The sequence below is a fragment of the Capricornis sumatraensis genome, chromosome 9, assembly GCF_032405125.1.
Source record: "Capricornis sumatraensis isolate serow.1 chromosome 9, serow.2, whole genome shotgun sequence".
NCBI classification, from domain to species: domain Eukaryota; kingdom Metazoa; phylum Chordata; class Mammalia; order Artiodactyla; family Bovidae; genus Capricornis; species Capricornis sumatraensis.
Window position 1 is genome coordinate 21779257 of NC_091077.1, and position 128531 is coordinate 21907787.

The 128531-nt window shown below is 39.1% G+C and overlaps 1 protein-coding gene across 1 annotated transcript; it reads right to left on the reverse strand.

Annotated features, from left to right (window-relative positions):
• Positions 1 to 405: 405 nt before the first annotated feature.
• On the reverse strand, positions 406 to 113531 carry RAD50 (RAD50 double strand break repair protein). Its single transcript, XM_068980088.1, has 25 exons — positions 113283 to 113531; positions 110935 to 111018; positions 71076 to 71227; positions 66980 to 67165; positions 66441 to 66645; positions 59136 to 59264; positions 58754 to 58919; positions 56512 to 56705; positions 55892 to 56098; positions 54628 to 54810; positions 53667 to 53824; positions 47334 to 47509; positions 46600 to 46837; positions 40624 to 40813; positions 38136 to 38262; positions 37299 to 37492; positions 34988 to 35098; positions 34441 to 34533; positions 34240 to 34353; positions 27567 to 27694; positions 25448 to 25672; positions 4973 to 5058; positions 4286 to 4428; positions 2066 to 2199; positions 406 to 669 (listed from the first exon to the last, which is right to left on the reverse strand). The coding sequence occupies exons 1-25, from the start codon at positions 113409 to 113411 to the stop codon at positions 483 to 485; spliced, it is 3939 nt and encodes a 1312-aa protein (XP_068836189.1). The 5' UTR covers positions 113412 to 113531; the 3' UTR covers positions 406 to 482.
• Positions 113532 to 128531: the final 15000 nt, after the last annotated feature.

Below are 128531 nucleotides of genomic sequence, written 5' to 3' on the forward strand. Positions count from 1 at the left end.
AGAGCCAGATATTAATAATCATTTCTTTCATCTTCAGATATTAGTATTGATAACTCAGTTTTTAAAACCACAAACAATGAACTAAATTTAGAGGTAAATCTTAACACTGATTTTTTTTTTTTCAATGCCCAAACTGTAGTTTCCAGGCAGAGAAACTACTTCTCACTAATGCTTTGAGAAGTGAACGTTTAGTAAGAAGCTTCAGGTCCTATAGACTTCTTCATTAGTGCAGGGAGGGAAGCAGGGAGGCTGAGCATATCTTCGCTGCTGAGGCTTGTCAGATGCTGCCTGGAGAGGAATGGAGTTCAGAGAATCAGCCCAAATTTCATGTGAAATACTTTTAATGATTTTTGAACCTCTCAGACATTAAAAACGCTAGACACAAGGCTCATTTGAAAGAACATTTTCATATTGACTCAATACCAGAAATACGCAGTTGCCAGAGGACCAGTGTTTCTGAAGTATGTAAGTCTTGAATGTTTTTAATGAACATAAGATCCTAGGGAACTGACACTGCATGTCACAATCTCTGAGCACTGCTCAATGTTCTTCTTAATCCTGTAGAATTTCTCCACATACTCAGAACGCCCTAGGAGCTCCACAAAATCCTCATCATGAGTGATTACCAGAAGCTGGAAGTTCCGCTGTTGTGAGCGACTTTTTATTATCCTGAAACAATATAACATTTTATTACTAAAGAACATACATAACTCTTTCCTTTATTTGCAAAAGCCATTGAGAACCCTGTCAGACACAAAGTGTGTGCTGCGTGTGATGACCAGGCTTTTCCTGTGTCGTGTGAGTATCAGGGCCTCTGACAGCCCTGCAGGAAGTGGGAGGGGGGAGGGGTGGGGTGGATCCAGGCCTTCGGGCCAGCCGGGTAGCAGTCTCTCTCCTCTCCAGACAGTGGGGATGTGTGACCTGACTCTTCACTGAGGTCTAGTTTAAAGACTGGTGAGAATACATGATAACGAGTTTTATTCTTAAAGCAAGTAGAAATGTTTTATTGCACTTTCCTTAATAATCTGTGCCACTCAACTTTAGGAGTCTGACTTATTCCTGGGGTTTTCTTGACCTGATATTAGTTTTCTCTGGAAGAAAACTATTAAAAAAGACTACAGGCAAGGGGAATAACACTGTGAGCCCCACTGCCTTCTTAGGAGCTGGGTCTACTTAGAATTCTGCCACCACCAGTCACTAGACGCATCACTGGTATGACACACAGGGGGCCCGAGTGGGTGTACTGAGAACATTTTTGCTTGTTATCTATATGCTGAGGTAACTAGTTATGAGTCTGAGACTTAAGACTTTTTCTTTTAACTAACCGCTTATTTACCCCTTGCCTGGAGCTGGATGCACTTAGCTTTCACAAGCACCAACCCTTGCTTGTGGGTCACACGGGACTGCTGAGAGAGATGGCCGGAGACAGCTGGCTCTGGGGCCACTCAAGTCTCCCATCACAGGAAACGTTCTCTCTGCTAGGAAGTCTGTCTGGAGTGAAGAGCCCCCAGAAGAGCTTCTCCATCTCATGGAGACTGCCCAGCCTCTGCTGGCACCGTGCAGAAGCAAGGGCTCTATGCCCCTAGAGCTGGCACCACCCCACCCGTGAACTGTGATAAGCGTGTCTGCAGTCTGGATTCTACTTCACCACTAATACACTCTTTGAGTAAGAGCTGTCATTTCTCATAGACGCTGACACATGTGAGAAGCTGGGGAGAGAGTTTAAAACCCACTATTACCACCTAGAAATGCTTTAGTGGAGCATGCTAACTCCTGTCTAAGACACATGGGCCCCTCTGGTGGGTTTACAGGAAAACCAAACCAAGCCAGGAAACCCTCAATGTGAACACTCTTGGGGAGATGTAGGATGTGTCTGGGGCATCTGTTCACCAGGTAGTTCTTTTTTTAAGCATCTGAAAAATTACTAGCAAGGTAAAGCCTAAGATCTGGTAGAACCAGTTCCCCAAGGAGGACACATCTACAGAGGATTCAGTTTTCACCAGAGAATTCTCTTCCTCTTCCTTTAAAAACAGTCATAACTTGGCTTCAAATTTGAGGTACTTACTCAACCAGAGCATGAGCAAGAGATTCAATGTTTTCTCGGTCAAGATTTGTCGTTGGCTCGTCCAAAGCAAGGACGCCACAGTTTAAGCAGAATGTTTCAGCCAGGGCTAGGCGAATGATGAGTGAGGCTAATACCTGGAAAAAGGGGGCCAGAGCTCAGCACTGCACACATTTCTCATTCACCCGAGGAAAACAGGCAGACTCGAACCCGGTCTTTCGAAGGGACAGGCGGGGCAGTGTCACAGGCTCACTGACCTCAGGTGCACCTCATTAAAATGCCAGGCCACACCTCACGTCAGCTGTAACAAAGCTTCCAATTAGAGACCGGCATCAGAAATGCAGTTAACACCTATCTAATGCTACTGACAATTTTAATAGTGGTATAAGATGAACAACCTTAAAAATTCATAATCTGGCTATTTTCCTGATGATGTTAGAAAACTTGGATATAACACATTTTCTAGAGCCTCACAGACACCTTTTCTCTTGGAGACACCTTTAAATCTCTCTGTTCTGTGGAACCAAAGTGGCACCATTGCTCTAACGCAAACTTAAATGTTTGTGTGTATGATTCTGAGAGGGGGGAAGAGGGAAACTATGAGTACAGAAGCATGGTCTTATTTAAGCTTGCCTGTAGGAAATCCACGCAACCAAAACTATGAGGAGCTTTTGTGGATAACAGAAACCTAACACTGAGACTGCCACTGAAGCCACCTGAGGGTACAGGGTCACAGAAGTAAGAGGGAAGGACTAGTTTAGGAAGCATACACTTCTTGGTGTGTGAGCTGTAATGTCCCCTCCACCTCCAGGTTTGTGGGCAAAGGTGCATCAGTGAGTGAGTGAGTGATCTCAGGGCAGTTCAGAGCTTTTCTCTGACGCGCAGGGCAGGCTGGCAGATTGAAGACGCCAGGGCCATGGGCCAGCCCTCCTCTCCTGCTGCCACTAGCACCCGTTCAGAGTGGAGCAGGGATGGAGCTCCTGGCCCACCTCTACAAAGCATCTGTCTGTCCTGTCACTCAACACCAAGGAAACACTAGCACTCATTTTTATAATTTATAGTAGCTACAGGAAATCCGCTTTTGTTCAGAAAGTATTTTTAATCCAAACAGACATGTTTCAAACTCAAGGGATATTGATTATAGATCACAAATTTGTCATTTTTGCAATCTGATTAAGATTATAATCTGCAGATGCCTTATAAATTGGTATCAGCTGTCTGGGTTGATGACAAAAATGTATGCATAGAGTGTCTTTAAAAAATTGCAAACTTTTATGTGAATAACTCAGATGATGTGAGCATCCATTTACAGAATTATAAAATTTTGTTAAGAATCAGGGGTCCAGAGGTAATATTGATAATACTCTTCTAATCTGCAAAGGAGGAAGATAAAAAATCGGTAACATTTTGGGGACAAACCAGTGCACAGTGAAAGAACCCACCATTGTTCCCCAAGGATGCAAGTCCTATCTTCCCAACTTTTTGAAATATCAGCTCTGCACATCCAGCCTCGCCTTCTTCCCAGAGCTCCCTGCAGAGCTGGGTGGCCTGGCCCAGCACTGAGTCCCTGTGGCGGTGGGGCAGAGGCACCTGTGGCTTTCATAGCCTTTGCCTCTGGTAGACCCTGCTTTCAGATGGTCCCCAGGCCCCAAGGCTAGGCTGGGGAGTGGTGGTGGGGACTCAGTCCTATGGCGAGGCGGCCTTCTCTATCAGACTCTTAGTTACTGTAATGCCTCAGCTGGCTCAATCTAGGGTCTGGTTTGCTAATACTGTATGTCACTGATTCTAAAACATACCGTTCCTTATCCCTTTGACTTCTCTGAAATCAAGATGCAGCTTAGAATTACTATTGAGTTTTTTCTTTCTTGGTAGCACATAAATTAGTGTGGGTCTATAACTGATGATCAAATAACCTTATTCTCATAAGGAATGCCATGAAACAATGAATGGCCTTCAGCTTTTTGCTCTACATTTACACTATCCTGTGAGACTGCTTCAGGCCCTTCTTCTAAAAGCCTACTTTACATAATGTTGCAGGAAATGCTGGTTAGAATTGAGAGTGTAATGAGAGTGAGTGAGCCTGGCTCACTTCATGTGGCAGCAATGACGCTATAAGGAGCTTCCCACCATTCACGGGCACCTCGGCTGCTTCCTCTGTGCTGACGATCATTTCTCTGTCAATTTTCTGTGTACAGGTGGCCTTACGTTCATGAAGATACCTGCCTTTTGTCCGGCGCTGCAACGCCCTCTCATATCCAAGGCTGTGTCTCCCTTTAGCATCACCACTCGGTAGTTGTAATTCCTCCTTTTATCAGAAGCTGATACATTTTCATCGGCATCTGATCGAATTTCTATGTACTCAATATCTGATACAGAAAGAAGAAGATTTTAGGAACCTATACTCTGCAGCATTTTGTCATTTGCAAACCTTATCAAAGAACGTTATAAGCACCATGTGAGGCTGACATTCCCAGGGGAAACACTGGGTGGTTTGGAAACTTTTCCCTGGTTATGAGGATTCCTGGTCAGAATCCTTGCTCTCAGCTGTGCCCTTGCTCTCAGCTGTGCCCTTTTCTTAGTTCCCCTATTAAGAATTTCCTCCTAATGGTTTTCTTCTTCTTCTTATCTCATTTCAGCTTATCCCTATCTGCACTTCGGCAGAACCTATTATGTCATCAGCTAAATATAATCTGTACCATAGCCAAATTTGTAAGTCCTGTCAGGCTTTGGAATAGAAAACTTTGCATTTTTTCTTTCTACAAGATATTGTCAAGATAAGAATTCTTAGAAAATCTGAAAGATGTTCAGAAAGGGATCTAGAGGTAATACTGACATGATGAGAGGTCATATGAAGCAAAAGCTTGACACAGGGCTTTAGAAAGAGCATTCAAGTTACACCATGTTAATTACCTTGTCCACGATAGGTACTTCGCCAAAGGTCACGAATAATTTTGTTGATTTCTTCCATTTTCATACTGTGAAATTTCATTATTGCTCTGGAAAAAGAATCCACTGGTAAAGATAACATAATATTTAACTGGAATGGGTTGCCCATTTCCTCCTCCAGGGGATCTTCCCAACCCAGGGATCGAACCTGGGTCTTCTGCATTGAGGGCAGATTCTTTACCATCTGAGCCACCAGGGAAGGCCAATATATTTAACAGTATATATTAAAAAATATACAAAATGTTTAATAATATACATAGTAAGTAACATCATAACAGTGAGATAACTTCCCCCATATTAATAATAAAAGTAGAATATAGTAAGAGCTAGAAAAAATAAATAGAACCAAAACCTTACTATTGGCTAGTATTGCAAACTGTCAGGCATATATAATTCCAGCACTCCAGGGTCCTTACCCTTCTCCACTTTCACTCTCTAGATCAAACCCTGGTCTCCTGCATTACAGGCAAATTCTTAACCATCTGAGTCACCAGGGAAGCTCCATGGTAAGACAAACATTCCCTTAAATGCTTAAGTACTGTGAAAACTTCTGAAAAGAGTTTTTTATGAGACTTTTCCTTAGGTTTAACAGAAGTGCTGTTTCTACTGATACCAACTGGTTATATAGGAAGCTCTGCTAAACGGATGACAGTGAGTTAAAGAGGGGATAGAAGGTGTACAGGGTCCCTTAATCCATGGGAAAATAGGCGAATCTCTGGAACTGCTGCCTTTTTTTTCTCTTCTATTTTATTACAGTTTACCGAAGTCAACCTCTGAAGCTGCTTTTGTCTCTGAGATCTGTGAGCTTTTTACCAACCAGAAGTGCTGGTTCAGAGAGGAGGATATAGAGGCTTAAGCTGACCTGAACTTCAAAATGTTATTTTCCCTTCCTAGTTAAAGATTCAGAAATCCTAACTCCAAATATGTGCACTAACTTTTGTGCACCCCTCTACCCCCCACAACACTCTTGAAATACTAGTAGTTTTGAAATACGAAAAAGAAAAGAAATGTCTGTAAAAACAAAAGTAGCCTGTCAAAATCTAACATCGTTTTTACTATAGTCACCTTTCGCCAAAAAGCCCTTAGGTTCTTTGGAAGTGGGTTTATGAATTAATAAATGTTGCAACAGTCACAAAAAGGCAAACATCACTGCCATCACCATACAAAGGATGTGAGGCGGACACACTCCCATTTGCAAGTCTCTTATCTGATATATACAAAAAAAGAAACTGAACGTAATGCTCCTGCCTCTGCAGAATCATTTCATGATCTTCTGGTTTACCAGCAAAAGAGAAAGAAATGACTCAACATAAATACATTTTACATATCAGATGAAGGATTTTAAGTATAAACCCTGGAAAAAAACCATATTCTGCCTGTTGATGAGAATGCAACAAGTCTCTATTTTCTACTTTTATATATTTACCTCAGATTTTATACTTCTTTCAAAAGGACAGAGAGACAACTTCTAAGTATTTGTTTAAAACCAAAAAACCTCAGAGAATGTTCTTGAGATGAATCATGTAATCCTTAGCTTTATACATTATGATCTTGATTCTTCAAATGACTTTTAAAAAATGTCATCTTTCCATTCAAGTTAAAAATCGTCCATAATTAACATAAATAAGCACTCTCAACGTGGAGAACGAGCTCCAGGTGGGGCACACATGTCCAAGATGCATACGTATAGTCTATACCATGGCTCCCTGGGACATCAGAGGTGGTGCATCCTCACCCATGTGTGGGTCTGCTGAGAGAAAAAACTAGTCCTTACACTCACCCAGGAGTGTGGCAGGCAGCACTGATGTCAACAATTGCCAGACCATTCACTGTGTATCTTGCATGCATGCTCAGTCGCTCACTCATGTCTGACTCTGGCTCCATGGACTGTATGTAGCTTGCTAGGCTCCTTTGTCCGTGGGATTCACGAGGTGTGGATACTGGAGTGGGTTGCCATTTCCTACTCCAGGGGCTCTTCCCAACTCAGGGATCGAACCAGCATCTCCTGCATTGACAGGTGGATTCTTTTACCACTGAGCCACATGGGAATCCCACTTTGTATCTTCTCTCTCTGCTAATATGGAGTTTATAGCCCCACTATGCAGTGATTACAGTAACTACATGGGTTCGATCCCTGGTCAGGGAATTAAGATCCCACAAGCCAGGCGACACAGCCAAAATGAAAAAAAGAATGGAAAGGTATCCCTATGTTCATGATTGGAAGAATTAATTATGTTAAGATGTTAATACTTCTCAAAGCCATGTATGTAATACAATGCAATTGTTATCAAAATTCCGATGGTATTTTTAATAGAAATAGAGAACACTCTTGAAACTTACATGGAACTACAAAAGACCCCAAATAGCCAAACAAACCTGAGAAAAGAACAAAGCAATGGTATTGTATTTCCTGATTCTAAGTTATACTAAAGCTACAGTAATTAAAACAGTATTGTACTACCATAGACAATTAATCTATGACAAAGGAGGCAAGAATATACAATGGAGAAAAGAGTCTCTTCAACAAGTGGTGCTGGGAAAGATGGACACCTACATGTAAAAGAATGAAATCAGAACATTTTCTAACACCACACACAAAAGTAAACTCGAAACGGGTTAAAGACCTAAAGACAAGATTACACTGTATAATTCCTAGAGGAAAAACACAGGCAAAACACACTTTAAAATAAATTGCACAGTATCCTTTTGGACCCATATCCTAGAGTAATGAAAATTAAAAACAAACAAAAGGGACCTAATTAAAAACCTTTTGCAGAGCAAAGGAAATGATAAAATGGAAAGACAACCCACAGAATGGGAGAAAATCTTTGCAAAAGAAGCAACCAACAAGGAATTAATCTCCAAAATATACCAACAGCTTACACAGCTCAAAAAACCCCCCAAAAGACAACCCATCAATAAATGGGCAGAAGATCTAAATAGACATTTCTGAAAAGATATACAGATGATCAAAACACACATGAAAAGATCCTCAACATCTCAAAGAAATGCAAACCAAAACTACAATAAGGTATCACCTCAAACCAGTCAGAATGGCCATCATCAAAAAGTCTACAAACAATAAATGCAGGAGAGAGTGCAGAGAAAAGCAAACTCTCCTATATTGTTGGTGGGAATGTAAAGTGGTATGACCATTATGGAGAAGAGTATGAAATTTCCTTTAAGAACTAAAAATAGAACTATCATATGATCCAGCAATCCCACTCCTGGGCATGTATCCAGCGAAAAACAAAACTTGAAAAGATATATGCACCCTGATGTTCACTGCACACTGTATAATAGCCAAGACACAGAAACAACCTAAACGTCCATCAAGAGATAAAGAAGATGTGGTGCATGAATATAATGGAATGTTACTCAGTCATTAAAAGGACGGAATGATGCCATCTGCAGCAACGTGGATGACCTAGAGATTTTCATGCTAAGGTGAAACAAGCCAGACAAAGACAAAGATCATATGATATTGTTTATATGTGAAATCTGAATTAAAGAAAAGATTAAAATAAACTTATTTAAAAGATAGAAATAGACCCACAGACACAGAAAACCCTTATAGTTACCAAAGGGAAGAAGGGAGGAGAGGGATAAATTAGGAGGTTGGGATGAACATATACACACTACTATAAATAAAACAGATAACCAATAAGGACCGACTGTATTGGCACAGGGAATTATACTCAATATTTTGTAATAACCTATAAGGAAAAAGAATCTGTAAAATAATATATAGATATATGTGTAACTGAATCACTGTGCTGTTCATCTGAAACAAACATGACATTGTAAATCAACTATATGGATACTTCAATATAAAAAGAGACTTAAAAAAAAACTAGTATGGCACTGGCATAAAAAGACAAATAGATCAACAGAACATAATTGACAGCCCAGAAATTAACCCAGACACATACAGTAAACTAATATTTGACAAGGGAACCAGAAACTCTCATGGAGAAAAGACAGTCTCTTCAGTATGGTGTTGGGAAAATGGGATACTCACATGTAAAAGAATGAAACTGGATCCCTATTTTAATCACTCATAAAATGAACTCTAAATGAATCAAAGACTTAAATGTAAAACCTGAAAGCATGAAACTCCCAGAAGAAAGTTCTTGACATGGGTCTTGGTAATGATTTTTGGAAATCATAGCTAAAGCACAAACAATAACACCAAAGTGGGGGTCTACATTAAACTAAAAAGTTTCTGCACAAGAAGCAAACAACAAAGTGAAAAGACAACCTATGGGGTGGGAAAAATATTTGAAAGCCATGTATTTGATAAGAAGTTAATATCCAAAATATATAAAGAACTCATACAACCTGGAAAAAAAAACAAAACTCAATTTAAAAATGGACAAAGGACCTTAACAGACATTTTTCCAAAGAACATATACGAATGGCTAAAAGGTCCATGAAAAAGATGCTAACAGTCATTAGGGAAATGCAGATTAAAAGCACAATGAAAGAACCCCTCAGACCTCTTAGAACATCCATCACCAACAAAACGTGACAAATGATGGCATGGATGTGGAGAAAAGAAAACCCTCGTGCACTGCTGGTAGGATACACTGTAAACTCTATAGCCACCGCGGGAAACAGTATAGAGCCCTAAAAAATTAAAACCAGAAGCAACATATAATTTAGTAATTCCATTTTGGGGAATATATCCAAAGGAAAGGAAATCACTAACTTGAAAAGCTATCTGCACCCCCTCCCCCATTCACAGCAGCACAGTTCACAGCAGCTAAGAGACAGAGACAACCTATGTCCATCACGGAATGAACAGATAGAGAAGGTGTGAGATATATATCTCTACACACACATATATATCTCAGTATATCAAATCTATACACACACACACATTTATACATATAATGGAACATTATTCAGCCATAAAAAACAAAGAAGTCCTACCATTTGGAATGACGTTGGATGGACCTTGAAGGCATGTTAAAAGAAGTCAGTCAGACAGAGAAAGACAAATACTGTAAGATCTCACTTACATGTGGAATTTAATTTCCACTTATAAATAGGTACTGCTGCTGCTGCTAAGTCGCTTCAGTTGTGTCCGACTCTGTGTGACCCCGTGGACTGCAGCCTACCAGGCTCCTCCGTCCATGGGATTTTCCAGGCAAGAGTACTAGGTATGTAATATACAATATGTTAACTATACTTAACACTGCTGTATGACATAAGACAGCTAGGAGAGTAGATCCTAAGAGTTCTCATCACAACATTTTTTTTTTTCCTTTTTATCTACATGAGATGATGGATGTTAACTAAACCTACTTTAGTAATCTTCATAATATGTGTATATCAAACCATTATGCCATACACCTTAAACATATACAGTGATGTATGTTAACTATTTCTCAATAAAATAAAACAGAAGCTGGGGAGAAAACAGATTTAATCAAATTAGTAATGTGCTCAAGATCAGAGAAAAATGGGATATTAACAGCCCTTGAATATAATCAAAATTATTTGAACAGGCAGTCAAAATGGCATCTTTCAAGCCATCAGGCTCAGATAGTTTTACACGTGGATGTTTTCATATCTTCAAGGTACACCTAGTTCTGAAGCATGTAAATACTACATAGCAAGGAGAAACATAAGTAAGAAAAAAAAGGATAGGCTTATTTTGCTTACAAATACACATACAAACATTCTAAATAATACCAAATTTAGGGCTGAGCATATTAAAAACAGTGTATTACAACCAGTGTTTATCTCAAGAACCCAAGAATGGTACAACAGAAAATTAAGATAATTCACTTCATTAAAAGATTGCAAGAAAATATTATTTAAACAGATGTCAAAAAGTATAATACTGAGTTTTGATAAAAACTAAATAGAGAAATAGAAAAATTTCTTAATTAGACAAGATGACTATCGGATAGCCACAGCAAGCATCAAACTTACTGTTAAAATATACAGAAGTGTTCCTCTTAAAGCTAAGAGCAAGAGAAAGAGAACTTTTATTACTGCTACTCTAAAATAATGTCCTGGGGACCCCTAACAACTGAACAAGACAATAAAGAGAAATGAAGACTAAATGAGAGGGACAAAAAAGAACTTGCTATTGTTTCTGCAGATGATATAACTATATACTCAGAAAACCTAAGAAGTCAACTGACAACTATTAAGACTGACAAGGTGGTCAGAAATAAACATACATTACTGTAGCAAAATTCAGAACAAAATAGAACAAAACCATCCTGAATAAATACATTACAGGACTCCAGTGGGAGATTCAATATTGCAAACATTTTCCCTCAAGTAACCCGTAAATTAAATGCAATCCAAACAAAACTTCCAACAAGATTAAATAATTTTTTAAATAAAACCCACAAGATGACTCTAAAGTTCATATATGAGAGATAATGCCAATGAATAAAATCATAGTAGAGGACAAGAATAAAAATTAAACCAACTACATACAGAACTTTATAACTGACATTTCAAGTCAATGGGAAAGGTTTTAATAGTGCTTGGAAGAGGAAAAAATTAAAATTATATCACTATCTTTTATCAAATTTCTAATAAAGTCCAAATAAAAGATTAAAAATAAATAAGACTATTAAAAATTTTTTTTGTAATCTTAGGACTGGGAAGGCCCTTGTAATTGAGAAGTCAAGCATTAAAAGACCAAAGATTCACTGACCTAAACACTGAGCCACAGATAACACCATCAAGAAAGCTGATGGCAAATGACAAACTAGGAAAAACTCCTTGTGGTGTGTGTGCAAAGGATTAATATCCAGAATCTATTTTAAAATAATAATGTAGATCACTTAGAAAAAGACAACCTAATAGAAAACTTGGCAAAGAGCTATGACTGGACAATTCCTGGAGAAGAAATACAAACAGCCAACATATGAAAAGACTTCTAACCTCACTATTACACACGGAAATGTAAAGTGAGAACATTTTATGCGTAAGACTCAAAAATTTTAAAAGTTGATAATATGTAAAGCAGACATAAAGAAATGTCATATATTTAAGTAGGTACTTTCATACACTCCTGGCAGAAACAAACTTTGTGCTTTTGGAAGGCAATGTGGCACAAACAAGTTAAAAATGTACACACGCTCTGACCCAGCAGCTCTATTTCTAAGTAGCCATCTTTCTGATATAGCTGCACAAGTGTAAGAAGACATACATTGTAGCATTATCTGCAGTAGCAAACACTTAAAGGCTTCCTAATATGTCTGTCAGTGGTCAAATAAAGTAGGTAACATCCACCTTATAGAATATTATGCAGCCATTAAAAATAATGAGGTATTTATCTATACAAATGTGAATTTCATCACATGGTAAAGTGAAAAAAAACAAAACGTATGTACAATGTGATACTGTTCACACAAAGCAAATGTGTACATACATGCAAAAGCACTGTGAAGAAAATGAAAATGTCTCATCAGTGTAATTCTACTGAAGTGTTGAATAAATGTCAGAGCCTGTCAAGGAAATTTCAAGTCCCAATCTGAACCATGTTCTGTAATTTGCAGAATAATGGTATCAGTTTAGTTCAGTCGCTCAGTCATGGCCGACTCTTTGTGACCCCATGAACTGCAGCATACCAGGCCTCCCTGTCCATCACCAACTCCCGGAGGAAATAAAAATATCTGTAATACAAGGCTGAATGGGTTAAGTGGTACAAAATATTATGACATACAAAGGAAGAAAAAATTACAGCACTTGTATGTTACAGGTAATTAACACTTAAGAATGACCTTGAAGGTCCATGACATCTAGTAAACTATGATTCTGCTTGGGCAAAGATATAAATTTCATGGGCTGGAAACTATTGTAGGTAGATGGTCATCGGGCTAGCTACATCAGCCCCACCTGTGTCTGGAGTGTACATGTCACTCAGTTAAATGCATATAATACTGACACATGTTATGTGTATGTTTTGTGAAAAAGGATCTCCCAAAATAAAATGAAAAGTTCTAAGATCTAAGAAAACAGTGATTTATAAATCAGTCTTATATTGAAATATTCTTGGTAATCTGAAAGATTGTCTTGAAAATCTCAGTAACAATCTATTGCATTTTATGAGGACAAAGGATGGTTTTAGTGGTATTTAAATTCTAGTCATCCATGAAAGTCTTAGAATGTGATCCTCAGAGATGAGCAAGGCCTAAGATATTTACTGTTTGAAAGGGGGCACAATGAGGCCAAAAGACGAAAAGACTCACACAGGTGAAACTATTCCGTATGATGCTGTATGAGTAGTTGTTCTTCAGTCGGGTCCGGCTCTTTGCGATCCCATGGACTGCAGCGCGCCAGGCTACATGGCTAGTTACATGTCATTAAACATTTGTCTAATTGCACAGAGTGTAGAAAACCATGAGTGAACCCAAACGGGAACTTCAGATTTTGGCGAGTATGATGTTCATCTAATGTGCCACTCTGGTAAGGGATGACTGTGGGATAGGCTATGGTCAGGGAAGGGCGGAGGTATATGGGAAATCTCAGTATTTTCTGCTCGATTTTACTATGAACCTAAAACTGCTCAAAAAACAGTCTACTGAGAGAGACAGAGAGAGAACGGAGTATGAACTAATATAGTGTGTAGAGCTTTTTCATACATGTCCCTCTTCTTCACGCACACAACCCTTCGAATGCCAAGCTGACTGTCCTGTCTGTCAGCACCTCTTTGCACTGTGGCTTCTGCCCCGGCAATTTCTACATGATTTTCCTTTTTGTTCTAAGCTGTCAAACTGTCTCCACTCTTGGGCCTTTAATAAAAAGCTTCTTCAAGCCTTGGCATTATCTACTTTCTAAGCACACATGGGTTCTCGCTTGACGTCACAAGTGAAGCATGTTAGGCATCCCCAGGACAGTAGTCCAGAGTTTGCTGCTGCTCTCTGGCCACTTCTAAAATCATCACAGGACCTGGTCATTAGCAGAGAACTGAATGCATGAAATGGAGTGGTCAGACAATAAGTAGACTAAAACCTCACCTGCCAGACAAACACCTTTTCAAATGTTACACCTTTCATATTTAAGCCATCTCCAGGGCTCCAACTACTGAGGAACGTTAGTTACCATTTTGCTATTCAAAGTCAGAAATGCATGTACAATGGCAAATTTTGAACTGGATTTCCCCATAACTCAAGCTATTTCAGTAAATATTAAAGGGGCCAAAGACGAGCCTTCCTAATGAAAGCAGTAGAAAAGATTATACTTACCAAGACTTTTTCCAACAGTACTATTCTCATCCTTGCACATAAAATTGTACCAAATGGAGGAGGAAATGGCAACCCACTCCAGTATTTTTAATTAAGAAGTTGAAATATTTCATTATTAAATTGTTTCTTATTCTCCTGCAAAGCTGTTGCTTCATTGTATAAAAACAGTGTATTGCAAAATTAAGATAGTAATATTCTTTACTGGACGCTATACAACAAACAAACTTTTCTCTCCTGCCAGCTATTTTCTAGGGGGAAGATAATTTTGACCCAAATGCAGGGATGGCTGTAAGCAAGTTACAAAATTATATAAGGCTTAAGATAACCGTGTTATCTTTGAATTACATAATTATTATAACTAGTTTTACCACATATAATTTCAGAAATTTTGAATATTGTAACTGGAGCCTGGCCTAAAAATCATAGGGTGCTGTCAAAAAGATGCACAGTGTTTATCTGAAGTCATTAGGAAGTTAAGGGGTGTTTTCTTCAGGAAACATTGTTACAAGTGGTTTCTTTTCTTAAAAGTTGCTTTTTAAATACATATCCACCCCTAATTTTAAGACAACTATGCTAAATTGTTTCAAAACTAGTTTAGTTAGGGGTTCCATTTTCACTCCTCAATAGATTTTATGTATTTCTCATATGCTTCTTCACTCCTTAGTTCCCCACTCCCATATTTCTGCCTGGAGAATTCCATGGACAGAAGAGCCTGGTGGGTTACGGTTCACAGAGTTGCAAAGAGTTGGACACAACTGAGCAACTTTCACTTTGCTTTGCTTCACTTCCTGAGATATACAGGTTGCCAGAAAACTGGCTAAGATCAATTTTATTGTTCATTATTATATTGAATACTCTTCCCTATGGTAGTTACCACCATAAGAACTTCCTGTCTTCCTACATATAGGTCAGCGGAAGCCCTCTAGTATAAGGGAAATGATATGATGAGTATCACATTCTACTGAGTATTGTGTTCCAAACTAGTAGTGATTTTTATTACTTACCACAATTCAAAATCCCTAACTTGCCAATCTTAAGCTGCACATTTATAAGAAAAATGTCCTCTTTTTCTAGATAAACCCTTTAAGACTATTAAACTAATTTCCTAAAACCTTTGAAATTACTGAACTGCTGTAATTTCCTTTGACCAGACTCCCAAATATCAGCTTTTAAAATTCAGGTAATGGGTCAACCACTATTGCTATAGCGGTTGATAAATATTTGGTTAAAAAACCTTCAAGTCATTGTGAAATGGCACTAGCTGTCATCGGGGTTTGTAGTCTACTTGTTTGCTGCTGTGGGGGCTGATGTGAAACTGCACTGTATCTAAGATAAGAATGAGAATGACGGCCACGAGGTGAGCCCAGCATCAAGCCCTCACGGAGTGTAAGAAGCCGGGTTCTGGAGAGACTCAGAGAAACCTGGCTGCCCTGGACATAAAACTTACGTTTCCACTGAGTCTCAGAAGAAGTATGACTTAATGTTCAACATCCCACATTTGGGGGGAAATAGTGTAACATTTTGGGAATACGGCAGAACTGTGTACTTTGAATGATATATTCCAAAATCAATTTTAATTGATGGCTTCTATTAAGGGAGTGGATAAGGGATAGTAAATTCTAAATAATGGATGTTTTCCCCTTGTCGAGTGTCTCTGACCATTGGTAATGCTGACAATCAGTGACGGTTTTAGATGGTTACTAATAACAGATGGTAATCAGCTTTTCTTGAAAATGCACTGTTAATTTCCTGTGTTATCTTAAATAGATAGATGAATGCAACTATTACGACGACTGCATGCTTCTAAGAGGTGAAACAATGAGGGAAATTTTGGACCTTACTTTTTTCTAGGTGAGAAGGCAAATTTAAGGCTCCTAGTATAAACCTTAAGAAGAGTTGCAAGCATAAGTTCACAAACACTCAATTTTGGGGAAATCTGTACCACTTCTTTTCTTCTCATTTAGAAGAATCCATCTAATTGCCAGACAACAGAACTCAGTAAACAGCCTGCCTTTGTTTCCTAGGCAAGCCTAAACTGCTGGGAAGCACCGCTCTACCCCACAACCCACAAGCTCCCACATATGCCCGCCTTCTGCTTAGCGTGATGCTTCTATGATTGAAGCTCTTTTCTCTACTGAAATGCCCTTCCTTCATTACTCATGGCCCAGGTCAATACAGACCGTGGACCACCTACCATGGTCTCTCCTGTTGTGCAGTTACAACTTTACAGGAACAACAAGGTATATTTCTATCTCCCCAGAGAGAACAGAACAGGGATTTTTTTCAATGAACAGGTGCCCCACTGAGGGAATTTTTGTTCCTGCTGTCAGTGCTCTCAGGGTCTTGCAGGGTTAGCTGGAGGGCTTCTGGGTACAGTTTTCCATTCAGTTAACACCTATGAAACCCCAGGTCTGCAAGTCAGTGTACTAAGAGGAAGAGCTACTTTATAGCAGAATCACGTACACTTAAGATTTAGGATTTAAAAAAATAGAAGATTCAGGATAAAACCAGTCTACATACCTACTTTGGTGTTCAAGCCCCTTCTAGTCAGCCCCCATTTTCCTGCTACTCTTCACAACGGAATTTTTTTTTTTAATAAAGAGTTTACTGTACTCACTGTCTTCATTTCTTACCACCTACTGTCTCCTCATTCAATGCTAAGGCTTCAGTTCCAACCATGCCACTAAGTTTGTTCCTCAAAGTCATGAACAGTCTCCATTTTATCAAATCAAGGGTCACTTCTTAGTCCTTATCTCATTTGACCTCTCAATAACATTAGATTCCTGAAATAGTTTCTTTCCTTGGTTTTCAAGCTACTATGCCTCTAAATTTTTTTTTCCTTCTTCCTCAGCTACTTCTTCACTCCATTAGTAAACATGAGTTTTGGGACCCTTCCCATCTCTTCCACAATTATTCCATACGTAATCTCATTCCATGGCTTTAAATACTACATCAGTTCAGTTCAGTTCAGTCGTTCAGTCGTGTCCAACTCTTTGCGACCCCATGAATTGCAGCACGCCAGGCCTCCCTGTCCATCACAAACTCCCGGAGTCCACCCAAACTCATGTCCATCGAGTTGGTGATGCCATCCAGCCATCTCATCCTCTGTCGTCCCCTTCTCCTCCTGCCCCCAATCCCTCCCAGCATCAGGGTCTTTTCCGATGAGTCAACTCTTCGCATGAGGTGGCCAAAGTACTGGGGTTTGAGCTTCAGCATCAGTCCTGATAATTCCTAAATGTATAGCTTTCCCTTGAACTGTAGACTCTAAATTATAGATCCAACTGCCTGCCTTACATCACTACTTAAAGTGCACCTCAAACTTCAAGTGTCCAAAACACTTTCTCCTTCCCAATCCTGCCCATTTCAGGGAGTGGGAATTTGCTCCCCCAACATCCTATTGCTCATGAAAAAATATGTAGGATCAGTCTTCCTTCCCCACCCCTTTCCTCCCCTACATTCAGTTCAGAAGCAAGGCCTGTAAATTCTATTTCCAAAACAAAACTTGAGCCCATCTACTGCTCTCCATTTCCACGGCTACCATCCTGGCCCAGTCCACCACTCTCCTGGGTGCCTCCACAATCCATTCTCTACACAGCAATAAGTGTAATTTCTTCCAACTACGAATTGGGCTATACTACCTCCCTACTTCTCATCACACTTAGAATAAAATTGAACTATTAACCAAAGCTGCAAGGCATGGCATGCTCTGGGGACCACTCCCCTCTGACCTGATTCCCCTGCTCACTGTACCCAGGCACGCCTGCCTTCTTCCTATTCCTTGAACACCTCATGTTTGCATTGGTCTTAGGGCCTCTGCATCAGTTCTCTTTCCATCTGGAATGCCTGAATCTCCGCTTTCTGCATATCTTGCATGGATCACATTCCAGCTTAAATGTCACATTCTCAGAAAAGATCCTGCCTTAGAAAAGGCCTAAAGTAGACCCTCAGTTATTCCCATCATCATGGTTAATTTTCACCATTTACGGATTTATTTCTGAACTTTGTTTCTTCATCTCTACATACTTAGTATACAATATCTAAACAGTACCAAATGTACAAGCACTCAAATCTTAATTGAACAAAATCCTAATGCACATGACAAGATATATTTTGCACATACATATATACACAGTTTGCTGAGGAGGTATAAAATATATACATTGACTATTGTGGCTCTTAACCAAGAAGTATGAGTTAAGTAAAAGGAAAAATTTTAATATAAATATTTGTTTTCTAAAGGTTAAAAAAGAGGGGTGACGGATGGTGGTAGCAGCACAGCATAGTGGGAGTAGAAAGGCCTTAGTTCTGAGATCTAATTTTATCTCTGCCATTTAGCTGGGTAATTCTGGACAGTCTACTTGATCTCTCTGATGAATACTTGCTCTTTACAGGTCTACACTAGTAGTTCAGTCACTCAGTTGTGGCTGACATTTGCAACCCCATGGACTGCAGCACACCAGGCTTCCCTGTCCATCACCAACTCCAAGAAGTGGGTGATGCCATCCAACCATCGTATCCTCTGTCATCCCCTTCTCCTCCTGCCTTCAATCTTTCCCAACATCAGGGTCTTTTCCATCGAGTCAGTTCTGCATTAGGTGGCCAAAGTACTGGAGCTTCATTCAGCTTCAGCATCAGTCCTTCCAATGAATAGTCAGGACTGATTTCCTTTAGGATTGATTGACTGGTTTGATCTCCTTGCAGTTCAAGGGACTCTCAAGAGTCTCCTCTAACACCACTGTTCAAAAGCATCAATTCTTTGGCACTCAGCTTTCTTTATGGTCCAACTCTCCCATCCAAAACTGACTACTGAAAAAACTGTAGCTTTGACTATATGGACCTTTGTTGGCAAAGTATTGTCTCTGCTTTATAATATGCTGGCTAGGTTGGTCATAGCTTTTCTTCCAAGGAGCAAACGTCTTTTAAGTTTATGGCTGCAGTCACCATCTGCAGTGATTTTAGAGCCCAAGAAAATAAAGGCTGTCATGGTTTCCACTGTTTCCCCATCTACCTGCCATGAAGTAATGGCTTTCTGCCATAAGGGTGGTATCATCTGCATATCTGAGGTTATTGATATTTCTCCCGATAATCTTGATTCCTGCTTCATCCAGCTGGAATTTCTCATGATGTAATCTGCATATAAGTTAAATAAGCAGGGTGATAATATACAGCCTTGACATACTCCTTGCCCAATTTGGAACCAGTCCATTGTTCCATGCCCGGTTCTAACTGTTGCTTCTTGACCTGCATACAGATTTCTCAGGAGGTAAGGTGTTCTGGTACTCCCATCTCTTTAACAATCTTCGACAGTTTGTTGAGATGGAATTCAATTAAATTATGGCTAACACAGATGACACCACCCATATGGTAGAAAGTGAAGAGGAACTAAAGAGCCTCTTGATGAAGGTGAAAGAGGAGAGTAAAAAAGCTGGCTTAAAACTCAACATTCCGAAAACAAAGATCATGGCATCTGGTCCCATCACTTCATGGCAAATAGATGGGCAAACAATGGAAACAGTGACAGACTATTTTCTTGGGCTCCAAAATCACTGCAGATGGTGACTGCAGCCATGAAATTAAAAGATGCTTGCTCCTTGGAAGAAAAGCTGTAACAGACATATTAAAAAGCAGAGACGTTACTTTGCCGACAAAGATCTGTAGAGTCAAAGCTATGATTTTTCCAGTAGTCAGGTATTGATGTGAAAGTTGGACTATAAAGACAGCTCAGTGCTGAAGAATTGATGCTTTTGAACTGTGGTGTTGGAGAAGACTCTTGAGAGTCCTTTGGACTGCAAGGAGATCCAACCAGTCCATCCTAAAGGAAATCAGTCCTGAATATTCATTGGAAGGACTGATGTTGAAGCTGAAACTCCAATACTTTGGCCACCTGATGTGAAGACCTGACTAACTGGAAAAGACCCTGATCCTGGGAAAGATTGAAGACAGGAGGAGAAGGGGATGACAGAGGATGAGATGGTTGGATGGCATCACCAACTCCATGGACATGAGTTTGAGTAGGCTCCGGGAGCTGGTGATGGACAGGGAAGCCTGACGTGCTGCAGTCGCAAAGAGTCGGACATGACTGAGCAACTGAACAACACATATTAAGTATTTAATTACTATTAGTATCTCCTCTGCACAGCCCCTGCCCCAGAAATTTCGTCTTAAAGCATGTTTAGATAGAAACAACAGACACCTAACGCTTTCTTGGTCAAGTTCCTTAGTGCCCTTAAGAAAGAGAGAATTTAACAATATACGTTAAAGACTGTAACATGACAAGGAGAGCCGGATGAAACAGGCTGTGAGTTTCCCTTTAAATTCTGACTCTACGATGACTGCTATAATGGACTTAAAAAAAAAAATTTCCGTTTTATAGATAAGAAAACTGAAGCTCAGGGTATTTAAATAACTTGCTAAATGTCAAGTCAGATTCAGATAGTCTCTAGAGACTAGAGACAATACTTTTAACAGTTATGGATTTTTTTTCAGGCCTCAAAAAGGTACAATTTATCAACTTTTATACAAACAGTTCTTGCTATTTAAGACTCAGCTTAATTTTTCTCATCAAAACCAAGTTAAGTTATCCTATTCTGTACAGATTTTTACTGATAAAAATCTGTTTTGGTTTTTGTCTCTTTAAATAAACTTGCCAGTAAGGACTGGGTTTCCTATTCCTTAGCACTCAAAAAATGTTCAGAACGTTTACCATATGCACAGCATCAGCTGTTAAAGAATTCAAAAAGTAATAAGCCTTCTAAAGGCATATATGCCTATAGCTGGATATACTAAAAAGAATTATGGAAGTTTTTTTTAAAAAGACAAATGTTGTGTATGTAATAGTCTACCAGGCAAGGACTCTAATAATGTCCTGCATTTGCTCTTATTTCAGAACATGAAATCTCAACAACTGCTGGATCTAAAAATCTAGGGGAGATTTCAATATTTGAGGACATTAAGGAACAAGGGGAATAAAAGTTCCTACTTGGTACAGACATACATATCCACGAGCCTTTCTGAACCCAAGGAGCATTGTAATGTTAGCTTATTTGCTCACTGACAACGAGGACAAAAGATGTGTTCCTTCATTACAGAAGCCGAACTTAATCCAACAAAAACCTTACTAGTATTTATTTTTAAAAATGACTAACATAATTGGCTCACTTCCAGTCTTCACTTACCTTGAAAGACTATGTACTCTCTAAAACCTGTACATGCCAGCGTTATAGCTGAGTGATTCTGGGGCCACTCTTGCTATCATCATGAGCTAAAAGAGTCCTCATACTGCAAAGTGGGGTCTTCCTGTCCTCCTGAGCTTGTGGTCTGATTCCCAATGCTGAGGCGGGTCTGTTTACTAGGCTCTTTCCAGAGGAAGCCTTAAAACACAGATTCTCTCAAGGAGGATATATTCCTTTTTAGGAAACAGTAACAAACAAAATCTAAGGTAACTGATCCTTCTCTTGATAAAATGCTTAGAGAGGCTAGACAGATTTAGAACAAAAATTATTTTAGAGTATAGCTGAGTTTAGAAGAAAGGCAACTCTCTATGTGGTGGAAACAGAGAACTAAAACCCAGAATGGTCAGTGTGTGATATGATAACTGCAGCTGAATTTAGTTATTATTTTCATAACCCAGGGTTTAGGTATTCTCACCTAGGACAGAAGATGAGGTATAGGGCCCAAGTGAGGCAAAGAGAAGTGACTCCCAACATAAAAGCTGAGACTCTTGAACAGTAACTTCAGTGAAAAAGTGGAAAATTAATAAGCTGAGAGTTCAAAGTCCTGGGCAAATCCCTTCCAAGAGTTTAAGGTCCTTTATTATACCACCAGTGTAGTTCAGGAACTCCCAAATTGAAAAATTAACATAAAAACTAGATTCAGACCAGTGTTAGCCCTAGAGTGTCTAACAGATAACAAAACAACTAAGCGGAAGGACATCCACATAAAAAAGTCACAGGGGCGCTTCATAGAGCAAAAAAAAAAACTCACTAAAGATGAGTTTACAGTTAAATACTACATGAAACCCAAGAAATAATTCCCTAGAGCTAGAGTCAGCACACAATACAGCAGAAATAGACTCCTGAAAGTGTGAAATTAAAAAATGACTGTGAAAAAGAATATAATTTATATTTAAAATGAGTAAAGACATACAAGAAGGAATCAAAACACTAAGGAAAAAAATACATTAAGAAAAATAAAAATTTCTGAAAATGAGTAAAATAAAACACAGAATTGAAAAATATCTTGAAATATTGAAATGAAAAATAGATTAAAAATGGACACCTTAACAGGCAGTATAAGCAGCAGCTAAAGAATCTGTGCACTGGAAGGTCTTCATCAGGGTGTTACCCAGGGTATTACCAGTATATGCAAGGGGCATTATGCAATGTGGAGGAAAGAATAAGGTTTATTTATGTCTAATGACAAATGAAGGCGGGAAGAATAGTAAGAAATGGGGCAAGGATAATATCTGAAGAGAGAATACGTGAGAACTTTCCAAAATTAATGAAAGGTATCAATCCTCAGATCAATAAGCATAATTCTTAAATAGAACTAAAACTAAACCTACATCTAGACACACTCCCCAAAAATGCAGAATACAAGAGATAAGGGAAAACTCTTAAAAGAACCAGAGGAAAAAGGCAGATTACTTCCAAAGGAATAATTAGAATGATTTCTCAACAGCAATCATGGAGATCAAGAAGAAATGGAATATTTTCAAAGTACCGAAAGAAAAAAAACATCCTTTCAATCTAGAACTCTGTGCTCACCTAAAGTATCAAGATTGAGAGCAAAGATTTTCAGACTGAAAAAGAATTTACTACTCACAATTCTTCACTGAAAAAAAAAATTAAAGGATATACTTCAAAAAAAGAAAGAAACTGAACCTAAAGAAGGAAGATTTGTAAGAAATTGGTAAATGTGGGTTTATCAATAAGTGCTGACTATGAACCACATTAATTATTTTCTAATCTGACATATAAAAATAAGGTTAAATGAAAATATCAGGCAATAGAAACACAGCAGATAGGAGAAATGAACATTTTGGAAGAACGTAAAGCAAGTCATATCAGAGTCATGGTTCTTAAACTTTGATGTGCACTGTAATCACCTGGAAGGCTTGTTAAAGCGCAGCCCACTAAGCCTTGTCCCTAACATTTCTAATGTACCAGATCTGGAGTGGAGACTGAGAATTTTCATTAAGTTCCAAGGTGATGCTGGTAATGTTTCTCTAGGACCCCTTTGCGAATCAAAACACTTGATTTTTAGGTCGAATATGAATATTAAAAAAAAGTAAAAGGAAACATCCAAATAACTACAGCATATTATTTACAACCCAAAGAAGGGGGAAAAGATGAATAAAGAAAAATAAATCAATCCTACAGAAGTCAGGGAAGTAGGAAAAAAAAAAACAGAAATAAATACAACTAAGTAATCAATCACAATCAAATGAATGGACTAAATTTACTAGTTAAAAGACAAAGATGAGTTGATTCACTTTGTTGTACCGCAAACACAACACTGTAAAGCAACTATATTCCAAAAAAAAAAGACAAAGATGGACAGACTGAATAAAAAACAAAATTTTCCCATGCACTAAAATATACTGTAAAGTTATGGTAATTAAGACAGTCTTGGTAACGGCACAAATTGAAAAATGAAACCCAGAAATGACCCATGCACACACGGTATACTAGCCAGGACAACTGGTATCCATAGGAAAAAAATGAAATTGGATTCCTACCTTATACTGTACATAGAATTCAATTTAGAATTAGATACTTAAATGTATTTAAGTGTGAAAGGAAAACTTTAGAACTTTTAGAAGAAAATGTAGGAATAGGGAAGGATTTTTTAAACAAGACACAAAAAGAGCTAACCTAAAAAGATGAGTAAATATAACTACCTAAGAATCAAATCTGTTTATTAAAAGACACTATAAGAAAGTAAAAAGATCACATGCAAACCTGTAAGACCACCAACAGTACATTAAAAATGGGTACAAAATACAAATATTTCAAAGAAGAAACATGATCAAACACAGAGATGTTCAGCATCATTAGAAATCAAGGGACTGCAAGGCTTTCCTCGTGGTTCAGGGGTAAAGAATCCGCCTGCCAGTGCAGGAGACATAGGTTCAATCCCTGGTCCAGGAAGATCCCAGAGCAGCAGAGCAACTAAAGCCCATCTGCCACAACTACAGAGCCTGTGTGCCACAATCACAGCCTGTGCTCTGGAGCACAGGGATGGCAACTCCTGAGGCCCACACACCCTAAAGCCTGTGCTCTACAAGAGAAGACCCCGCAACGAGAGAAGCCCGCACACCGCAACTGGAGAGTAGCCCTCCACTCCCCACAGCTAGGAAAAGACGCCCCACAGTAATGACCCAGCAAAACTGAAATCATTTTTTCTTTTAAATCAAGGGACTACAAATGAAGACCATAATGATTTATCATTTAAAACCCATTAAACTGCAAAAACTAAAATCAGCGAAGTCAATGTCACAACATACATCAAAGGTAACTATTATATTCTGTTAGTGGTATAAATCATTAAAACTACTTTGGAAAATAATTTAACATTATTTTGTGAAACAGCATACCCTGCAACCCAGCAATTTTACTCCCACGTGTACTCCAGAGAATCTCTTACATTTTTACTCCACATGACACAAATGTTCCTAGCAATAAGGGTTAGATTAGTAAAGGCCTGGAAACAACCCAAACGTCCATCTACCAGAAAATGGATACATTATGGTAATTTCCACAACAGAATTCTGTACATCACTGAAAATGTATCAACCACAGCTATAAGCAACTTAATAAAAGCAAAACAAAACAAGCAAAAAAAAAAATTCTAGAAGAGTACAAAGAATATCACTTTTTTTTAAAGCAGAGAGAGCAAAAATCTATGTCAGCAGTTACAGGGAGCGGGGATGACAAGTGGCTGAGATGAGGAGGAGCATCTCAGTGGACGGTAGTGATAGTGGTAGAGTTCTCAGATTGGGTATGGGAGTGGGATCATGATGCTCGTTAATATTAATATACCTTATAACTTAATTTCGTAATTCAAGTAAGCACGCTTTACTTAACATACATACATATATTTTTCTATTCTCTGCTAGGTATGAAATACATTAAAAAAGTTAAAAGGGAGTGGTGAGTAAGCCTAAATTATGCTAGCTGATACTGACTGCAGTAGGAACCAAATCCCCAGTACTTACTGGTCAAGGGTCTTATAATAGATGTCCAGATCCTTGTTCACAAGCTCTGTTGTTCTCATAATAATCATCATTTCCCTGTACTTTTCCTCAGCATCCCGAAATTGAGGTTCTCGAAGTTCTTTCTTAAAATGAATAATTTCTTCCTCATAACCTTTCTGTCGTCCTATTGCCAAACTGTGATTTCTTTTTATATTGTCTATTTTTTCTTCCAACTTCTGATGTTCACTAGGAGGGAAAATAACAAATGAGGACCATTTTTAGATTTTAGCAGCCCACAGGAGAAAAGCCAGATTTCTTCAGCTAGATAAATATATCCTTCTCTTTGCAATCAGAATACAGTCTTTCCTTGCTTTTTCTTTAAGGCTTCAATACTAAAGAAAACTTTCTTCTTTCCAAATCTCTGAAGCATCCAGGTTTCTAAACAGCTGATTTGTGTGTGCTGAATAAAGTACTCTCATAACATGCGAACACTGAAAAAGTTCCTGATGTTTACACATTAACCAAAGTAAAGTACTTTTGGTGATTAATATTACAAATTTATAAACTTCTCATTGTGATCTAAGTGTACAACTCTGAGAAGTTACTAACAGGTTTTATCAGTTTGTTCACAGTATGTTAGACAAAATAAAATTTTACCTCAAACTATTAATTTATGTTGTAATACTACTAATAGTTTATTTTCCTCTATGAAAACAAAATTTCTCTTACATAAGTATAAAAAGCATCACACTGATCATAAAAGTAAAATACTTAAACTTTTCTCATAACTTGGTAGATAATGCAGATTTTAACATATGCTTTAAAAATCTTCATTCAACAATTACTTATTAAGTGTCCTCTTATTTGCCAAGCACGCCTCTCAAGTTTATGAATATACTTAAAGAACTGGCCTGATTTCTGTTTTGTTGACATTGTTGTTGTGTCCTGGTTGAAGAAAGGTTTGAAAAAGAGCAGTTGTGCTTAGCAGTCTGACTGAATGTGAAATGCACTGTTATGTGCCAATTACAGAAGGAATTATAAAAATATCTGATTTTGGTCTTTAGCAGCAAGGAATATACGGTTTCATTTAAAGGCTTTTTCTATAAGCTTCCCCCCCGTCCAACTTGCCACCAAGAGCACCAACATTACAATGTTAAAGAGTACAGCTTGGAAGCTAGGATATCTGGGTCATGTTCCTGGCTTTCACTCTAATTTCCTATCTTTTTTTCTGGGTCTCAGTGTTCTAATGCATAAAAAACAAACAGGCTGAAAGATAAAGAGCTCTTCTAGTTAAGTCTTAGTTCCTTGATATATGAGATTGAAAATGACCAAACTAAGAGAACTTACAATAACACAGGAGTAACTTTTTGTTAGGTTTTAATAACTAAATTAAATTTCAATTTATTATATCTTTCAGAAAAACCTAAGCATTCTTTGATCCAGATTTCTTTGTGAAGTCAAGAAGAAAAATGAAAATTTCATAAGGAATGGCTGAATGAATGAGTATATCTAACCAGCTGAGGTGGGACCAAAAACTGTTTGGCTAGTACAATCTTTAACACCAGACTAGTGCCTCAGCATCAACCAGCTTCTTACAGAATTCATAAGGCAAAGAAACCAAGAATAAAATATTTTCTGCTGTAGCAGGAAGATAGCAACTATAGTAAGTATCAATAAAACCAGATGAAAGAAGAATCTAATTAATCAAATGCTTTGGCTGGCACATAATTATACCTGGGACCATGTACAATGGGTCACCAAGGACAAAGAACTGGCTGTAACTCCGCTAGCAATTACAGAAAGCATAAGCACTGACCCAGGCAGGGTTCAGAGGCCAGATATTCTTTCTACCATTAACTTGTGAAGCAGGCTTGCTAAAGTCTGTGAATTAGATATGTTTAATACTGGCTATCACTGCATAGTTACAATGTGACTATAAATTCTGTGTTACTACTTCTTTAGTAATTTGGTTTATAAAGCCATTAAATGTATTTGTATGCAAGTGCCCACCTTCTTTCAAGTTTGAAAGGACACTCTGGGCACAGGTTTAAATTCTTTAAAAAAAAAAAGCATTGAATATATTTCACATGTCAATAATAAGGACCTTTATTTAAACTAAAGACTATTTTTAAAAACGCACTTTTTCATTTGTAAAACCTGCATTTGACCCATTTCCTTCAAATGTTGTTTTCTTTCTTCTTCAACTTCTTTTAGTTCTTCATTTCTTTTTCTTAAAGTAAGGTTATCCTGTAGCCACCTTTCTTGTATCTAAATGTAAATATTAAATTCATTAACAAAAATAATCAAGTTACCAACATGTGATTCATAGCAGGTAACTGGCAACAGGCAGTACCAATTCTGCCTTAGACTCATGTGTAACTCAGCAGAGGGAGAAGCCAGTGTAAAGGGACCTCCAGGCCTAGACAATCTGGAAGGCCCATATACACACAAAACAGACATTTAAATGATGAGAGAAAACGCACAACTAGATTTTCAGTATTTCATACCTAGGCCCCATAGGGTCATCTTTCCTAAGAACCTCACAATGGAGCCCACTGATCTAAGAGATACGAGAGCAAGACTACTATCAAAGTCTCCCCCACTTTTTCCCCAGTTGTATTTGTCTACTAACATGTGCCAAGACCATTATATACGGTATGTCAGATAAGATCTTCACCTTCAAGCTGACAAGGCAGTAAGAAGTTTCACAAAAATAGTATGTCTATATACTTGATGACTTTTTTTCTGGCCACTGAACTGAACTGAAAAACTTTAAATTTAGCTGTTCTTGTTGAGTAGTTTTGTCCTTAAAAAGCAACCATTAAATCATTTGGTGGCAGCAGCACCACACAATTATTTCAGTAGTTTTCCTGGTGATTATAATGGACTATGTTGTCAAGACACAAACAGAATACAATTTATAAGTTGACTCTTTGCAACTTAGGGAGAAAAAGTCTTCCTGCAAAACAATGGTGGTTTGGCTCCAAAGAGCCTGAATATAAAAAATTTACCTTAAGTTTGGAGTCAGGCCTTTTCAAAGAAGACCCTTCTACAGCAACCTGAGAAAAACTCAGAGTGGAGGGAAGTGGGGGTGAGGGGAGGAGGCAGATCTTTGATAACGTTTTGTTGCCAAAGTAATGACACCAGAGTCACCACGGTTTTGGGAAGTGGGAGATCAGAAGAGAAGCCACTTCTCTCACATGCTTAATGTTCACATCCAACCCTGCCCATCTATAAATCACTATTCTGAGTTTTGCTATTTTTTTTTTAACTTCATTAAGGCTCCTTTCAGTTTTCCTACAACTAATAATGTAAATCTATACATATCTATTAAAGGCATCATAATAAGCTAGAGACGACAAAAATGATATAGTTGTAAACTACCTTTTGTTGCCAAGGCAACCTAATGTACCACCACAGCTGCTATGATTCCCCAAGATCCTTCCATGAGGGACTATGCTTATACTTCTTCCTTATTAGGAACAAAAGAATGTGGCTTTGCTTGCTTTTATCTAACAGAACAATGGAATTTGCTTTCATGAATACCTGAAAGGATTCTCTGAAGGGCTATCACATTCTTAGGTGAGACTGATTTTTTGCATGAAATAATATTCCTGGTCTGTTAGCCTGCACGGTCACCAGAAAGCTAGACATTTCTTTCAGGTCAGCTTCTAATTGGTTTTTCATTCAGGAAGACAGTATTCGGCACAGTAGTTAAAGAGTATAGGCTTTGAAGTCAGATATACCTAGGCTCAAATCTCAGCATTCCAACTTTCAAACAGGATGACTTCGGGCAAACTAGTTTAAATTCTCTGAGCCTCAGTTTACTTGTAACATAGGGACAATAATACCACCTGTCAAGAGAACTACTTTAATGTTAAAATAGTTATTGTATATAAAAAGTACTAAATACAATGCTTAGCTCAATAAGCTAGTGAAATTTTTTTGGGGTCAAATCTGCCCTTGTACTTTGAGTCTTCCCTGGTGGCTCAGATGGTAAAGCGTCTGCCTGCAATGTGGGAGACCCAGGTTCGATCCCTGGGTTGGGAAGATCTCCTGGAGAAGGAAATAGCAACCCACTCCAGTACTCTTAAGCAGTAAAAATTCCAGTTACAGTCTTCCAAATATAAAGTATCAGAGGAGGAAGAGAGAAAGTATCAGGGTCAAGTTTGACTCTTATTACTTTTATGACCTTTGGCAAGTCAGGTTACCTCCAGTTTCCTTCATCTGAAAAATGAGCAAGATTATTAAGCTTCCAAATTTTTTAATTCTGTGGAGTAAATTTAATAGGGCTTAAGTACATAAATATGCTGTTAGGTTCTTCAACTGTTTGATAGTAATCCCAATCACTCAGTTCAGAGAGTAGTTAATGCATGTGGTTTGCCACCTAAAGGAAACATGAAAATTTGCTGCATTATAGGTACTTGTGATAGAGTAATATGCTGAATAAACTACATTCTAAAATTCACCAAAAGTCTAGTTGGGGAAAATGCCATTTATAGAGCAATTTCCTGAAAGCTATACAGTGCTCTGACTCAGTAACTGATACATCAGAACCCCTGAGGACTTTTAACAAAATATACATGCCTCTGCCCATGCCCCAGAGGTTCTGATTTATTGATCTGGAATGGAGACAGATGTGTATTTTCAATAACCCAGGTGATTTATTCTTTTTAATTGAGATGTAACTCATATACCACAAAATTTGCCACTTTTTTCAATTCAGTGGTTTCCGTGTATTCATAAAGTGCTAATTCCAGCACATTTCATTGCCCCCCAAACTCCACACCCATTAGTAGTCACTCTCTATTCCCTTTTCTCTCCCTCCCCCTTATCCCAAGCAACACTAATCTGCTGTCTCTATGATTTGCCTATTCTATACATTTCATGTTAATAGAATCATACAATATGGTCTTTTGTGACTGACTTCTTTCATTTAAGCATAATGCTTCCAAGGTTTGTCCAGATTATAGCATCTATTATTTCCTTACTTGTAATGGTTGAGTAATATTCCGTGAGGACTTCCCTGGTGGCTCAGATGGTAAAGTGTCTGTCTACAATGTGGGAGACCTGGGTTCGATCCCTGGGTTGGGAAGATCCCCTGGAGAAGGAAATGGCAACCCACTCCAGTACTATTGCCTGGAAAATCCCATGGACAGAGGAGCCTGGTGGGGTACAGTCCATGGGGTCACGGAGTCGGACACAACTGAATGACTTCACTAATATTCCGTGATGGTTGATTTTGTGTGTCAACTTGACACCACAGGGTGCCTAGACACTGGTCAAACACTATGCTGTCTATGACAGTGTTTCTGGGTGAGATTAAAATTTAAATTGGTAGACGGAATAAAGCAGACTGCCCTTCCTAATGTGGATGGGCCATATCCAGTCAACTAAAGACCTGAACAGCGCAAAAAAGGCTGATTAAGGGGTAATCATCCTGCCTGACTGTAGGAGGTGGGATGGTGGTTTTTTTCCTTGTCTTCATATTTAAGGTGAAACCTTGGCTCTTCTTGGATCAAGAGAATATTTTAACTCTCCTAGTTCTCAGGCCAGAACTACACCATCAGCTCTCCTGGGTCTCCAGCTTGCCAACCACAAATCTTGGGAATTCTCAGCCTCCACAATCACTTGAGTTAATTCCTTACGATAACTATCTTTGTCTATATCTTTATCTGTATTTATCAGTCTCTTATTGGTTCTGTTTCTCTGGAGATTCCTGGCAAATATATATGAATATACCACATTCTGTTCATCCATTCATCAGGTGATAACAATTTGGGCTGTTTTCCATATTTTATGCAAATATATTTGAGAGGGCTATGGCAACCCACTCTAGTAGTACTCTTGCCTGGAAAATCCCATGGATGAGGAGCCTGGTAAGCTGCAGTCCATGGGGATGCTAAGAGTCAGACACGACTGAGAGACTTCACTTTTCCTTTTCCTTTCAGGCATTGGAGAAGGAAATGGCAACCCACTCCAGTGTTCTTGCCTGGAGAATCCCAGGGACTGGGGAGCCTGGTGGGGTGTTGTCTATGGGGTCGCATAGAGTCAGACATGACTGATGTGACTTAGCAGCAGTGGCAGCATCATGCAAATATATATTTTAAATTCTTGGTTATATACTTAGGAGTGGGAAAAACCCGTGTGATTTTGATAGGTGCCTATAGCTAACTTTTGCTCTCCAAACACTCTAACATTTATTTTAGGCTCCAAGCATACCACCTTCTACAGAACCTTCCTCAAGGGATAATAAAGGTACTGAAACATACTGCAAAAAAAAGGCCTCAGAAAAAAAAAAGCCCCATGAAGTTTGTTGAAGACCTGGTTTCTATTAATCTATACAGTGTCTTCCTCTCTTTCCATGAATGCCTACAGAGACATTTTTCTCTGGTCTCAGTCCAGGAAACTGGTTTGTTTTCAGTTTTGAAACAAATTATGAATCTTAATTATGACTTTCTCTTTTCATGTGACTACTGAGATCTTCAGCAAGCATGTAAGATTTCACGGCCTACATTTTATATACTTAGTACTCTCCTGCTTCACTGTCCTTCTTATCCTTATTTCTACACTGTTTCATTTTCTCATTAATTTATTACTTAGCATTGCTTTATGTAAATAATTAGTAAACAACTTCTAGAACAAGGTAGGTTATAAAAGTAAACTAATGTAGTCAGATCTACTAAATTTAGACCATCAACTTGAAAAGGGTCACAGACTGGTATTATCTTAACTATCTCTGTATATTTGTATGGACTTTATTTACAGATTGTGATCTTAAATAGAAAACACACATAATAAGCTAATGGTAACTATTATATATGCATCATAAATTTATATAGCCTTTATTAGATGGCAGAGATTCGATTGACCTCTGACTGATACTAATATGGGAAGGACTGATGTTGAAGCTGAAACTCCAATACTTTGGCCACCTGATGCAAAGGGCTGACTCATTTGAAAAGACCCTGATGCTGGGAAAGATTGAGGGCAGGAGGAGAAGGGGACAACAGAGGATGAGATGGTTGGATGGCATCACTGACTCAATGAACATGAGTTTGGGTAAACTCTGGGAGTTGGTAATGGACAGGGAGGCCTGGCGTGCTGCAGTTCACTGGGTCACAGAGAGTCGGACACGACTGAGCAACTGAACTGAACTGATACTCATATTTAAGATATGGCTAATCTTTAAAGAGATTTTAACCATTATTTATAACCAAGTGTTTAAAGCATTCAAACATTAAATTTTGTTCAAAACAACAAGAACAGAGAAACGGTATAGTTTTTGAAGATATTAACCATCATGTTCATATAAGACATGTTGAAAATTATTTTCTCAATGTGATTTTAATTATACGGTAGAAATTAATTTCTTTAATAGAGAAAGCAAATAAAGGAATCAAATGAAAAACAATGTATAGTCTACTTACAACATTTAACAATAATATAGAGAAGTAAGACTGACAATTGTCAGCAGGAGAGGGAGACTTTTAATTTTATGTTTTTATGTTTAAATTTTTACCAAGGAAGTCTCTTACTGAAAACAAAAAAGGAAAGAAGAAATCACAATGTTATTAGAATTGCTTTTCTCAGGGAGCCCTCCTACACTGTTGGTGGGAATATAAATTGGTGCAGCCACTGTGGAAAAATAGTATGGAGATTCCTCAGAAAATTGAAAACAATTACCATATGAACCAGCAACTCCACTCCTGGGCATACATCCAGATGAAATTATAATTCAAAAAGATACATGCAGCCCCCACATTCACAGCAGCACTATTCACAACAGCCAAGACATGGAAGTAACCTAAATGTCCACTGACAAATGAATAAAGCTGTGGTACATACATATGGAGTATTACTCAGCCGTTAAAGAGAATGAAATAACTCTATTTGCAGCAACATGGATGCCACTCAAGATTACACTACATGAAGTCAGAAAAACAAAGACAAATACCATACGATATCATTTATATAGAGAATCTAAAATATGACACAAACGAACCTATGGTGGCACGGTGGTAAAGAATCCGCCTGCCACTGCAGGAGATGCAAGAGATGCGGGTTCAATCCCTGGGTCAGGAAAATCCCCTGGAGAAGGAAATGGTAACCCACTCCACTACTCTCGCCTGAGAAATCCCATGGACAGAGGAGCCTGGTGGGCTACATTCCATGGGGTCACAAAGAGTGAGACACAATTGAGCATGCATGCACACACATGAAACAGAATCATGGACACAGAAAGAAGACTAGTGGTTGCCAAGGGGGAGGGATGTGAGAGAGGTTGGGGACTGGGAGTTGGGATTAGCATATGCAAACTGGTATATATAGAATGGACAAACAACAAAGTCCTACTGTACAGCACAGGGAACTATATCAATATCCTGTGATAAACCATAATGGAAAAGAATATGAAAATGAGTGTATATATAATACATAACTGAGTCACTTTGCTGTACAGCAGTAACTGACACAACATTGTAATCCAACTATACTTCAATAAAAAAAATCAGAAAAAAAATGTTATGATCAAACGAATCACAATAACTTAAGTTACACCAAGTGTAGTTTTTTAAAATTGCATTTTACAAATGAAAATATGTCTCTTTTTATAGTACCACAGGAAAATTTGCTTTGTCTCTCAATGACGTAAAAGAGAAACATACTTTTTATATAAATATATACACAAGAATTGCTTTTCCCTACTGTTTTCATATCTACTCAATGCAAGTACTGAAGAGTAAAAAATAAAAAAGGTAAGAATGTTACTGGTATAAATACCACCATAAATCATCAGCAGAAAAAGGACCTACCTTCTGTGTATCAATATCTTGTCTCATGATTCCCATTTCCTTATTAATCTTTTCTTTGTGTTTCTCACATTCACTTATTTGAGCTATGACTTTATTAAGTTCAGTTTCTTTTTGCTACAAAAAAGAAAATTTCTTAAGCACAAAAAATAAAAATATAAACAAATCAATTTAAATTATATTCAATTAAGTAGTTTTAATTACCTTCTTATAGTCATCTTTTCCATCTTGAATATAATTCTCAATGTCTTTCATGTAACTGTGAATATTTTTTACCTTCTCTTTGATTTCATTTATCTGTAGAAAAATGTTTATTAAATATTGGGAGTAGGCATTTAGGAAGATTTATTTCCAAGGAATATCTTATTTAAGGTAACAAAAACTTAACAGGAGCATACAGTGAAACATGGGCTTGGAAGTTAGAAATGCTGGTTCCAGTTTCCATCACTGACACATTTTATCTCAAATCAAATTTTATGACCTCCCTTTATTAGCTAAGGGATTAGATTAAAAGCTCTCAATTCTCAAACTTCTATTAATAGTTTAAATCAAGAAGCAAAATAATACAAAAAAAGCAAAATAATTTATAAATAATCCTTATTTAAAAAAAGATTATGTCACAAATATTATGTCACAAATATTATTTTATCATGCTTTTAATTTCATGTGAAATATCAGTGTCCAACTTGGTGCTTTTAATATAATAATTAAAAAAATGTTTTTGGTAAATATATAATAAATGAAATCTTACTTTATCTTGTGCTATTTTGTGGCTTGTATTTTTTTTGTTGATTAATTCTTCTTTCTCCTGCTGAAATTTTTCCAGTGTTGTTTCCAAAGGGCTTAGCTGCTCTTTAGCATCCTAAAGATATAAAATATATAAGACCTTATGTAATAGCATTACATTATCTTATTTCAGACTTCATAGCCATAATAAAACCACTTTCTATGTACCAGGCTTTAAAAATATTTTAAATGATTAAATCATTCATTTGCTCCTTTCAACAACCCTATAAGGAAAGTACCATTATTTTCATGCTAAATTTCAGATGAGCACAGAAATGATTTGTCCAGGGTCCCCAAAACCAGTAAATGAAGGAGCCAGGATTCAAATCTCATTCAACTCCAGAGTCACTCTTTAGACACTGTGCTATACTGTGTCCAGCAAGTATATATGCTATACTGACTTGATTCTTTTTTTCTTTTCAAAATTTTAATTTTGTCTTAACAATGTTGTGACAGTTTCAGATGAACAGGGAAGGGGCTGAGCCATACATACACCTGTATCCGTTCTCCCCCAAACTCCTCTCCTATCCAGGCTGCCATATAACATTGAGCAGAGTTCTATGTGCTACACAGTAGGTCCTTGCTGGTTATCCATTTTAAATATAGCAGTGTGTACATGCATATCCCAAACTCTCTAATCATCCCTTTCTTTCATCTGCCTCCAGCCGGGCGACCATGAGCTTTTTCTCTGGGTCTGTGAGTCCCCTTCTGCTTTGTAAGTTCATTTGTATCAGTTCTTTTTAGATCACTGACTTGATTCTTAATCTATGCCATGTGCTTCCAATTACATGAACACGTGGCTTCAGGTAAATTTCCCTGAGTTTGTAGGGGTCCATATCAGCTCTGTGTAGCTGAAGAAAAGGAAAGCTCTTTCAGTTCAGTTCTTTCTTTCACAGATGGAAATATGATCATAAAGGAACTTTTGACATTAAGCTTAGCTTGCTGAAGCTAAGTAGATATTTTATGGTAATTAAACCATACTAGTACACTGATGTAGGTGTGTCCTGACTTATTTTGGAAAGAAAGGGGTTTTCAAAAAACTATTTTAATCAGAAGTCCACATCATTTGGCCTTGCAACATCTCTATAGCATAATAACTGTTGTTCAAAACCCTGATCCTCACAAGATCCTAAAGTAACTAGTGAATTCATAAAGGTAGAAACAATTATTCAGAATTAGTTCAGTGTCAGTATATTTTATATTAGGAAGTGGTTAGGTATGGTAGGAAGTCAGATGTCTTACATATCATAAGATATATATCAGTAAATTAACTCTGTCTCCTACTAACTGTATGAACTTGGACAAATCATGGGATATCTGGAAGTCTCAACTTCTTTTTCTACAACAAGGAAATTTTGTCACATTTATCAAAATGATACACTGAATGCAAAATGAGATACAATAGTTTCAATGTCACAGTGTTTTATAAGCAGTAAAAAAATAAAAAAGGTAGTACTACTATTTATACTATACTCTAAGCCTCTGATATTCTGTAATCTAAAACTACTTAAGAAACATTTATAGTAACAACAGATTCAGTAATATACTTAGTTCTTACTGAATGTGCACACTTATAAACCTAGATAAGACTATTTTTTATAAAACTGTTCAAAAATTTAATTGGCTGAGTCTTAGGTTTGATTTGGGGCTTCCCTGGTGGTTCAGCTGGTAAAGAATCCGCCTGCAACACAGGAGACCTGGCTTCGATCCCGGGGTTGGGAAGATCCCCTGGGGAAGGGAACAGCTACCCACTCCAGTATTGTGGCCTGGAGAATTCCATATAGTCCGTGGGGTCGCCAAGAGTCGGACATGACTGAGTGACTCTCACTTTCACTTTTTACTTAGGTCTGATTAAACTAGATGAGGGATGCCAATTAGCTTCCATTCCATGTGTCAGCTCAGCGCCTGCTGATTGTAGTGGGAAGTACGCTGAAATTACATCTGGAATCAAAGAGTGCTATGTCTGAGAGGCAGTGTCTGCCATCCATGTAGGATTTTTAGATAAGACAATCTCCAATACAGGTAGGAATCCTTATACGGAGTTAGCAGCCACCACCAGACCACCCCAGTAATAGGAAGTTTACTACTTAACCAGGCAGCCAGTTCTTTCTTCTTATGGCCAGTAAACCTTCTCCCAGAAGTCTTTTCCTATTAGTGTAAGTTCTGTATACCATTTTGATTTGATTCTCACAATAAACATATTTTGGCCATTGTCCCAAAAAGAGCACTTCATATATCTGAACTAATTATAAAAAAATACATATGAATGTTTTTACCTTTATTTCTCTGTATAAGGACTGAACTTCAGTAGATAATTCCACAGTCTGTTCCTCCAGCTGCTGCCGACGTTGTAAATTAGTGGATATCTGAAGTTTTTCTGATTTAAGTTCATTTGCTGTGCTTTTTAGGTGTTGAATCTGTTCCTGCTGGTCCTGTATAAGCTTACGGTTCAATTCTATCTTACTAGAAACTGCATGAGAACACATCCATACAGTGATTAATGGAAGGGCACAGAAAATACTCTAAGTAACATCTTTCCAGTTTATAGGTCTGTGGCATTCACAATGGCTGAGTTTCTGTGGGTCCCACAAACTGCAAGTAAAATGCCAGAACAATCTACCCAGCTCCCAAACCCGTCTGCTGTCCCAAGAGCCAGGGGTGAGCTCACAGGGCATGTATGACTGAGAAAGAGAACAGCTTATCTATTATTTGGGCTATGCTTGTGGCTCAGCTGGTAAAAGAATCCGCCTGCAATGCAGGAGACCTGGGTTCAATCCCTGGGTTGGGAAGATCCCCTGGAGAAGGGAAAGGCTACCTACTCCAGTATTCTGGCCTGGAGAAATCCATGGACTCTATAGTCCACGTGGTCACAAAGAGATGTACATGACTGAGCGACTTTCACTTTCCATCTATTACTAATTATTCAAAAGTTCCTATTATTCAAAGTCTGTTCCGTAAAGAAAGGAAACCGAGAAGTGATGCTTTTGAGAAAAGAAAGTGACTATACCGTGGACTGGAAGACTGTTCCTTGTCCACATAACAGTTACCAAATTAATGGTAAAAACCATATGCTTGGAATGCTAAAGTCTTTATAAGGAAACACACTCTATTACCTGTATCTAACTTGTGTTGTTTTTCTTGTTTTTCCTGGTTTACTTGCTGAACGCTTCGATCCAAATCTAGTCCTTGGAGTTTAGCTGCTTGCTGTGCAATTTTTCTTTCAACATCTTTTAGTTCCATCTTAAGAATAAATCAAAGTTATTTCCTTTAGGAAATTTATGACATTATCATTATTCAAGATCTTTACAAATTAACTGCTTTTAATTACTTTTAAAAATCTAATTTGTAACTGTTCTCAGATATAATTTTAACAAATTTTAATACGATAAAAATGAAATTATTTTTATGCTTCAGTCAGTCAGTTCAGTTGCTCAGTCATATCTAACTCTTTGTGACTCCATGGACTGCAGCACACCAGGCTTCTCTGTACATCACTAATACCTGGAGCTTGCTCAAACTCATGTCCATTGAGTCGGTGATGCCATCCAATCATCTCATCCTCTGTTGTCCCCTTCTCCTCCTGCCTTCAGTCTTTCCCAGCATCAGGATCTTTTCCAATGAATCAGTTCTTCACATCAAGTGGCCAAAGTACTGGAGTTTCGGCTTCAGCATCAGTCCTTCCAATGAATATTTAGGACTGACTTCCTTTAAGACTGACTGGTTTGAGCTCCTTGCAGTCCAAGGGACTCTCAAGAGTCTTTTCCAACACCACAGTTCAAAAGCATCAATTCTTCAGCACTCAGGTTTCTTTATAGTCCAACTCTCGCATTCATACATGATTACTGGAAAAACCACAGCTTTGACTATAGAGACCTTTGTCAGCAACGTAATGTCTCTGCTTTTTAATATGCTGTCTAGGTTGGTCATAGCTTTTCTTCCAAGCAGCAAGCGTCTTTTTATTTTAGGCTGCAGTGATTTTGGAGCCCAAGAAAACAAGGTCTCTCACTGCTTCTCCATCTATTAGCCATGAAGTGATGAGACTGGATGCCACGATCTTGGTTTTTTGTATGTTGAGTTTTAAGCCAGCTTTTTCACTCTCCTCTTTCACTTTCATCAAGAGGCTCTTTAGTTCTTCTTCACTTTCTGCCATAAGGATGGTGTCATATGCTTATCTGAGGTTATTGATATTTCTCCCGGCAATCTTGATTCCAGCTTGCACTTCATAGAGCCCGGAATTTCGCATGATGTACTCTGCATTTAAGTTAAATAACAGGGTGACAGAATACAACCTTGATGTACTCCTTTCCCAATTTGGAACCAGTCCATTGTTCCATGGCCAATTCTAACTGTTGCTTCTTGACCTGCATACAGATTTCTCAGAAGGCACAGGTAAGATGTTCTGGTATTCCCATCTCTTTCAGAATTTTCCACAGTTTGTTGTGATCCACACAGTCATAGGCTTTGGTGTAATCAATAAAGCAGAAGTAGATGTTTTTCTGGAACTCTCTTGCTTTTTTGATGATTCAGCGGGTGTTGGCAATTTGATCTCTGTTTCCTTTGCCTTTTCTAAATCCAGCTTGAACATCTGGAAGTTCACAGTTCATGTACTGTTGAAGCCTGGCTTGGAGAATCTTGAGCATTACTTTGCTAGCATGTGAGATGAGTGCAACTGTGCAGCAGTTTGAACATTCTTTGGTATTGCCTTTACTTGGGACTGGAATGAAAACTGACCTTTCGCAGTCCTGTGGCCACTGCTGAGTTTTCCCAATTTGTTGGCATATTGAGTACAGCACTTTCACAGCATCATCTTTCAGGATTTGAAACAGCTCAACTGGAATTCCATCACCTCCAATAGCTTTGTTCCTAGTGAAGCTTCCTAAGGCTCACTTGACTTCACATTCCAGGATGTCTGGCTCCAGGTGAGTGATCACACCATTTTCATTATCTGGGTCACAAAGATCTTTTTTGTATACTTCTGTGTATTCTTGACACGTCTTCTTAATATCTTCTGCTTCTGTTACGTCCACACCATTTCTGTCCATTATTGTGCCCATCTTTGCATGAAACGTTCCCTTGGTATCTCTAATTTTCTTGAAGAGCTCTCTTGTTCCTTAATTTTATGCTTAAGTTAATTTAAATGATGAAAATAAAAGGCACCTTCCCAGGTGGCTCAGTGGTAAAGAATCTGCCTGCCAATGCAGGAAACACAAGAGACGTGGGTCTGATCCCTGGGTCGAGAAGACCTGTCGAGAAGGAAATGGCAATCCACTCCAGTATTCTTGCCTGAAAAAATTCCCGTGGAGAGAGGAAACTGGTGCGCTACAGTCCATGGGGCCACAATGAGTCAGACCCAACTGAGGACGCAAATTAAAGGAAGCAGACTAAAAAAGAAAAATAAACATAATTCTCCTAACTTATGGATAAAAAGAACTAAACTCAGAAGTGTAAGTTAAGCAGTTACTTCCTGAAACTACCTGAAATTCAGAATAGGGAACTCTAAACACAATTTGTACCAGAAAACTAGCTACTGAAACACTCACACATCATTTTCAAACCACCATGAAACAAGTTTTATTCTGCGTTAAACTGCAGTAACTGTACCTGGAGCCTCTCCATAATTGTAACATCTGTCAGACACACTTTAGCACTTTCTTCTTCAGGTATAATTGCACCCAAGAGTGTTTCCTGTTCTTCTATGTCATTCTTGAGGCGCTGTATGTCTCTGTTCACACTCTGCAGTTTGTTTCTTAATTCTGGTATTTCCTTCTCCTTCAATTCAATTATGCTTTGCCTTCACAGAAAACACAATTAAAAATAAGCAATGTAATGTTTCTTCATAAGGAGATGGAGGTTACGTATTTTTTGGCAAGAATACCATAGAAGTGATGTTGTATCCTTCTACGGGCACATGATGTCAGCATGTTACTCTTACTTAGTAAAGACAGTGTCAGCCAGATTTATCCACTGTAAAGTTACTATTTTTCTCTGTGTAATCAATAAATACCTAGGAGAAATGCACTGAAGACAATGTAAACATTCTGTTTTTCCTCAAACCTTTGTCCACTGATTTTAGTACCTATTGAGAGATCTTCATAGCAACAATTTTACCATGCTGTCTGCCAAACTGAAGGATATTTTACAAATTACCAGACCATACTCATCAGAAGTGTCAAGATCATGAAAGACAAAGAAGAACTATGGTAGACCACACAGGAGCCTAAGGATAAATATTAATAACAAGGATAATACATGCAACGTGGAGATCCTAAGTTGGATCCTGAAATAGAAAAGGGATATTAACAGAAAGACTGCTAAAATTCAAATGTGGTTTGTAGTTTAATAGAATTATACCAAATTTAATTTCTTGATTTTGATAGCCATATTATGGTAACATAAATTGTGAACATCAGGAGAAACAGGGTGAAGGATACATGTGAACTCTCTGTACTATCTTTGTAAATTTTCTTTAAGTGTAAATTTACAAAATAAAAAGTTTTAAAAGTTTAAAACTTTTAAAATAAAAACTTTAAACATTAAAAAAATGAAGGATGGAAGAAAAGAGGAAGGAAGGAAGGAAACCATTCAGTCAAATGCTATATGGGTTTATGGTACAAAAGTTGTTGAACCCACTTTACCACTGCCACTCTAGCTAATGAGTTATCACCCCTGTGGCAGGTACTGGCCCCAAACCTGTTTTTGTTAATACCTCGGAAACGACAAAACTTGTATTTAATCTGAAAAATAAAAAGCTATTAAGCTTATTTCAGAAAAGTTTTAAATTCTTAATCAAAATCAAATTAGTATGATAAACTGATTTCTAATGAGAATCTTATCATAAACTAGAAACTCAAGCATTAGCTTTACACTGTTATTACTTAATGATTTTTTAGAAGTCCACACTATGACCAAGAAATGCCAACCAACCAATCTGTGGCAACAAAAGACCTGTAATCTTTTACACCAGAGCAATGGAAAACTTTCCCAAATAAACATTAACGTATTCAGATTACGAATAATTCATGCTCACGTTACTTCCTGATGTTATGGACCAGAAGTTATGTGCCCGCTACCTGAAAAGTGACAAAGTTACAACAGCCTAATAACAATCAAGCATTCACTTGACTGGGTCATCTTCGTGGAGAACTACAGGCATCCATTAAATTTTAACCCCATTTTTACATTTGCATACACACACATAGACGTGGTCTCTGTAAAAAAATAGCAGTAACACTATGACCAATAAAAAAAAACAGCAGAAGTAACACTATGACAGTTTCTGGGCCCAGGCCTTAACACATTTGCTCTTAGAATACTTCCTGCGGTAATCTAGCCACTATGCTGCCAAAAGCCCAAGACACAGGTGGAAGCCACATGAAGGCGTTCTGTGTGACGGCACAGGCAAGCCCGTGGCCAACAGTCAGCATCACCGCCAACCATATGAGTGAACCATCTGAAAGCCCAGGCCAGCAGAGCCTCAGATGAGCTCCCAGCCAACAGTCAGCATCATCGCCGGCCATATGAGTGAACTATACTGCATGTCCAGGCCCACAGAGCCTTGAAATGACTGCAGCCAACATGTGACTGCAATTGCATGAAATACCCCAAATAAGAACTACGTAGTTTTAAGCCCAATTATCCCACAGAACCATGGAAGATCATAATAAATTACTGTTGTGAGGTACCAAGTTTTGAGGGGGGTTTGTTATGCAGCAATAAACACATGGAACTACAGTTACTAAAGTTCTCATTCATTCAGCAGATAGTTACCAAAATTACAAAACACAAAGAATAACGGAGCCACAACAATGATTAAGATATGTACTTTACTCGGACAAAGGGAGCTGTGTTGGCAAGGGTCCTAAAATATTAATACAGTGTTGATTTCTGCTCTTCATAATTTATCAGTTTGACACAGAACTACATGTACTTTCTACCAAGTTCTAATGTTATCTTTCACTTGATGTCTTTAAGATCCTGCCTTATTCCTTTTCATTCTCAAATTATTGCTTTTGTCTCCATATGACATGCTCTCTGTAGCCCCTAATGATCTGGTTTTTATTCTTGATGATTATATTAATTATCTATCACTACAAAACACAACACCCTAAAACTTAGCAGCTTAAAACACAATAGCACTTATTTAATACCACAGATAGGAGGATTAACTACTATCTGGGTATTTTTGACTCAGGGTATGTTACTGAAGGTGTGGTCAAGCTGTGAGCTGCAGTTATCTGAAGGTATTACTGCTGGAGAATCTGCTTCCAAATGGTACACTCACTCATGTGGTTGTTCGAAAGCCTCAGGTCCTCACCAAGTGGGTCCCTCCACAGGGCTGCTCACAACACAGCAGCTGGCTTCCCCCAGATCCAAGAGAAAGAAAAGGAGAGCAGGAAGCTATAGTGTCTTCTATAATCTGATCCTCGAAGGAACATGTGATCACTTCTGTTGTATTTTACTGGTTACACATCCTGGAACCCATCCTGGAACATGAGGGACAACTATGCAAGAATGTGAATACCAGGAGGCAAGGGTTGCTGGGGACCATCTCACAGGCTGGCTACCACAAAGCACATCTTCCTGCATCTTTCCTTCTCCTTTTCCTCACACTCCTCTTCAGTTTTCCAAGTCAACATACCCTCCTCATTTTTCGCTTTTAGAGTTTTTCTCACTTTCATCTATTCAATGTAGCCCTTACAAATAGCTGTGAAAAGAAGAGAAGTGAAAAGCAAAGGAGAAAAGAAAAGATATAAGCATCTGAATGCAGAGTTCCCAAGAATAGCAAGGAGAGATAAGAAAGCCTTCCTCAGTGATCAATGCAAAGAAATAGAGGAAAACAATAGAATGGGAAAGACTAGAGATCTCTTCAAGAAAATCAGAGATACCAAGAGAACATTTCATGCAAAGATGGGCTCGATAAAGGACACAAATGGTATGGACCAAACAAAAGCAGAAGATATTAAGAAGAGGTGGCAAGAATACACAGAAGAACTGTACAAAAAGATCTTCATGACCAAGATAATCATGATGGTGTGATCACTCACCTAGAGCCAGACATCCTGGAATGTGAAGCCAAGTGGGCCTTAGGAAGCATCACTATGTACAAAGCTAGTGGAGGTGATGGAATTCCAGTTGAGCTATTTCAAATCCTGAAAGATGATGCTGTGAAAGTGCTGCACTCAATATGCCAGCATACTTGGAAAACTCAGCAGTGGCCACAGGACTGGAAAAGGTCGGTTTTCATTCCAATCCCAAATAAAGGCAATACCAAAGAATGCTCAAACTACCGCACAATTGCACTCATCTCACACGCTAGTAAAGTAATGCTCAAATTCTCCAATCTAGGCTTCAGCATTACGTGAACAACTTCCAGATGTTCAAGCTGGTTTTAGAAAAGGCAGAGGAACCAGAGATCAAATTGCCAACATCCACTGGATCATCGACAAAGCAAGAGAGTTCCAGAAAAACATCTACTTCTGCTTCATTGACTATGCCAAAGCCTTTGACTGTGTGGATCACAATAAACTGTGGAAAATTCTGAAAGAGATGGGAATACCAGAACACCTGACCTGCCTCTTGAGAAACCTATATGCAGGTCAGGAAGCAACAGTTAGAACTGGACATGGAACAACAGACTGGTTCCAAATAGGAAAAGGAGTACATCAAGGCTGTCTATTGTCACCCTGCTTATTTAACTTATATGCACAGTACATCATGAGAAACGCTGGGCTGGAAGAAGCACAAGCTGGAACCAAGACTGCGGGAGAAATATCAATCACCTCAGATATGCAGATGACACCACCCTTATGGCAGAAAGTGAAGAGGCACTAAAAAGCCTCTTGATGAAAGTGAAAGAGGAGAGTGAAAAAGTTGGCTTAAAGCTGAACATGCAGAAACCTAAGATCATGGCATCTGGTCCCATCACTTATGGGAAATAGATGGGGAAACAGTGGAAACAGTGTCAGACTTTATTTTTGAGTGCTCCAAAATCATTGTAGATGGTGACTGCAGCCATGAACTTAAAAGATGCTTACTCCTTGGAAGGAAAGTTATGACCAACCTAGATAGCACATTCAAAAGCAGAGACGTTACTTTGCCAACAAAGGTCCGTCTAGTCAAGGCTATGGTTTTTCCAGTGGTCATGTATGGATGTGAGAGTTGGACTGTGAAGAAAGCTGAGCACCGAAGAATTGATGCTTTTGAACTGTGGTGTTGGAGACTCTTGAGAGTCCCTTGGACTGCAAGGAGATCCAACCAGTCCATTCTAAAGGAGATCAGTCCTGGGTGTTCTTTGGAAGGACTGATGCTGAAGCTGAAACTCCAGTACTTTGGCCACCTCTTGAGAAGAGCTGACTCATTGGAAAAGACTCTGATGCTGGAAGGGACTGGGGGCAGGAGAAGGGGACGACAGAGGATGAGATGGCTGGATGGCATCACCGACTCAATGGACATGAGTTTGCGTGAACTCCAGGAGTTGGTGATGGACAGGGAGGCCTGGCATGCTGCGATTCATGGGGTCGCAAAGAGTCGGACATGACTGGGCGACTGAACTGAACTGAACATTAGATTAATTTTCCTAAAACACATTTTTCAATAAATCCCTGAGGATGGCTCCCCATCACCTAAAAGACTGTAACTAGGAACGAACATAATGCAGCTCTGTCTTCCCTACTTATGGGAATCAGTCACTACAAGTAGGTTCTCAAACTCCAGATAATGTTTCTACTGCAGCACATGTCTCACTCTTCCCTGTCCTATATACACACTGGTCTAATTTCCCTCTTCCCTTTCCTTCTCTTAAATGAGTCAAATCAACTTTTCTGTGCTTTACATTCCTCCTCCTTCCCTCAAAATTCTACTCATTCTGTAGTCCACTGGCTTCTTTCTTCCTAACTAATGCATTCGTTTGAACCAATTAAGTTCTTTATCAAGTCTAGCTTTCTACATTTAATTATGAGCGCTTTTTTTCTTACAAAGATCATCAGCTCCATGAAGGTCATGTCTTATTGGTCTCTGTGACCATTTTTTGCTCTGTGTTCTGGGAAATACCAAGGCAATCTTCACACACTCTCTATTTTATGTATAAATAGACCATCATCTGGATTTCTTATAGAAGAGAGGGAAAAATAAACAATAGAAATCATCTGTAATTCATTCTTTCTGGAAATGAGAAAAACGTAAGTATAGTTTAAGATTTGTCTCTTAAGGGGGGGCTTTCCAGTACTTTAATTCTTTTGCTGGGTTTAGAAAGTGACACATCAGCCAACAGTCTGAAAATTTAAAAATTTCTGCCCTCAACCCAAGTCTCAGGAATGAAACACACACACACACACTCACAAAGAGTAAAGAATGTATCCATCCTGTGAGTAGTTTAAGAAACAAACTTATTTTGAAACAAAACAATTCTTTCTTATTACATAAATTAACAGGAAAGGAACATACTGGCTTAGATTCCTGACTTTAACCTTTATTCATTCAACTCTTGCTTACTGAATACCCAGCCTATGCTAGGAGGTAGACAGGTATCTCTTCCAGTGCTGCTGTGCAGGCACGGTAACAGGAAACTGCTATTCTCACCTCATGGGCACTAGTCCCAGCATTTCATCACGCCGCTTTTCTTTTTTCTTTAACTCTGATTCTGTCGACTTGAGCTTATCTGGAGCAAGCCTCAGCTTGGACTGCAAATCACTGATGACTTCTTGTAATTCAGCTTCTGTCTGAAAACCTCTTTGACAGACAGGGCAACATGACTGGTTTTCATCCGTCAACTGAGTAATGAACTGGGAATAAACTGCCGTAGCTCCAGCCAACATGGCTATTTAAAAAACAGATATATATATATATATATTCTCAGTGAGATGCATATAAAATATGGTTTTGTTAATATATTTCTATCCTTTTCTGTAAATACATGATACTCTTCTTGCTTTACAAACACACTATGAAAGAAATAAAAATTCTGACATTTAAATCTTCTCAAGGGCACAATACATTCAGATTTATATACTTTCTGGTTAACACAAAAAGTATAACAAAACTTTATAGAGCTTGTTATGTGCCAGACACTATAATCTCATTTACTCCTTCCCAACATCCTGAGGCAATTATGTCCTCAGGTAATGAATCTGAAGTATAAAAAGTTTTAATAATCTGTCCAAAGTTATAAACCAAGTAGGTTGTAGAACCAGAACTGAAACTTGAGCCACTGGGCTCCAGCACCAAGTTTTTAAATCTCCCATCCTTAATAGCTACCTGTGAACAAAAATTCAAAAACATGAAAATGCCCTGATAACATAAAGATGGTAACTTACCTCGTTGTTTTGACGATTTTTCAATTTCTTCTTTAAGTCTGTCCAAGTCACTTTCAAAATCCTGGCTGCCACAGACATCAAACAGTTTGTCTTCATAGCTGGACAATTGCTCTTCCTTCCTTTTTAGCTCAATATTTATATGATTTTTATTTTGCTCAGCTGAAGCTAGTTCCTTGCTAAAATAAGAAAATAGATTACAATTTTAAAATATGAGAAATGAATTCAAAATGTGAAGGCAGATACAAGACAAACTCTGCCAGAAACTACGACAAAAGTCTGCTGCGACCAGGTGCCTTTTCTTTTTTAGAAGTCATGGCAACAGTCCACTGCTGCCTGCACTCTCCTCCTATAGTACACCGACTCACTCTGGCCAGACACCTGCTCCCAGAAAAATGTGAAAAGACCGAATTCTGCTTGGTCTGAGGCGGGATCGTGGTCTTAGATCTTGCATTAAGAACCTTAGCAAGGAGAATATGTTCACAGATCAACTGGAGGGAGATTAGAAAAAAGGAGAGCATTCACTTAACTCTGTGTGAACCCTTTCAAAACTGTACTTCCATTCCTCCAGTAAAACATTTTTCCTTTGTTCCCTCTTTGTTGCTGTCATCCAATGAGTTGGCCAAAAGGTTCTTTTGGTTTTAAAGTAAAAATAAAAGACATTTTTCATTTTCACCAAGAACTTTACTGAACAATGTATTCACTGTTTTGTTCCACTACCTTCTGCCATTTTCTAGGCAACTCATAATTCCATCTTCCAAAAACTTTATTGTTTTGAGCAAAGAACTAGTTGTTCCAGGTGCCTTTTATGGTCTTCCAAAGAACTGAAATTTTTTCCATTAAGAGAATTTCAGTTGGTCTGATTTGCAGCTGTACTTGTTGGAATTGTTTGGTTTTTTGGAAAGAGTTAATAGTAGAGGACTCACTTCCAATCCCACCATATACACAATATCAACTTCTTTGGATGAAGACTGGTCTTTGGTATGTGGTTGGTGGTGTTCACTTTCCTTGACCCACAATCTCTTCCATTCCACATTATTGTACAGTATCCACTCTTCATTGCCTGTCACAATTTCTTTTAAAAATGGAACTTTTTGTTATGTTTAAGTAGAGAAATGCATGTGGAAATATGGTCAAGAAGGTTTTTTTCACTCAATTTATGTGGAAGCCAAACATCAAATCAATTAACACAACCAAGCTGGTACAAATGATTTTCAGAGCCTGATGTGGATATTTTGAGTATGGCAGCTACATCCCATACGGCATAACACTGACTATTTTCAACCAGAGTACCTTCTCTATATATGGCACAAATCTTTTTTTGTGTTTCAGTTGCATTTTTACTTTTCTTGAAATAACAAAGCATAATATGTGAAAATGTTGCTTTTCTCTTTCATCTTCAATACTAAAATGGCTACACAAAATTCACCAATTTGGGGATGTTTTATTTATTTATTTATTTTAAAAAGCATGCTGACGGGACAGCTGTCATACTACAATCTAACAAAACTGCTCTGAATGAAGTTAAAGACAACTAGTGCTACCAGAACCACCTTAGAGGAAAAACCAAACAAACATCTTGGCCAAACTAATTTTTACAACCTGATCACTCATTCCCTCTCATTCATCAAAGACTCTGCTCACTAGTACAATTAATTTTCACTCCAACTCTTAAATATCATCCTAGCCAGCCTCCATGCCCATACAAATCAAGGGTTTTTGATTTACAGGTTTTGATACATTAGGTAAGCCATGTAATCAATTTAATGTATCATATTCAGCATATTTTGAAAAACTGAACATATTATGTAGAATATATTGGAGTGGACTGAGTATAGTTAGTATTGGTACTATTTTAAGAAATCTGTTTCAGATAAATATGCATGCGTGCACACATGCCTCATCTTGATACTTTCCATTGTGAGTTGCAGCAAAAATCTGGAAAAAAATAACATGCAGATGATGCTTTCACCATCCTAGCCATTGAGCATGCTCATTAAGGTCACTATTTTAACAGCAGCACATACATTTGGGATCCTCCTTGGAAGAACAGTTTCTCAAGGCAAACCAGACAACACTCCCCTCTTGCTCTCACCCTGGCTCCCTGGGCATTTGGTTCTCTTGCTCCTCTTCCTCTGCCTGCCAACAGTTTAAATGCTGGGTTTTCCAGGAATCTGACTACAATTCTTTCTCTTCTCTTTGAATAACTCCAAGTTGACATGTACTACTGATGCCAATATCATCTGCAAAGCGACAACTTCCAATCTACTAAACCTCAAACTCTAATATTTTATTCCCTAACAGACATTTCCACAAGAAATACAAATTTAACATGGCCAAATTCACCATCTTCCTCAAAAATGTGTAGGATTTTTCACCCTCCTATCTAAACACCACTCAAGGTGATATTTCAAAAAAAATTGATCACTGTTTTTAAACTGTGGAAAAAACAAAATTTAACGCCTTAGCCATTTAAAATTCTACGGCATGGTGGTGTTAACTGTATGCACATTTTTGTGTAACAGATCTCTAAAGCTTTTTCATCTTACAAAACTGAACTCTATACCCACTGAACAACACACCCCACCCCACCCTGCCCTCATCCTCTGGCTACTCTGAACCTCAAATATATATACTTTCTGTATCTAAGAGTTTGACAACTTTGAATACTTCATGTAAGTGGAACCATGTAGTACTTTTTGTGACTAGTATACTTCACTTAAGATCCTCAAGGTTCATCAGCACACAGAAGAATTTCCTTCTTTTACAAAGATAAATAATATTCCATTATACATTATCAAATTTTATTTATCTATTCATCCATCAATAAGCATTCAGGTTGCTTCCACCTGTTGGCTATCGTGAATAATGCTGCAGTGAACATGGACTAACAAATATTTCCTTGAGATCATGTTTTCATTTGAATATATACCCACAAGTGCAACTGCCCAATCATCTGGTTATTCTTTTCCTAATTTTCGAAGAACCTCCAAGGTTTTCTACGGTAACTGCACCATTTTACATTCCCATGAACAGTGCACAGAGCTCCAATTTCTCAACACTTGTTTTCTGGGTTTTTTAAAAACTTATTTAATCGAAGTATAGTTGATTTGCAGTGTGTTAGTGTTAGCTGCACAGCAAAGTGATTCTGTTATATGCATACCAGTCTTTCATTTTCTATTCTAGGTTATTATAACACACTACTGTACTCCCTATTGTTCTGATACCTGTCATCCTAACCGGTATGGAGTGATATATCACCATGGTTTTGATTTGCATTTCCTTAATGATTAGTGATTCTGAGTATCTTTTTATATGCTTGTTGGCTAGTTGTATATCTATTGGAGAAACTGCTCAAGTCCTTTGACATTTTTTAATCTGGGTATTTGTTTTTTCATTACCAAATTGTAGGAGTTCTTTATATATTCTGGATATTAACCCCTAACTGTTATATTTATTGTTCATATTGTTCATGGAAAAGGCAAAAAGATATGACACTGGAAGATGAGCCCACCAGGTTGGTAGGGGTCCAATATGCTATCGGGAAATAGTGAAGAAATAGCTCTAGAAAGAATGAAGAGGCTGGGTCAAAGTGGAAATGACGCTCAGTTGTGGATGTAACTGGTGGTAAAAGTAAAGTCTGATGCAGCTAAGAACAATACTGCATAGGAACCTGGAATGTTAGGTTCATGAATCAAGGTAAATTGGATGTGGTCAAGCAGGAGATGGCAAGAGTGAACGTCGACACTTTAGGAAACAGTGAAGTAAAATGGATAGGAATGAGCAAATTTAACTCAGATGACCGTTATATCTACTACTGTGGGCAAGAATCCCTTAGAAGAAATGGAGCAGCCCTCATAGTCAACAAGAGAGTCCAAAATGCAGTTGATGTTGGTGTTCAGTTGCTTAGTCGTATCTGACTCTTTGCAACTCCATGGACTGCAGCATGCCAGGCTTCCCTGTCCTTCACCATCTCCCGGAGTTTGCTCACACTCATGTCCATCGAGTTGGTGATGCCATCCAACCATCTCAACCTCTGTCGCCCCCTTCTCTTCATGCCCTCAATCTTTCCTAGCATCAGGGTCTTTTCCAATAAGTCAGCTCTTTGCATCAGTGCAGTACTTGGGTGCAATCTCAAAAGAAACAGAATGATCTTGGTTTCCAAGGCAAACCATTCAAGATCACTATAATCCAAGTCTGTGCCCCAACCTCTAATGCCAAAGAAACTGAAGTCATACAGTTCTGTGAAGACCCATAAGACCTTCTAGAACTAAAACCAAAAAAGATGTCCTTTTCTTCATAGGGAATCGGAATGCAAAACTAGGAAGTCAGGAGACACCTGGAGTAACAAGCAAGTTTGGCCTTGGAGTACAAAATGAAGCAGGGCAAAAAATAATGGAGTTTTGCCTAGAGAACACACTGGTCATAGCAAACACCATCTTCCAACAGCACAAAAGATGACTATACACATGGACATCACCAGATGGTCAATACCAAAGTCAGATTGATTACATCCTTTGCAGGTGAAGATGGAGAAGCTCTATACAGTCAGCAAAAACAAGACCTGGAGCTGACTGTGACTCAGATCATGAACTCCTTATTGCAAAATCCAGAAAGCAGGGAAAACCACTAGACTATTCAGGTATGACCTAAATCAAATCCATTATGATTATACAGTGGAGATGACAAATAGATTCAAGAGATTAGATCTGGTGGACAGAGTCCCTGAAGAACTATGGATGGAGGTTTGTAACACTAGCGGTTACCAAAACTATCCCAAAGAACAAGAAATGCGAACAAGAAATGCAAGGAGCCAAAATGGTTGTCTGAGGAGGCCTTACATATAGCTGAGAAAAGAGAAACGAAAGGCAAAGGAGAAAGGGAAAGATATTTTCAACTGAATGCAGAGTTCTAGAGAGTATCAAGTAGAGATAAGAAAGCCTTCTTAGGTGAACAATGCAAATAAATAAAGGGAAACAACAGAATGGGAAAAATTACAGATTTCTTTAAGGAAATCAGAGATACCAAGTGAACCTTTCAGGCAAAGGTGGGCATAATAAAGGACAGAAACAGCAAGGTCCTAACAGAAGCAGAAGAGGTGACTAGAATACACAGAAGAACTACAAAAACAGGTCTTAATGATCCAGATAATCATGATGGTATGGTCACCTAGACAATGTATTAAAAAGCAGTGACATCACTTTGCCAACAAAGGTCCATATAGTCAAAACTGGTTTTTCCCTGGTGGCTCAGACAGTAAACAATCTGCCTGCAGTGCAGGAGATCCAGGTTTAATTCATGGGTTGAGAAGATCCCCTGGAGAAGGGAATGACTACCCACTCTAGTATTCCTGCCTGGAGAATTCCAAGGACAGAAGAGCCTGGCAGGCTACTCCATGGGGTTGCAAAGATTCAGACACAACTGATTGACTTTCATCATTTCATTTTATAATTTTTCCAACAGTCATGTATGGGTGAGAGTTGGACCATAAAGAAGGATGAGTGCTGAAGAACTGATGCTTTTGAAATGTGGCACTAGAGAAAACTCTTGAGAGTCCCTTGGACAGCAAGGAGATCAAACCAGTCAGTCCTAAAGGAAATCAACCTTGAATATTCACTGGAAGGACTGATGCTGAAACTGAAGCTCCAATACTCTGGCCACCTGATGCAAAGAGCAACTCACTGGAAAAGACCCTGATGCAGGGAAAGACTGAGGGCAGGAGGAGGGGCAACAGAGGATGACATGGTTGGATGGCATCACCAACTCCATGGACATGAGTTTGAGCAAAGTCCGGGAGATAGTGAAGGACAGGGAACCCTGGCATGCTGCAGTCCATGAGACTGCAAAGAGTTGAACATGACTTAAGTGACTGAACAACAACCTCCACACCTAAACAGATACATCATTTGCAAACGTTTTCTCCCATTATGTGGATTGCCTTTACCCTCTGTTGTGTAGCAGTTTTTAAGTATGATGTAGTCCCAACTGTCTAGCTTTGCTTCTGCTGCCTGTACTTTCGGGGTCATAACCAAGAAAGCATTGCCAATTTCAAGATAACGAAACTTGTCCCCACATTACCTTTTAGGAGTTTTGTATTTTCAAGTCTCACTTTTTACACAGGAATATTTTAATTCTTTCTCTTAGTTCTGCAAACTTTTAAGGAACAAGAAGCTCAAATCACTGTTGCCATTTTACTTAATTTGTAAAATACAGGAGAATCAAATTCAATTAATAAGACATACCATTTAATGATAATAAACGATTTCAAAACAATTAAAAAATGAAAGCAAGACATAAGAGACTTCTATTACATCTTCAAGTGTTATAACTACTTACTTCAACTTGGCAAGTCTGTCCCTAGTCTGGTTAATTTCTTTTGATTTACTATGAAGCCAGTCTTCAAGCTGTTTTTTGTTGGGAAAATATCCTAACAACGAAGTTAATTCATCACTATGCCTGTATTTTATTTTTCTGATTTGTTCATCTTTGTCAGCCTAAAGGGAAAAAAAAATCTTTTAAAAATAAAACTCAGTATCTCCACATTACATAAAGAATAAAACCAAATTTTAGATTGATTACAGTTCTAGGCTTAAAAATAAAACCAAAAATGCAAGGAGAAAAAGAAAAAAAAATATTTTTAATTTTGGCTGTGCTATGCAGCTTGTGGGATATCTCAGTTGCCTCGCCAAGGACTGAACCTGGACCATGGCAGTGAAACTGCCAATAATACTTGGCCACCAGAGAGCTCTCGAAAATTTCTTACAGTATCAGAGGAAAGAATAACAGGTCTGATGACACAAAAATTAAAACTTCTGTACGTGTATGCTCAATCTCTCAGCCATGTCTGACTTTTTGTGACCCCATGGACTTTAGCCTGCCAGGCTCCTCTGTCCATGGAAGTCTCCATGGAAGAACACTGGAATAGACTGCCATTCCCTTCTCCAGGTGATCTTCCTGACCCAGGGATCAAACCTGAGTCTCTTGAGCCTCCTGCACTGGAAGGCAGATTCTTTACCACTGAGTCACTTGAGAAGATCAAAATTTCTGTATGATATATGATAAAAATTAATAGAAATGTACATGTGTGTGTTTGTGTAAACACTTTTGTACTGTTATTTTTTGTAATTAGAGTACAGTTTTTAAGCCTGAAAGTCTATTTTATAGAGCATAAAGCTCACTTAACCCTTAAAATATAAAGCCAATACCAACTAAATACTTCATAGTATAACAACTATGAATGTAAGATAAACTGTTTTAAACACCAGAGAGTATAATTAGAATAAACAGAAGGTCATACTTTGTCTTTGTTGAGCATCTCCATCTGGGTGCGTGCTGCTGTGTGATGGTTTAGCTGCTCCATCTCCTGGTCCAACTTACGCAGGGTCCTGTCTAGGTCTGCTTTCTCATTTTGAAGGCTTATTACTTCTGTTTTTAGAGTTTCTACATTGCTGTTTTTCTCAGCCTTGCTTAGTTCACGCTCCTTATTGATAATTCAAACAAATGAACAGGTTTATACGTTTTGGGTTAAAATGATGGCAGAGTGTATTAGAAATCAGCTACTCCTCAGAATGGTCAAAATATTAGTTTGATTTTATTCAACAACAGAAAAACAGAAGGAATAAACTTTTTAAGAAATATCTTACAAAGTTACCTTACTATAAGAGTGGAGACTTAGTAAATAAATCTACAAGAGTCAAACAGGAGTGAAAATGAAAATTAGTGCAAAATTAAGAAAAATATGCCTAAGTATACAGTTCAGTGACTCTTCAGTGAATAATTAAGCATTTATCAAGGAAGTATGTAACTCACCACACACTGCCTAGCGAACAGAAAATGTGATGTGGTCCCTGACCAGTATCTAGTATCTTTCCATCACAACAGACCAATATTGTGATCAAGGGTTAAACTGACAAAAATATAAGCTATCAGTTAAGTTTGGGAGAGAAAAAAAAAAAAAAAAAACAACTTAAATTTTCAAGATGGGACCTAAAGGGGGGACTTACCAAGTTTTAGGATGCTTATTTTGCTAACAGAGACATGAGGGAAGAGAACAGATTAGGAATGGAGAAGAAATTTTGGAAATTCACCAAAGGAAGAAGTGGGCTAAGGAACTTTCTACCACAGAAAAAGTGGTAACATGGCAATAATCATATATCTAATCAATATTTAATCATAATATCTACAGTGTGTGGAACCTAGAGGGCAAATACTACTTTTTTTAAGCTGAGACAAGTGGTTCTCAACTAACATACTTGTAAGAATCACCCAGTTCTGTTTTGAACACACATTTCCACATCCCACTCTCAAGGGACTTTTATTTGAAAGGTTTAAGATCTAAGCTTAAGTATTTTTTTTAAACCTTCCTTAGATGATTCTCATTTTCAGCACACCAGGTTTCAGGATTAGAGATGGGTGATTAAGACAGTCAAATAAATTCATTTTACAGGAGACTGACAGACAAGGTTGACATTTTTATTAAAATGCCATAAGGACTAGCAAAAGATAAACTACTTCCAAATATCTTACACCTTAAAATTACTGGATTACACAGAGTATCTTACAGCTTTTGTGAGCTCCTGGTCCAGTTCAAGAATCCTGTCTGAAGAGCCTTCCAACTGCTGTAATTCGTACTTCACATTTTTCAGCTCATTCTGCTTCTTAGTTAGGATTTCTGACTTTAGCTCAATTATTCTTCCCAGTCCAGTTTTCTTATCCCTTATCTCATCTATTTGTTTTTGTTTCAGAGCTTCTTTTCGTGTGAAGTCATTCTAAATACATAGTAAGAAGCATAAGCATTAATTTTTCACAAAAAAACACCACTAAGGAAAAGTTTCTTTGATGCAAAAGTAATATAATTTGAGGAAAATACAGAAAAGCATAAAAAATGTAATGAGTATCATTCAGAGATGATTATTATTAACTATGAGCAAACTTCTTCAAAATTAACTTTAAAAAGAACTTTTACCTAAAATCAAATAAGAAACAGAGGTCTGTATTTCCTTTGTACTTTTACAATTATAAAGTTTACAGAGTTTGCGTCCATAAAGGTTTTAATTTTACCTCATAGCTAATTTTAATGAATAACATTAATCCAAAAATATGACAAAATAAGATCCACCCAAAAATTAAAACAATTCAACTAGACAATGTGATACAAACAAAAGAAAATAACAGTATTTACCAACAGTTGGCTGGCAGTTTCTGATTCCTTTTCCTGCCTCTCTCTCACAAGCTTGTGAAAATTTTTTATCTGTCTTTCACTGAATGGTCCGAGTGCAAAGCCATCCAATTCTAGCTGTGTTGCCAAAGACTGAATTAATGAATCTCTAGCTTGCATATGTTCCTGATGACGATCTGCTTGTAGTTGTAGACGGCCTTTAAAAAACATAATCATAGTAATTCTTTTATCAGTTGATTTTTTAAAAAAAATTGAAATACCTGTACATTACATGCAATTGTAAAAGAAAATAATAGAACAAGATCTCTTCTATCCTTTGCTCAGTTTCCCCAATGGTAACTATATTATTGAGATACAGTAAGAAATCCATATTTGGGAAAAAATGGAAGCAGTGACAGATTTTCTGTTCTTCGGCTCCAGAATCACTGTGGATGGTGACTGCAGCCATGAAATTAAAAGTCACTTGCTTCTTTCAGAAGGAAGGAAAGCTATGCCCAACCTAGTGAGTCAGTGAGTGAAGTCGCTCAGTCGTGTCTGACTCTTTGTGACCCCATGGACTGTAGCCTACCAGGCTCCTCCATCTGTGGGATTCTCCAGGCAAGAGTACTGGAGTGGGTTGCCATTTCTTTCTCCAGGAGATCTTCCCAACCCAGGGATCGAGCCCGGGTCTCCCGCATAGAAGGCAGACGCTTTACTATCTGAGCCAGCTCCAAAACACTCTTAGAATTTCCCAGTGATAGGGGTGAGAAAAGTATCTTTGGTTATTCACTGTAAGCCCTTTTCAACTTTACCTGAGTTTATTCTAATGAGGTGACTCTTGGAGGATAGGACTTGGTCATCAGAGGAACCAACTATGTGATTAGAGAGTCCGAAGTTTCAATATCCACCCCTCTCATTTCTGAGGAGGGGTTGAAGTCTGAGTTCAATCACCAATGGCCAATGACTTAATCAATCAGGCCTACCTAATGCAACTTATAAAAACCCTAAGCAATGACACTCAAACAGCTTCCATTGAGGTGCTGGGCAAGTCACACATGTGGAGAAGGCATAGAAGCTCAATGTCCCTCTCCCATATCTTGCCCTATGCATCTCTTCCATCTGTTTGTTCCTGAGCTCTATTCTTAATAACCTGGTAATAGTGTTTCCCTGAGTTCTAGGAAGAGTTACAGAAAATTACTGAACCTGAGAAAGGAGTTGTGGAAAACCCTGATTTATACAGCCAGTTGGTCAGAAGTACAGGTGCTAGACAACCTGGGCCTTGGGAGTAGCATCTGAAGTAAAGTGAGGGACAGTTTCATGGGACTGAGCCTTAATCTGTGGGGTCTGTGCTAATTTCGGACCAGGAATGTCAGAAATGAATGAAATTACAGGACACCTGGTGTCCACTGATAACTGGAAAATTGCTTAGTGTGGAAAAACCTATACATCTGATGTCAGAACTGTTGTTAAGTAGAAAAACAATGTTCTCTTTTAGTGATTCTGCGAAACTATAGTATATCAAATTAAGGATAATGAGACTAATACAATCCATCAATCTTCTATTTCCCCAGTTTAAACTGTATCTGTGTGTTTAAGTTTTATATGATTTTATCAGCTGTGTTGGTTCTTACAGTCACCATGACAGTCAAGATATTGAACAGTTCAAATACCACAAGAACCCCTCTTCTTTTAAAACCATAACCAGGGCTTCCCTAGTGACTCAGTGGTAGGGAATCAGCCTGCCAGTGCAGGAGACATGGGTTTGATCCCTGATCTGGGAAGACCCCCACATGCTGTGAAGCAACTAAGCCTGTGTGCCACAACTAGTGAGCCAGTCCTCTAGAGCCCGGGAACTGCAACTATTGAGCCCACATGTCCTAGAGCCTATGCTCTACAGTAAGAGAAGCCACCTCAATGAGAAGCCCGGGCACCACAACTAGGGAGTGGTCTCCACTCTGCAACTACAGAAAAGCCTGTGCAGCCCTGAGGGCCCAGCACAGCCAAAGTAAATAAATAAATAATTATGAAACCACCATCATGCTAACCCTCCTCCCATTCTTCCTCCTACTGGGTAACCCTGGCAATCACTGATCTAGATTTCTAAAATTTTAGTGTTTCAAAATGTCACATGAAATGGAAACATCTGATTTATAATCTTTTGAGACTGACTTTTTTCACAAGGCATAATTCCCTGGAGATTTATCGTTCATACAGAAAATGCATAATATTATAATACAGGAAAAAAACCAAGTAAACACTGTCCTACCCTGTTCCACAAGTAGTTCTGATTTTTCTTGATTGAGAAGCCTAGATTCTTTATTTAATTTTTCCAGTTCACGCTGACAGTCTACCAATCTCCTTTCTTTCTCCCTTACTGTTCTCTGGTGATTGTGATATAAATCATTTAGTTGCTCATCAGACCCTTGAAAAACCTGTGTAGAACCAAAATAAAGTATAACAAGGTATCACACTGAGGTACAAAATATGAATCAGAGCTTATCCAATATCCTTCCTTTTAACATAAACGTGGAAGTAACACAAACATCAAGATGTCTATGTTTGGGAACGAGTGACAAAATGGGACCAAATGAAGTTCATTACAATAATCTCAAAATTCTGAAGAAGAAAAAAATTCCACCACCACAAACCTTTTCCATTTTCTGTTCCAGTTCACTATTATCTTTTTCCATTTGCTTCTTTCGGCTTTCCAAAGCTTTAATTTCATTGTCAAGTCTCATTATTTTAGAGAGATTTTGTTCAATTTCTTTTAGACGATTCTGAAAATAAACACCCTGCATAAGTAAAATTCACTATAGTTTACACTGCAAATAACTGAAGATAAATAACATGTCCCACGGCCAGTCACTTAGTCACATCGCTATAAAGGGAGCACAGAGAAACTGAGGATTTTAGACACTAAGTAACTCATGCAATTCCTTATAGCTCATAAAGAAAAGAAGGAAATAAACTCCCTTCTAACTCCAAAGCCCATCCCCTACCTTCATCGCCTCTCACAAAAGTCATTCACTCACTGGGTAACTGGAGTCACATTATGTAAAGTACCACATTTTAAGAACTTAATCCTTAAAAGGCTAATTATTTATTAAAAAATAAATTAGAACTATTGAGTGGATTAGAAACTCATGCTGCATCACAAGAGAAATGTGACAAATGATCTCAGTGGCCTGCTTCTAGCAACAGCTGGCTGCCTCACCTCCTAGGAATATGGGTGACCTGGCTCACAAAATTCCCTCCTTGGATGATGCTGGGGATATTCTTCTGGTGTTTTCCTCTACAGTTCTAAGGCTGACCAATTTCTCTTCTAAGACACTTTTTAAACTAACACATTACGGGTATCAACTGTAAGCTTTCATACCTGTACCAAAACACATCCTCAACTTCAATGTCATTTACTAAATTATACTAAGGTGGCTCAGCTGGTAAAGAATCTGCCTGCAATGCAGGAGACCTGGGTTCGATCCCTGGGTAGGGAAGATCCCCTAGAGAAGGGAATGGCTACCAACTCCAGTATTCTAGTATTCTGGCCTGGAGAAGTCCATGGACTGTGTAGTCCACGGAGTAGAAAAGAGTTGGACGTGACTCAGCGACTTTCACTTCACTGATACCGTATCTTATGATTTATGTATTAGTAGGTAATGTGTTATCATCATAGAAACGTCATTCACTTTGTTCACCAATGCTTCCCCAGCACATGTAACAAGTGTTTCGTATGTTAGCTGAATGAGAGATTAAAAAACAATTATCAATAACAGTCATAGCTATCAGCAATGGAAGACTTGCTCTACTGCAGACACTGTACTAAGTGCTGCTATATATTCCCTCTAATCATTATGACACCTAGGCAAAGTGGGTTCAGTTCCAGACCACTGCAATAAAGTGATCACTGCAATAAAGCTAAGTCACACAAATCTTTTGGCTTCACAGTGCATATAGAAGTTGTTTATACTACCATGTAGAAGTGTGCAATAGTATTACGTCTTAAAAGAAAACAATGTTCATATTTTGATCTGTTCCCATGAATCATGAATATTCTTAATGGCATCTAGAACGGTAAATCCTTTCCAGAAGGTTTTCAATTTACCCAGATCCATCATTGGAATTACTATATATGGGCAACTATAGCCTTATGAAATGTATTTCTTAAAAAGACATGAAAATGAAAAATGACTTCTTGATCCATGAGCTGCAGAATGGATGCTATGTTAGCAGACATGAAAACATAAATCTCATTGTACATCTCCATCAGCACTCTTGGCTGACCAGATACATGGTTGATGAGCAAAATTATGGAAATTTTGAAAAATAAATTTTTTTTCTGAGCAGATCTCAACAATGGGTTTAAAATATTCACTGAACCACGTTGTGAATAGATACACTGTCATCCAGGTTGCTCCATTTATAGAACACAGGCATAGTAGATTTAGCATAATTTTTAAGGGCTCTTAAGATTTTCAGAATGGTCAATGAGTACTGGCTTCCACTTAAAAGTCACATGCTATGTTAGTCCCTAACAACAGTCAGCCTGACCTTTGAGGCTTTGAGGCCAGGCATTGACTTTTCCTCTCTAGCCATGAAAGTCCTAGATGGTATCTTCTATCAGTATAAGGCTATTTCACCTACAGTGAAAATCTACTGTACAATGAAGCCAACTTCATTCATGGTCTTAGCTATGTCTTCTGTATAACTTGTAGCTTCTATATGAGCATTTGCTGCTTTACCCAGCACTCTGAAGTCTTGGGAGACAGCATCTATCCTTAAACTTTAGGAACCTCTGGCTACTTTCAAACCTTTCTTCTGCAGCGTCCTTACCTCTCTCAGCCTTCACAGAATTGAAGAGAGTTAGGACCTGGCTCTGGATGAGGCTTTCACTTAAGGGAATGTTGTGGCTGGTTTGATCTTCTATCCAGACCACTAAACTCTCCACATCGCAATAATGCTGTTTCACTTTCTTATCATTTATGAGTTCACTGGAGTAACACTTTTAATTTCCTTCAAGAACTTTTTCCTTTGCATTCACAAGCTGGCTAACCACCTGACATATGAGACCCAGCTTTTGGCCTGTGATGGCTTTTGATATGCCTTCCTCATTGACCTTAATCATTTCTAGCTTTTGATTTAAAGTAAGAGATGTGTGACTCTTCCTGTCTCTTAAAGATGTGAGAGGCCCTTACAGGGTTAATAACTGGTCTAATTTCAATAATGGGTGTCTCAGAAGAAGAGGGAGAAAGGGGAATCGACAGTTGGTAGAGCAGTAAGAACACATACAACATTTATCGATTAAATGTGCTGTCTTAAAAAGAAACTTAATGAAGTACAACAATAAAATTTGCTGTCTTATATGGGTGTGGTTTGTGGCACCCCAAGACAATTACAGTAGTAACACCAAAGATCATTGATTACAAAATACCAGAATAATATAACAATGAACAAGCTTGAAATACTGCAAGAATTACCAAATGTGACACAGAGACACAAAGTGAGCAAATGGCGTTGGTGATACAGTGGTGAGCACAGGTGTCTTCCAAAATGAGCAAATGCTCTTGGAAAAATGACCCCAACACACTTGCTTGACATAGAGTCACTACAAAAAAATCAATTTAAAAAAATCAGTTATCTACAAAGCACAATAAAGCAAAGTGTGCCTGTACATGCTAAGTACAGCAGGAGACTCAGAGGACTTGTACAGAGTCCCATACTTCAAAATGGGAGATGACACTGGGAGGCAAGGCGGTATAACAATTAAGACTATAGGCTCTGGGAGCTGGAATGATTGGACATCTATGTAAAGAAGTAAATCTCAACCTCACCTCATACCGTATTAAAAAATTAACCTGAAATATACTTAAATATAAGAACTCAGACTATAAAACTTCAAGAAGAAAATTTTTATGACCTTGGGTCAGGCAAAGATTTCTTAGATAGGAAACAAAAAGCAAAAGCTATAAGAAAATGTTAATTTTGATGAAGTAAAAATCTCCTTGGAAGAAAAGCTATGATCAACCTAGACAGCACATTAAAAAGCAGACATTTTGCTGACAAAGTCCATACAGTCAAAGCTATGGGTTTTCCAGCAGTCATGTATGGACCTGAGAGTTGGACCATAAAGAAGGGTGAGCACCAAAGAATTGATGCTTTTCAACTGTGGGGCTAGAGAAGACTCTTGAAGTCCTTTGGACAGCAAGATCAAACCAGTCACTCCTAAAGGAAATCAACCCTGAATATTCAACTGGAAGGACTGATGCTGAAGTTGAAGCTCAAATACTTTGGTCACCTGAGAAGAGCTGACTCACTGGAGAAGAGCCGACTCACTGGAAAAGACCCTGATGCTGGGAAAGGCTGAGGGCAAAAGGAGATGAGGGCGACAGAGGATGAGATGGCTGGATGGCATCACCAACTCAATGGACATGAATGTGAGCAACCTATGGGAGATAGTGAAGGACAGGGAAGCCTGTTATCCTGCAGTCCGTGGGGTGGCAAAAAGTCGGACAGGACTAAGTGACTGAACAACAACAGCAATCAGACATTTATTGATTGCTAAAATAAAAAATAGTACCATTAAGTCCTGATAAGGATGAAGCACAACTACACTCTTAAAACACTGTTATAAGACTACCAAAGTGACACTCTGAAAAATAGTTTGGCATCTAAGGTAAAACACACACTTAATATATAACCTCACAACCCACTCTGAGGGAGTTACCCAAAAGAAATGAAAACGCATCTCCAAATAAAGACCTCTATACAGAAGTTTATAGTAGTTTTATTTGTAATAGCTAAAAGCTGTTAATAACCTAACGTCCACCAACAAAAGAACAGATGAACAAACTGCAATATATCCTTAAAATGGAATATCCTCAGCAATAAAAAGGAATGAACTACTCAAACATGCAACAACATAGATAGATTTTAAAGTATTATGCTAACAGACACAAAGGCTACATAATGCAAGATTCCACTGATGTAGCATTCTGGAAAAGGCCAAAACACAAAACAAATTAGTGACTACCAAAGGCTGGGAGTGGAGGTAGCAGACTGGCTACAAACAGACTTGAAAGAACTTTTGGGGGTGATGGAAAGTTTCCATATATTGACTGTACTAGTAGCAGTAATACTGCTGTATTCGTTTGTCCAAACTCATCAAATAGTAACTACAAAAGTGTGGATTTTATTAAAAGTAAATTATATTTTGATAAATCTGACCAAAGGAGAAAAGTATGGGTTTAGGAATCAGAGAGGCCTAGAATTAAATCCTAGGTTTACCCCTTACTTCCAGTATGAATACCTGTTTTTCTTGTCTGAAAAACTTCACAGGGTTACCACGGGGCTTGTATAATATGTTTTAAAGCATTCTGATCAGTGACTGGGCATACAGAAAGTCCTTCATGAATGTGATCATTCATATCAATTGTGGGGAAAAAACTGTATTCAGAAAATATATTGAGCAGTCTAACAAAAAGAACTGGATTAATTCTCAATGGCAACAAACAGGAATACCTCTGTTACTGTAACCGAGGAGTTTCTACTTCTCAGAAACTTGTCGGCTTCCATCAGTGTTTTCACTGTGCTGCAGCAGCATTACCATTATCTTGGCTGGGGCTTCCCTAGCGGCTCAGTGAAGTCTGCCTGCCAATGTAGGAGGTGTGGGTTTGACCCCTGGGTCAGGAAGATCCTTTGGAAAAGGAAATGACAACTCACTCCAGTATTCTCGCCTAGGAAATATGGACAGAGGAGCTTGGTGGGCTACAGTCCAAAGGGCTGCAAAAGAGTTGGACACAACCTAATGATTAGACAACAACAAGGATTCTTCATATACTACAGATAAAAGTTCCTTGTCACATATGTAACTTGCAAATATCTTCTCCCATTCTGTGTGTGGTCTTTTTGCATTCTTGATGGTATAGTTTGCTGAACAAAAGTTTTTTGTTTTCATGAAGTCCAATGTATCTATTTTCTTTTCCTTTCTCAATTGTGCCACAATCACCATCTTCAAGCTCTTAAAGAACCTATGTTTAAACTATATCATTCACATTGCTACAGCTCTTCATTTTACTTCTTTGTAATCCTAACTATCTTTCAAAATACATTCTTTATTTCTCCAACTAGACTACTAGATCATTAAAAACAAAGTCTAAGTCTCTGGCTTCCCTATCCTCAAGAGAACAGGGCTCCAAAATCAATGCGGATGGTGACTGCAGCCACAAAATTAAAAGACACTTGCTCCTTGGAAGAATAGCTATACCAAACCTAGATAGTGTTTTAAAGCAGAGACATCACTTTGCCAACAAAGGTCTGTATAGTCAAAGATATAGTTTTTCCAGTAGTCACATATGCATGTGAGAGTTGGTCTATAAAGAAGGCTAAGCACTGAAGAATGGATGCTTTCGAACTGTGGTGCTGGAGAAGACTCTTGAGAGTCCTTTGAACGTCACGAAGATTAAATCAGTCAATCCTAAAGGAAATCAACCCTGAATATTCATTGGAAGGACTGATGCTGAAACTGAAGCTCCAATACTTTGGCCACCTGACGCAAAGATCTGACTCATGGGAAAAAAAACCCTGATGCTGGGAAAAATTGAGGACAAGAGAAGAAGGGGGTGACAGAGGATGAGATGGTTGGATGGTATCACTGACTCAATGGACATGAGCTTGAGCAAACTTAGGGAGATAGTGATGGACAGAGAAGCCTGGCATGCTGCAGTTTATGGGGTCAAAAGAGTTGGACATGACTTAGCGAATGATCAACAACAACAATCCTCAGGAGTACCTAGCAGAGTGCTACGCACGAAACAATAAATACTCACTAAAGGATGCATTCATGTCAACAGGCACTGCGACAGAAAACCAAGCTACTTTCAGATTACAATTCAAATATCTATACCAGTATTTATAAGAGAGTTTTAAAAAAACCAAATCAATAATTTAAAAAATTTTAAACTTTCCTCTGCTACTTTAAAAAGCCATTTAAAAAAAAGTTTTTTTAGACCAGTAATACCTTAAATGGAAAGGACACTACTGTCGTTCTCTGCACCTGTAGCTCCAAACATAGTATATACCCTGACACACTGGAAACACTTAATGGATGCTTATGAAATGAATGAATAGGATTCTGTTAAAGTCTTGCTTACAAATCACAGAATTCAGAAATCTCACTCATTTGTAAATATATCAACATGCTACACATCAATTTCAAATTCTGCACAATGTCAAGAACATCATACAAATTATAAAAACTGCAAAGAAAGACCTGTTAATTTAAAAATAATCTCTTTTGGACTTCCTTGGGGGTAGAGTGATTGGGAATTCACCTGCCAATGCAGGGGACACATTCAATCTTTGGTCCAGGAAAATCCCACATGCCACGGAGCAACTAAGCCCACCCACCATAACTACAGAGCCTGTGGTCCAGGGCCTGAGAGGTGCAACTACTAAGCCCACAGCCACAGCTACTGAAGCCTACCTGCCCTAGAGCCCATAAACCACCAACTACTGAACCGGCATGCTGTAACTACTGAAGCCCATGCACCTACAGCCTGTGCTCAAGAGAAGCGACCACAATGAGAAGCCTGTGCACTGCAACAAAAAGCAGCCCTTGCTCACAGCAACTAGAGACAGCCTGCATGCAGCAACAAAGACTCAGTGCACCCGTAAATAAATGAATGATTAAAAATTAATCTTAAGAATACAGAATTGTAAGGTGGAGTCATTACACTGTTAAAAACTAGTGACATGACTCATTTAATGATACTACAAATTTGTTTACTCTCAAATGCAAGATCTTCAGACTGAACACAGACCTAAGACAGAACCCTAACATATAGTCTCTGATCATTTTTTCAAGAAATACACATACCATTCACAGAAAAATAAGTACTTTTAGGGTAAGAGATAGATAAATGGTGACCTTCTCCTTAGCATACAAGAGATCAAATTACCTTCAATGGATCAAGTTCATTCTCATAGGATTTGACAATTTCCCTCGAGGATGTTAACTGGGCTTCCTTACTAGTAATCTGATCACGAATCTCACAAGCTTTTTCTTTGTTTTGCTTCAGATATTTTAGTTCTGTTTGACATTCTTTTACTTTCTGACCTTGCGTCTGCCGTACCTGCCGAAGTGTTTCCAAGGCTTTTATGTACCTTTGAAGATATTAAATAAAAATCAAATTTCTTGGTAAGCATACTATAGTATATTCAAACAATGGATATTATGCAGTCATTAAGATAACATTTACAGAGTTTTTAATAACTCAGAAAATGCTTATGACATAACAGTAAGTACAAATGTTACATATATTCTGTCAACCAAGTGAATAAAGATGCAAAGAAAGAAAACTGAAAGGAAATATGCCCACTGGTTTCCACTGGATAAGTGGTATAATTGCTGACTTTCTGTTTAGAAAAAGAAGCATCCAAATTGCAATTCTGGCTCAATAACTTAATGGACTACAAAATCTAATTATAGGTTACAAACCTTGTTGCTGAAAAAATCTCATCAAACTTTTGCTTCAAAGCCTTTCCTTCACTTAAAGGCCAATTCGAGTCTTCTTGGTGACAGAAAATGACATTATTTAGCACAGATTTGGAAACCCCAAGAGAACTTATCATCTCTCGGTCAATTTCTGCACACTTGGAGCTGAGACTGACCTTTTCACCATGCCTGCAGAAAAGGATAATCAAGAATTTATGTAAAATGGCATTCAATTGTATCTAGTCTGTTACTTAATTAATTCTTTGTGCCCGTACTTACAAAAAAGCCAAAAAAATCCCCCTCATCCATCCCCAGTGGATGGCCTTCTAATAGTAAAAAGTACAACTCTCAAATGTTTCAGTATGTAAAAGTGAAATGAAAAAGTATGTAAAACAGGGTGGTAGGGAACAGGTGCTAGAATTGTTTTTTTATGTAGCTGGAAAACATTTATAGGCAGTACATAAAAGAAAATAAACTATCTTCCATCCTCAAAATTTTAAAATACGGAAAATAAGAGATCAAAAGAATAAAGCATGATGATACACAGCCGACAGGCAAAGGTACTTAAAAAAATATTGACACTGTGTCGATTAGATAAGGGACTGTTTAGTAAAAGACACAATAAAAGGAGTGTAAAGGCAAACCTTAGTGATGCCCATCCAAATAAATCCTAGGAAGATTCTTAATCAACAGACCTAAGTTCTAGGGTCACAATGACAAAACAATCAAAACAGAATTGCCTCAGGGCCTTTTAAATAAGTTCCCTATTTCATTACACCTGGGGCCAGGAGCATCCCTAGCCTTGGATTCCAAGTGATTTCTCAGTACCTTTCTTCAGAAGGGTAAACTGACCTTTTTCCTTCAAACCTTCTGTCTTGTATACAGTCAGTAGAGGTAACGTCTGTCTTTACTGTCATTTTTTTATGTATTCTGAAAATGTTACACTGAATGTACTGAAAATGTTTTGTAGGGGGACAGAATGGACAAAGACAGATCAGGACGTTGTAGGCGGCTTTCTAACGGGGAGCCAAGGGGGAAAGGATCATGAGCTTGGTTTTGAACATGTTGAAACTGAGGTTTCTTTGGAAGAACTGGGAGAAAATGAAAGAGACAGCTCAGTACATGGGTCTGGAAACAGAGGTCTACTCTAGAGACATTCATGTATGAGTCACCTGCAAATACATATGAATATGTTATAGGTAGTTAGAATAGGAAACAGGAGTCCAAAATGGCGGTGGCTAAAAGACAAAGAAGGGACAAGCCTGTGAAAATAGAACAAAGGAAGGTCAAAGAAAGGTCCACCGGAGCGAGGACTTCAGGTAGATCAAACAGCACCCCAGCTAGCCCAATTTGCATAGGGCAGGCCCGGGGGGAGGGAAAACATATAAAAAGAGGAGCCAAAGGGCTCTCTCTCCCTCCCTCTCCTGCACACTGGCATGCTCCCCCACTCTCTTCTCTTCACGTCTTTGGGTCGGCATGCCCTCACACCTCGAGGATTCTCTTGCTATTTTCTAAATAAAATAGACCTGTAACACCGATTTGTCTAAGAGCTATAACACAGTCTGTCCAAGACCCGAGAGCTTGATGCGCTGAGGGCTTTAACGTCCATCACTCCAAATCTTTGTTGTGACAGAACAGAACCGAGGAGCATACACTCGCCTGACAAGTATGTACAAATACAAATGAAAAAGAATGAGAATGTAGAGCAAAAATAGGAGAGGATCTAAGACAGAGCCTATGGAACTCCAAACAACTGACTGGGTAGGATGTGAGTCAGGGAGAGAAAGAGGCAAAAATATTGTGTTATGAAATGGAAGTCTAGAAAAGAATTTCCAAGAAGTGATTAACAGCTACCATTTACTGAGTTGTACACAGACCCTCCAGGACAGTTATATTCGAATTCCTGGAATTTGTAAAGACGTTAGTTTACATGGCTAAGTGGACAGTTCCTCATCTGACTTTATTTTTGGAAATTGATGTTAAGTGTATTTGATTACAATTTTCAACATTTTAAAATATTTTCAAATTACACATAATAAACTTCACATATTAAAACTGTACAATGGCTTTTACTTTTGAAATATGCATATAATCGTGACACCACTGCCACCGTAAAGACAATGAACATATTTATCATCTGCAACATATTCATCATGTCCCTGTGTAATTCTGACCTTCCTCTACCCCAACCCCTACTCTCAGCCAATGACTGATCTTTTTAAACACTACAGATTTACATTTTCAAGAGTTTTATATACATGGAATAAGTATGTATTCTATTTTGTCTGATTTCTTTGAGATTTATCCATGCTGCTGTATCAACAGATCATCCTTTTTTTTTTTTTTTGAACTGCTTAGTAGCATTTCACTGTACCATCTCACTTTAAATAGAGAGATTATCTAGGTGGGCCCAAGGTAATCACAGGGGATTAAATGTGGGAGAGGGAGGCAGAAGAGGAAATAAGGATGATGCGATAACTCTGCTCACTGAGGGAGACTTTCATGATCCAAGGAATGTGGGTGGCCCCTGAAACATGAAAGTGGCAAAGAAACACATGTTCCCTAGGGCTTCCAGAAAGGAACAAAGCCTCGCCAATACTTTGATTTTAAGCCAGTGAGATCCGATTTGGACTTCTAAACTATAGAACTATAAGATAAGTTTGCACTGTTTTAAGCCACTAAGTTTGTGATTTGTTGTAACAATCACAGAAAACTAATGTGTCCCAGTGACACATTAAGCATTTTATGTCCTTTACTTCAACCCCTAACACCTTTCTAAGATATCTACAGTGATAATGAAGCCATACTTTACAAATTAGAAAAATAGAGACTCACTGCAAGGTCTATTTGGTAAAGCGAAGTGAAGTGAAGTTGCTGAGTCGTGTCTGACTCTTTGCGATCCCATGGACTGTAGTCTACCAGGCTTCTCTGTCCATGGGATTTTCCAGGCAAGAGTACTGGAGTGGGTTGCCATTTCCTTCTCTAGGGGATCTTCCTGACCCAGGGATCAAACCCAGGTCTCCTGCATTGCAGGCAGACTCTTTACCCTCTGAACCACCAGGGAAGCCCAACAGCATTATTCTAATTAATACAGAGGTTGTGACAGTTGTAGCTGTTTCAATATAAGAATGGGGCAAGAGAAAGAGTCAGAAGGAAGTGAAGAAATGGAGACAGTGAGTATCAATAACTCTTCTGAAAAAACTGACCATAAAGGGGAAGATGAAGACAGACTGTAACTGAAGTGAAATGAAACCTGAGCTTGCAGGAGAGACCTGAGTGTGTTTAAAAGTCACCGTCTCTAGCACATAATAGGTGCTACACATTATTGGTTAACAGATTATTTAATTAGTTTAACAAATTAATAAATGAAAGGGATAAGATAAGTAATTCGCTCAATAAGGATAAAGCTTTGAACTCAGGGCAGCCTAATTCCAACATCCAAACCCATTTCAAGATGATACCTGCCCTTAACAGAATGACAGCAGCTCAAAGGGACAACACGCTTCCCTACCTATCTGCTTACCTCATCTTTCCCTACAGACATGATTACTAGCACTTTTCACTCATTCAATCTGTATTTGAGTGATTATGCACCTTCAATTCAGCAACTGTCCATAAATTTACTCAAATGAATGGACCATTATTACTAAATCTTTAATGGGATCACTGTTTAACTGACAAATAGTATCAAATAAAAAATTAAATGATGATAGTGATAAGGCTGTACAGGTGCAGAGGTAGGATGAAACTCTACTTTCTGCTCAGTTGTGCTAAGAAACTAAAACAGGTTTAAAGGTAAAGTCTGTTTAAAAATTAATAATTTCCATTTTTAATAGATTAAAAAACCAGACTGCAAATCCTTTGGTGTTTTTTTTTTTCCAAGCAAACCTTGTACCAGGTTTTTGGTCCAAATTGTGTATTTTATTAACCCATATGAGTGTATTTCTGTAAGCATAGTTATGTTGAAATAGTTTTAAAAAGCAAAAAAATAATTAATAAGTTCCCTTAAAATAAACTTAAAATGTAGAAGGAAAACATACAGGTTTGTAGACCGAAAGACAAAAAGGATCAGACACTCAAATATAAAATAAACACCTACTTTGTTCTAGTAATGACTCCTTCCAAGGTTTTAAATTCTGTCTTTTTGCTTTTCTGAGTACAAAGCATAGATCTCTGCACAGCCACAAGTTCTCCATTGACATCACGAAACTGTAGACGAATCTGGGCTCTAACATCTGTTTCTTGAGCAACCTTTGAAGGTAAAAAGAGGAAAATCATGCTACCTTAATAAGTATCAGAATATTACTTCTAAAAAGAAAATATTCAAGCAATTTTACTTATCAAAAATTTTTTAAAATGAGATTATTATATGCAGGACCACAAATAACCAAAGAACACTGAGAAAGAAAAACAGAGCTCCCTGACTTCAGACTATACTATAAAGCTACAGTAATAAAAAAACAGTATATAATGACACAAACACAAACCTATAGATCAAGTGAACAGGCTAGAAAGATCAGAAATAAACCCATGTACCAATGGTCAATTGACCTATAACAATGGAGGCAAGAATATATGATGGAGAAAAGGCAGTCTCTTCAATAAGTGGTACTGGGAAAATTGGTGTGTGACATGTAAAAGAATGAGATTAGAACATTCTCTAATACCATAGACAAAAATGAACTCAAAATGGAGGAAAGACCTAACTGTATGATCGGATACAATAATACTCTCAGAGGAAAACTGCTGCAGAACAATCTTTGACATAAATCGCAGCAGTATCTTTTTAGGGCTACCTCCTAGACTAATCAAAACAAAAACAAATGGAACCTAATTAAACTTCAAGGCTTTTGCAGAGGAAAGGAAACCATAAACAAAAGGAAAATTCATCCCACAGAATGGGAGAAAATATTTGCAAATAATGTGGCTGACAAGGGATTAACCTCCAAAATATACAAACAGCTCATATAGCTCACTATCAACAAACCACCCAATCAGAAAATGGACAGAAAATCTAACTAGACATTTCTCCAAAAAAGACATACAGGGGAGCAATCAGAATGGAAGAGTAGTAGGACTTGAAGTTTACCTTCTCCCACAAACATCAAAAATAAATCTACATGTAGAATGATTCTCACAGAGTATCTATTGTAAAGCTGGCAGAAGACCTCAGACTTCTGAAAGGTTAAGAAAATCTCCACATACCCGGGTAGGGAAAAAGAACAAAAAGAAATAGAGAAAGGAATCAGGATGGGACCTGCACCTGTGGAAGGGAGCCATGAAAGAGGAAAGGTTCCTGCACCCTGTGAACCTCCCTCACTGGCAGGAGATTGGCCAGGACATAAGGGGAGTTTCTGAGTCTCACAGAAGAATGTGCAGCTCGTTTGTACAGTCAGGCCAGAGGGAAAACTGCACAGATGGTCGGTGCTGCCAAACTGCACTCCCTAGCCTGAGCTGCTCTTCTGTTGGTGCGGACAGGGACTGAGTGCTGACAGGCGGGCTTCAGAGATGGGAACTTAAGAGAACTGCGGTTGGCCCTGCAGAAACAGCCTGGGGAGCATGGGGCTGGAGCGCGAGCCAGTCTGAGCTCAACTCAAAGGAAGCCTGGGCGACCTTAGAGGCTAGCCACCATTGTTTAGGGGGTGCAATGAGAAGAGGGGTAGGACTCGATTACAGCCCTTTCCCCAGTGTGCGTACTAGTAGCGGACGGGACACTGCCAGCAGCATGGGCTTCTAGTGCTCTTCAGCCCCCACCAATTCCATTCCAGACACCAAGAATGGTTACAAGCCCCCACCACCTCCCTTCCAGAACCCAGAGCAGTCACGACCCCCTGCTGCTGCCTGTGCAGACTCCAGAATAGTCACGAGCCACCTCCGTTCCCATCGCATGCCCCAGGGGTGCCCCTGGGCCACCACTGCGAACCTCAGGACTGGGCAATAAGCTCCTGCATCTGCACACTCCCATCAAGGGGATAAAAACCAGTACACACTGAAGAAAGAGGCTCTAGGCATCCATACTAGAAAGTGCCCTCATATCAAATGTATTAATCCTACACAAGCTACAAAGGGACAACCCCACATATAAACAGCCCTCCAAGGCCACAGTATATAACTAGTTTTCCTAAACTCTGAGTAAGAAAAGTGTAAGTAAAATGAAGAAGCAGAAGAACCATTCTCAATTAAAAGACCAAGAGAAATCCCCCAAAAGAACAATGAAACAGACCTCTTTTAATAAACATCACCTTCAAAAAGGAGGTAATGAAAATACTGAAGGAATTAAGAAAGGCTATCAACAGAAATGCAGACTACTGTAAAAAGAAATAAAGGACTACAAAGAACCAAGAACGATTAGAATATTCATTTGCAGAGATGAAAGCTGAGTTAAAACCAATGAACAGCATAATAAACAATGGAGAATAATGAATAAGTGACCTGGCAGATAAAATAATGGAAATCACTCAATCAGGACAGCAGACAGAAAGGAAATGAAAAAAATGAAAGCAATATAAGAGACCTGTGGGATAGTAAAAGGCATGCAAATCCACCAGTAAGATGGCTACCAGAAGGGGGTCTAAAATTATCTGAAGTAATCATGGCTGAAAACTTCCCAAACCTGTAAAAGCAAACAGATATCCTGCTCTGTCCATGGGATTCTCAAGGCAAGAATACAAGAGTGGGTTGTCATGCTCTCCTCCAGGGGATCTTCCCAACCCAGAGACTGAACTCACATCTCCTCTGACTCTTGCACTGCAGGTGGATTCTTTACCCACTGAGCCATCTGGGAAGCCCTAACAGGAAGCACTGCTGCTGCTGCTAAGTCGTGTCCAACCCTGTGCGACCCCACAGACGGCAGTCCACCAGGCTCCCCCGTCCCTGGGATTCTCCAGGCAAGAACACTGGAGTGGGTTGCCATTTCCTTCTCCAATGCATGAAAGTGAAAAGTGAAAGTGAAGTCACTTATTCAAGTCCGACTCAGCGACCCCATGGACTGCACCCTTCCAGGCTCCTCCGCCCATGGGGTTTTCCAGGCAAGAGTAGTGGAGTGGGGTGCCATTGCCTTCTCCAACAGGAACCACAGGAGGTCCCAAATAAGATAAACCCAAACAGATCTATACTAAGACATATTATATAAAAATGGCAAAAGTTAAAGAGAAAATTCTTAAGGCAGAAAGAAAGAAACAAAGATTTAATTATAAGGACCCCCTCATAAGGCTGCCGTCTCTGGGGTCACACAGAGTCGGACATGACTGAAGTGACTTAGCAGCAACAGCAGCAGCAGGTTTATCACCTGCACAGAAACATTACAGGCCAGAAGGGAGTGGCAAGATATACTCAAAGTCCTGAAAGGGAAAAATTCACAACCTAGAATACTCTACCCAGCAAGACTATAATTTAGAAAAGAAGACAAGATAAAGAATTTCTCAGACAGGCATAAACTAAAAGAACACAGCACTACGAAACCTATCTTAAAGGAAATATTGAAAGATCTTCTCTAAATCTTTAAAGAAAAGAAGAATCTATAAGAGAAAATCAAAACTGGAAAGTAAATCACTTAAATCATTACACATATAAAAAAATTAAAAACACTTCTATTAAAGTGATGATAACACAATGAAGAACAAAAGGATGGACATGAAGATGTCGAACAGGACATCAAAATCATAACACGTGGAGGAGGAAAGTGAGAAAATGTAGTTTTCTTCCTAGAATGTCTTTCAGCCTATATGACTACCAGTCTAAGAGAAATACATAAGGAAGGGGTTGACATACTTGAAAAACAGGGTATCCACAAATCAAAAAACATAAAATAGATTCACAAAAGCCAAAAAGAACATAAGTATAATACCAAAAAAAAAAAAAAATCATCAAAGCACAACAGGAAAAACAAAAAGAAAGGAACAAAGAAGAAACATAAAATCAAGAGGAAAATGCGGTTTAAAATGGCAATAAATACATATCTATCAATAATTACCTTCAGTGTCAATGGACTAAATGCTCTAATCAAAAGGCAGAGTGGCAGATTGGATTAAAAAAAAAAAAAGAGCCTACAATATACCTAAAGATAACCAATTCAGGGCAAAGGACACACATAGATTCTAAGTGAGAGGATGGAAAAAGGTATTTCATGTGAACAGAAATGACAAAAAAGCAGGGATTACAATACTTGTATCAGACAAAGAAGAATTTAAAACAAAGGCTGCAGGACTTGCCTTGTAGTCCACGGGTTAAAAACTCATATGCCAATGCAGAGGACAAGGGTCTGATCCCTGCAATGGGAAGACCACACAGGCCGCAAGGCAGGTAAGCCTATGTGCACTACAAATGCTGAGTCTGTAGCTCTAGAGCAGAGGCTCTTCACGCTGAATGAGAAGCCAGTACACCGCAACTGGGGAGGAACCGCTGCCTGCCTTAAACAGAGAAAGCCCCTGCACAGCAGTGAAGACCCAGCATGTCCAAAGAGAAATAAATGCGTATGATTCAATTCCTTTTAAAAAGGGGCCATAAAGAAGATAAAGAAAAATGCTATACAACGACAAAAGGATCAATCCAAGAAAAGGATTTCACACAACATATACAAGATACAAGCATCCAAATACATACATACTAACACACATACAGGAAGAAACTGACAGGAATACAATAATAAGAGACTATCACACCACACTCTCATCAATGGACACATCTTCCAGACAGACTCAGTAAGGAAACAAAAATCCTAAATGATACAATAAAACATTTAGGCATAAATTATATTTTCAGAACATTACATCCAAAAAAATCCCAGAATACACATTCTTTTCAAGTGCACACTGAACATTCTCTAGGATTCATCACATACTATGACAAAAAACAAGCCTCAACAAATTTAAGAGTACAGAAATTATCTCAAGCACCTTTTCTGACCACAACAGCATGAGACTAGGAATCAACCACAAAAAAAGAAATGAGAAAAAAACCAATTACTGGAGATTAAACAGCATGCTACTAAGAAACCAATGGGTCAATGACGAAATTAAAAAGGAAATTTTACAATACCTTGAGACAAATGACAATGAAAACACAACCATGCAAAATCTCTGGAATGCAGCAAATGTGGTTCTTAGAGGGAAGTCCATACTGATACATTCCTTCCTCAGAAACAAGAAAAATCTCAAACAACCTAAACTACCACTTTAAGAAATCAGAAGAAAAAAAAGGAAAAGAAAACCTAAAATCAGCCAAAAGAAGGAAATAATACAGATATGAAAGAAAAAGAGTAAAATCCAAATTTTTTTTTTTAATATGAGGAAAAAAAAAAAATCAATAAAACCAAGACCTGGTTCTTTGAAAGGATAGGCAAGACTGACAAACCTCTGGCCAGCCTGACCAGGAAGAATAGAGAATCCAAATCAACAAAATAAGAAATGACAAAGGAGATGTAACAACTGATACTGCAGAAATACAAAAAAACCTAAGGGAATACTATGAACAATTACATGGCAGCAAATTCGACAACCTAAAAGAAATGGACAAGTTTCTAGAAACATACTCCACCAAAATTGAATCAAGAAGAAATAGATCAATCACTAGAAGCAAAACAGAGTCTGTTACTAAAAAGTACTCTATACAGCTTCCTTGGTGGCTCAGAGGTAAAGAATCTGCCTGCCAATAAAGGAGACGGGCTCAATCCTTGGTCCAGGAAGATGCCACACACTGAGGAGCAACTAAGGCTGAGCACCACAACTAGTGAGCCACAACACTGCAACCACAGAGTAGCCCCCACTCACTGCAACTAGAGAGAAGCCCAAGCAGCAACAAGGACCCAGCACAACCAAAAACAAATAAAATTATTTTTAAAACGAAAAAGCACTCTACGAAAGTCCAGGAACAGATAACTTCACAGGAGAATTCTATCAAACATATAAAGAACTTACACTGATCCTCTGCCAACAAATGGAAGAGCAGGAAACACTCTCAACTCTGATACAGAAACCAGACAAAGACACCATCAAAAAGAAAATTACAGACCAACATCTTTGGTTTCAGAGAAGGCAATGGCACCCCACTCCAGTACTCTTGCCTGGAAAATCCCAGGGACAGGGGGGCCTGGTGGGCTGCCGTCTATATGGATGCAAAAATTCTCAACAAAATATTAGCAAACTGAATCCAACAACACATAAAACACAGCACACACCACAATCAAGTGGGATTCATCCTAAGTTTATAAGACTGGTTCAACAAAAGCAAATCAATCAATGTGATAGAAGACACAAACAAAAGAAAAGACAAAAACCACATGATCTTCTCAATAGATGCAGAGAAAAACATCTGACAAAAAGCAACATCCATTTATGATAAAAAGTCTTACCAGACTGGATATAGAGGGAACACATCTCAAGACAATAAAAGCTATTCGTGACAAACCCACAGTTAATACTCAGTGGTGAAAAACTGAAAGTCTTCCTGCTAACATCTGGAATGAGACAAGGATGCTCACTCTCATCTCTTTCATTCAATATAGTAGAGGAAAACCTAGCCGTGGCTTATCAGTAAGACAAAAAAAAAGGGGGGGGGGGTATCCAAATTGGAAGGAAAGAGGTAAAACTGCCACTGTATGCAGATGATATGATATTATATATTGAAAACACTTTGGCATTGCCCTTCTCTAGGACTGGAATGAAAAACTGACCTTTTCCCATCCTGGAAAGGTTATGCTCAAAATCCTTCAAGCTAGGACTCTTCAGTACATCAACTGAGAACTTCCAGATATACAAACTGGATTTAGAAAAGGCAGAGAAACCAGAGATCAGATCACCAACATTTACTGGGTCACAGAGAAACCAACGGAATTCCAGAAAAACACCTACTTCATTGACGACACTAAAGCTTTCGACTGTGTGGATCACAACCAACTATGGAAAATTCCTAAAGAGATAGGAATACCAGACCACCTTACCTGTCTCCTGAGAAACCTGTACACCTGTACACTCCTGAGAAACCTGTCAAGAAGCAACAGTTAGAACTAGACATGGAACAATGAACTGGTTCAAAATTGGGAAAGGACTACAAGGCTGTATATTGTCACCTTGCTTATTTAACTTATATGCAGAGTAGTACATCATGGGAAATACAGGGCTGGATGAATCACAAGCTGGAATCAAGACTGCCAGGAGATATATCAACAATCGCAGATACACACATGATACCACTCTAATGGCAGAAAGTGAAGAAGAACTAAAGAGCCTCTTGATAAGCAGACTTAAAACTCAACATTCAAAAAACTAGGATCATGGAATCTGGTTCCATTACTTCATGACAAACAGAAGAGGAAAAAGCAGAAGCAATGACAGATTTTATTATTCCTGGGCTCCAAAATCACTGTGGATGTTGACTGTACCCGTGAAATTAAAAGATGCTTGATCCTTGGAAGGAAAGCTATGACAAACCTAAACAGTGTATTAAAAGCAGAGACATAACTTTGCTGACAAAGATCCATATAGTCAAAGCTATGGTTTTCCCAGTAATCATGTATGGATGTGAGAGTTGGACCATAAAGAAGGCTGAGTGCTGAAGAATTAATGCTTTCAAATTGTGGGGCTGGAGAAGACTCTTGAGACTCTCTAGGAATGCAAGGAGATCAAACCCTGAAGGAAATCAACCCTGAATATTCATTGGAGGACTGATGCTTGAGGTTCCAATATTTTGGTCCCCTGATGCAAAGAGCCGACTCATTGGAAAAGACCCTGATGCTGGGAGAGATGCAAGACCAAAGGAGAAGGGGGTGGCAGAGGATGAGATGGTTAGATAGCATCACCAACTCAGTGACCATGAATCTGAACAAACTCCAAGAGATAGTGATGGACAGGGGAGCCTGGCATGCTGCACTCCATGAGGCTGCAAAGAGTTGGACACGACTGAACGATAACAGTAGCACAGAAAACCCCAAAGACTCACAGAAAAGAACTAAGAAAAGAATCCAGCAAGGTAGCAAGATACAAGATTAACAGACAGAAATCGGCTGCATTTCTTTACACCACCAATGAAATCTCAGAAAGAAAACTGGAAAAGAAAATACTTTTTAAAATTGCAATCTCAAAAATAAAATACTTAAGACATAAGCTTCATTGAAGAAGTGAAACAAAATTAGTAAAGAAAACTGAGGTTCTGGTCAAGATGGTGGAATAGAAGGACATGTGCTCATCTCCTGCGAGAGCAGCAAAACTGTAACTATCTGCTGAATAACCACTGACAGGAGGTCACTGGAACCCACCAAAAAAAGATACCCCACGGCCAAAGACAAAGAGAAAGCTGCAGTAAGACGGGAGGAGGGCCGCAATCACAATAAAATGAAATTCTATACCTACTGGGAGGGTGACCCACAAACTGAAGAACAATAATACCAAAGAAGTTCTCCCGCTGTTGTGAAGGTTCTGAACTCCACATCAGGCTTCACAGCCTGGGGATCTGACAAAGGGACTGGGAATCCCCAGAGAATCTAACTTTGAAGGCCAGTGGGATTTGATTACTAGACTCCTACAGGACTAGGACTACAAGCTGGAATCAAGATTGCCGGGAGAAATATCAATAACCTCAGATATGCAGATGACACCACCCTTATGGCAGAAAGTGAAGAGGAACTAAAAAGCCTCTCGATGAAAGTGAAAGTGGAGAGTGAAAAAGTTGGCTTAAAGCTCAACATTAAAAAAACGAAGATAATGGCATCCGGTCCCATCACTTCATGGGAAATAGATGGGGAAACAGTGGAAATAGTGTCAGACTTTATTTTTTCAGCTCCAAAATCACTGCAGATGGTGATTGCAGCCATGAAATTAAAAGACACTTACTCCTTGGAAGAATAGTTAGGACCAACCTAGATAGCATATTCAAAAGCAGAGACATTACTTTGCCGACTAAGGTCCGTCTAGTCAAGGCTATGGTTTTTCCTGTGGTCATGTATGGATGTGAGAGTTGGACTGTGAAAAAGGCTGAGCGCCAAAGAATTGATGCTTTTGAACTGTGGTGTTGGAGAAGACTCTTGAGAGTCCCTTGGACTGCAAGGAGATCCAACCAGTCCATTCTGAAGGAGATCAGTCCTGGGATTTCTTTGGAAGGAATGATGCTAAAGCTGAAGCTCCAGTACTTTGGCCACCTCATGCAAAGAGTTGACTCATTGGAAAAGACTGATGCTGGGAGGGATTGGGGACAGGAGGAGAAGGGGACGACAGAGGATGAGATGGCTGGATGGCATCACTGACTCGATGGACGTCAGTCCGAGTGAACTCCGAGAGTTGGTGATGGACAGGGAGGCCTGGTGTGCGGCGATTCATGGGGTAGCAAAGAGTCAGACACGACTGAGCGACTGAACTGAACTGAATAGGACTAGGGTAAACAGAGACTCCAGTCTTGGAGAGCACAAACTCTTGTGCCCACCAAGACCCAGAGGAAAGGAGCATAGTCTCCCCACAGGAGACTGAACCAAAACTACCTATTCGTGTTAGAGGGTCTCCTGTGGAGGCATGGGTAGGCAAGGGAGCACTGGCAGCAGCAGTCTGAGAAGGTGCCCCTTGGGAGTAAGCCCTCTTAGAGGCCACTATTAACCCTACCATAGAGCCCACAGACCCCAGGACTGGGTAACCTCAGGCCAAACAACTATGAGGGAGGTTTGAGTGCAACCCCACCAGACAAGTGGATTAAAGCTTTACTGAACAAGGACCTAACCACCAGGGCAAGACCCAGTTTTTCCTACCACCAGTCCCTCCCATAGCAAGCTTAAACAAGCCTCTCAGCCTCCTCCATCAGAGAACTGACAGAAGAAATAGGAAGAAGCGCAGTCCCCACAATAGCGAAAACAAAAACCACATTACAGAAAGTTTTATCAGGATAAAAAAGCAGAAAGTTATGTCCCAGATGAAGGGACAAGATAGAATCCCAGATAAACAATTGAATGAAGTGGAGACAGGCAACCCTCCAGAAAAAGAATTTAGAATGATAGTAAAGATGACCCAGGATCTTGGGAAAACAATGGAGAAGACGCAAATGTTTACCAATGACTTACAAGAACTAAAGAACAGACAGATGAATAATATACTAGAAGGAATCAATAGCAGAATAACTGAGGCAGAAGAACAGACAAGTGACCTAGAGGACAGAACGGTGGAAGTCACTGCCACAGAGAATATAGAAAAAAAGAATGAAAAGAAATGAAGTCAGCCTAAGAGACCTATGGGACAACATTAAGTGCATCAACATTTGCATTATAGAGGTTCCAGAAGAAGAGAGATACAAAGGACCTGAGAAAATATTTGAAGAGATAACAGCTGAAAACTTCAAGGAAGTAGTCAACCAAGTCCCCTAAGCAGAGCCTCAGGCAGGATAGACCCAAGGAAGAATACACCAAGGCACATAGCAATAAACTGACAAAAGTTAAAGACAAAAATAAAATATTAAAAGCAATAAGGAAAAAAATCGCAAATAACATACAAGGGAACTCCCATCAGGGAACTCTCAACTGAAACTCTACAAGCTAGAAGGGAATGACATGAAAAGGAAAGAACCTACAACCAAGAATACTCCACCCAGCAAGATTCCCATTCAGATTTGATGGAGAAATTAGTCTTTCCAGAGAAGCAAAAGTTAAAAGGAGCTTCTCTAGGCAGGAAAACAAGAGAAGGAAAAGACCTACAGAAAACCTAAAGCAATTAAGAAAATGGTAAAAGGATCATAATATTGATAATTACCTTAAATGTAAATGGATTAAATGCACCAACCAAATGACACAGACTGGCTGGGCAGGTGGAACCATGTGCATGTGTGCACTTCCACTTACCACACCACTTGCATGGCCCCTCAAACTGTATGTGACTATTTTATATTGCTGATTAATCATGTTCCCATTATGGCTTGCCACTGGAATTACCTTTTTTTTTTTTGGTCTGGCTATTGATTGTGAAAACTGATAAATATCTTTTACTATTGTGATCATGTAACTATTACTCCCTTAATACCACTGCATCGTGATTGGTCAACAGAAAAATAACAGAATTAAGTATCATCAAAACTACTGTTTAATAGAAAAATCTGTAATCGCTTTTTAAAATCCAGATGCATATCAGAATGATCTTCGAATTTTTTGAAAAATACAAATGCCCAGATATTGGGGGTTTTTTGGCCAGAGTTCCAGATATATTTCTAATATGCAACCATATTTAAACATAACTGGACTATATGATGATCTTTTACTTTTATCTAGTTTCACTTTTTCTATTACATATTCAGTGCTCCCATCTCATTTAGTTTATATTTTCCAATTTCTCCATCTTTTTTTTTTGGATGTTCTTTCTCAAAACTTTATCAAGCATAGTAGAAAAGCTTCTGTAAATATATAAATAATATATATTATATATGTTTTAGAAAACTTATGACCGTTTCTCTAACTAAAACATTTATAACATTTTTATTCCACTTGTTTGACTTACAAATAGAATGCTAGATTTCCAATTAAAAAAATAGATATGCAACAAGCAACAAAGGTTTACTGGATAGCACAGATAACTATAGTCAACATTTTTTAATAACCTATAACATTCAGAAAATGAAGATCATGGCATCCGGTCCCATCATTTCATGGGAAATAGATGTGGAAACAGTGTCAGACTTTATTTTGGGGGGCTCCAAAATCACTGCAGATGGTGATTGCAGCCATGAAATTAAAAGACGCTTAGTCCTTGGAAGAAAAGTTATGACCAACCTAGATAGCATATTCAAAAGCAGAGACATTACTTTGCCGACTAAGGTCCGTCTAGTCAAGGCTATGGTTTTTCCTGTGGTCATGTATGGATGTGAGAGTTGGACTGTGAAAAAGGCTGAGCGCCAAAGAATTGATGCTTTTGAACTGTGGTGTTGGAGAAGACTCTTGAGAGTCCCTTGGACTGCAAGGAGATCCAACCAGTCCATTCTGAAGGAGATCAGCCCTGGGATTTCTTTGGAAAGAATGATGCTAAAGCTGAAGCTCCAGTACTTTGGCCACCTCATGCGAAGAGTTGACTCATTGGAAAAGACTCTGATGCTAGGAGGGCTTGGGGGCAGGAGGAGAAGGGGACGACAGAGGATGAGATGGCTGGATGGCATCACTGACTCGATGGATGTAAGTCTGAGTGAACTCCGGGAGTTGGTGATGGACAGGGAGGCCTGGCGTGCTGCGATTCATGGGGTCACAAAGAGTCGGACAGGACTGAGCGACTGAACTGAACTGAATGGAAAATAATTTCAAAACTAATATTTGTGTATATGTATAACTGAATCACCTTACTGTGCATCTGAAACATTAAGTCAAGTATACTTCAATAAAATATACATATTAAGAAAAAAAAAGAAAACTGAAGATGATGCAGAGAAATGGAAAGCTACCCCAAGCTCTTGGCCTGGAAGAACTATCATTATTAAAATGTTCACACTATCCAAAGCAATCTACAGATTTAAGGCAATCCCTATCAAATTACCCATGACATTTTTCATAGAACTAGAATGAGTTATTCTAAAATTCATATGGAACCATTAAAGACTAGGATTGCCAAAGCAATCCTGAAGAACAAAGCAGGAGGCATAACCCTCCTAGATAGCAGACAACACCAACAAAACTACATAATCAAAACAGTGTGGTATTGGCACAAAAACAGACGTGGATCAATGAAATGGAATAAGACAGCACAGAAAAATCCGCACAACTATGGTCAATTCATTGACAAGACAAGAATTTACAAAAAAAAAGACAATCTCTTCAGCAAGTGGTGTGGGCAAAATTGGATAGCCACATGTAAAGCAATGAACTTAGAACACACATTCTCACTATACACAAAAATAAACTCGAAATGGCTTAAAGACTTAAATATAAGACATGACACCATAAGACTTCTAGAAGAGAACATCAGCAAAAACATTCTCTGACATAAATCGTACCAATGTTTTCTTAGGTCGTATTAATCAGCCATTAAAAAAAACAGAAGAATGAAATAATGCCATTTGGAGCAACATGGATGGACCTAGAGATTATCATGCTAAGTGAGACAAAGAAAAACATGATGTCACTTACATATGAAATCTAAAAAAGTCTTACTTATGAAACAGAAAAATATGATATCACTTACATATGAAATCTAAAAAAAGTCTTACTTATAAAACAGAAAAATATGAATCACTTATATATGAAATCTAAAAAAATCTTACTTATAAAACAGAGTCACAGAGTTCAAAAACAAACTTATAGTTACCAATGGGGAAAGGATAGGGGTGGGGGATAATTATGACGTTGAGATTAACAGACTTACTATATATAAAATACAGGACTTCCCCGTAGGTCAAATGGTAAAGAATTTGCCTGCAACGCAGGAGACCAGGGTTTGATCCCTAGGTCGGGAAGATCCTCTGGAGAAGGGAATGGCAATGCACTCCAGTATTCTTGCCTGGAGAATTCCATGGACAGAGAAGCCTGGCAGGCTACAAGTTCATGGGGTCACAAAGAATCAGACACAACTGAACAACTAACACACACACATATACAAAATATGCAATCAGCAAGGACCTACTGTAATATAAGAGCCTCTAATCAATATTCTGTAATAATCTACCCAGGAAAGGAATCTGGGGAAAAAGAAAAAGGCATATGTATTGTATAAGAGAATCATTTTGCTGTACACCTGAAACTAACACAACATTGGAAATCAACTATACCTCAATATGAAATTAAAAAATTTTTAAGTAAATTAAGGGACTTCTCTAGTTGGTCCACTGGCTAAAACTCTGTACTCCCAATGTTGGGGGCTCAGGTTTGATCCCTGGTCAGGGAACTAGATTACATGCCACAGCTAAGAATATGAGTGTTGCAACAACACAACAAAAAATCCTGCATGCCACAACTAAGACCCAGTGGAACCACATAAATAAATTTAAATAAAATTTTAAGTAAATTTAAAAAATACATGCATGAGGAAAAGAACAGTTCAATTTACCAGAACTGTATTATCTACCTCCATTATTTTTCAAATAAATGAATTTTATCTTTTTAAGAACCAAGTGTTTGTTTTTAATATTTTAAATAACAATCACAAGCTTACAGAAAAACAGAAATACAGTATACATCATGACTTTTCCACTCAAACCACCTGAGAATGAATTGCTGATCTGACATCCAAACACCAGTATTTCCTACAAAACAAGGGCATTTTTTACTGTTAAAATCAGGAAATTGAGAATAATACATTACTACCATATGGTCCTCAGTTCCCATTCAATTTTGCCAACTGTCCCAATATGTCCTTTACAATAACAGGATCCAGTTCAGAACTACACATTATATTATGCATTATTCAAAATTACACATCGTTATCATGTCTCTTTAGTTCCTTTCAATCTGGAACAGTTCCTCAGATTTTCCCTGACTTTCATGACTGGTAATTTTAAAAATTACTGAAAATTATTTTATAGAATGTCTCCCCAAATTTATATTTTTCTAATATTTCTTCAGGACTAGAATCAGATTATGCATCTTTACAGCAATATCGGGCTTCCCTGGTGGTTCGGATAGATGGTAAAGCATCTGTCCACAATGCAGGAGACCTGGGTTCCCCTGGAGAAGGAAATGGCAACCCACTGCAGTACTCTTGCCTGGAAAATTCCATGGACTGAGAAGCCTGGTGGGCTACTATCCATTGGGTCGCAAAGAGTCAGACACGACTGAGCGATTTCACTTTTCTACAGCAGTATCACAGAACTGATGATATAGTCCTTACATTGCATCTGATCAGATGGGCACTATTTCAATTTGTATCATTACAGAGAATGTTACCTTCTATCTCCTGGTACAGGTGGTATCTGCCAGGCTTCTCCATCATATTATTTTTTTTTTTACTTTGCTGTCAATATTTGGGAAACAGATACACTGAGACTGTGTAATGTCTCATATCTCATCAAGCTTTTCCTTCATCAGTTTTAGCACCTCTATTGTTTCTTGTATGAATTACTACTGTGATAGCTTTCAAAGAATAATTTTCTAACTCCATTATTCCTCCTGTATTTATTGGCTAAGATTCTACTATAAGGAAGGGATTTATCCTTCACACCTGCCCCGCACCCACCCCCCCTGCAAATGCCACTTTGTTTTTCATTTTTAAAATATCACTATGGACTAACACATTCTTCTCTTGGGCTCTGACTCCCCATCAGGATTTTGTGGATGCTCTCCTCCTATTACTGAATTCTGGACCTCTGTCATAGTGTATTATCTTTATGTATATAATGCTGAATTTGACTTGCTAATATTTTGTTATGGATCTCTGCATTTGTGAGAGTTACTCATCTCTAGTTTTCTTGTAATGCCTTTGTCTAGTTTTTGCTAACACAGTAATACCACCTTCATAAAATGAGTTGGGACATATTTCCTTTGCCTTTTCTCTGAAAACAGTTCGTGTGGAATTGACACTATTTCTTCCTAAAATGATTTTTACAATTCACCAGTAAAATTATCAGAACCTGAAACTCTTGTTGTGAAGATTTTCAGTTTCTTCAGTAGGTATATTTTTTGAGTAAACTTTGGTAGTTTATCTTCTTAAAAGAATTTGTTCATTTCATCTAAGTTGCTGAATTTACTGGCATAAACCTCCTAGCAATACTCCCTTATTACCTATATGTCTGTAGGATTCACAGTGATATTGTCTCTTTCATTCCTAATATTGGTAATTTGTGTCTTATTTATCACTTTGCTTAGAGGTTTATTCATTCTATTGATTAAAAAAAGAAAAGAACCACATTCCACTTTCACTGGTTCTATTGTCTCTGTATTCTATATCACTGATTTTGCTCTTATCTTTATTTAATTTCTCTCTTTCACTTATTTTGAATTTAATTAGCTCTTCTCTTCCAAGTTTCTTAAGATAAAGGCTCAAGTCATTAATTCTAGGCATTTTTTTCTTTTCTAATACAAACATGTTATCCTATTACTCACCTGCTCCACAAATATTTATACGGTATGCTTTCATTTTATTTAGAGTATTTTTCAAATTACTTTCATGATTCCTTTTTTGACCCATGGATTATTGAGAAATGTACTGTCTAATTTTCAAGTATCTGGAGATTTTTTCTTATTGACTTCTAGTTTAATTCTAGAGTGGTCAGAGGATACATTCTGTATGACTTCAATCCTTTGCAATTTATTTACACTTGTTTTACAGTTCAGAATATTTGTGAATGTTTTAGAGTGATTAAAAATAATGTGTACCCTAGCCAAGCCCTGTAGACTCACTGCAGACTCACTAGGAGCAGGAGTGGATGTTGTGAGCATCAGCTGTGGGTGAGGATAGTGCTGCTGTACATGGCAGAGATCAAGCCCTGAGCCTTTGGAGTGGGAGCACTGACTCCAAGACCCTAGACTGCCAGAGAACTAATCCTAGTAGTGTTAGTGTCAGTCACTCAGTCGTGTCCGACCCTTTGTGACTCCGTGGACTGTAGCCCGCCAGGCTCCTTTGTCCATGGGATTCTCCAGGCAAGAGTACTAGAGTGGGTTGCCATTCCCTTCTCCAGGGGATCTTCCTGACCCAGGAATCGAACCTGGGTCTCCTGCATTACAGGCAGATCCTTTACCATCTGAGCTACAGGGAAACCCAAATAGTGAGAACTCACATAAAGGAAGCCACTAGAATACAAGACCCAGCATCATCCAACCACCAGTAGCACCCTGTGCAGGATGCTTCATCTAAACAACAAACAAAACAAAAATACAAACCCAATCATCAGCAGACAGGATTACCACCTCACTCAGCCTTGCCCATCAGAGGAAAAAGAAACAAACAGAAACTCAGCACAAATCTCACTCTATAAGAAGCTTACACAAACCACTGGTACAACCTTAGGAAGGCAGAAACCAAAAAAAAGAATTCAACCTTGAAGCCTGGGAAAAGGAGACCTCAAGCACAATAAGTTAAAAAAAAATAAATAAATAATGAAAAGGCGGAGAAATACTACACAAATGAAGGAACAAACTAGAAACACAGAAGTCCAAATAAATGAAGAGGAAACAGGCAAACTACCTGAAAACGAATTCAGAATAATGATAGTAAATGTGATCAAAAACCTTGAAAGCAAAATGCAAGAATCAATTAACAAAGACCCAGAAGAATTAAACAATAAACATGCAGAGACAACACAATTACTGAAATTAAAAATACTCTCAACTCTAGAAGGAAACAATACCAGAATATTTGAAGCAGAAGAATGAATCAGTGACCTGGAAGATAAAATGCTGGAAATAATTCCTGAAGAGCAGAATAAAGTAAAAAGAATGAAAAGCATTGAGGATAGTCTCAGAGACCTCTGGGACAATATCAAATGCACCAACATTCTAATTATAGGGGTCCCAGAAGAAGAGCAATGGCACCCCACTCCAATACTCTTGCCTGGAAAATCCCATGGATGGAGGAGCCTGGTAGGCTGCAGTCCATGCGGTCACCAAGAGTCGGACACGACTGAGCGACTTCACTTTCACTTTTCACTTTCATACATTGGAGAAGGAAATGGCAACCCACTCCAGTGTTCTTGCTTGGAGAATCCCAGGGATAGGGGAGCCTGGTGGGCTGCCATCTATGGGGTCGCACAGAGTTGGACACGACTGAAGTGACTTAGCAGTAGCAGTAGCAGTAGCAGAAGAAGAGAAGAAGAAAGGGTATGAGAAAATTTTTGAAGAGATTATAGTTGAAAATTTCCCCAACATGGAAAAGGAAATAGTCAATCAAGTCCAAGAGGCACAAAGAGTCCCATACAGGATAAACCCAAGGAGAAACACCCCAAGACACATACTAATCAAACTAACAAAGTCTAAACACAAAGAATATTAAATACAACAAGGGAGACGCTAACAAGTAACATACAAAGGAAACCTCATACGCTTAACAGGTGATAAGGGAGTGGCAGGATATATTTAAAGTACTGAAAGGGAAAAATCTACAACCAAGATTACTGTACCCGGCAAGGATCTCATACAAAATTAATGGAGAAATCAAAAGATTTTCAGACAGGCAAAAGTTAAGAGAATCTAGTACCACCAAACCAGCTTTAAAACAAATGTTAAATGGACTTATATAGTCAAGAAATACAAGAGTTAAAAAAAAGATCTACAAAATCAACCCCAAACAATTAAGATAATGGCAATAGGACTGTATATATCAATAATTACTTTAAATGTAAACAGATTAAATGCTCCAAAGAAAAGAAAAACTGGCTGAATGGATACAAAAACAAGATGCATATATACACTGTCTAAATGGCAACCCATTCCAGTACTCTTGCCTGGAAAATTCCATGGATGGAGGAGCCTGGTAGGCTACAGTCCATGGAGTCGCAAAGAGTCGAATACGACTGAACAACTTCACTTCACAAGAAACCACTTCAGACCTAAAGACATATATATACTGAAAGTAAGAGGATGGAAAAATATATTCCATGCAGATGGGAAGCAAAAGAAAGCTGGAGTAGAAATTCTCATATCAGACAAAATAGACCTTAACATAAAGATTACAAGAGATAAGGAAGGATACTATATAATGATCAAGGGAATAATCCAAGAGGAAGACATAACAACTGTAAATATCTATGCATCCAACATAGGACCACCTCCATATATAAGACAAACACTAACAGACATAAAAGGAGAAATAGACAGTAACACAATAATAGTAGGAGACTTTAACACCCCACTCACACCAATGGGCAGATCATCAAAACAGAAAATTATAAGGAGAAACAAGTCTTAAATGATACATTAGATGAGATGGATCTCATTGATATCTTCAGGACAGTCCATCCAAATGCAAAATACACCTTCTTCTCAAATAGACCCCAGATCTTGGGCCACAAATCAAACCTCAGAAAATTTAAGAAAACTGAAATCGTATCAAGCATCTTCTCTGACCACAACACTATGATACTAGATATCAATTACAAGAAAACAACTGTAAGAAACACAAGCACATGGAGATTAAACAACATGTTTCTAAATACCCAACAGGTTACTGAAGAAATCAAAAGGGAAATCAAAAAATTTCTAGAAACAAATGACAATGAAAACACGACAACTGAAAACCTGTGGGATGCAGCAAAAGCAGTCCTAAGAGGGAAGTTTACAGCAACACAATCCTACCTCAAGAAACAAGAAAAACATCAAATAGACAACCTAATTTACACCTAAAACTGGAGAAAGAAGAACAAAAAACCCCCAAAATTAGTAGAAGGAAAGAAATCATAAATATCTGAGCAGAAATGAATGAAAAAGAAATGAAAGAAACAATAGTAAAGACTAATAAAACTAGAAGCTGGTTCTTTGAGAAGATAAAATTGACAAACCTTTACCCAGACTCATCAAGAAAAAAAGACAAGAATCAAATCAACAGAATTAGAAATGAAAAAGAAGAGGTTACAACAGACAATACAGAAATACAAAGGATTATAAGAGACTATTAAGAACAATTAGATGGCAATAAAATGGATACCCTGGAAGAAATGGACAGGTTCTTAGAAAAGTTCAATCTTTCAAGACTGAACCAGGAATAAATAGAAATTATGAACAACCTAGTTACAAGCACTGAAATTGAAGCTGTGATAAAAAATCTCCCAAAAAAACAAAAGCCCGGGACCAGATGGCTTCACAGGAGAATTCTATTGAACATTTAGAGAAGAGCTAATGCCTATCCTTCTAAAACTCTTTCAAAAAATTGCAGAAGGAACACTTCCGAACTCATTCTTCAAGGCCACCATCACCCTGATACCAAAACCACACAAAGACAACACCAAAAAGAAAACTACAGGCCAATATCACTGATGAACATAGATGAAAAGTCCTCAACAAAATTTTAGCAAACAGAATTCAGCAACACATTAAAAACATCATAGAGCACGATCAAGTTGGGTTTATTCCAGGAATGCAAGGATTCTTCAATATACACAAATCAATCAATGTGATACACCATATTAACAAATAGAAAGATAAAAACCATACGGTAATCTCAATAGATGCAGAAAAAGCCTTTGACAAAATTCACCACTCATTTATGATTAAAACTCTTCAAAAAATGGGCATAGAAGGAAACTACCTCAACACAGTAAAGGCCATATATGATAAGCCTACAGCAAACATTATTCTCAATGGTGACAAACTGAAAGCACTCTCCCCTAAGATCAGGAACAAGACAAGGGTGTCCACTTTGGCCACTATTATTCAACATAGTTCTGGAAGTCCTAGCTACAGCAATCAGAGAAGAAAAAGAAATAAAAGGAATCCAGATTGGAAAAGAAGAAGTAAAACTCTCACTGTGTGCAGATGACATGATACTGTACATAGAAAACCTTAAAGATAGTATCAGAAAATTATACTAGAGCTAATCAGAGAATTTAGCAAGGTTGTGAGAGTTGGACTGTGAAGAAAGCTGAGCGCTGAAGAACTGATGCTTTTGAACTGTGGTGCTGGAGAAGACTCTTTAGAGTCTCTTGGACTGCAAGGAGATCCAACCAGTCCATTCTAAAGGAGATCAATCCTGTGTGTTCATTGCAAGGACTGATGCTAAAGCTGAAACTCCAGTACTTTGGCCACCTCATGAGAAGAGTTGACTCATTGGAAAAGACTCTGATGCTGGGAGGGATTGGGGGCAGGAGGAGAAGGGGACGACAGAGGATGAGGCGGCTGGATGGCATCACCGACTCGATGGACATGAGTTTGAGTAAACTCTGGGAGTTGGTGATGGACTGGGAGGCCTGGCGTACTGCGATTCATGGGGTCACAAAGAGTTGGACACGACTGAGCAACTGAACTGAACTGAACTGAGGATACAAAATCAATACACAGAAAGCACTTGCATTTCTATATACTAACAATGAAAAATCAGAAAGACAAATTAAGGAATCAATCCCATTTACCTCTGCAACAGAAAGAATTAAATACGTAGGAATAAACTTACCTAAGGAGACAAAAGAACTGTACACAGAAGATTATAAGACACTGATGAAAGAAATCAAAGACAACATAAACAGATGGACATAGTCCATGTTCCTGGGTAGAAGAATCAATATTATAAAAATGACTCTACTGCCAAATGCAATCTACAGATTCAATGCAATCCCTCTCAAATTACCAATGGCATTTTTCACAGAACTAGAACAAAAAATTTCACAATTTACATGGAAACACAAAAGACTCCAAATAGCCAAAGCAGTCTTGAGAAAGAAGAATGGAGCTGGAGGAATCAACCTTCCTGACTTCAGATTATACTACAAAGCTAGTCATCAAGACAGGATGGTACTGGCACAAAAACAGAAATATAGACCAATGGAACAAGACAGAAAGCCCAGAAATAAACCCATGCACCTAAAGTATGGGCACCTTATTTTTGACACAGGAGGCAAGAATATACAATGGGGCAAAGACACCCTTTGATAAATGGTGCTGGGAAAACTGGACAGCTACATGTCAAAGAATGAAATTAGAACACTTCCTAACACCATACACAAAGATAAACTCGAAATGGATTAAAGATCTAAATGTAAGACCAGAAACTATAAAACTCTTAGAGGAAAACATAGGCAGAACACTCGTTGACATAAATCAAAGCAACATCCCCTATGACCCACCTCCTAGAGTAAGGGAAATAAAAACAAAAGTTAACAAGTGGGATCTGATTAAACTTAGAAGCTTTTGCATAGCAAAGGAAACTATAAGCAAGGTGAAAAGACAATCCTCAGAATGGGAGAAAATAATAGCATATGAAACAACTGACAAAGGGTTAATTTCCAAAATATACAAGCAGCTCATACAACTCAATGCTAGAAAGACAAACAACCCAATTAAAAAGTGAGGAAAAGACCTAAACAGACATTTCTCCAAAGAAGACATACAGATGGCTAATAAACACATGAAAAGATGCACAATATCACTCAATAGAGAAATGCAAATCAAAACCACAGTGAGATATCACCTGACACCAGTCAGAATGGCCATCACCGAAAAGTCTACAAACAATAAATGCTGGAGAGGGTGTGGAGAAAAGGGAATGCTCTCGAACTGTTGGTGGGAGTGTAAATTGATACAGCCACTATGGAAGATGGCATGGAGATTCCTTAAAATCTAGGAATAAAACCACTGTATGACCCAGCAATCCCACTCCTAGGCATATACCCTGAGGAAACCAGGGTTGAAAAAGACACATGTATCCCATTGTTCACTGTAGCACTATTTACAATAGCTAGAACATGGAAGCAACCTAGATGTCCATCAACAGATGAATGGATAAAGAACGTGTGGTACCTATTCACAATGGAATATTACTCAGCCATAAAAGGAACACATCTGAGTCAGTTCTGATGAGGTGGATGAACCAAGAATCTATTATACAGAGTGAAGTGAGTCAGAAAGAGAAAGATAAATATCATATTATAATACACCTATACGGAATCTAGAAAAATGGTACTGAAGAATTTATTTACAGGGCAGCAATGGAGAAGGCAATGGCACCCCACTCCAGTACTCTTGCCTGGAAAATCCCATGGACGGAGGAGCCTGGTAGGCTGCAGTCCATGGGGTTGCTACTAGTCGGACACGACTGAGTGACTTCACTTTCATTTTTCAGTTTCATGCATTGGAGAAGGAAATGGCAACCCACTCCAGTGTTCTTGCCTGGAGAATCCCAGGGACGGGGGAGCCTGGTGGGCTGCCGTCTATGGGGTCGCACAGAGTCGGACATGACTGAAGTGACTTAGCAGCAGCAGCAGTGGAGAAACAGACATAGAGAACAGACTTATGGACATGGGGAGAGGGGAGGAGAGGGTGAGATGTATGAAACAGTAACATGGAAACTTACATTACCATATGTAAAACAGATAGCCAACAGGAATTTGCTGTATGGCTCAGGAAACTCAAACAGGGGTTCTATATCAACCTAGAGGGATGGGATGGGGAGGGAGATGGGAGGTTGAAAAGGGAGGGGATATATGTATACCTATGGCTGACTCGTGTTGAGGTTTGACAGAAAACAAAATTTTATAAAGCAATTATCCTTCAATAAAAAAAAAGAAAGAAAATAATGTGTATTCCGCCATTCACTGTTCGAATGGACTATAAAGTCAATTAGGTTAATTTGACTAACAGTGTTAAAGTTCTCCATGGCTTTCTGCTATTTTGTCTACTTTTTCTGTTTCTATACAGAGAGGGGCTTTGAGATCTCCAACTATAATTGTAGATTTTTCTGTATCTCCTTTAGTTCCATAGATTTTTTTTGCCTCTTTCATATCAAAGCTCTAAATCTAGAGTTGTTATATCCTCTTGATGAACTGATTCTTCTATCATCATAAAACATCACTTCTTACCCCAATTACATTACTAGTTCTAAAGTATACTGTCTGATGTTAATATAGCCAATTCAACTTTCTTTTTATTAGCTGGCATATTTTAGTACATTTTCCATCCTTTTATGTTTAATTTATCTGTATTATTATATTTAAAAATAGTTCCCTCTAAAAAATAATACAAATGAATGTATATGCAAAATAGAAATAGACATATAGAAAACAAACTTGTGGATACCAAAGAGGAGGGGAAAGGAATAAATCTGGATAAAGGATTAACAGATACAAGACAGTACATACAAATAGGTAAGCAACAAGAATGCACAAGGAGTTATACCCATTTTCTTATAAAAACCTATAAGGCAGTATAATCTGCAAAAGTACTGAATCGCTACATTGTACACCTGAAAGTAACACAAAAATGTCAATCAACTATACTTTAGGAAAAAAAAAACCTACTGGTATTCCTTTTTCTTTACTGGGGTCTTTTGTAAGGGAATGCCAAAAAAACATTTACTTCTGCTTCATTGACTATGCTAAAGTATTTGTGTGGATCACAACAAACTGTGGAAAATTCCTTAAAGTGATGGGAATACCAGACCACCTTACCCGCCTCCTTAGAAACCTATGCGGGTCAAGAAGCAACAGTCAGAACTAGACATGGAACAATAGACTGGTTCAAAATTGGGAAAAGAGTATGTCAAGGCTGTATATTGTTACCTTATTTAACATATGCAGAGTACATCATGCAAAATGCCAGGCTAGATGAATCACAGGCTGGAATCAAGATTGCCAGGAGAAATATCAACAATCTCAGATACACACAGGATAACACTCTAATGGCAGAAAACAAAGAAGAACTAAAGAGCCTCTTGATGAAAGTCAAAGAGGGGAGTGAAAAAGCTGGCTTAAAACTTAACATCCAAAAAAATAAGATCATGGCTTCTGGTCCTATCACTTCATGGCAAACAGAAGGGGGGAAAAGTTCAAGTAGTGACAGATTTTATTTTCTTGAGCTCCAACATCACTATGGAAGGTGCCTGCAGCCATGAAATTAAGATACTTGCTCCTTGGAAGGAAAGCTAGAATCTCTATTCAGTTCACAATCCCACTTCTCTACCCCAGTAGCTGTTCTCTGCTAGTCCTCACTGAATCTCATTCTAAAACACATGCAGCTTAGGATCTGGCAAAAGACTCATGGGTTCCTTATGAAGATTTCTGGGGTCCCATCTCTACACAGCAATCCAACCCCTGAACCTTGCCTCACATTTACAACCACCTCAGCAAACCCAAACTTCTTTGTCTCATCTGCCAAGTGACTACTGCTCTCTGTTGGATTCTAATTCTATCACTGAAGTTTGCAAAGTGTCCCTAGGTAGAAGGCTAGAATAAATTTGTAGTCACCACATATATCTTTCTTTTTTCAGATATTACAACCCAGCATCTGTTGTCCAATGCCTGAAAGAGTTGATTCAAATATTTTTTCCAGTTTTAAAGTTGTTCATCTTGGGAGCACAAGTATGATACTCATTATTCTATTGCAACCAAAATCACAAACCCCAGGATTTGCCTTTTTTAAAAAATCATTAAGTAACTTTTGTTGATACTTTAATGACTTTTTAGAATAAATTTAACTTTCATATTCATCAATTGTTTAACAAATATTTATTAAGCGTTCATTAGCTTTCATGTGTTGTTTTGGTTCGAAAATGACACTTTTTTCCTTTGGTGCATGGAAGACAGGGTTAAACAAAAGGGTAGAAAAAGGAATGTTAAGTATCATCATAAGAGAAGTACAAGATGCTCTGGGAGCACAAAGTAGAGGCATCTAACTTATCTAGGAGAGGACTGGGAAGGTTTTCTAAAGGAAATGAATATTTAAATAGAAACCTGACAGAGCTAAGCAGGAGTAAGCAGATGAAAAGATCTGAGACACTGAATGGCTAAAGTAATTTCAGAAAGTTTTCTGCAGAAAGAAGGGAAAAGGAAAGTAGAGACAGAAGATGGTTTTACTAATTAAAAGCTTTCTGAAACATGTTAAAAGAGTTTTGGACTTAAAGCAATGGAAAATCATTAAAGAGTTTAATGATTTTAAAGGAAAATCATGCAGTAGATAATGCATTGTAGAAGAATCATTTTGTCCTCAGGGTAAACAGACTTGACTGAGGCAAGATAAGAAGCTGAGAGTAATCCAGGAGAAATTTAGATACAGACATCTTAGTGAGAAGGTAGCAAAAGATTAATATTCAGCTTTGCCCAGGGACTTGATCCTATCATTTCATCCCAAGGAAAGTAGCTATTTTAGTCACTAACTTGTGTCCTACTCTTTGCAACCCCATGGACTATAACCCGCTAGGTTTCTTTGTCCCTGGGATTCTCCAGGCAAGAATACTGGAGTGGGTTGCCATTTCCTTCTCCAGGGATCTTCCCGACCCAGGGATCGAACCTGGGTCTTCTGCATTGCAGGCGGATTCTTTACTGAGTTATGAGGGAAGCCAAGGAAAGTAACTACTGAGATTTTAATCCATGGCAGTTAAAGGATTTTTCACATCTACATACCAGAAAATGAGTTAACTTGTTTACAATATGCCTGGTTAGATACAAATAGACTGGTTAGCCAAATACATATTTTTTCTCCTGGCACCTACCTGTTAAGAATCAAAATAGTAAATGTATTAACAATTTAAAGAGGGAGTATTTCGCAGCATTTCAAGCACAATGCTGTTGTTGACGCTCTTCAAAGAGTAGGGGCTTCCCTGGTGGCTCTTCCTCAGTAAAACAGGAATTTATTAAGGCGGAGAAACATATATTACACTTTAGAAGAATTTCTATCCAAAAGAAAAAAATATAATAAGCCCTTTTCTTTCCAAACAGTCTAGTTGTAAAACCATTAGATAGGGCAGAAGAAGGTACACATGCATGCTACCTGGAGGTGGGGGAACATGGAGCAGGCTGAAGGAGCTTGAGCAGGCTGACAAGGGTACACACATGGACAGACAGCTTGGCCCAGGGTTTCCAAAGTCCAAAGGTGTCAATTTAAGCAAGCTAAAAGGGCATCTGTGAGTAGGGGTGACCAAGCTCAGGAGAACGATGATGTCTGTCCTAGGGGAAGGCATAATGTGGGGATGCAGAGCCTGACAACACTGAGGAGGGAATCCACATGGGCAGGGGGAAGCCTGCAGGGACGACTCAGATGCCAGATTAGAGACGGCAACCCTACAAGAGGCCGCGTGGTAAAGAGTATTTGTGGCTGAGAAAGGTAAGCAAGGTGTTCATGGGTAGAAAATGGGAGGTAGCCTAGCATGGAAAGTCAGAGCCCAAGTGGAATGGGAAAACTCCACATGAGGGGGCCAGCATGAGGAGTTACAGGCCAAGCAGGATAAAGAGGGTTTGTACATGGCGGGTAGAGGTGGTCCAGTATGGAGTGTTAGAGTTCTGGTGTACCAACAGGAGATTCATTACATATAAGCGGATTGATCAAATAAGCAAACCTATTGAGAACATAGTTGAAAGAAAAAAAAAAGAATATAGTAAATTCCTTGCCTCTTACTCCCTTCATTTTATTTACCAGGCAAACCTTCAACCTTGATTAAATCCAACTTTCCAACTCATTCAGTGTCTGCCACTGAGCAGCTGAAGAAAAGTGAAAAAACACAAACATAATGATTGCTCTCCCTATAAATTTTCACCCACAAACCTCAAGTGACCCCTTGACACCGTCACGTAACCCTTTAACACTTCCCTAGTCAAATTACTCTGAAATAAAAACTACCTTTTAATTTTGCTAGCCTCAATCATCCCCCTCTCCCGCTCTCAGCTAATGATTTCACTTCTTTTTTCCACTGAGACTATAGAAACAATCAAAAGAGGATTGATTCATTCTCTCACTACTAAATTTACCATGTATACTCTGCCTGGCATCATTTTACAAAGGATAACAACATGCACGCTTGGTAACTCCTTCAGTTGAGCAATGGATCGTATCTCTTCTTGCCTACTCAAGGATTTTGCTCCATAATTGTCCCCTCCCTTAGGTCAATTTCCCCCTCTCTCCAGTGTCATTCCTATCAATTTATAAATGTTCTAGTATCTCCCACTTTTAGGAACACAATATATGGCCACAAAATGGGATAAAGAAACTGCTGAGGAAATAAGCATCCAGAAAATTTTACAGTATCAGCCAGAAGCAAAACAAACTTGATGAGATGCAGACAACAGAGAATTGAGCTTCTGACGGTCCAGGTCAACTGAAGAGATGCAAATTAGGTAGAAGAAGAATGGATGTACTCACGTAGCTCAAAGTTTGAAAGAAGTAGAGGAGAAAGGTGTGAAGTTAGGCAAATAGAGCAACATGGAAATCAAAGTACCTAAAAAGACAGAAACAACTGAACACAGGTAAGAAAAATTACTGAGAAAAACCAGAAAAACCCAGGCATTTGTTTAAGATACACAATATTAGGTGCAGGGTCAAATTAAAACAGGGAAATAGAAAGAGAAGAGAAGTTGAAGATTTAAGAGGGTGAGAGAAACTGAAATGTTGAGAAGAACATAGCATATTGGGAAAACTGAGGGGATGTGGGCAATTCAGGTGAGGGGAATGGCTCCACCCACAGTAGGAGGTGTGAGTGACTCAGGAGAGAAGGGTTGATGAACAAGTGTGGGTGGGAGCTCGGAACTGGAAAATGAGAGCAGCCGAAAAGCGGGTAGCAAGTGAAGAGAGCTAAACCACCACAGCCAGAAGAACCACAGAGAGGACAGAAGCAGATAGCTGAGAAAAACAGCTCTACAAAGATGAAAGCAATTGGAAAGGGGGTGGGTGATAGATGAGACTGGCAGAGATACCAGAGCATCAATCAACATGGAAACATCCAGAAAATGCACACATATGTAGAAAAAACAGGAACAGAAGCCAAAAAAACTTTTCTTGATCCTGCAAACCTTTTCAGTGATTGCCCCATCTCTTTCCACTTATAGAAAAACTCATAAAACAATTCTACGTGTTTTACTTCCTTACCTCCTGTTTTCTCAGATTCCTAAAACTGGTTTTGTCAAGATCACCAATGACCTTCACATAGTCAAATCTGCTTCTTGACTGAGCTATCCACATATCTGACACAGCTGATGACTCCTCTTTCTTGTGACACTATTCTTTTGTCTTCTAAGACACCATTCTCTATTTTCCCTGCTTTACTAGTTGTGGGGTTTTTTTTTTGGCATCTTTCACTGGCTCCTCCTCTTTCTTATTTCTAAATGCTAATATGCTCTAGGCTCAGATCTTCTCTATATTCACTTCCTAAGAGATCCCATCAGGCTTTAAGACTAACTCCATACATATGTAAGTGTATGCATCAACGATTCCTAATTTTAACTCAAACCTCCCCTCAGACATACTTCTATTTACCTACTGGACATCTCCTTTCGATATCTAACAAACATCCCCAATTTACATGTGGGGTTTTTTTTTTTTTTCTCTTTTTTAACTGCACCACTCAGTTTGCAGGATCTTAATTCCCTGACCAGGGACTGAACCTGGGGCAGGGGAGGAGCCGGGTGGTGGGCCCTAGCAATGAAAGCACCAAGTCCTAACCACTGGTCTGTCTAGGAATTCCCATCCCGATTTATACATTTAAACCAAAAGCCCTCAAACCTCCTTTTCCAGAGTTTCCTCATTACTACTATTTTATCTATTTGCTAAAGACAAAAAACTTGTAGTTCTGCTTGATGCTTCTATGTTTCTCATACACCATTACCCAAATCAATAGCTAATCGGCTGGTTCTACCTTTAAAACATCCCAAATCCAAACATTTGTCATATTTTCTACCATTACCACTTAATTAAGCCACCAATATTCCTCACCTGGCTTACCACAAAATGCCCTTTATCAGTCTTCACCCTTCTACCCTCGCCATTTACAGACAGTCCTCTCAGCAGCTAGACTGATCACTTTAAAATACAAATCATGTCCTCTTCCTGCTTAAATCTCCTAATGGATTCCTATTTAAATTAGAACCCCAAACCCTACAGGATCTAGACCCTTCAACTATTCTAACTTAATTTTCTACTAGTCTTCCCCTGATTATTTTGCTCCTCCCCTTGTGATTCCTTGAACACATCAAATACGATCCTACCTCAAGGACTCTGCACTTAGTATTAACACTGACTGGAGTCTTCTTTCCTCAGACTTTAAAGGACCCATTCCCTGTTAAATGAATGAATAAATATTTAGAGATAATTTGTTGCTATTAGAAAAGAGATTCTTCTTTTCTATAAAAAAGAATTTCAATAATGAAGCAGGAGGGCCTTCCCTGGTAGTCTAGTGGTTGCTGCTGCTGCTGCTGCTAAGTCGCTTCAGTCGTGTCCAACTCTGTGCGACCCCATAGACGGCAGCCCACCAGGCTCCCCTGTCCCTGGGATTCTCCAGGCAAGAACACTGGAGTGGGTTGCCATTTCCTTCTCCAATGCATGAAACTGAAAAGTGAAAGTGAAGTCGCTCAGTCGTGTTGACTCTTAGCAACCCCATGGACTGCAGCCTACCAGGCTCCTCCGTCCATGGGATTTTCCAGGCAAGAGTACTGGAGTGGGGTGCCATTGCCTTCTCTGAGTCTAGTGGTTAAGACTTCACATGTCCACTGCAGGAGGAATGGGTTCAATCCCAGGTTGGGGAACTAAGGTCCCACATGACACAGCCAGAAAAAGAAAAGAATGAGGCAGGAAAACAAGTTTGCAGACTATCAGAATAGTTCAAAGGGTAAAGGATGGTGGCTTGGACCAGGGAAACAGTAGAGATGAAATGAAGGGACATATTCTGCACATACTGTAGAAGAGTAGGTAAGAATTGCTTATGAATTAGAAACAAAATGAGATAAAGGAATCATTAAAAGAATGACAAACAGGTTTCTGCACATTTCAAGCAAATGTGCAGATGATATTTATTAAACTGCAGGTTGCTGAGGTAGTAACAGGCTTGAGAATGTGAGAGGAATGGGGGAACAGGGAACCAAGAGTTCTATTTTCAGTATGTTAAACTGGAGATCCCCATTAAATACTTAAACAGCTGGACATATATGTCTATAGTTTAGGAAAGAAGTTAGGACTAAATATAATATTTAGGAATTCATCAGCATGTAACTGTACACAGAACCACTGACCCAAACTGCCTGTCAAGGCCAGGCCCTATAGTAACCATCTTCATGGCTTATCTTACAATAGGAGTTCTTGGTAAAGAATGTGGAACTAACAAGCTACCATCAACCAGAATTTGCGAAACATCAAAAGGAGACAGGAGACATTAATCCATACATCCTACCAACCTCCCAGAATCCTTCTCACTGGAACCTATCCTGGATGAGCAATGAGAACAGCACCAGGAAGGACCCTGAGTCAGAATGACTGGCCAGGGACAACCTGGAAAGTGACCGTATTACCATAAGACCTGAGACCACAAGTCACACGGCAGAGCAGTTCTCCTGAGTTCCCTTCCTCTGCTGCTCTTTGCCAGAGTACCCCTTCCCAATGAAGTCTCTTGCTTTTTCAGCACATGTCTCCTCAAACAATTCGTTTCTGAGTGTTAGACAAGAGCCCACTCTTGGGCCCTGAAAGAGGTCGCTCTTCTTGCAACACAACCAATACTTAAAGCTGTGAGAGTGAATATCATCCAAGAAGAGTCAAGCAAAAGTAGACTCATTAACGGAGACTAAAGTATGGCCCAGCAAAAAAGAAGTATAAGATTGTGGTGTCATGAAAGCCAAGAGAGCAATGTTTTAAAAAAAGAGGAAAACCAATTATTAATACATCAAATCTGCAGAGAAAGTATTGAGAACTAGAAAATAACCGTTCTGAGACTTTCCTGGTGGTCCAGTGGCTAAGACTCTGCCCTCCCAACACAGGGAACCCTGGCCAGGAAGCTAGAACCCACATGCTGCAAGATATAACGACATGGAGACAAAGATTCTGCATGTCACAACTAAAAAAAGAGAAGATCCCACATGCCACAGGATCAAAGACCCCAAGTGCCACCACAAAGGCTTGGCACAGCTAAGCAAATATATTTTTTTTAAGTTATCTGGCAATATGAAGATTACTGGTGACCTTACCAGAGCAGTTTTAGTGAGGGGAAAAAAAGAAAATCTAAACAGAGTAGGCTGGGGAGAAAAGGGGAAGCAATAAAGTGAAAACAATGAGCACGCATAACTCTTAAGAATTTTGGTACAAATAGAACAGAGAGTAGTAGCCAGAGGCTGAACTGGAGAAAAGGGAGAGTTTGTCTGTTTGTAGACAGGCGCAACCAGAACATGTTTATCTGCTGACGTAAATGGTGCCCTAAAGAAGGAGAAACTGAATGCAGGACCAAAGGCAGCTGGAAGGCAAAATGCCTGACTTGACAAAAGCGACTGACATTGGATCTAGGTTCCAAGAGGACTTAATCGACCTTAAAACAAATGATAAACAATCTACCCTTATTACAAAGGTGAAAACAATACGGATATATATGCAGGGTAGTTTGGTAGATTTAATGATTCCTTCTATTTTCTCAAGAAAACACAAGGCAAGATCATCCATCAATTGAAGAGAGTACATTTAAAGTTTAAGAGAAGGTGTGAAATAGTCATTGTAGAAAAGGCTCAGTAAATATAGTAAATGATTTACTATTTCTAAAGAAAAATTAATTCCTTTGTTTGGAACAATTACTAAGGATAATTAGTAACACTAGGAATACACAAAAGTAGTATACAGGAAAGATCTTAATGACCTGGATAACCACAATGGTGTGATCATTCACCTAGAGCCAGACATCCTGGAGTGCAAAGTCAAGTGGGCTGTAGGAAGCATCACTACAAACAAAGCTAGTGGAGGTGATGGAATTCCAGCTGAGCTATTTCAGATTCTAAAAGATGATGCTGTGAAAGTGTTGCATTCTTATGCCAGCAAATTTGGAAAACTCAGCAATGGCCACAGGACTGGAAAAGGTCAGTTTTCATTCTAATTCCAAAGAAGGGCAATGCCAAAGAGTGTTCAACATGCGGCACAACTGCACTCATTTCACACGCTAGCAAAGTAACGCTCAAGATTCTCCAAGATAGGCTCCCACAGTATATGAACCAAGAACTTCTAGATGTTCAAGCTGGATTTAGAAGAGGCAGAGGAACCAGAGACAAACTGCCAACATCTGCTGGATCATAGAAAAAGCAAGAGAATTCCAGAAAAACATCTACTTCTGCTTCACTGACTACACTAAAGCCTTTGTGTGGATCACAACAAACTGTGGAATATTCCTTAAAGAAATGGGAATACCAGACCACCTTACCTGCCTCCTGAGAGACCTGTATGCAGCTCAAGAAACAACAGTTAGAACCAGACATGGAACAATGAACTGGTTCAAAACTGGGAAAAGAGTAGGTCAAGGCTGTATGTTGTCACTCTGCTTATTTAACTTATATGCAGAGTATATCATGTGAAATGCAGGCCTGGATGAAACACAAGCTGGAATCAAGATTCCCAGGAGAAATATCAATAACTTGAGATATGCAGATGACACCACCCTTATGGCAGAAAGCAAAGAGGAACTAAAGAACCTCTTGATGAAAGCAGGAGAGTGAAAAAGCTGGTTTAAAACTCAGCATTCAAAAAACTAAGATCATGGCATTTGGCCCCATCACTTCATGGCAAACAGATGGGGAAACAATGGAAACAGTGACAGACTTCATTTTCCTGGGCTTCAAAATCACTGCAGATGGTGACTGTAGCCATGAAATTAAAAGATGCTTGCTCCTTGGAAGAAAAGCTATGACAAACTCAGCATACTAAAAAGCAGAGATACTACTTTGCCAACAAAGGTCTGTATAGTCAAAGTTATGGTTTTTCCAGTAATCATGTACGGATGTGAAAGCTGGACCATAAAGAAAGCTAAGTGCTGAAGAATTGATGCTTTTGAACTGTGGTGTTGGAGAAGACTCTTGAGAGTCCCTTGGACTGCAAGGAGATCAAACTAGTCAATCCTAAAGGAAATTAGTCCTGAATATTCATTGGAAGGACTGATACTGCAGCTCCAATACTTTGGCCACCTGATGCAAAGAACTGACTCACTGGAAAAGACCCTGATGCTGGGAAAGACTGAAGGCAGGAGAAGGGGACGACAGAGGATAAGACGGTTGGATGGCATCACTGACTCAATGGACATGAGTTTGAGCAAGCTCTGGGAGATGGGGAAGGACAGGGAAGCCTGGCATGCTGCAGTTCATGGGGTCACAAAGAGTTGGACATGACTGAGTGACTGAACACCACCACTAGGAAATCGAGCTGAGTGCCTTGTGGATAATAATTTCCCTTAAAGATAGGATTGGTACAAAACAAAGTCAGACAATCTGGGATATACTGGGTTGTATCTAATACAAATTCTTAAGTTCTTACTTATGACCTTAATAATACTGTTAGCTGTTATTTTTTTACATAGCCTGTTTTACAAGATTGTCATTTCTTGCATTTATCATTGTGTGACTGAGCCTCCGACAAAAATCTATAGTTCTACATGAGGTCAATGACTAGAACAGTGGAACTCTTACAGGAGAAGAAGCTACAAGAGGGAATCTTTTCCTAGATCGTAAGAGCCTAGTAATTAACACAGGTGGTATAGAAATTTATGGCTACTGTTAATAAGGCCTAGTCCAATAATAGCTCATTGAGCAGCCTAGCAACAAAATTTCACCAGACCCATGAATGAGCATTCTGAGCACCATGGGATGAAATGGTTATGAAAGGGCCCTTTTTATGACCATAAAATTTATGACCATAAACGGGCCCTAACAACTGGAGACTGGCACTTGCCACCTACTGCTGTAGGTTGGTGGCAAGGATTAAATCATGAGCCGCTGCAGCTGCTGACCTTTAACACCCCCTAAAAGAGGTTGAGGGTGGAGATCAGTAATGAGGCATTCACTCTGTGCTCTGGGAAAAACTGACAAAACAGGTCTTCAGATAGTTAGATATTTTCAGGAGATTTTAGGAGCCCAAATTCTTGCATCTTCTCATACCTAAAGAGGTACTAACATCATTAATGGCAGCATTTGCTTTGGCTATTAAGGAGAAAACCACAATTAAAAGTCAAAATGGAGTAACTATGCTTCAGACATCCAAGGCAATACTAAGTGATACTTAGTACAAGGTGTGATTTCACGTAAGTCCTTATATTGTTGAGAACTTAAGTTTTCTGAGCAGTATCAGTCTTGAGATGCCACCAGTCATTCTCAAAACAGTGTCTGCTAACAGCTGGCAACTACAACCTTACTTTTTAAAAGTCTCCTCTTGTAACTATTACATTTTTAGATATTACAATTGCTTTACAAAATAACAAAAAGAAGAGACATGTATGATGATCAACAGCTTATATTATTTATGTTAATATCACATCAAAGGTTAAAACCTAGTTAGATTAAACTAGACAACTGGCTACCTGGCTACAAGTCTCCTCAAAGCACTAGGTCCAAACTAGGTTTCAGGCTTATTTTCCTGAGAAGAAATGAGATCTATTTTGTCTATTTATGTCAGGTTGTCCAACCGAGTCTATAACACCCACATCAAATCGCACTGGGCTAACAGAAGCAGATATCAAAAATATGTACGATCACACCAAATGGCTCCATCCCTTCTGACAGGGTAACCCCAGTACTGACTCTACATGGACCAGGATCAAAATTGCTACCATATATAACCTGGTTCTTACTCCTGCTTGGGCCCCTGGTTATAATAGTTCATTTATTGGTTTTTGGCCCCTGCCTTTTTAATCTACTTGTTAAGTTTGTCTCTTCCAGATTACACTAGTTTCATATCAAGATAATGGCGATGCAGAGATGCCAGCCACTCCTCAGAACAGATCCTGCTGGTGTAACAACAGAGGTCATCCTGGGCCCTTAATGAGACAGGGTGAGAGTTCTGTGACCCCAACTAGGTAGGCTTACAAGCCCCATGCCAGCCCAAAAGCCCTTTATCCTCCCAATAAAGATTTCTTGGGGTTCACGTCTCTCAGGGGGGATTTGAGACAGGAGACAGATGGGCCCCAGGCTGAGCAGCTGGAGTTTGTCCCCTGTGGACAGATACTCCAAGATGAAAATAACAGCAGAAGTGAGGAGGACCTGAGCCTTGCCCAGATAGAGACCACATATTTCTCATTCTTGAGGTCAAGGAGACGTTCCCAACAACATGTGCACAGAAAGGCTTCTAAGGGGCCAATGAAAAGGGGGAACCACCCCATGGTAGATGATGTCAGCCTGCCCATAGGCCTCTTCACTAGAATCCACCTTGGCTGAGAAATGTGCGCTTACACCGGGGAGGACCTTGAGTTAAATCTAATACAGGCGCAGAACGAGGCAAAGTAATATGACTGGCCAGAGGAAACCTGGAAGAAATGCCCCATATAAGTGATTCAAACTACCTCCAGGGCATGATTCTGAGTCTGCTCATGTGAGTCTATTCATACATACTTTTTCTTTCGAATAAACACTTTACATGTTTCACTACTTTCTGTCTCTGTGGAAATTCATTTCTACAAAACCAATGGGCCAGGGCCTTGTCACTGCCCACTGGCCCTGATGGTCTAGAGTCTAGGATTCGGTGCTCTATTGCAGCCTGACTTCAGTCTCTGGCCAAGGAGCCAAAATCCTGCTTCAAACCACTGCAGGCCAAGACTGCCCAAGATCACTTTCATAATCAGAGTTATCTTTAGCCATATAAAAGAGGAAACAATTTAAAAGACTATCAACAGTGCATCAGTTAAATAAGCTAGAGAATATAAACTCAATGGAATACTATTAAGTAATTAAAAATAATGAAACAAAAGTATATATATCTTAACATATCTGCAGGTGGCGCAGTGGTAAAGAATCCATCTGCCGATGCAAGAGACACTGGTTTGTTTCCTGGGCTGGGAAGATCCCTGGGAGAAGGCAACCCACACCAGTATTCCTGTCTGGGAAATCTCATGGACAGAGGAGCCTGGAGGGCTACAGTTCATGGGGCCACAAGAGTTGGACATGACTTAGCAACTAAAAAAACAGCAACAAAAATATCACAAAATAAATACTTGATTTGTAGAATAGTCAAAACTCTATTGATTTATTAAAATATTTATGTGAATATATTTATATATACACAGAGGGTTTTTTTTCATAAACACACAAAAAAGTCTGGAAGAAATACACAACAAACTCTTGGGAAGTAGGGGTAATGAGAGGCACAGGACCTCACTACACATACACCAAAGTAAAACTTACTTCAGGAAGAGAGATAAATCAGGAGTTTGGGGTTAGCAGATACACAATAATATATATAAGATAAGCAAGGGTGATTTAACACAGGCAACAATATTCTATATCTTGTAATAACCTATAATGGAAAATAATCTTAAAAAATATATGCATATAACTGAATCACTTTTCTGTATACCTAAAACTAATGCAATATTGTGAATCAACCATACCGCAATAAAAAAAGGAAAAACTATAAACCAAAATGTATATAGAAAAGTCTATGTCCTAAACACACACTAATAGTTAAAACACCATAATTCAAAGATTCATACACAGACTTTCATCATGGTACATTTTAATGAAAAACTAAAAGCAAGGCTAAATATAAGAAAATGATGCAATCATTAAAAATGTTCATAAAAGGTGTTTTAAGTAGAAAATATTTCAGACAAAGAAGTACAAAGATTAAAAAAGCACCCATGTACCTATACACAATTCTGTTCAGTTCAGTCGTTCAGTTGTGTCCGACTCTTTGCGACCCCATGAATCGCAGCACACCAGGCCTCCCTGTCCATCACCATCTCCCAGAGTTCACTCAGACTCATGTCCATCGAGTCATTGACGCCATCCAGCCATCTCATCCTCTGTCGTCCCCTTCTCCTCCTGCCCCCAATCCCTCCCAGCATCAGCGACTTTTCCAATGAGTCAACTCTTCTCATGAGGTGGCCGAAGTACTGGAGCTTCAGCTTTTTCCAAAGAAATCCCAGGGTTGATCTCCTTCAGAATGGACTGGTTGGATCTCCTTGCAGTCCAAGGGACTCTCAAGAGTCTTCTCCAACACCACAGTTCAAAAGCATCAATTCTTCGGTGCTCAGCCTTCTTCACAGTCCAACTCTCACATCTATACATGACCACAGGAAAAAACCATAGCCTTGACTAGACGGACCTTAGTCACCAAAGTAATGTCTCTGCTTTTGAATATACTGTCTAGGTTGGTCATAACTTTTCTTTCAAGGAGTAAGCGTCTTTTAATTTCATGGCTGCAATCACCATCTGCAGTGATTTTGGAGCCCAAAAAAATAAACCCTGACACTGTTTCCCCATCTATTTCCCATGAAGTGATGGGACTGGGTGCCATGATCTTTGTTTTCTGAATGTTGAGCTTTAAGCCAACTTTTTCGCTCTCCTCTTTCACTTTCATCAAGAGGCTTTTTAGTTCCTCTTCACTTTCTGCCATAAGGGTGGTGTCATCTGCATATCTGAGGTTATTGATATTTCTCCCGGCAATCTTGATTCCAGCTTGTGTTTCTTCCAGTCCAGTGTTTCTCATGATGTACTCTGCATAGAAGTTAAATAAGCAGGGTGACAATATACAGCCTTGACATACTCCTTTTCCTATTTGGAACCAGTCTGTTGTTCCATGTCCAGTTCTAACTGTTGCTCCCTGACCTGCATACAGATTTCTCAAGAGGCAGGTCAGGTGGTCTGGCATTCCCATCTCTTTCAGAATTTTCCACAGTTTATTGTGATCCACACAGTCAAAGGCTTTGGCATAGTCAATAAAGCAGAAATAGATGTTTTTCTGGAACTCTCTTGCTTTTTCCGTGATCCAGTGGATGTTGGCAATTTGATCTCTGGTTCCTCTGCCTTTTCTAAAACCAGCTTGAACATCAGGGAGTTCATGGTTCACGTATTGCTGAAGCCTGGCTTGGAGAATTTTGAGCATTACTTTTTTAGCACGTGAGATGAGTGCAACTGTGGGGTAGTTTGAGCATTCTTTTGCATTTCCTTTCTTTGGAATCGGAATGAAAACCGACCTTTTCCAGTCCTGTGGCCACTGCTGAGTTTTCCAAATTTGCTGGAAGAATGCATTTGAATCAGTTCTAATGAGGTGGATGAAACTGGAACCTATTATACCAAGTGAAGGAAGTCAGAAAGAAAAACACCAATATAGTACACTAACCCATATATATGAAATTTAGAAAGATGGTAATCATGACCCTATATGCAAGACAGCAAGAGAGACACAGATGTAAAGAACAGTCTTTTGGACTCTGTGGGAGAAGGCGAGGGTGGGATGATTTGAGGGAGTAGTGTTGAAATGTGAAGCAGATCACTGGTCCAGGTTCAATGCATAAGACAGGGCACTCAGGGCTGGTTCACTAGGATGACTCTGGGGGATGAGATTGGGAGGGAGGTGGGCGAGGGGTTCTGGATGGGGAACACATGTGCAGCCATGGCTGACTTATGTCAATGTATGGCAAAAACCACTATTGTAAAGTAATTGCAAGGAGATCCAACCAGTCCATTCTGAAGATCAGCCCTGGGATTTCTTTGGAAGGAATGATGCTAAAGCTGAAACTCCTGTACTTTGGCCACCTCATGCGAAGAGTTGACTCATTGGAAAAGTCGCTGATGCTGGGAGGGATTGGGGGCAGGAGGAGAAGGGGACGACAGAGGATGAGATGGCTGGATGGCATCACTGACTCGATGGACGTGAGTCTGAGTGAACTCTGGGAGTTGGTGATGGACAGGGAGGCCTGGCGTGCTGCAATTCATGGGGTCACAAAGAGTCGGACACGACTGAGCCGAACTGAACTGAAAGTAAATAAATTAATAAAATTAAAAGTACCCATGTACCAAACACCCAGACTAAGAATTTAATTTAATTTTTAATAACACAGGGCTTGATGATAATGTTAGATGAGAAAAAAGCTCAGAATACAAAATTAAGAGTATGACTTCAGCTACTTAAGACAGTACGTAAAGGAGAAGAAACACACGAAAATGTCAACAATGGCTATCACTCACTGACTGTACGTGAGTGACTACCATATCTCAGATTTTTCCACTGCCAAGTTTTCTACAATGAGCTATCACTTTTATCATTATAAAATTTTTATTTAAAAAAAAGTTTCTGGAGTAGGAAATGGCAACCCACTCCAGTAGTTTTGCCTGGAAAATCCCATGGACAGAGGAGCCTGGGAAGTTGCAGTCCAGGGGGTTGCAAAGAGTTGGATGTAACTAAGCACGCACATACAAAACAGAAACAGACTCACAGACACAGAGAATAGACTAGCGGTTGTCAAGGAGACGAGGGGAGGAGGGGTGGACTGGGAGTTTGGAGTTAGCAGATGCAAACTATTACATTTAGAATGGATACACAAGATCCAACTCTATAGCAGAGAGAGCTATATTCAATATCCTGTAGTAAACCATGATGGAAAAGAATATGAAAAAGAATATATATAACTGAATCACTTTGCTATGCCAAAATTCACACAATTAACACAAATTAACACAATCAACTATATGTCAATAAAATTAAAAAACAAAAGAAAAGAAAAAAGTTTCACTGGCATCATTACCTTGGGGTCATGAACAAATGTATTTCCTTTGGTTCCAGGAGGAAAATCTCCAGTACAAATATATTTTAGACATTCAATGATGGTCTAAAGAAATAGAAAATTATATTATTTACTTATTAGAAAACTGCAGAATTTAACCATAAAATGTTAATTCATTATAAATATTTGTAAAAGATAAAAGACTATAAAATATATGATTAGGTAAATTTTGATATTATAAAACCTGACATATAAATATAGAAAAGCTATAGAATATACTGAAATAAAAAATTATTATTATTTTGGGAGGAAAAATTTCTATTTCTAATTAAAATTAAACTAAGTTTTTAATAACAATGGCTTAAACAGCTCACCATAGCTGATTACACTATATTGTATAAATGAAATTTGAGAGTGAAACTTAAATGTTCACACACACACACACACACACACACACACACACACACACACAGCAAAGGATAAATATGTGAGGCTGATATCCTGCAGGGCCCTGTGTGGCTCCTGGGCACAAGGACTTTCTGTGTTCCCCATTTCTTTGATTATAGGAAGCAGCCTTCATTCACCCCCCATGACCTTCCCTGAGTTCCAAAGGGCAGATTCAAGCAATAAAGTTATTTAGGGGAGGGAGGGGATGAGACCAGAAGAGAGACAGTCAAGAGCGGCCTTGGGGCAAGGTCCTGTTTCCCTATCAACAGATACACACAATATCACAATATCTTTGAGCTACTCTGCAGACACCTAAACCCCCTCCAGGTGGGATGCTGCCCAGGACATGCAGACCCCAGAGTAATTACACCTGAGGGTTGATGATGTCGACTCCTACTTACCTCACCATCATTAGAATGGCCACGAGCTAATCAGGCTGTTACTATAAAACTTGTCACTATATTCCCCAGTTGAGGACACATGGTTTGGAGGGCATGAGCCCGCTGTGTCCCCCTTTCTGTGGCAAAGCAATAAAGCTACCCTTTTCTACGTCACCCAAAACTGTCTCCGGGATTAATTTGGCAACGTTGTACAGAGAAGCTGAGCTTTCTGGTTCAAGGTGATAGATGTGTTAACTGGAATAAGAGAAACCTTTTGGGGAACACATGTTTGTCAAATCACCATGATGTATACTTTAAATAGCCTACAATGTATATGCCATTATACTCCAATAAGGCTGAATTTTTTTTTTAAGCTGAAACAAAACAAATGGCTAGTATCAACCTTATTATGTGACAGGTACTGTACTAACCACTTTTACATACATTAAGCATTTAATTCTCACATTAACCCTAGGCGATAGAAACTATTTTTAACATCTATTTTATAAATGAGAAAACTAAGGCAAAGAACATTTAGGTCACTTTTGCCCAGTCACACAACTAATGGGAAAGCAAAAAAAAAAAAGAAAAAAATCTGTATTCAAGCAGCTAGGGCTCATAAACACTAAACTAACCTATCAGTAACACTTAATATAGTGCTTAGGTACATAAAAAAGCATCTGTAAATAATATTTTTACATAAACAAATAGACAAGTGTCTGGCATTCAACTCTCAACATCAAACCTTGTCTTTCTCTATGCTTTTCACTTCCTCTTCTCCCTGTTACTATGATATCACCTTGCTTTTCTCAAACCACCCTTTCAGACCAGAGAGCCTCTTGGCTACACTTCTTTCAAAATTGCATACCATTCCAGGGCTCAACTCAAATTTCTAAATATTTCCAGGGTTTTAAAAAGTCACAGTATATATGCTGTGCTCTAACCTTTATTTGAACTAGGTAAGAGCATCCCAACAACAAAACAGTTTCCCAATTTAACCAAGCCCCAATGGAGGTTTCATTTTAAAACTGTTATTTACCTAGTCATTACGCTTAGTCGGGATAGTCAGTTTTCTTAAAGTCATACATTTACATTTTATAACAACAACAACAACAACAAAAATCCCGAACGGGGACAACTACCAGGAAATGAATGCTATGCCATGAGAATAAAGAGAATTAAGAAAACATGAATACAGGCAAAAAAAAAAAAGTTCCTGCGAGGCTGTGAGCTCCGTAAGCTCACGCAGTTAGCTCCCGGCCTCTCGGGATTCTCAAGAAAACCCTGTCCACTGGGCAGCAGTGGACAAAAGTCCGGTCGGCGGCTCAGGTGACAGAGACCAGAAGTCCACACCAAGCCACGCTCCTGGGCACGGAAGTCAGCTGACGACCCAGGCTGACGACCCAGGTGTACCCTGGGGCCCCAGGAGCTGAGTCATACTGACTCCTCTCACCCTAGAGTTCCGAACTCTGGAGACACTCTACTCCAGATCTGCAACACGTGGCGACCCATAAACTGAAGGCGGCTCCTCAGAGGACTTACCGTTTTCCCCGCCCCATTGGGTCCAACCAAAATTGTAAGGGGACTGAAGAAAGTGATAATTTGTTTATCTTTATCCTCTATTCCAAAACTCCGCACGCCCTGAATGCTCATCTTTTCGATCCGGGACATGTTTGCAAACGTTTCTTTTCTCAACAGCTGGGGTCTAGATCCCGGGGCCCACCAAAGTTTAGCAGCGAGGCCGGAGCACAGCAAGAACGGGTCGTAAGGACTCCAGCGTCTCGGAAGGCTCGGGCTGGGACCGTCCCTCCCACACTGGCTTTCTTCCCTGCTGCAGGACGAGAGCGGGGGTGGGGGCCAGCCCGGGGCTGCCCAAGACACACGCGGGCAGAACCCCCAGGACCAGGGAGCCCGAGACCCACGCACTCACAGACTCCCGCCTTGGCTACGCCGCGGGTCAGGTGGGTCGCTGCGCCGGCGCGTATTTACGCCGCAGGCGCGGGGCACGCCGGGAAGTCGGAAGCTAGGTGCGCGCGCAGGTTTACAGTGTGCGACGGTCGCAGGTCTTGAAAGTGGCTTGTGTCTCCTAGCAGCGGACCGAGGGAGGAGGGGCGAGAGGAGGGAGGAGGAGGGGCAGGGGTGAGGCAGCACTCAGTTCAGTTCAGTCGCTCCGTCGTGTCCGACTCTGTGACTCCATGGACTGCAGCAGGCCAGGCTTCCCTGTTCATCACCCTCTCCCAGAGCTTGCTCAAACTCATGTCCATCGAGTGGGTGATGCCATCCAGCCATCTTATCCTCTGTCGTCCTCTTCTCCTCCTGCATTCAATCTTTCCCAGCATCAGGGTCGTTTCTAATGAGTCAGTTCTTCACCTTAGGTGGCCGAACTATTGGAGTTTCAGTATCAGTCCTTCCAATGAATAGTCGGGAGTGATCTCCTTTAGGATGGACTGCTTTGATCTCCTTGCAGTCCAAGGGACTCTCAAGAGTCTTCTCCAACACCACAGTTCAAAAGCATCAGTTCTTTGGGCTCAGCTTTCTTTATAGTCCAACTCTCACATCCATACATGACTACTGGAAAAACCATAACTTTGACTAGATGGACCTTTGTTGACAAGTAATATCTTTGCTTTTTAATATGCTGTGCTTATCATAGCTTTTCTTCCAAGGAGAAAGCATCCTTTAATTTCAAGCCTGCAGTCACCATCTGCAGTGATATTGGGACCCCCCAAAATAGTCTCTCCTATTTCCATTGTTTCCCCATCTATTTGCCATGAAGTGATGGGACTGGATGCCATGATCTTAGTTTTTTGAATGTTGAGTTTTAAGCCAACTTTTTCACCCTCCTCTTTCACTTTCATCAAGAGGCTCTTTAGTTCTTTGCTTTCTGCCATAAGGGTGGTGTTATCTGTGTATCTGAGGTTATTGATGTTTCTCCCAGCAATCTTGATTCCAGCTTCGGCTTCATCCAGCCTGACATTTCGCATGCCGTACTCTGCGTATAGTTAAATAAGCAGAGTGACAATATACAGCCTTGACATACTTCCTTCCAGATTTGGAACTAGTCTGTTCTTTCATGTCCGGCTCTAACTAGTGCTTCATGACCTGCACACAGATTTCTCAGGAGGCAGGTAAGTTAGTCTGGTATTCCCATCTCCTGAAGAATTTTCCACATTTTGTTGTGATCCGCACAGTCAAAGGCTTTGGGGTAGTTAATAAAGCAGAAGTAGATGTTTTTCTGGAATTCTCTTACTTTTTTGATGATCCTATAGATGTTGGCCATTAGATCTCTGGTTCCTCTGCCTTTTCTAAATCCAGCTTGAACATCTGGAAATTCACAGTTCATGTACTGTTGATGCCTGGCTTGGAGAATTTTTAGAATTACTTTGCCAGCTAGTGTGAGATGAGTGCAATTGTGTGGCAGTTTGAACATTCTTTGACATTGCCTTTCTTTGGGATTGGAATGAAAACTGACCTTTGCCAGTCCTGCCCACTGCTGGGTTTTCCAAATTTGCTGGCATATTGAGTATAGTGCTTTAACAGCATCATCTTTTAGGATTTGAAATAGCTCAGCTGGAATTCCATCACCTCCACTGGCTTTATTTGTTGTGCTGCCTCCTAAGGCCCACTTGACTTTGTATTCCAGGATGTCTGGCTCTAGGTGAGTGATCACACCATCGTGATTATCTGGGTCATAAAGATCTTTTCTGTATAGTTCTGTGTATTCTTGCTACCTCTTCTTAATATCTTCTGCTTCTGTTAGGTCCATACCATTTCTGTCCATTATTGTGCTCATGTTTGCATGAAATGTTCCTTTGGTACGTCTAGTTTTCTTGAGATCTCTAGTCTTTCCCATTCTATTGGTTTCCTCTATTTATTTGCATTGATCATTGAGGAAGACTTTCTTATCTCCCCGTGCTATTTTTGTAACTCTGCATTCAAATGGGCATATCTTTCCTTTTCTCCTTTGCCTTTAGCTTCTCTTCTTTTCTCAGCTATTTGTAAGGCCTCTTCAAACAACCATTTTGCCTTATTTCTTTTTCTTGGGGATGGTCTTGATCACCGCCTCCTGTACAATGTCACGAACCTCTGTCCATAGTTCTTCAGGCACTCTATCAGATCTAACCCCTTGAATCTATTTGTCACTTCCATAAGCCTCTTGTCCTTATCCATGAGGGCAGACAGAATGAAAACCACAATCACAGAAAACTAATCAAACTGATCATGGACTGCAGCCTTGTGTAACTCAGTGAAACTATGAGCTATGCCATGTAGGGCCACCCAAGACAGACGGGTCATGGTGGAGAGTTCTGACAGAATGTGGTTCACTGGAGAAGGGAATGGCAAACCACTTCAATATTTTTGCCTTGAGAACCCCATGAACAGTATGAAAAGGCAAAAAGATAGGACACTGAAAGATGAACTCCCCAGGTTTGTAAGAGCCCAATATGCTACTGAGAAGAGGGGAGCAATAATTCCAGAAAGAATGAAGAGACGGAAGCAAAGTGAAAACAGTGCCCAGTTGTAGATGTGACTGGTGATGGAAGTAAAGTCCGATGCTGTGAAGAACAATATTGCTGAGGAACCTGGAATGTTAGGTCCATGAATCAAGGCAAATTGGAAGTGGTCCAACAGGAGATGGCAAGAGTGAACCCTGACATTTTAGGAATCAGTGAACTAAAATGGACTGGAACGGGCAAATTTAATTCAGATGACCATTATGTCTACTACTGTGAGCAAGAATCCCTTAGAGGAACTGGAGTAGCCCTCATAGTCAACAAAAGGGTCAGAGCTGCAGTACTTGGGTGCAGTCTCAAAAATGACAGAATGGTCTCTGTCCATTTCCAAGGCAAACCATTCATTATCACGGTAATCCAAGGCTAAGCCCCAACCAGTAATGCTGAAGAAGCTGTAGTTGAACAGTCCTATGAAGAACTACAAGACCTTCTAGAACCAACACCCCCCCAAAAAAAGATGGCCTTTTCATCATAGGGTAGTGGAATGCAAAAGTAGGAAGTTGAGAGATACCTGGAGTAACAGGCCAATTTACCCTTGGAGTACAAAATGAAGCAGGGCAAAGGCTAACAGAGTTTTGCCAAGAGACTGCACTGGTCATAGCAAACACCCTCTTCCAACAACACAGGAGAAGACATGATACATGTACATCAACAGATGGTCAACACTGAAATCACATTGATTATATTTGCAACCATTGGAGAAGCTCTATACCATCAGCAAAAACAAGACTGGGAGCTGACTGTGGCTCAGATCATGAACTCCTTATTGCCAAATTCAGACTTAAATTGAAGAAAGTAGGGAAAACCACTAAACCGTTCAGGTATGACCTAAATCAAATCCCTTACAGTTATGCAGAGGCAACAGTAAGAGACACTAACACTAAGGGATGCAAAGACTTGAGATGGCCAGGGATTCCCAGAGTGTGATCGTGTGATCTCAGGACACCTGGAGTGGAGTGGGGGGTGTGGTGTCCATTCTGGTCAAAGCTGTTTTTCTAAAAAAACTAAGACGTTATTTGCCTGTGTACTCTCAGTGGCCATTAGTGTACTGTGTTTTAGTAATCACGTGATGTCAGAGACACCATCAAATGATGGTTGATGGACTATATGCATGTATATGCTTGTGATTTTTTTAACTCAAATTTAGCTCCTAATTGAGTAAATATAATTATAATATATAATTATAATAAATATATAAAAATGTTTAATATATAAATATTAAATATTATAAATATAAAATATTATATATAAATATTTAAATATTTAATATATTTCATTTTAATAAATATAATATATCAAATATATCAATATTATATATTAAATATATTATAATATAATAAAATATATAGATATAAATATTATATATTATATAAATATTTATATGTTTAATATATATTTATTTTATTAAATATATAATAAATATATATTTATATTATATATTAAATATAATTAAAATTATAACTCACATTTTATTTATATATATATATATAAAATAACTCTTTTGGATCCTCAGTAGTTTCTATAAGTGCAGACAGGAATTTAATACCAAAAAATTGTAAACTACTATTGTAGACCAAGAGCTGTTATTAGTCTCTGTGTGTGCATGTGTTTGCACACGGTCGCTCAGTTGTGTCCCACTGTTTGTGATCCCATGAACTGTATCCTGCCAAGCTCTACTTTCCATGGAATTTTCCAGGCAAGAATACTGGAGTGGGTTGCCATTTCCTTCTCCAGAGGATCTTCCAGACCCATGGATCAAAACCTATGTCTCCTGCAACTCCTGCACTGGAGGCAAATTCTTTACTATTGAGCCGCCTGGGAAGCCCATGTTATAAGACTATAAAATTACATAAATATGTGAAGGAAACCCACTTTTATAAGCAGAACTAATTGGTGTTGCTTGGGCGGGGGCTCTAAACAGCTCTGGTACCATAGTCCTTTATGTCTCAGCGCGAAGAAGAATTCATCCACAGCTAAGTGATAAGAAGTGACTTATTAGAATGGGACACTTGTGAGGCTTACAAGCTGGTGAGTGAGCGATGCTGCACCCTGAGAATTTACTGGGCTACAGTTTTATAATCAAAGGAAAAATGCGGAGGGGAAGAAGGGCTTCTTTGTCTTTCTAGAGTAGATGTCATGCTTCCATCATCAGTTCCTTCTCCAGACTGAGGAGGGGAGTTTTCTTGTCCCTACTGGGTCAAGCTAGTTCCACAAATTATTGTTGTCTGTGTGTGCAGAGAGCATGTTGTAGGGAATCTTTAATTTTCTGAGCTCACTGGGCAGTTTGTGAGTCTCATGCCACAATTATTTCATTGTTTTGGGGCACGTCGCATGCTTCTGCTGCATGGTTTTGTTGCTGAGCAAACGTGCTTGGTTTTGTGGTTAAGCAAACCTGTTTTCTTGAGTAATCATTAACTTACATACCTATCATTAGCATACATATTTTTTTTCTACTTACCATCCCCTAGTGGGATTAGCTATTTAATTACCTACTTTGTCCCTTCACTCTGTCCCTATTATAAGTACCACCACAAGAAAGGAATAGACACCTTTAAAATAAGAGGTTTTGTAATACAAGACGAATACTGTACATCATCATCATGGGTATTTTTAACAACACTATATTATATACTTAAAAATTTGCCTAGATGGTAGATCTTGTGTTAACTGTTCTTATCACAAAAAATATATATAATAGAAAATAAGATGAGAAGAAACTTTTGGAGGTGATGGATATATCAATGGCGTTGAATATTTGGACAACCAGACATTATACGTTTCCTGCTGTGGTCTTAATATGAAGTAGCCCACATTACCTTTTATGAAGTTAGATTAAGAAAAAATTTAACTTGAATCTTTAGCACCTTTAGATTAAGCTTCCTGTTTATAGGAAGTATTAATAATAACATGAGGATGAAAAAGGCAAATCTGGAAGGCAGAATGTGTTACAAGACATTGCCCCAGACTCTCAGATTAGTGTCATTAAAGTAAAGAGTTTTGTAGATTCTATAAGACTGGAAAACTTTAGCCAAAAAAATAATCAGAGAAGTAAAAACAGGCAGAAACAAAGAAAAACAACAAAGGAGACCAAATAATAATGTGGTCATTAAACATAGTTGAGGACCTTCAATTTCTTCTCAAGGGCCGTAGATAATATTCTGAGCCATATCCTGTGAGCTGACTTACACAAATACCGAAACCTCCACCAGGTGGAAGACGTTAACTACATGATGATCAGACCATAGCCATGACGTAAGGTGCCTCAATTCCAAGAATTAGCCTCAAGGAAATGGGAAAAACTGACCATGGAACTAAAGACTAACTGTATCCAAAACAATCAAGATGATGCTGGTCAGACCACCAGTGACTGATTTCAACATGAATGCCAGAGCTGACTGTGCTGTTTCAGCATGTTGCCCCCTCCCTCTGCCTATAAAAGTGCTTGCCCCTGATTGAGGGAGAGGGGTGGGCTCAGCTTTTGGACAGTAATCCATCCTCCCTCCACCTCTGCTGCTCCTGTTGCTGGCATCCAAAATAAAGCAAGCCTTCTTTTCCACCAACCTGGCCTCTTTATTGGCTTTTGAGCAGTGAGCAGCCAGACCCCACTTTTGCTAATGGTAGGAACCTATAGAATCTATAAAACTCCAGGAGGAGGGGTGGAAAGATTTGCAATAAAAATGATTAATTTTTAAAAAGACTAAAAAGGCAGATCAGTCAAGTTCCCAGTTCTCAGTAAACTACCACTTAAAAATGTTGCTTCACTTACAATCGATGAAAGGGAAATTTTCATTATAAATAAAATACCATGAAATACCTACTAGTATACCTATTAGTGAATCTCTTTATAATACTTTCTGACAAAACCCTGTCTTTTTTTGATATTGATATCAGTGTACCAGCTTTCTTTAATTTGTGTATTTATTCTATTTATTTATTTACGGCTGTGCTGGGTCTTTGGTGCATTGCGCTGGGTTTCTTGAGTTCTGGTGAGTCTGCTCTCTACTTGTGGTGTGCGGGCTTCTCATTATGGTGGTTTCTCTTGTTGCAGAGCACCGGCTCTAGGGCATGCTGGCTTAGTTACCCTTAGACATGTGGAATCTTCCTGGACCAGTTATCAAACCTGTATCCCTTGTGTTGGCAGGCAGATTCTTAACCACTTGACTTACCAGGGAAAGTCTATCAACTTTCCTTTGATTAGTATTTGTCTAGTGTGTCTTTCTGAGGCTTCCCAGGTGGCTCAGTGGTAAAGAACCTCTGCCAATGCAAGAGAAACAGGTTGGGTCCCTGGGTCAGGAAGATCCCATGGAGGAGGAAATGGCAACCTGCTCTAGTATTCTTGCCTGGAAAACTCCATGGACAGAGGAGTCTGGCAGGCTATAGTGCATAGGGTTGCAAAGAGTGAGATACAGCTGGGCACAAACGCATGCATGCACGCAATGTGTCTTTCTATCCTTTGATTTTTAAACCCTTTTAATGTCATTTTAGGCTTCAGGTGGCTCAATGGGTAAAGAAAATGCAGGAAACACAAGAGACACAGGTTCCATCTCTGGGCTGGGAAGATCCCCTGGAGATGGACATCCTCTGGAGAAGGCAACCCACTCCAGTATTCTTGCCTGGAGAACCCCATGGACAGAGGACACTGGTGGGCTATAGTCCATAGGGTTGCAAAGAGTCAGACACTACTGAATTGACTGAGCACAGTGTCACTTTGCATGAAGCGAACTGTTATTCCTGATAAATTTGATTGTATTTCTCATATTTTGTGATTTTCCTTCTATTTCTCCTTTCTAGGTTTCTGGATTGATGGAGTTTTCATTATTCTCTTATTTTACTGGTTTTGAAGTTGTACATTCTATTCTGATTCTTTTCATAGCTATTCTTGAATTTTTCACCTGCCTATTTTGAAATCTGAATATGTTAAGTATCCTTTCAAACAGTATAAGAACCACTGACTTTAATTCCATCTTAATTTTCCACATTATCAGTGTTTAGAATATTTTTCCATATTGTCTTGAAATACCCTAACTTATTTTCTAAACCAGGATTCTTTATGTTTATCAACATATTTATCAACCTTTTCATTATCACTTATTCTTTGGTTCATTTCATAACACTCCTTTTTGGTTCATTTCTCTCATTATATTCTAGTGCTAAAGAATCTTGAGGGAAAGAAATCCATCCCACAGAGCTGATATCAAGATTAAACTAAGTTATTTTGTGAAAGTGCTTTATACATGGTAACACACAGGCTTCCCTGGTGGCTTAGTGGTAAAGAATCCGCTTGCCAATGCAGGAGACACGGGTTCGATCCCTCATCCAGAAAGATGACACGCGGCGAAGCAACTGAGCCCATGCACCGCAACTACCGACTGTGCTCCGGAGGCGGGGAGCCACAACCGAAGACTGCGCACCCTAGAGCCCGTGCTCCACAGCAGAAGCCGCACTGCAACTATAGAAGCCCCTGCTCGCTGTAACTAGACAAAAAAGGCCGCGCAGCAATAAGACTCAGCATAGCCAAAAATAAATAAAGTTGTTTTTTAATGGTAAAACACTAAAAATATGATTTATTTTTTGTGCATTGAATATTTTTACAGGGTTTATCTGGTAAAATGCAACAAAGCTATTGAAATGAGCATGTAAGTTTCTCAGCATAAGCAAATATTTTAAAAATTATACATAGAGCTTTTTAGTAGCATTACTTGTAATCGTGGAATACTAGCAGCAACCCAAATGGTGAGGTAAACTGTGGTACACCAATTTCATCTAACAGCAGGTAAACTTTAAAAATGGCTTCCCCAGTGGCTTAGTGGTAAATAATCTGCCTGCCAGTGCAGGAGACACAGGAGATGTGGGTTTGATCCCTGGGTTGGGATGATCCCCTGGAAAGGAAATGGCAACACACTCCAGTATCCTTGCCTGGAAAATCCCATGGACAGAAGAGCCTTGTGGGCTACAGTCCATGGGATCACAAAGAGTCGGACACAACTGAGCACATATCAATGTAACCTTTAAAATACTATATGGAGGAGAAGTATTAATAAGCAAAAAAAAAAGATAAAATTACACATATCCATTGATTATAACTCTGTAAAGCTGTTTTAGTAAAGACTGGACATGGTCAACAAAAATCTGATAGTTGCTATGCCAAGGGGAAGTTGTTCTGTGTTTATTTTCCTATGATGTTATTTATTAATTTAAAAATTATTCAAAAGATATACTTGGAGATTGAAAGGATGAGAGTTAGAGTAAGATCAAGAAAAAGAAAGAGATGCTATCATTTTACATTTAGTCACTGCAAAAAAAAAAAAATGTGGCAGCATGCCCTGTTGATTGATTACAATCAGTACATAGAAAAGTCATTTGACCTTAATGACTAGATAGCATATTCAAAAGCAGAGACATTACTTTGCCGACTAAGATCCGTCTAGTCAAAGCTATGGTTTTTCCTGTGGTCATGTATGGATGTGAGAGTTGGACTGTGAAGAAGGCTGAGCGCCGAAGAATTGATGCTTTTGAACTGTGGTGTTGCATGTGAAGAGTTGACTCATTGGAAAAGACTCTGATGCTGGGGGGGATTGGGGGCAGGAGGAGAAGGGGACGACAGAGGATGAGATGGCTGGATGGCATCACTGACTCGATGGACGTGAGTTTGAGTGAACTCTGGGAGTTGGTAATGGACAGGGAGGCCTGGTGTACTGAGATTCATGGGGTCGCAAAGAATCGGACACGACTGAGCGACTGAACTGAACTGAACTGTACAGTTAGTAAAAAAAAAAAAACACTTATCAGTTTTTAAAAACCATGTTGCCAATTTGGAAGCCACTAATAGAGACAAAGGGCTTCCCTTGTAGCTCAGTTGGTAAAGAATCTGCCTGCAGTGCAGGGGACCTGGGTTCGATCCCTGGGTTGGGAAGATCCCCAGGAGAAGCAAATGGCAACCCACTCCAGTATTCTTGCCGGGAAAATCTCACGGACAGGGGAGCCTGGTGGGCTGCAGTCCATGGGGTTGCAAAGAGTCTGGCACGACCGAGTGACTAACACTTACTTACTTCACGACTGAGTGACTAACACTTACTTTTTCCTTTCTTACTAATAAAGATTTTAGGAAAACAGGATGGGTGCTGCCTACTAATACAACGTTTCAACAACAAAGTCCTTCTTCTAAACTATAAAATTATTAGTAATTCTTAAAAATTCTGTATCAGTTCAGTTCAGTTCAGTAGCTCAGTCGTGTCTGACTCTGCAACCCCATGAATCGCAGCACGCCAGGCCTCCCTGTTCATCACCAACTCTGGAGTTTACTCAAACTCACGTCCATCGAGTCGGTGATGCCATCCAACCATCTCATCCTGGGTCGTCCCCTTCTCCTCTTGCCCCCAATCCCTCCCAGCATCAGGGTCTTTTCCAATGAGTCAACTCTTCGCATGAGGTGGCTGAAGTACTGGAGTTTCAGCTTTAGCATCATTCCTTCCAAAGAACACCCTGGACTGATCTCCCTTAGAATGGATTGGTTGGATCTCCTTGCAGTCCAAGGGACTCTCAAGAGTCTTCTCCAACACCACACTTCAAAAGCATCAATTCTTCGGCGCTCAGCTTTCTTCACAATCCAACTCTCACATCCATACATGACCACTGGAAAAACCCTAATTTCTTTCTAGTCTCCTAAAATAATGCGGGGTTTTTTTTTAATGACATGGTAGTTCACATTGACTTGTTCTCTATAGATGAGCTCACAATTCTGCTCTATCTTTTTTGTAGGAGTCCTACCAAAGTTGTTTCTGTCATCAGGCTCTTAGCCCCAGGGAATAGACTCCTTCAGTTTCTACAGTATTCACATTACTGTGTTCATCTAACACAACCATTGTTTGTTGTGTTAGTTGCTTGGCGTGTCCAACTCTTTGCAACTCCATTGACTGTAGCAATGGACACAACTAAGTGCCTGATTGTTTATTCAATAAACATTAATTGAGTGTATACAATAAGCTGCTCAATGAGGATAAAGAGATCAATTAAATAAAACCCTTATTCTCAAGGTGTTTACAATCTAGTGAAGTAAAAAGTTCCCAAGTGCATGACACTTACAGGATACAAAGTCTTTTTACATAATAATAATAATATAAACAATCATTAACGTTTTTTCAACTTGCAAGTTTATTTTTAATAACCTTTTTATTTTATGTAGCTTTAGATTTGCAGGAAAGTTGCAAGATTATAGAGAGAGTTCTGAGGTACCCTGTACCCAGTTTCCTCTCTTGTTCATGTTACCATAGTATATTTGTCACAGCTGGGTAACCAACACCAGCACATTACTAGACTCACCGTTTTGAGAGGGTTTTCTTAGTTTTTCCTTATCCTTTGTCTGTCTGGGATCTCATCCAGAATACTACATTGCATTTAGTCATCAGGTTGCTTTAAATTACTCTGGGCTGAGACAGTTTTCAGACTTTACTTGTTTTTGATCACCTTGACAGTTTAAGAGTACTGATCAGGTATTTATTCCTTCAGTTTGGGTATGTGTAGTATTTTTCTCATGGTTAGATAGAGGTTTTGAGTTTTGGGGAGTAAGACCACAAAAATAAAATGCCATTCTCATTACATCATGTTAAGGGAACACACAAGCAACTTGACCTATGACTGCTGATGTTGACCTTGATCACCCAGCTGAAGTTTGCCAGGTTTCTCCATTGCAAAGTTACTCCTCTCATAATCCCCTTTCCAGACTGCACTCTTTAAAGTGAATTTTATCCTACACTTACCTTAAATGTATCCCACACTGAAAGGGAATTATACTGCATTTCCTTGAGGCTAGAATATCTACAAAAATTACTTGGTTATCCATTTCAAATAGAGCAGAGTGTACATGTTGATCCCAAACTCCCTATCTTCCCTCTTCCCCCATTCTTCCTCCCCAGTACTGAACCCCGGCAACCACAAATTCATTAGCTAGGTCTGTGAGTCTGTTTCTGTTTCATAAATAAGTTCATTTGTATCATTTCTTTTTAGAAATGGATAACCAACAAGGTCCTACTGTACAGCACAAGGAACTCTGCTCAATGTTGTGGGGCAGCCTAGATGCCAGGGAGGTTTGAGGGAGAATGGATACATGTATACGTTTGGCTGAGTCCCTTTGCCATCCATCTGAAACTATCACAACATTGTTAATTGACTATATTTCAATATAAAATAAAAAATTTTAATTACTTGGAATTCTGCACAAGAGATTAAAATTATTAATTTTGTTTGAAGTTTCACATTAATAAACCTCTTTCAAATACATTATTTTATGGTCCCTGCTCAGAGATTTCTGCTCAGAGTCTGCAGTCAGGTTGGGGAGATCAGACCAGTAAAGGAATAGTTAATGACTTATGACAATATCATGAGATGTAATCCTGTACATTCATGTTCATAATGACATTATTCACAGTAGCTAAAAGATGGAAGCAACCCTAAATGTCCATTGATAAGTGAATGGATAAACAAAATGTGATATATACATACAATGGAAGATTCCAGGCTCTCACTGCCATGGCCTGGGTTTAATCCCGGATTGTGGAACTAATCCCACAGGCAGTGTGGCATGACCAAAAAACCAAAAAAAAAAAAAAAGGGGGGGGGGAGGAAATTCTGCCACATGCTACGAGATGGATGAACCTTGAGGACACTATTCTAGGTGAAATAAGTCAGTCAGTAAATGGCAAATACTATATGATTCCACTTATGTGAGTTACCTAGAATAGTCAAATCTGTGGAGACAGAAAGTAGAAGCGTGGTTGCCAGGGGCTGGGAGGGACCGGGGGAAAAGAGAGTTGTTTAATGTGTACAGAGTTTCAGCTTTGCAAGATAAGGAAGTGTTCTGGAAATGGGTTATACGACATTATGAATGTGCTTAACGCTACTGAACTCTACACTTTAAAGTGGTTGATGCCACACTTTATGTTACATGTGTTTTACCACAGTTTTTAAAGGCTTTGAGGTTATCTAATATTGAATAAGAGGATTTTTAAATAACTTGCCCTCCAATAGGGACCCACAGTTATACTATAGATCAGAGGCTGAGAAATAGCACCCTGTATGGTTTTGAAAACTATGAATTGCCAACGTTTAAAAATCAGGATTTCTGGCTTCTTTGAAAAATTGGATGATTTGGCAACATAAGCCCAAGGATGTCACATGGCAACAGTCAGCTGGAGGTGAGCAACGCTTGCCACCTGGAGACAGGTCACGCTGCTGCAGTTCTCTGCAGCCCCACCATCTGTGTTGTGTCACACCTGGCCCATTTCACTCATTTTTGTAACCAGCCAGCATGACCCCCTAAACATAGTGGGTGGTTGGTGAGCTTTTCTCCTGCTTTAGTGAACACCAGTACAGTGGTATCTTAGTCCTCCACCACCTAGATTTCCTATGCAACTCTATAAGAGGGAGAAGTTTAAAACTCACAACTTTGTGTATTTAAGGTACTAAAATAACACGTCATGTGGCAGTTCCTCTGAAACCTTCATCTAAGCCCACACTTTCTCGGCGTAGCCCGCAGAAGTCAAGGAAAAACAGCAAACTCTCTGCGAAATCTTCCAGGGAGAGAAGGCTCTGCTAGAATCAGCTTTGGTTTTGAGAGCTCCATTTTAAGAGCACTGGACTTCCCTGGTGGCTCAGACAGTAAAGCGTCTGCCTACAATGCGGGAGACCCAGGTTCAATCTCTGGGTGGGGAAGATCTCCTGGAGAAGACAATGGCAACCCACTCCAATATTCTTGCCTGGAGAACTCCATGGACGGAGAACCCTGGTAGACTACAATCCATGGGGTTGCAATGAGTCGGACACGACTGAGCGACTTCACTTTCACTTTCACTTGATCTAGCCTATTGTGATTCCTACCTCACTACCTCACTCCTGAAATCTCAAAAAATAAGGTTTTTCGAGTGTTTAAACAAAGAGTCCAAAAGTTTAGCACAAGCAAAACCAGACGTGAAGGCTGCCACTGGACTCCCACACTACTTTTACCCTGTCTGTGCAGAGGTGTGACTACACACATGCATCCAGGGCATCGACATGGAACCACTTTGGGAGACTCACTGAAGTTCCCCATCACAAGCCATGGCTTGCACCTCCATTATGTGTGCTCAGGCCAGGGAAGAAGGAAGAATGTGGTTTACAAGAAGGCCCCATCTCACTCCCGCCCGGGATTACGTGGCCTACCCCGGGTGTGGAAGGATATCCCCCCACTTTGTGGGATGTGAATGTGATGTATATTTTTGGTTGCCTTCCTAGGATCTAGGTCCCTCCTAATATTACCTAGGACCCCAAATTTCTCAGCTATGCAGTTCAAGTGGGATGAAGCCCACCTCCAGCTACATGGAGAGCTAATCAGTATATCACATAGCCCTGGCCACAGTTTAGGGGGGAACATGGGATTAAGGGTGAATAAGGCTGAATTCTAGAACTTTTAATTGAGTAATCCGAAAAACACAATTTGCTTTCCTCTGTGGCTCATGAACAGGGTACATACAGATTTAAGAGTTTGGACATCATATTGGGTCTACAGTGACCCAAGGAATGGGTCACTGCCTGAGAATGGAGACAAAAGTCCCTGAGGTAAGCAACATAAATGAGCCTCCACCCTGGATCATTTGACTGTATGAGAGAACAAATCCCTCATTTGGCTTCAACCAGTTTGAGTTAGGTTTTGATTACTGGCAATAGAAAGAAAGTGAAAGTTAAGTTGTTCAGTTGTGTCCAACTCTTTGCAACCCTGTGGACTGTATCCCACCAGGCACCTCCATCCATGGGATTCTCCAGGCAAGAATACTAGAGTGGGTTGCCATTTCCTGCTCCAGAGGATCTTCCCAACCCAGGGATTGAACCCAGGTCTCCCACATTGCAAGTAGACGCTTAAGAATACTGGAGTGGGTTGCCATTTCCTTCTCCAGGGGATCTTCCCAACCCAGGGATCAAACCCAGGTCTCCCACATTGCAGCCAGACGCTTTAACCTCTGAGCCACTAGAAAGGACCCTAATCAAGAGTGCAGTGAACACAACTTGACTGCTAAGTTTTGATGGTCTCCACTCTTCACCAGTATATTCAATTTCTTTTGAGACAGATCAACCGAGCTTACAACTGCATTTGAGTTTACTTACTCTGAAAAGAACTTCTCAGTATTTATGTATTTCAGCATAAAATTCTACGTAGTGGTTTACATTATACTTATTTTTATATTCATCTTTTAAAAAGAAATTCAATCTTCTGACTTAAAACATGCAAATGTGGGGCAATGATATATAA

What these genes read in the sequence shown, in the direction of transcription:
- RAD50 (XM_068980088.1), bottom strand. Translation starts at nt 113,411, where the DNA reads ATGTCCCGGATCGAAAAGATGAGCATTCAGGGCGTGCGGAGTTTTGGA. An exon ending in AGATGCTCAACAAAGACAAA is followed by an intron (nt 53,825 to 54,627) that starts GTATGACCTTCT and finishes TTTTCCCTTTAG; the next exon opens with GCTGACAAAGATGAACAAAT. An exon ending in CTTGCTCATGCTCTGGTTGA is followed by an intron (nt 670 to 2,065) that starts GTAAGTACCTCA and finishes ATATTGTTTCAG; the next exon opens with GATAATAAAAAGTCGCTCAC.